At 34.2% G+C, this 117,414-nt stretch overlaps 6 protein-coding genes across 6 annotated transcripts; 4 read left to right on the top strand and 2 right to left on the bottom strand.

Moving 5' to 3' along the window:
- The first annotated feature begins 8,990 nt into the window (after positions 1-8,990).
- Positions 8,991-26,810, top strand: LOC128176103 (exportin-1-like). The gene is made up of 24 exons (XM_052842177.1): positions 8,991-9,117; positions 11,025-11,177; positions 11,484-11,658; positions 11,752-11,858; positions 11,970-12,085; positions 13,316-13,430; positions 13,538-13,657; positions 13,952-14,006; positions 14,253-14,326; positions 17,359-17,517; positions 17,765-17,965; positions 18,083-18,221; positions 18,407-18,510; positions 18,635-18,712; positions 18,854-19,010; positions 19,131-19,294; positions 19,456-19,695; positions 19,945-20,130; positions 20,383-20,505; positions 20,613-20,760; positions 21,011-21,238; positions 21,531-21,696; positions 24,649-24,745; positions 25,015-26,810. Exons 2-24 carry the CDS (start codon positions 11,046-11,048, stop codon positions 25,159-25,161), a joined length of 3,231 nt encoding a protein of 1,076 aa, XP_052698137.1. The 5' UTR covers positions 8,991-9,117; positions 11,025-11,045; the 3' UTR covers positions 25,162-26,810.
- A 719-nt stretch (positions 26,811-27,529) lies between these two features.
- Positions 27,530-34,910, bottom strand: LOC128175867 (protein FAM161A-like). Its single transcript, XM_052841721.1, has 5 exons — positions 33,175-34,910; positions 32,878-32,953; positions 32,396-32,560; positions 30,359-30,458; positions 27,530-29,201 (listed from the first exon to the last, which is right to left on the bottom strand). Exons 1-5 carry the CDS (start codon positions 34,871-34,873, stop codon positions 29,022-29,024), a joined length of 2,220 nt encoding a protein of 739 aa, XP_052697681.1. The 5' UTR covers positions 34,874-34,910; the 3' UTR covers positions 27,530-29,021.
- A 162-nt stretch (positions 34,911-35,072) lies between these two features.
- LOC128175869 (ubiquinone biosynthesis monooxygenase COQ6, mitochondrial-like) lies at positions 35,073-39,961 on the top strand. Its single transcript, XM_052841724.1, has 11 exons — positions 35,073-35,289; positions 35,916-36,050; positions 36,200-36,258; positions 36,551-36,817; positions 37,070-37,177; positions 37,405-37,467; positions 37,747-37,854; positions 38,023-38,101; positions 38,239-38,362; positions 38,623-38,905; positions 39,334-39,961. The coding sequence occupies exons 1-11, from the start codon at positions 35,130-35,132 to the stop codon at positions 39,361-39,363; spliced, it is 1,416 nt and encodes a 471-aa protein (XP_052697684.1). The 5' UTR covers positions 35,073-35,129; the 3' UTR covers positions 39,364-39,961.
- LOC128175868 (uncharacterized) lies at positions 39,382-48,018 on the bottom strand. Its single transcript, XM_052841723.1, has 18 exons — positions 47,664-48,018; positions 46,637-46,815; positions 46,012-46,082; positions 45,493-45,659; positions 45,091-45,185; positions 44,523-44,632; positions 43,958-44,060; positions 43,637-43,723; positions 43,351-43,441; positions 43,142-43,193; positions 42,441-42,550; positions 42,137-42,306; positions 41,504-41,613; positions 41,156-41,297; positions 40,851-40,934; positions 40,614-40,723; positions 40,232-40,312; positions 39,382-39,760 (listed from the first exon to the last, which is right to left on the bottom strand). Exons 1-17 carry the CDS (start codon positions 47,986-47,988, stop codon positions 40,267-40,269), a joined length of 2,052 nt encoding a protein of 683 aa, XP_052697683.1. The 5' UTR covers positions 47,989-48,018; the 3' UTR covers positions 39,382-39,760; positions 40,232-40,266.
- A 260-nt stretch (positions 48,019-48,278) lies between these two features.
- LOC128177045 (5'-3' exoribonuclease 2-like) lies at positions 48,279-69,984 on the top strand. Its single transcript, XM_052843560.1, has 33 exons — positions 48,279-48,436; positions 49,723-49,850; positions 50,051-50,162; positions 50,313-50,374; positions 50,580-50,691; positions 51,174-51,336; positions 51,709-51,759; positions 51,921-51,938; positions 52,095-52,184; positions 52,501-52,550; positions 52,807-52,932; positions 53,733-53,812; positions 54,072-54,129; positions 54,270-54,327; positions 54,620-54,669; positions 54,792-54,839; positions 55,141-55,317; positions 55,613-55,707; positions 57,275-57,359; positions 57,492-57,542; positions 57,659-57,766; positions 57,974-58,063; positions 58,196-58,268; positions 58,366-58,449; positions 58,768-58,868; positions 59,045-59,124; positions 59,429-59,485; positions 59,629-59,697; positions 60,789-60,923; positions 61,375-61,454; positions 67,233-67,293; positions 69,004-69,304; positions 69,704-69,984. Exons 1-33 carry the CDS (start codon positions 48,362-48,364, stop codon positions 69,728-69,730), a joined length of 2,955 nt encoding a protein of 984 aa, XP_052699520.1. The 5' UTR covers positions 48,279-48,361; the 3' UTR covers positions 69,731-69,984.
- A 21,108-nt stretch (positions 69,985-91,092) lies between these two features.
- On the top strand, positions 91,093-95,105 carry LOC128178506 (homeobox protein Nkx-2.1-like). The gene is made up of 2 exons (XM_052845711.1): positions 91,093-91,545; positions 93,881-95,105. The coding sequence occupies exons 1-2, from the start codon at positions 91,215-91,217 to the stop codon at positions 94,654-94,656; spliced, it is 1,107 nt and encodes a 368-aa protein (XP_052701671.1). The 5' UTR covers positions 91,093-91,214; the 3' UTR covers positions 94,657-95,105.
- The last annotated feature ends 22,309 nt before the right edge of the window (positions 95,106-117,414 follow it).

Raw genomic sequence — 117,414 nt, 5'->3', positions numbered from 1 at the left:
TCAGACTGGGAGCTATGTTGTTCGTCCAACTGAGTTTAGCTATTTACCTTCAGCTATGCATTCCTAATTTGCATTTCTGCTAGTCACGGGTTTTTGGTCCGATCCGCTCCCCACAAGAAAAAAGTGGCGGATTAAAAAACCTTGGCCTAGAAAAGATGCACTGATTTGTTCTTTTCAGGCAATGGTTTTTACGACTTTGTTTTTTGTTTTTTTGGGGTTTTTTTTTTTTGGAGAAAACCGCTCATGTGCATACAAAATCACATGCGAATAAGTTGCGGAGCTTTCCAATTATACTTGATTTCTGATGATTTCTGTGCGCTTGAAATATTTCGTTCGACTTTAAAGCTGTGCATTAGTAGTCAACGGCCGTAGCGCAATGGAGGCAAATGCTTCGATCACGTTTGAAACGACTATTAGCATTTTTTAATAAAAAGTGAGATAGAGATTAAAAGTGAGCTCGCCAAGTTTGCAGTCATGAAAAAATTAAAAAAAGATTACAGAAAATATAAATTATGTAACACTTGAAGATAACAACATAATGTCCAGGCTTAATCAATTCTATACCCACTGATTCTCATCGCTACCTTAAACCGTCAACCCTCTCCGTGAATACCTTAAGGGATGCTCCTAAGATAAACTACCCTTTGACGATTTTTTTTCTCTGAAGAACAGAGCAATATATTGAAATGATAATCCCTTCTGTGTGTTCGAGACTGCAAAGTAGGCAATGAGAGAAACACAAAAGACAAATAAACCATTTTACAATACAAAGAAAAGACAATAGTATCCCGTCCAAGAAAGAATCTTTTCATTCTTTATACTAACGAAAGTTTGTGCAAAAACAGCACTGATTTACTAGTTCCATTACGGGTCACAACTACAAAATAACACGTCTTGTCGCATAGACAATGTACAATTATTTCTGTGGTTTTTTTAAGGTCAATACGAAGATTTAGCTACCCTGGAAGTACAGTATTCACCGAGCCGGAGGCGAAGTGAATATTTTACTTCGAGTGTAGCTAAATTATCGAATTTATCGAAAAACAGCAATAATTATTTTATTATATGATTCAGTGACGAATTGATACAGACATATATTAAATTGGGTGTTATTAAGCAATGTTTTAGTTTGAAGCCATTGCCGAACAAATTGAAAAACGCGATGTTTCATTGGACGATCTCTCCAATGTAGAGAAAATCAAATGTTATTTTGACCTCCTAGGTCACTTGCAGGTGAATATTATACATTTATTATACTTTCATGTTAATTACTGAAATCTGATTGGTTTAGACGCAGTTGATAACCCGTTCTATTACCCTCAGCGTTAGCAACACACTTAGCAACGGGTAACACAACGAATTGTAACAGTTGAAACTGACACCCCTCGAAAACCATTGTCAACCTCCGCTTCGCTTCGGTTGACAATGGTTTCCTCGGGGTGTCAATTTCAACTGTTACCCTCCCAAACAGGCACTATTTATATAATATTACATGGCTTCGAGGGCGACATACCAGAATATTTGCCCCGAGGTGACAGGAAAGCCCTGGAGTGTTATGTCGCCCGATGCCGAAGGCAAAGGGTGACATAACACTCTAGGGCTTACCTGCATGTCACCGAGGGACAAATATTCTGGTATTGTCGCCCGAGAAGACATGTAATATATATTATATAACATTTTTAAAAATACAAATCTGTTTAAGAATATATTTACCTTATTAACAGGTGTATTTTAATTATTAATGCATATTCATATCTTACGAATCAATTTTCTTGTAAAATACCGATCGATGCTTTCAAAAAGAAGATCATTTTTCAAATTAAACAATAAAGGAAGTTTCTCTGAATAGCAGACACTGAGGATTATTTTCAATAACCACTACGTGTACTGACGTACTAGTATCTTCTCATCTGTGACCACTGAGGTTTAAATGTTCGATTTCGTCGGGCTCTTTAATTTTTTTTGTCTTTAACGGTGGAACGGTGGTTGCTTTTGCGATGGTCTATTTTGAGCGAACCTTGCAGCTGATGAAATAAACGCAGTTATTAATTATATGATTGATTAATGAGAAACAGAGAGGAACGTTTTGGATGCACAGACGTGTACGCAGGCTGATCTTAGACCTTCAAGTAGTTGTAGTTATCGTGGAATGTTAAGTGAATCAGCTGTTTCTTCTGTGTAACGTCTGATCGACAATGATGATTTAGTATTTTTGTTAACCTTTTTTTTTTTTGGTTAAATTTTTTTTAAATTTTTTACTTTATATATGTCCTCGAGGTTATTCTATTGATTTTCTCTAGAACTACTCTTCCTAATTTCTTGTTCGAAACGATAATAATAGTCTTATACTGGAAAACATGAACATTTTGCCTCGACTGCAAAAGGAATGCGCTACGGCCGTGGTTTACGCCATGACGTCATGGTTTCAACTGCAGATGTGCAGCGAAATTTGCCGAATAAACCTTTTTTGAGGCGCAAACTGTCATATTATTTTGCAAGTTAAACAAAATACATGGTTACGTATTGAAACATAAACGATATTTGGGCTCGGATCAAAAACGTGAAGAGGGCTCGGCGTCATGTTTTCTTACCCTCGCCCAAATACAGCTTATACACCGTGTAGATTCACACATAATGGGGCTGTGATCCGTGTTATATTTCAAGACATTAACCAAGTATTTTATTTAAGGAATAAAGAATCATTCTTTGAGCCCAAGGAACTTTATGATAGATTTGACCACGCTTTGATCATTATATTGACCAAAAATCCATGAACGCAATGTAATGGAGGCAAGTGCATCACTTTTGAAATTACAATTTTTAACATTTTTTTTAGCTTATTTGATGTCAGAGTTGAGAACCCCCGTGCTTACCAAATTTACAGTTATCAAAAATCAAATTACAGAAAATAGGATTACCGGTATTTACACTCAACAAAACTTCTAAGTGTTTACCCAGTATTATGTATTTACTTTATATGAAATAAGCACACTTATTTGTCATGTCGTCGGGGTGACTGATTTCCACTTAACTTCCAAATAGTTAAGAACGGTGTATCGACTTTGACCTGCGACCCGAGACCTTGACCTTTGCTTAATATTACAAACACTTCCCGTTTGGTTGAACTTCGTTCAGTGTTTTTGGATTGTTTAAGACTTAAAGTTGCTGATGGAAAGAGAAAAAATATGTCAAAATAACGCTTCCTTCGGATTGCTTAATATTTAGAACAATATGTTGAGGACAAAATAAACAGCAAATTTAAAGTGAGTACAATGTATCATAAAAACAATGCAGACACCAATAACACAACGGCTCTGGCTCTCTTTTTTTTCTTGTTCTTTTTTTTTTTACCAATGATCATTTTGGCCATATTAAGTGTTTTTATTTTTAACCTATCACCAAAGACTAATATCAATAAAAAAAGAATTGACAACCATGTTAAGCATGCGCAGAAAAATACAAATCTAATGTGCAAATGCGTTTTCTTTTACGGAAAGAAATTCTAAATAAAAACGAATTGCTGGTTAATGAATTCGGTTTATGTGCCAACAGTCAAACAATTGATGGTTTTAGATTAAGTATTATTTAGTCAAATAATTATTATATCAATAATATGAGAGAGAGAGAGAGAGAGAGAGAGAGAGAGAGAGAGATTTCATCAATTGGTTTAATTATAATAGAAAACAAACATGCTTTAATGTAATTTATAGGGGAGATTTAGAGACAGGGACTGCGCTCGCCGCTAATTTTGAAACAAAATCAAAGTACTGAGAATACTGAATTTTTAATTGTCCCTGATTTTCTCGAATATGCTTCCAAAAATCATGAGTTTGTATTATTTGCTTCCGTCTATGTTAATTCGGCTTTTTTGCAATTGTCTGATACTTTGTCTAAATTTTACTCAATCCCGGCCTTCATAATTGTAGAAAATTGACACAACGGTGTTTTATGTAAAATAAGACATCAAGGAAAAATTTTAAAAAACTACTACTAACCAGGAAAATTAAAACAATTATATCAAGTTAGATAATTTTAAATCATTAGATTTATTCAATTTTGTGATCCAATGGAAAATCCCCAAGTCGGACGGTATCCGTTATACAAGGTTTATGAAAACCCCGAAAACTCTCAGACTGCTGAATTAACAAACAAAGTTAATATTTGTATACCGATAACAAACACAGGCACCTGAAGTTAGAAATATTTCTTTTTACAATAAGATTCTAAGTACTCTAACAATAAAAAGGTTTGTCACGGTCGCCATTTTGATTTTGTTAGACCGACTTATCTGATCGATTTTCTTGCAGCGATTCATGCAAAATTAATAGGTAAAAAATAAATCTGTTCGCCACTTACTACTTTTTGTGTAAACTCGTGCATCACCTACACGAATTACGAAACAACCGTTCCGATCATTAAAATCATACTCCAAAAATCAGAGACATAAATAACAGAGATTGGCAACTCCGCCATTAGCGTGTAAATGTTACAGGACCAACCTTACTTTGAGAACTACAAGTGCAACAGCAATCTTGTATAAGTCATTAAATATGAACCTGATAGTGAACATGAACCTGTAAATATATCTAAGCATGTTTTATTTATGAAACATCTACAAAAACTCTTTATTTAGCTTTTAAATTACTTTTTTAAAACTTATTGACTTTTCACAAAGTAATGGTAATACATTACTTTACCCATTTAATGTTAATATAATGCATTTCTTCAAGAAAATAAGTAATGGTAATGGTAATTTAATGCTCTAATTCATGAAGAAATGGTAATGTAATGCATTGCTTTACAATGTAATTCACCCAAAGCCTGATTCCAACTGAGCCGGACAACATGAACATTAACTTTATCTTGGTTCTTCAATTAACAAGATTGTATATATTATTTGATATATTGGTCACCCAAAATGTATAATCTATATAGATTTTACTTACTACTAGACTTCGACCCGTGCGTGCACGGGTTGACATTGCATATGATTTCGGACATTTACGAAATAGATACATCGACATACCGTATATTTTTGTCATTTACATAACCAAGCTTTAAGCCTTCAATAATGCTATTATTTTCACAACACTCTCCTTAGAATAATCTAACTGTGTCTCGGGACAGGCCTTCACCAGTGCCTCCCATATACCCGTAATGTAGCAAAAAATATCAGAATCGCTCCGAAACGATTTTGAAGGAAATTAATAAAGCTGCGTTGAAAATAACAAATTATTCATAAAAAACCATTTTGAAGCTGTAAATACCTTTCATCTAAAAATTTAATTCATATTAATAAAGAATTCAACACTTTTTCGCCAACGTTAAACTTTTATTTACACACTATGTTGGCGTTCGGAACTCTCGGGATTTTTCATGATATTAAATGCACTGAGTTCGAGTTATCTCCTGTATTTTCTTTGATGAACAGAATATAAACAATGTAGCAAATTTTCAATGAAAATTTACACGTATTTGTATTATAGTTTCTGAGTTTACCCATGCAAATGTGATATTGAGGAAACATAAACTACAAAGCCTGCCATGCTGTAGCTTGAATGTAATGCGCATGCGCAAAATTGTAAAATCCAAAAAATCCATATGATATCCGGATTTTTAATAGGAATTTTCGTTGATTATTAATAAGCGAAGCTTAATTGAGAAAAAATAAAAATAAAAACAAATTGGTAATCTTCAAGTACCAATGATGTTTAAAATATATGAAACAAAAAACAGTACTCTTCTGATTTCTCGGTATTAAAGCCCAAAAATTCGAGTCTATTATTTTAATATAGTAGTATAGATGCATTGTTCAAAATTTAATTTCAGTTTAATTAATTAAAGAGCCAACGAACGATAAGGCAAATTCCGACTTGTTTTATTTTCTATGTACAAAATTCCTTTAGAGAGGAACGGCAGTCATAGCGCAAGTAGACTAGCTGGAAGCCAATGAAAACACCTATGTATTTTTAAAATATGTAAGACATCTGTGTATGATCCGTCCTCTTGCGCATGAAGTTCGGTAGTATTCAGGATTTCAATCATTGTTGTCTTTTTTATCTGTGCTAATGATGAAAAGACTTATAAATTACGAAATGTTATAAATTTCACATTATTCTATTTCCTGATTTTTAAAGTGATCATTTATCAGGGTGAATACTTAGAAGTTTTGTTGAGTGTATAACTCAGTTGAAGATGGCGATATAGAGTTCAGAACTTCAGTACATATACTAAACTCATGCACTGATTCTTATCCATACACGTACTTCAAGCTGCCACCCTCCCCATAGTGTCTCTGTGCAAAAAAGATTTAGACGGTTATGCAGGTTACATTTATATATCTCGTAAACAGATATATACATTTATACTAGTTACTTATCGACAATTGTGTAACTGATAAAAAAAGGGCGACAAAACTTGACGAAGTTTTTTAAAATAGCTGTTTTATGTTGTTTTTTTTCTGGCGTATTCAGATTACAATTGCTACGTTTATACATCTTTTATAATATCTAAATAATTGACCAAATGCATTATCATGAATCAACCTTAACATTTAAGGAATTGATCTTTATTTGCATATTCATATATGTGCACATCTGTGATGTGCCACGTACATGTTGAATAAAATATTCTTTCCAATTGTATATAATTTTCATACGTATTTTCAGATTGATTGTGTGTATATAATAATATATGATCATTAATTACATATTAAGTAATAAATACAGGTGTTTTGTATATGTGATACAGATGACATCCCAAAACTCGTATCGGCCTCCTGGGCTGATACAGGTTATCAGCCCTAGGGCTGATACGGATCCGCATCACACCCCTTGCGGAACTCCTCTGCCTTTTTTTTCGTTTCGGCATTTGTGCATGTTTACAGATGAAAAAATAAAACATTTGTTACAGACTTACAGTCGACATTTTTAAGTGCAGTTGAAAACTTCAAATGCTAGTAAATGTTACTTTTTAAAAATTGAGGAAATTCCGGTTCTGTAGCTACATGTTTGGTAAAACAATAAAATCTCATACTTTTATCTAATACATGTACAGACTACTTTCAAATAATACTTAAAATCAATTTGTTCATTTTTTTAAATTTATTACCAAGTATGTAATAAATATAATAACAGATACCCTTTTTCCATATCACAGCCTGTATCAGCCCTCGACCAGTATCATCCCTCGGGCTGATATTGGAGTCTCGGGCTGATACAGGCTGTGATATGGAAAAGGGTATGTATTATTCTCAACATAACTAACGGCAAATTCAAGATTATTCAAATATTAAGAATATAAACAGGTATCGGATACAGATATATTGTTATTTATATTTACATGTATTGGTAAACGTGACATATATTTTGCTAGCTGCAGATCGATTTGAAGCTCCCGGTCTGAAAAAATTTTGAATGGACGACCTGGCATCTATCCCAATTTTTTTCGACCGGGAGCTACAGCCCTGCAGCTAATATTTTGTGCAACCTGATCAAGATTGTTGTATGTGCTGAATTCAATATACAAACGCGATCTAGGTTATCGAAATCATTTCTCAATGCCGGTCAAAAGCAGTAAAGAAGTAAAATTCAAATAAAACGAAACTTTGCCGTATTTCAGAACATTTATACAAATATTTTACTGGTTCAAGACATCCACTTATTACTAATTAGTAAAATTAATTTATGATGTAAAATAAAATATTAACGAGGATCGTGTAGACCAGTATCGTTAGCCACTCCTTATAGTTCGGTGCTAATACAATTGAATAACAATTTATTGCTGCGTAACAATTTCATTTTGTGCATAATAAAAATTTATAACTCATCCATAAAAAGTCCAGTGTTTTCTTCTTGATGTCAAAATCAATGCTTTTTGGATAGAAAAAAATTAGAAGTGCTTTAAAATATTTCTACATATGCGACTCCAAGTCCATATCTATCTATCTATCTATCTATCTATCTATCTATCTATCTATCTATCTATCTATCTATCTATCTATCTATCTGCCACTGAGGATCCTTAATTGATTGCATGATAAGTAACCTTACTTGAAATAAAAAATATCCTGTCCTAGTCAATAAAATCAAGTACATTATCAAGGAAATGATAAATAATAATCACAAGATTTGAAGAATATAATACACGACACATTGTATATATATACGTAATAATGTCTTTCCACATAGCATAAAATGTTTCAACTCATTGCGTTTTCGCGACGCAATTAGACCAACTTTAATGCCGTAAGAACTGGACTGTGCAGGATAAATATGAAAACGCAGTACACAATGACTTATAACGGGCTTAGAAAAATAGAAATACGAGTAGCCAATAATGGCAATACATGTAATGTAAGCATGTGATCATGCCAGATATAGATACGTCCCTGTGCCAGAACGCATGAAGTATGCAAGATATATAACGTTAACCGATATAAACATATGCTACTGATACACGTCTTAACACTACCTTCGGTGATGTTGATAAAAACATCATAAAAAAAACCCCAAAACAATACGTCCGCTTATTAAGTGGGCATGTTTGTACACAAAGCAGATTACGCCAAAATGATCCGCCTATGTATTGACCTTTTACCCCTTGTTACAATAATTCTGATTGGGTTAAAGAGAAAAATTTTCCATTTGCGATAAATCAAATGTACACTAACAGAAGTGTCTTAGTGACTGAAATATTGTAATATTGATTGAAATATGTCTTGTCTGAATGTTTTAGGAATCAAAATACCTATAAAACAAGAAATAGTAGTGTAAATACATGAAACATGCTTTCATTACCAGTTGAATTATCGTCCAATCAAAAGACGCTATCAATTTTGTCAAAATTACGGGAATTAATTATTTTCAATTTTTTACCAAAATTATATATTTCACGATAATAGTAATTAAAACAAATGTTAACTTATTGAATAATAAAAAGTCAACCAGTCATTTTAGCTTGATTAAGCATATTACAAAAACTTAGTAACGTCGTTCATTTACGGATATTTCCGAAGTTCAACGAATATGGCGGTTGTGTTCCAGTTTCAACCGGTTGAAGAAATTTGGATGCTTTTCTCAAAAACTTGGGTGTATGTCAGTGGAAAAGTTCTTCGAGGTAAGAGGCCTTTTCTGTAGAATATATTGCTTCCCAAAAGCTGAAATGACATCTCAAATTGCGCTTAAGATACACATATTCTGTGAAAGTTCATTTGGTATGGAGGCCGCCATATTTGAAGCTACGGAAGCATATTTATATTTGTCACGTGACTGACCGAATTTGCGCGGCTAATAAGAAAGGAAAATTTCCAGTTATTTTTTAATTTGATTGGCCCCTTGTCATTTTAGAAATATCTTGTTAGCACGGTTACATTTTCCAGTAACATCGGGCGAGCCTTTTTAGACAAACTATTTGCCGTCATAAGGGCTGCATGGATAAATTGAGATCCACACGAGTGTCAATTTCATCAAAATACTGTATTACATTAATAATAAAACACATGGCGGACTTAATAATCGAAAAAATCGCAATGTTTTTGTTTAAATTGCTTCTTTGTCTTTGGCGCTTGCGTCAAATACATATATTTATAATAAAGGAAACTGGCAATGCAACCATTACTAATCTCAGCGAGATTCGTCGAGACTGAAAAATTTTTGACGGACGTCTCTTCCGAATCTCAGACCAGTGCCACACAAAGTGATTCGGGAAAATTTGCCCCAACTTCTGCCGGTTATTATGTTAGAAATACGCTGAATTAAATCATCTGCTCGCTTCAACTTTTTACTTTGAACATCCCTTTAACTCCCTATCAACATAAAATGTTAGATTCCTACCGTTAAAAGATTTATATCCCACAAAATATGAACTTGTTTATTTTTCAATTCATTACCACACTCATTCACATCTCCAATGCTGAAGAGTTCCAGTCAAGGTCACAAATAGCCTGTTTCAGAATATGTCGTACTCAAAGGTTTCAACCTTATAATTTTATGAATATTACATTATAAAATTAAAAGGTTTAGTTATAAATACCGGATATTTCCTTTTTATTTATTATCAATTCCATATTTTATTTTTTTGGCAAATAACTTGACATCTAAATGCATTTATAAAGTTTCTGTTTGCCCTATTATAGTTTTCTATGTAAAACTACGAATACGACATATTTTGAAACAGTCTATTTATGACCTTGACTGGAACTCTTCAGCATTGGAGATGTGAATGAGTGTGGAAATGAATTGAAAAATAAACAAGTTCATATTTTGTGGGATATAAATCTTTTAACGGTAGGAATCTAACATTTTATGTTGATAGGGAGTTAAAGGGATGTTCAAAGTAATTAGTTGAAGCGAGCAGATGATTTAATTCAGCGTATTTCTAACATAACAACCGGCAGAAGTTGGGGCAAATTTTCCCGAATCACTTTGTGTGGCACTGGTCTGAGATTCGGAAGAGACGTCCGTCAAAATTTTTTCAGTCTCGACGAATCTCGCTGAGATTACCATTACATTTGATTTCATCACTTGGACATGAAGGGTGTAACCCATCCCATTAGTCTCTGTCTCATGAATTGTGTGTCTTACACATACACATGTAGTGTAAGCCTATTAAGTAATTTCAACAAGCATGTAACCATAGGGAACATATATAAGGATTGGACTATAAAGATTCACCAAAAGAAAAATAAAATGATAAAACATTACATGTCATTCATGTGATTAGTAAATTAAGTCGAAAAACTCAAAACTGGACAGTGCCTCAAATATACAGGATTTTTTATGCTAAAAAAATCTGTACATTGTCCATCAAATAAACAGCGCAATAACTGGTACAAAGTATTACTGAAGTTCCTCACATAAAGTACTTTAAAATTATTTTAAACCAACAAATTTATATTTTGAACACTTCAAATTTTTATATAATTTAGGTAATAATATCGCTAACAGGCTATTTTAATCCATTTTGGTAATTTGTCCCGACCTGTTTAAGATCTTATAGAATTAACTTTTGCCTTATATTTACAGGTGTCTTCATAAAAGATTTTCATGCCACCGATAACTATGACTTCGGTTAACCTCTCTGAGGAAGCGGCCAAACTTCTGGACTTCAGCCAGAAGCTGGACATTACGTTACTAGATAATATTGTCACAATGATGTACACAGGGAATGGTCCACAGGTATTTATAGAATTAGAATACAGATATTCACTCAATAGTTGTTTGTTTTTATCCATCTAATGGGCCAGGCATTTGCAAAAATTGCTGAAATCAGACTTATTCATTTGTTAAAAAATTTGATAATTTTGCAGATGATTGAAGAGTGCATGTACTTTGGTGAAGTTTATTTTATTATATAAAATATTGATTGATGCATCAATTTTAAATGTTTCAAATTTTCTGATAAAAAAGCTGTTGCAGGTTATAGCTGTTTCTGCATTTTCTCTTGGCTATTTAATGTAAAAATAATTTTTAAAATAATTTCAGCAAAGAATGGCACAGGAAGTTTTAACAACTCTCAAGGAACACCCAGATTCCTGGACAAGAGTGGACACAATATTAGAATATTCCGTCAACCAACAGACCAAATACTACGCTCTTCAAATTCTAGAAAATGTCATTAAAACACGGTGGAAAGTCCTACCTAGGGCACAATGTGAAGGCAAGTACATATATATTGCGTTCTATTTTACAAACAAAATATTTTTTATTTTTCTGTCTGAATTGTTTCTTACTATCTGATTTTTGTTTTTAGGCATTAAGAAATACATTGTGGGGTTAATCATCAAAACATCATCAGATGCTGCCTTACTTGAGAAGGAGAAAGTTTATGTAGGAAAACTCAACATGATCTTAGTCCAGGTTTGTTATTGATAAGAGTTCTATTGATCCAAAACCATGCATATCTGGTATTCTTTTTGATATGGTTTTCATTTTCAAGACTGAAGTTTACAATTTTTTTTTCTCTTAAAGATTTTAAAATATGAGTGGCCAAGGAATTGGCCTTCATTCATCAGTGACATCGTTGGAGCCAGCAAAACAAACGAGTCATTGTGTCAAAACAATCTAGCAATTCTTAAATTGCTCAGGTATGCAAACTGTTCCTACTCCGATATTAATGTGCAAATTTTCTTCTGTAATTTTGTAGAAAATTTAACCAAAGTATTATCATAAGGCCAAAAAAAAAATATTCATGTTTCCTGTCACCTGACCAAAAAAATTAGGGTAGGTAGGTAGGAAAAAAATTTTATTTTTAAAAAATATTTTATTTTTAAAAACTTCAAGAGTGTGTGTTATAATGAAAAAAAATTATGTTCACAGTGACAGTATGTTAATGATGATTCAAAATTTCCAAAGGTATATGTATTATTATGCATGTAATGTATAGAAAACAACCTGCATCGAAAAAAAAATCGATTTTTTTAAAATTAAAAATAAAAACTAATATTATTTGCAAAATTTAATCTACATGTGTATGAATGTATTTATCCTTTTCTGGATAAATATTTCTGTTTTGTTTAAGCTTAATGTCAATACCAAATCAGTGTCTGTACTTTCGTGTATTTGGGGTATTAGTCCAACCCTTTGACCCACTTACTATCCTACGTTATTATGTAGAGGATCTGTTTAATTTTCAAGATAATATAGACAGCAGTTTTATGATGATTTTAACATTTATTGCAGTTATTAACTAATAACAGGTTATTAACTAACTGTTATATCGTGATTCAAAGTAATAAACATCGTTTTTGTAATTTCCAATGCACAGTATGTTGTTGCATCACCCATATTTATAAACCCTGAAAATAAGATAGTTGCAAGTTATACTATAACCACAAGGTCAATTTATGCAGTAAAAATGTCTGTATATTAGTTTACTATCATTATTTTGCCAGTGAGGTCAGTTTACACGATTGTGAATTTAGAAGACCGGGCACTTTCACTTCTCTTTTTGAGGAAATTCTGGCGAAGTTACCGATCACCATCATGATCACAAAAAAACTTTAAGGGTCGGAGGGTAAAAGATAGGGTCGGTCGGGCGACAGGAAACAGGAATAATTTTTTTTTAGACCTAAAGAATGAACAGAAGAGATCAGGCCCCACTATCACCAACTTTCCTCAAGTCAATACTCAGCCTCAAGTCTAAGTTTTGACCTCAAATTCATGCACTGTTTCTTTGAGGATTTGAGTTGAGGACTGAGTTGAGTGATTAAAAAATGTTGGTGGCGGCTGGACCAGGAGACATTTCATGTTGCCAATCAAAGGAAGAACAAATTGATTGGTTTGTTGGTATATTTTATAAACATTTGTTGTTTCAGTGAAGAAGTCTTTGACTTCAGCAGTGGGCAGATGACGCAAGCTAAAGCCAAACATCTGAAGGACAGCATGTGCAGTGAATTCTCCTCCATTTTCCAATTGTGTCAATTTGTCATGGTATGTAAACTTAGCAAAAAGTTTTCATGTATTGTATGAGTAGAGCTTTAATAAATCATACACCCTATACAACCTTGTTCTAAATGAACATGATGATTTTTTTTAAGGACAACTCTCAGAATGCACCACTGGTGGGATCGACATTAGAAACACTCCTGCGTTTCCTGAATTGGATTCCCCTTGGTTACATATTTGAGACCAAACTCATCACAACACTCATTTATAAGGTTACTTTTTTGTACAACTGACTGTATATGTCAACAAAGGCAGGTATATGTATAAGGGGGAGTCCTTATAACATGTTATGGTGAGATAAAAGTACAAGGAGAAAGAGAATTTTCATGTTTACTGAAAATATTTATTTGACATTGCTTTGATGTTGATACCTATGTCTTTCCTGTCTTGATGATAAAAATCTTGGTGCATTGAAAATTGGAATTCAAGTATTCAAAACTTTTGAAAGGATGCTTTCAAAGTTAACTACATCTTATTTATGAACTTGGAATTCATTGTTCTTTCAGTTTTTGAATGTTCCACTATTCAGAAATATTACCCTCAAGTGCTTAACAGAAATAGGTGAGTTGCCGAGTAATTTCTCAGCTTATAAATAGAAGGCGTCTTTTTGACCAGTTATTTGAAATTTGTGCAGCAGTTAATTGTACAACAGTTATGAAGGTTTTGTTAATCCAGAAAGCTAAATAATGTGTCCAGATATCCATGAATGTCACAAGTGACCATTTCTTAAAACCTTCGGGATCTTGTTTAATAAATAAGAGCAATTTAATGTATGTGATAATTGTATTTGGGTTTTTTCCTTTTCAGCTGCTGTATGTGTTCAACAATATGACGAACAATTTGTTCACCTATTCAATCTCACAATGACCCAATTGAAACAGGTATGAATAAATAATAAAATTGATAAAAGCTGCAGCTGCAATAAATTTAAGCTCTAATTTTTGAAAAGCTGGATCTGTGTTTTTAGCTCACCTGAGCTGAAAGCTCAAGTGAGCTATTCTGATCACATTTTGTCCGTCGTCCGTCTGTCCGTCCGTCTGTCCGTCTGTCCGTCTGTAAACTTTTTACATTTTGAACTTCTTCTCTAAAACCGCTTATCCAATTTCAACCAAATTTGGCACAAATCATCCTTATGGGAGGGCGAATATAAATTGCAGAAATAAAAGTTTGATCTGTATTCAAAGCGGAGAAAACCTTGAAACTGTAGAAAAAGGGGGGTGCATTTTTAAAAATCTTCTTCTCAAGAACTACCGAGGCAAATTCAACATAGTTTAGCATAAATTATCCTTATGGGAAGGAAAATATAAATTGCAAAAATTAAGTGGAAATTTTGTTTCAAATCTGAGTTATTACGAAAATAATAATAAAGGAAATGCGTGTTTCAATCAGTTTAATAGCTTCGGGTTCGGCATCCGGTAAAATGATTCCATACTTCTAAAACGAGGTTCTTTGTTTAAAGCAGCCATGACATTATACGAAAAAGGGTCGATCTGACTATGATGAATTTGCTTGTTGTGCAACAGTTCGCGTATGAAGGGAAATTTTGAAACATACAAAATATATTGGTGCCGATTTTGTGAAGTAAATTGAGGCTAAATATTTCAATGCGTTGACAGTTTTCACACATGACGTTGGTGTTAGCTTGTTCTGATTTTCGTTTCGTTCTCATTATGCTTTGTAACCTGGAAACTATCGTCTGTATTTCGTGATTTTTACGTATCAAATCAAACAGAGACTTCGGTAAATCAAACAGTTAACTGTTTACCTGCGCAAATTAAGCAAAATCGGATGTAGGGGACGGGTACTGAAATACAATTCATTCTATCGGTAATTCGGCATTATCTTTTGCGTAATGGTACATGTAGATTAATGCAATAGGTTTTGTTGAGATGCTCGGCATTTTTTCGAGTTTATTCAGTTTAAATAGAGTTTGATATCGCTGACGGAAATATGTAGGTATATACATGTATATATATATGATTCATTTCGAAAAAATAAATTGTGTTCTTTATTTGTTATACATGTAGTGCATGTTTCTTGTGTTTAATTGTTTACAATTTCTATTTACTAACCATATTTGAGTGTTAAGCTTCGAATTATAAGCAAGATACAGCGATTTGCTCACAATTCTATGTTTGTACACAGATCTTAAAAACTAAAGCTTAAAAAAGTAAAATATTTGTCAATATTTATTAAGAAAATTTTCAAAGTCTGTTCTTCCAGAAACCAACTTTAACAACTTATTGTATTGTAAACTTAACCTTTTTAGCTCACCTGAGGGTGGGGCCACAATGGGGGGTCGAAGTTTAACAAATGAATATATAGAGTAAATCTTTAAAAATCTTCTCCTCAGAAACTAATCAGCCAGGAAAGCTGAAACTTGTGTGAAAGCATCATCAGGTAATGTAGATACAAATTTGTGAAAATCATGATCCCCGGAGGTAGGGTTGGGCCACAATGAAGGATCGAAGTTTTACATAGGAATATATAGAATAAATCTTTAAAAATCTTCTTCTCAGAAACTAATCGGCCAGGAAAGCTGACACTTGTGTGGAAGGATCCTCAGGTAGTGTAGATTCAAAGTTGTGAAAATCATGACCCCCGGGGTACAGTGAGGCCACAATGGGGGATCGAAGTTTAACATAGTAATATATAGAGTAAATCATTAAAAATCTTCTTTTCAGAAACTAATCAGCCAGGAAAGCTGAAACTTGTGTGAAAGCATCCTCAGGTAGTGTAGATTCATAGTTGTGAAAATCATGGCCCCCGGGGGTAGGGTGGGGCCACAATGGGGGATCGAAGTTTAAAATAGGAATATATAGAGTAAATCTTTAAAAATCTTCTTCTTAGAAACTAATCAGCCAGGAAAGCTGACACTTTTGTGGATGCATCCTCAGGTAGTGTAAATTCATAGTTGTGAAAATCATGACCCCCGGGGGAAGGGTGGGGCCACAATGGGGGATCGAAGTTAAACATAGGAATATATAGAGTAAATCTTTAAAAATCTTCTTCTCAGAAACTAATCAGCCGGCAATGCTGAAACTTCTTTGGAAGCATCCTCAGGTAGTGTTGATTCAAAGTTGTGAAAAAAATAACCCCTGGGGGTAGAATGGGGCCACAATGGGGGGTCGAAGTTTAACATATGATTAAATAGAGTAAATCTTTAAAAATCTTCTTCTCAGAAACTAATTAGCCAGGAAAGCTGAAACTTGTGTGGAAGCATCCTCAGGTAGTGTAGATTCAAATTTGTGAAAATCATAACCCTGGGGGTAGGTTTGGGCCACAATGGGAGGTCGATGTTTTAGATAGGAATAAACAGAGTAAATCTTTAAAAATCTTCTTCTCGGAAACTAATCAGCCAGGAAAGCTGAAACGTGTGTGAAAGCATCCTCAGGTAGTGTAGATTCATGGTTGTGAAAATCATGATCCCCAGGGGTAGGGTGGGGCCACAATGGGGGGGTCAAAATTTAACAAAGGAATATATAGGGTAAATCTTTAAAAATCTTCTCAGAAACTAATCAGCCAGATGTTTCTTTATAATTGTTAAGACTTTGGCCCCAGGACAATTCTTTGGCCTCCCGAGAAGGTTCATAGTTTGATGTACGTTTATATCTAATATATAAACTATTGTTAAGGATCATTTTGAGAACTGCAATACTCAACATATGATAAGACTATAAAATCATCTTGTTAGAAAAGGGACTAATGATTATAAACATAAGAATATCCAGGGGAAAATGGATTTTATTTATACAGGATCTACATGTATTATTGTACATTGTCCAGATAGTTTGTATTATGACTCCATTAAGCTGATTTTATCATACCTATTGTTCCTCAGGTGAGCGATGTGGCCCATGGGCCTCTTGTTTCTCCTGATGACAATATTGTAAAATCTTTATGTATTGTGTAGATGCTGCCTTTGGAAACAAATTTGAAAGAGGCCTACCAGAAAGGGACAGATGATGAACAAAAGTTTATTCAGAACTTGAGTCTGTTTCTGTGTACATACCTGAAGGAACATGGCCAGCTGATTGAGAGGAAGCAAGACTTGCACACTGTCCTATTAGAGGTTAGTGTCACCTGTTGTATAGCCATAAATATTGATCCTTAGATTCATTTGCATATCAACTCTGTGATCAACAGCAAACATAGCTATTCAGGTTGATCTATCAAAATACATGTATAAGGACTGATTCTTCATAAAAATTGTTGCAAATTAAGGTTAGATTTGGCCAATTCAGTAGATGAACAATATGCTCTTTTAAAGATTACGTGGAGACTCCTGCATATACATACATGTACATTATTTTTTGCAGGCCTTACACTACCTTATCCTGATATCAGAAGTCGAGGAGGTTGAGATATTTAAGATAGCCTTAGAGTACTGGAACACGCTGGCAGCTGACCTGTACAGAGAGAGTCCGTTTTCTTCCAACACGTCCCCACTGCTCATTGGCAAACCTCACCACAATGACGTGCCAGCCAGACGACAGCTCTACACACAAGTTCTGTCAAGGGTAAATTTTTGTCCAGATTTTATTGTTGTCAGTGATGGCTATATTGATTGATCAAGAAGACTACATTTTGTGCCAAAGTAGCATGTTTTATTGAAAGAGGAAATATGATTTGATCAGGTACGGAGAGTTATGATTTCCCGAATGGCCAAGCCTGAAGAAGTCCTGATTGTAGAAAATGAACAAGGAGAGGTGGTCAGGGAATTTCTCAAGGATACAGACTCCATCAACCTTTACAAAAACATGAGAGAGACACTAGGTAAGGTATTACTATAAAGAATCCTACTAAACCAATTCTGAGGATATGATTATTTACGTATAATTGTATCTATTGAGACTCAATCAGCAAACGTGTATTTATTTACCTGCATTAAGACTCAATAACTGAATCCGTTATCTACCCCTTTGGTTAAATAATGTTGAGTGCTTTACTTTTTTCTACAGTCTACCTGACACATTTGGACTACAATGACACAGAGTCTATAATGACAGAAAAGCTTCATCATCAGGTTGACGGGACAGAGTGGTCATGGAAAAACTTGAACACAGTAAGTCTGCAATTGTATTAAGATTAAAAACAGGAAGTGATCTGCAATAACTGCTTTGTACTTTGGTTAATCTTGCAACCAAAAAAACAACACTAAACTGAACTGTTGAAATTATTTTCATTAGTTGTGTTGGGCTATTGGATCCATAAGTGGAGCCATGCATGAAGATGATGAGAAGAGATTTTTAGTCACAGTCATCAAGGTAAGTTAATGTAAAAAAAAAAAATCATCTGTTTTACCTGGTACATATTCAGAAATGTTTAAAGAGAATCGAAAGTTTGTTGTTGTGCAATGCTGAAAACATGAATGTACATGTACATATTTTTGGTGTATGTTGAAACAGGACCTGCTTGGGTTGTGTGAACAGAAGAGGGGAAAGGATAACAAGGCCATTGTGGCCTCCAACATCATGTATGTAGTGGGACAGTACCCCCGCTTCCTGAGGGCCCACTGGCGGTTCCTCAAAACGGTCGTCAACAAGCTGTTTGAGTTCATGCATGGTGTGTGGCTTACTTAGTAACATTTGGGCTTTACTGATTTGACTTAAATTTTTTGTACCTTGTTATATCTGCTGTATGTATGAGGATAAATGTTGATATCGTACAATTTTTCTTCAACAGAAACACATGATGGTGTACAAGATATGGCTTGTGACACTTTTATCAAGATCGCACAGAAGTGTAGAAGGCATTTTGTGCAAGTTCAGGTGGGAGAAGTAATGCCATTCATTGAGGAAATTTTGAATGGAATAAACACAATCATCTGTGATTTGCAACCGCAACAGGTAAAGTTTAGAAATAGAATATATATGCATTATTTTCACATCCAGAAGATTAAAAATATGTTTTTAGCAGCTCTCATTTACAAGCTATCTTGAGGCAAATCATTGCACAGTAAAGGATTGTAAAAAGTGATTAATAATCTTTGAACTGTCATGCATTGCAGGTGCACACATTCTATGAGGCGGTGGGGATGATGATCAGTGCTCAGAATGACCAGGTGGCCCAGGAACACCTGATCGAGCGCTATCTCCTGTTACCTAACCAAGTCTGGGACGGAATCATCAACCAAGCCACACAGAATGTGGAAGTCCTAAAAGACCCTGATGCTGTAAAGCAGCTGGGAAACATTCTCAAGACCAATGTGCGGGCCTGCAAAGCCCTCGGCCATCCTTATGTGGTGCAGGTACTGTAAATTTCTTATTTTAAGCAAGTTCTTAAATAAGCAGTTTTGTAATTCTGATGATATAAAATACAAACTCCAGACTTGTGTTGTAATTTCATTTGCACATGTACATGTTGTTTGTAGCTGTTAAAAAAATAAAAGCAAGATTTTATAATGTGAGAAGAATTTCTAGTAAATGCTACAGTGAAGGAGATGTAATGATGTAAATCTATTCTGAAGTGAGTCATTAATGGCTACTTTTTGTTACAGCTGGGAAGAATCTACCTAGACATGCTGAATGTGTACAAGGTGATGAGTGAGAACATTAGTAGTGCAATAGCCACCAACGGAGAGACGGTCACGAAGCAGCCCCTGATCCGCAGCATGAGGACGGTGAAGAAGGAGACCCTGAAGCTCATCTCCGGCTGGGTCAGTCGCTCCACGGACCCGCAGATGGTAAGGACATTTACTTATCAGTGAAGGCAGTCATTTGATTAAATGTTGGAACTTCAGTGTTATTTTGTTTTATACATTACATCTAAGAACATAATGCACGGATAAATGAAATGTATGAAGGAAAGGAAAGTTACGTGTGGAACAATTTCACTTTATCTGTATACATGTATATAAGACATTACACATGTTTATTCACATGTATAAACAATTGTGTCATGCAAAGAATTCATTGTAATTTTCCATGTCGTGCAGGTGGCAGAGAATTTCATCCCACCCTTACTAGATGCTGTGTTGCTAGACTATCAGAGAAATGTGTCGGCAGCCAGGGAGCCAGAGGTTCTAAGCACAATGGCCACCATAGTCAACAGATTGGAGGTAAAGAAGTGTGTTAAAAATGCTGATGATGATGAGTTTAGGAAAATGGTGTAAAATTGATGATGTCAAATACAAAACTTAATGCGAATGTTATTGTTATTCTATAGGGCAATATCACAAAGGACATCCCACAAATTTTTGATGCTGTGTTTGAGTGTACACTGGAAATGATCAATAAAGACTTTGAAGATTTTCCCGAGCACCGAACAAACTTCTTCTTGCTGTTACAAAGTGTTACTGCTCACTGTTTCCAAGGTTAGACATACTGCATAAGGATGCCTTAAATTTTGCCTTGCTATATTAAGTATATTTCCACATTTATTTATATACAGTTTTTGTTGGCTGTGTGCTATTTGATGGTACTAATGCTTACAATTAAGAGGTAGAGCTGTTATCTATTTGAACATAGTTTATAGAAATGAAATTTGCAGGAAATTAAGTTGAATTATTCTAAAACCATTTTGTATATTACTTATATTTTTGTGTATCCTCCTTTTTCCTCCAGCTTACCTGAATATTCCTCCGGAGCAGTTTAAGTTAGTGCTGGACTCTGTGATTTGGGCTTTCAAACATACAATGAGGAATGTGGCCGATACAGGGCTGGATATTTTATATACTTTATTACAAAATGTGGCGAACCACGAAGAGGCTGCACAGAGTTTTTATCAGACCTATTTCACTGACATTTTACAGCATGTGTTTTCTGTTGTGACGGATAGTTCCCACACTGCAGGTACACGTTCACATCTTCTTCTGGTGTATGGTAGAGAATTTATAATTTAGTTTACAGATGGATGAAATCATGTTATTTTACTGTATGAATCTATGATTATTAATGTTTCAGAGTAATTTTGTTTATCGTGTTTCCATTCTTTACATGAATCATGAGGCCATTCATATTGTAACATTCATTGACATGATACTACAATATTGTAAAAATTCTCTCAATTACCTGTAGGCTCTATGTATCAATGTTAAATGATATTTTTTTGTCAGAATAATCTATAGAGTTGCTTGTTTTGTAGGACTGACAATACAAGCCACCATTTTGGCATACATGTTTAGTCTGCTGGAGAACGGCAAGATCACAGTGACCTTGGCACCAACCTCAGGGCCCTCTATGCAGAATGTGCCCTACATTCAACAGTTCCTCATGAATCTCCTTAAGGCAGCATTCCCACACCTAAACGAGTAAGTCATTCATGTGTCCTTTGTTTTTTTCATTTATTAGCTCACCTGAGCTGAAAGCTCAAGTGAGCTATTCTGATCACATTTTGTCCGTCGTCCGTCTGTCCGTCCGTCTGTCTGTCCGTCTGTCCGTCTGTCCGTCTGTAAACTTTTTACATTTTGAACTTCTTCTCTTAAACCTCTTATCCAATTTCAACCAAATTTGGCACAAAGCATCCTTATGGGAGGGCGAATATAAATTGCAGAAATAAAAGTCCGATCTGTATTCAAAGCGGAGAAAACCTTGAAACTGTAGAAAAAGGGGGGTGCATTTTTAAAAATCTTCTTCTCAAGAACTACCGAGTTAATCTTAACGTAATTTAGCATAAATCATCCTTAGGGAAAGGAAAATATAAATTGCAAAAATTATAGGCGATTTCTGTTTCCAAATTTGAGATAATTGCGAAAATACTTATAAAGAATGGCTCGTTATTCCATATATCGTAGACTGGCAATTCATTGCGATAGACTGGTCTTATGACAGGCATCGCCAGTCTACCGCATCTCGAAAACGAGGTTCTTTGTTTGAAGCTGGCAGTTTGTTGTGCAACAGTTCACGTGCGAATATAATCTATGAAACATGGAAATAACATTGGTGCCGATTATTGTGAAGTAAATTGAGGTTAAATATTTCAACGCGTTGTCATTTTCACTTGTGATGGTGGTTTTAGCTTGTTTTCATTTTTTCGTTTCATTTTGCTTTTTAACTTGGGAAACAATCGCCTTGTATTTGGAATATAGACTTCGGTAAATGTTTACCTGCGAAAATGATAAAATCTGATGCATTAGCAACGTACTAAAGTGCATTTCCCTCTGTTTTTATTGTTTATTAATTAATTTTCTAATTGTTCCAACAAGGATCAAACAAGTGTGTTGGTATTAGCTTGTTCGGATTTTCGTTTCGTTTTCATTATTTACGCTTTTAAACCTGGAAACTATCGTCTACAGGTATTTCGTGATTTTTACGTATCAATTCAAACAGATACTTCGGTAAATCAAACAGTTAACTGTTTACCTGCGCAAATTAAGCAAAATCTGATGTAGGGGTACTGAAATACAATTCCTTCTATCGGTAATTCGGCATTTTCTTTTGCGTAATGGTAGATTAATGCAATAGATTTTGTTGAGATGCTCGACATTTTCTCGAGTTTATTCAGTTTAAATAGAGTTTGATATCGCTGACGGAAATATGTAGGTATATACATGTATATATATATATATATGATTCATTTTGAAAAAATAAATTGCGTTCTTTATTTGTTATAGTGCATGTTTCTTGTGTTTAATTGTTTACAATTTCTATTTACTAGCCATATTTGAGTGTTAAGCTTCGAATTGTAAGCAAGATACAAAGCTTTGCTCACAATTTTATGTTTGTACACAGATCTTAAAAACTAAAGATTAAAAAAGTAAAAAAATTGTCAATATTTATTAAGAAAATGTTCAAAGTCTGTTCTTCCAGAAACCAACTTTAACAACTTATTGTATTATAAACTTAATCTTTTTAGCTCACCTGAGGGTGGGGCCACAATGGGGGGGGGGGGGGGGTCGAAGTTTTACATAGGAATATATACAGTATATCTTTAAAAATCTTCTTCTCAGAAACTAATCAGCCAGAGGAAAGCTGACACTTGTGTGGATGCATCCTCAGGTAGTGTAGATTCATAGTTATGAAAATCATGACCACCTGGGGTAGGGTGGGGCCACAATGGGGGATCGAAGTTTTACATAGGAATATATACAGTATATCTTTAAAAATCTGCTTCTCAGAAACAAATCAGCCAGGAAAGCTGACACTTGTGTGGATGCATCCTCAGGTAGTGTAAATTCAAAGTTGTGAAAATCATGACCCCCGGGGGTAGGGTGGGGCCACAATGGGGGATCGAAGTTTAACATATGAATATATAGAGTAAATCTTTAAAAATCTTCTTCTCAGAAACTAATCAGCCGGCAAAGCTGAAACTTGTGTGGAAGCATCCTCAGGTAGTGTAGATTCAAAGTTGTGAAAATAATAACCTCTGGGGGTAGGTTGGGGCCACAATGGGGGATCGAAGTTTAACATATGATTATATAGAGTAAATCTTTAAAAATCTTCTTCTCAGAAACTAATTAGCTTGGAAAGCTGGCACTTGTGTGGAAGCATCCTCAAGTAGTGTAGATTCAAATTTGTGAAAATCATGACCCCTGGGGGTAGGGTGGGGCCACAATGGGGGGTCGATGTTTTACATAGGAATAAACAGAGTAAATATTTAAAAATCTTCTTTCTCAAAATCTAATCAGCCAGGAAAGCTGAAACTTGTGTGAAAGCATCCTCAGGTTGTGTAGATTCAAGGTTGTGAAAATCATGATCCTCAGGGGTAGGGTGGGGCCACAATGGGGGGTCAAAGTTTAACAAAGGATTATATAGGGTAAATCTTTAAAAATCTTCTCAGAAACTAATCAGCCAGATGATTCTTTATAATTATTAAGACTTTGGCCCCAGGACAATTCTTTGGCCTCACGAGAAGGTTCAGAGTTTGATGTACGTTTATATCCGATATATAAACTATTGTTAAGAATCTTTTTGAGAACTGCAATACTCAACATATGATATGACTATAAAATCATCCTGTCAGAAAGGGGACTAATGATTATAAACATAAGAATATCCAGGGGAAAATGGATTTTATTTATACAGGATCTACATGTATTATTGTACATTGTCCAAATAGTTTGTATTATGACTCCATTAAGCTGATTTTATCATACCTATTGTTCCTCAGGTGAGCGATGTGGCCCATGGGCCTCTTGTTTTTTTAAACCTATTGCAAATTTAAATTTGAAGATGATTTCGCCATTTTATGTAATTTGTGATGGTATACTTTTTAGGTGTATGGAGTTATTTTTTATGAATTAATGCATCTGAATGTTTTACAGGCCTCAGATCAAAATTTTTATTGAGGGCCTCTTCAGTTTTGATCAGGATATCGCAGCTTTCAAGGAACACTTGAGGGATTTTTTGGTGCAAATAAGGGTAAGGATACATTTTTAATTGAAACTTCAAATGCAATGTACATACAAATTATTTATATATTTTTAATTTGATACACATGACAAATTACACCTGTCCAATAGCCTGGGAGGGCATGGATCATTATTTAAAACCGATAAACTGATATTCAGATACCTGTGTTTTGTTGAAAGTCTTGAATGTACATGTATATCTACAGTGTATATGTAGGTTACAATTTGATACAATATTTACATGACATACTCATACATATGCATTGGTCTCTTTGACAGGAGTTTGCAGGGGAAGACAACCAGGACCTCTTCCTTGAGGAGAGAGAACAGGCCATCAAACAGGCCCAGGAAGAGAAACGCAAAATTCAGATGTCTGTGCCAGGAATTCTAGGACCTCACGAAATTCAAGAGGACATGCAGGACTAGGTCCCATAACTAATTGAAACTGACTTACTAAATCAGTAAATCTGTGTAAAATGTTCAATGTGTAAAGCAACTGTAAGTCTTTCTGGACTGTACATGTACAGTAGGCGAAGGAAACATATTCTCCTGCCCAGAGATTTTGGGCACAGAGCCAAGACTAGAATCTATCAGGACTTTGACGGCAATTTGGTGATTTAAGATATGATCATCTGAATTTTGATATCTTCTTTGCTTCAGAGAGAATACACATTAGCCTTCGGTGCTTTGTGATGCTGAATTATAATCTACTGAATATCTTAAGGCTCATGATGTTATAAAAATATCTGTATATAATTATATTGATTGGAGAGAAAAGGTCAGATGGTTTGCATTGAGTTCTCAGATAGTGTATGTATGTTGAATACAGAAATGGAACAGCATAGTATGGTTGTAAATGAGTTTTGAATTATCTTGGAATCACTTTAACAAAGTTGTTGTGTCAACTTATTCTATTGTGCATTTGCAGTGCAATAATGGCCTTTGTCATATTCTCATGCTTTTTCTATGAAAAAGACTGCATTTCAATACTATGTATATTTTAGATAACAAGTTCAGCATTACATTTAATGTTGTAATAGCAAATCAAAGCAACTTGTTGTGGGGGACATCTTGTACCTCATCAGATAGCTGTCTCAAATTAGACAGGACTCCAAGTTGTGGGGACAAGCGAGTCTGATTGTATTTAATGAGACTTCAAGAGTATTACATTATTAAGATACATTCATGAAAGGATGGACTGTGTTAATACACATACATCATTATCTGGTGTTACAGTCTGGACATTTTTTTTCTGATTGGTTGTAATTGTCCAATAGAATAGTCTATGCTGTTCACAAAACATGTTCATGTTCAGTGTATGTACCATTAGCAGATGTGTAGGTCCATCTTGTGTGATGACAAGGTCACTTGAGAAAATCATAAGTTCATATTTTTTTTCATTCCAAGTGTTGAGTGTTTCTAGTTCACCCAGTTTTACATATCCTTCCCATATTTTTATTTAAAGTCTTCACTTGTCATTCATTGGTAGTACATGTATTTCCTTTAAAAGATCTGCCTCATTTAATTTCATTCTTAATATAATATTAATTACTTTGTAATATTTACTCTGTTCCACCTTATTTTATTTGTACGCCATACCGGTCTAGATGCACCAGTGAGAAGTTCCATTTCATGTGTTGAACCATCCTTTGTGATTTATAATCAATGCAGAACAGATACTAACATATTGTGTACTAAATCACTGCAGTTTTATGCTCTCTGGTATTACAAATATAGTATAATCCCAGTAAGGTAATTCTTGCTTAGAACCATCCTTTATCAATTAAAATCAATGCAGAACTGAATACAAAAATCATTGCAGTTTCATGCTTTCTGGTAATAGTATAGATTAATTACCTGTGTGAAATGTTCATTTTGAAGTACTGTCCCATTTGATTTTTTTCTGGTGCTTCTGGATGTATTATTTTTTTGTTAACTGGTTAATTTAACAAGTGTGATTTATATTCATCGTTACACATATTTAATCATGCATTGTTTTTCTTATTAGTTACATTGTAATAATGGTTGAATAAAAAAAGGTCAGAAAAATATCAAATAAAGTTTTTGAATTAAAATTAATTTTTTTTGTCTTTCTATCCAGAAAAAAGTAACAAAAATAAAGGAAAAATGAGAAAAGGATGTGATAATTAATTCACCATGTTGGGTGAAATGAAGTAATTTAGTAAAAATGCTATTCTTCACTCTTACAGATCGTATTTCACTGAATGTGCGCTCGAGGGAAAAGGTGGTGGTAACCTTGATAATGATTTCAAAGTCAGATGTCAGTTTCCCAGCAAATCTCTGTAAAGACTGTCCTGGATATTTTACCAATCCCCTTTTCATATCTGACTCAAAATTCACCCACATAGTGCTCATATCAGTAAAGGATGGGCAATGACGACCTTCAATCAATTTTCTCTGTTGGATGTCAAGGTCATACAAGATTTCAATCAAAAATCCTTGTACTAGATTCATTTAAATTCTCTTACTTTGGACCTCCTACTAGTATTGAACTTAAAAATCACATGAAATTTATGTGAAATTCACGTGTGGTAAATTGTCGCAGTAAACCCTTCATGACTGATACCAAGTACATCTGTATTTGATATTATGGACCAGGTGAATTGGTCCAAAATACTGGTTTATACTGATAGTTGAGTCATACAGGATCTCCATGTAACATTTCATGCCTAAGAGAACATCCAACCTAGCTGCAATAATGTAGCCCTCTCACGATTTTTTTTTTTTTTTTTTTTTTTTGGGAGAGGCAATTCTCAAAATAAAACTCAAAATGTTTACTCTTCATAATTTCTTTTTATTATTCATCTACCAAGTAATGGCCTACATCTATTTATAATCAGTACATTTGTATAAATAACATTTTTCCAATAACTAATAAACTTTTCTTTGCAAGATATCACAGTAGGATAAAAGAGAATTCATCGAATGATATGGGAATGCAAGTTTATAAGTTAAAATGTTTTCAGATGTTTAAGTATATGTATCATACCAGTTTATAAATAATTATACCTAAATAAAATTTAAATTAAATTAATTCAATACATGAACTTCCCAAATGGTAAATGCCAACGTTACAGATAAATGCACAAGACTTGCATGCCCATTGTTACAAAATATGAAAACTGAATCAGATGGACGGAAAATTGACATATTAAAACAGCGTACTAATATCTCTGATGAATAACAAGAAAAAATAACCATTTATAAACCTTGATGATATGAATTAACAACATAGACTATCGCATCATTAGTGAGTTAAAGATGGCATTGATGGAGGACTAGTTATATGATATTGTAATTGATGAAATCAACTTCATACATGAATTCCACTGAAAAGGCAGTTAAAAATAATTCTGCAAACCTTGTTTGCATATTAGATTAATATTCAGCTTTAAATGATAAAATTTTCCTTTCCCAACTTGCAGATAAAAAAACATATCAGAGGTAAAGGTGGGTTTTCTGTGAAATTAAAGGAGATGTTCACCAGGGTTCAAAATACAATAATTTACTTGTACAATGTATGTAAAAACAAAATAAGAAAAACAAACTTAACAATATCACTGCCCTTGTGGTCCATTCACCTTGCTTTTCCATGCACTTAAGTAAATATCAATTTCTGAGAGTCAGTGATGCCAAATATAGTCAGTACGTGTGAAATGACAAATGATTCTCCACAAAAAATTTATGCAATATAATTCATTTTAAAATACCTTTTTGATAATTTATATATTCGACTACAGTTTGTGGATTCTAGCATGCCTATGGACATTTAAAAAAACCATGCATTTGCATGTACAACAAAAAAATACAGACAATATTTAATCTTAAAATGTAATGAATTTGATAAAAGCCATTAATTTTTTAATGAAAACATGTAATAGAATGTTTCTTTGTATTTTCTGTTCCTGATATATATGTTAGTACACTCTCTATTTCATCCTAAAATGTAAATACATGGAATGCTATCTTTTTCTTCAAACTAATGTTTCACAGATTAACATGTTTTAGATTAAGGATTAAACTGCATAAACAAACAATCGACCCAATTACAATGTATCCAGTTATACAAGTAAAATGCACATTTTATTTAACTTCTTCTCTACACAAGACCAATGCAGTTCTTCAGGATATTGTATTAAGATAAGGGTAAAGTATGCTAGCTGAAGAAATTTGTCTGAACTGATCTATAAACTTTTAAAAAAAACAAAACAGTATGTATACAGTAAGAGAATGTAACAAAGAGAGGGTTTTTTCAGTTGGAGTAACTAAGATTCAGCCTCTAGGCTCTTGCTGTAGGTGCCATCAAAATCATCATCGTAGTCCTCTGCTGTATCGTCCCTGACACTTCCTGCCTGAGAGCTACGGGTCTGAACAAAATCATCATCCAGTCCCACACTTTTGAGAGTTGCTGTATATTTCTTGGTTGCTGCATTCTTGGCATTTACCTAAAATGTACAATTTCAAAACTTTATATACATATTTTTAATTAGTTAAGGAGCTAAGAATTACCAGGAACCGAGTCCTTTCTCATTTTCAAGTGCAAACTTCATGTATAGCTCATGCAATCCATTCTGGATTAGATATTCTGAATCTGGCAAATTGAACTCTTATCTAAAACATCAAACATCCTAAAAGGGTGATGTCAGATGGGCATGTCATTTAGCCTATGAAATCATGCAAAGCTGTCAAAATCTTTAATGCTACTGTAGTTTTAGAATGGGTTTGACTTTTTTTCAGACAACAACACCTCAAAGCCCATTGACCAAGCTATGTGTGGTTAGGTCACAACTTTATAGGTGTGGATGTAAAAAATTAATTACTGACTGAGGGCTTGACTGGATCAACTCATTGAATTTCACTTGTTTTTGAAAAAATTGATTATTTTTAATCCACAAACATGAAAAAAGAAACTCTATCATTGGTATAGATTTCTTGGATATCAAAAGATAAACAATCCTAATACATATACCATGGAATACTTGTACAAATAATTACTGGTAGTTTGCACAAGTACACTGCTTCTGATGTATTTATCAGAATTACTAAGGCTCACCAGTAAAGGAGTTGACATGACAAGGAAGGGGAGGGCCCCTGTCTGGTAAGTTTACCTGTGTGATGTTAAAGCTGAACACCGCTCGTAAATAGGCACCTCAGCTCACACAGGTACCTGGTATATAAACCCTTCGATTTCGTTGCACGCGATTGCATACTGAAACTCTTGGCCAACGTGAAGTATTCCGTTCGTGGTCTTTGGATTTTGTGCAGTTAATTATTTCTTATTTTACGTGCATATTCTGTTTGCAAATAATGCATTGACCAATTGATTTGATGTTAGTATTCTCCTGGCTTGAAAAAAGTGCGGAAAATGATAATTTCATCGCGACCGAGTAACACATAGAGGTAAAATGTACGTTCATACAGGTGAGAGTCTCACCTGTATGAACGTACATTTTCTCACCGTGAGACCTCTACAGCAAAGTATTTGAACTGTTTAGAGGTCTTAACCTTATATATGGGTTGTAGGGACCGCAGTAATGAAAGAGAAATATGGCGGACAGTGCCTATTTAAGAGCGGTGTTCAGCTTTAACTATGTGCCCCTACCTGTGACTGTCTCTCCACTAAGAGAGGCCTCCTCTCTACTCGCTCCTTCATCTCGGCCAACTCTTTCTCATACTGCTCTATTCTATCCCTTTCAGCCTCCCTGTAATTTAAAAAAAAATTTTTTTTGTTATAAGTGAGTTCATTTCAAGTCATTTTCTTTTAAATCATTTTTCCTTCCTACTTTTCCTTGAAGATTTGCAATGTCTGGAGATTCCAAATAAAAAATAATACATATACATTAAAAAAAACCCATCTTAATTAACTTTTTATTGTATATACCAGATACATGTATAATCTTGGGTAATTTATTGAATAACATAATATGATGCTGATATACATGACTATTCATAAGGCAAAAAAAAATTAATCATTAGTTTCTCGGGCCAAAATTTTGAAATTTTGATGAGGCAGGCAGGTTTTTTTTTTTTTTTTTTTTTAAAAGACAAAATTTACAATGATGGTAACCCATATTATATGATTTATTTGTGTACTCATTAGCAGATATTCATCAAGCTCATACATTGGCAAAGTTTAAACATTTGTTTTAATTTGTTCTTTTTAGTTTAAACTGTTCTGTTTCCTTTTATAAGGTTGAGTTTTTACGTATGAAGAAACAAGACAAATGGTTTATGCACCTGCTTCATTTTGCGGCCTATCTTTCCCCTCCACAGTAATAACATAAGTCTAAACTGAAATAGGGGACTTCTTATGGCATTTTACTAGTTGAATTTGCCATAAAAATTTATTAAATAAAGCATTCATTTGGGGGTGTTTTCTTATCAATCTTCAGTGCCTTGAGGACAGAAATCAAGGAAAAGTAAATAAGTCATCATAAAATTTTCAAACAATACATGTGTCCTTTATTCCTGTTTCTATGCAATATCACAGAGGCTTCAATTTCTAAAGATAACAAAGAAATTTCAGTGGTTGTGTTAACAGGGACCAACCCAGAGCAAACTTAGTTTAGGGAGACTTCACTTCTGAAGTTCTCCCTCACAGAAAAATAGGGAGAAATTTGAGAAATCAGGTAGACTTCCATTCTTTGACAATGGCATAATGCTAATGATAATACATTTATACACAGATTCAACCTTTATTTGAATTTGATTAGAAGCAAGTCAATTAAAAATAAAACAACTCCTAAAAAATTTAAAATCTTATCCAATTTTTTTAATTCAATTTATTATGTGTATTCATACATTTTGTATCTGAAATGTTTCGTAATTGTGTTGGCTAAATGACAAATAAAATCAGTCTATGTGTTAAGGTGTATTTTGGAGGTATTAGTCCAACCCTTTGACCCAATTACAACCGTCATATAGTTGGTTGTACATAATTTTTTTGTTAAAGATAACTGTAGACAAACGGTTTCATGATTATTTTAGCACTAACTTGGCATAATTATTAATTAATTACAAGTTACCAACTAATTGTAATATCAGCACCTAAAGTTATAAACATTGGTTGTAATTTTCAGTGCACAGTATTTGGTTGCATCAACCGTATTTATAACCTCTGAAGATAAGACAGTCGCTAGTTATTAATCACAACAGGGGTTAAATTAGGCTATGAAAATGTCTTTTGAATTAGATGATTATCATTTTATTGCATTTGGATTGAATTTTCACGATCGTGAACTCAGGATACAGGGCAACTTCAACCTCTCTTTCTTAGGAAATTCTGGTGAAGTTACCGACCACAAAGCGAGTAATTACATTTACATAAAGTTGTATTTAGCCCAGGTAGCCCCCTAGGTTGGTCACTGGGTAGATGTTTCAGATAAAATAACGTTTTTCACTGACAGAGACAAGCATTTGTTCTGTGCGTGTTTACATAGATTCCATAATAGAGAAAACCGAAAATGATAAGATATAAAAAATCCGGAAAAATAACGATAAAAAAGTTTGATGCGGCGATGATTTTACTGATGCGGCGGTGCCTGAGAAACAAATCATTAATTTTTTTTGGCCTAAATATAAAAACTTTACTTATGGTACAGGTACTGACCAAAGTACCGGTACAATATCTTTTCCATACCTGCAAGCTCTGAGTTTTCGGAGGGTAGTTTCCTCCAGCGTCGGTTGAATGTCGGCTCCGGTTCTCTCTTGTATACTCCGCCTCAGTCTCATCTCGTTGATCCTCCGCTTCCTGTCCTGATCAATCTCCTGTTGCTCTCTGTCCTTTAAGATGCCCGTCTTACTTCTGTACAGTGAAAAATAACTTGCATGCTAGTACATGTATATAAAACAAATAATTTGATCTATCTTGATGTAAACCTAATACCAGTATTTCATAATCAAATCTTGATAAATAGCCCACTAGGTTAACTAAATTAAAAAAAATTAGAGAGAGAGAGAGAGAGAGAGAGAGAGAGAGAGAGAGAGAGAGAGAGAGAGAGAATATCCATCATTTACATTGGAACTGCAATTTCAGTTCATGAGACATTATTGATACATGTACTATTGTCAACTGTTAAACATGAAATAATATAAAATGAACTTCAAAAATTCAAATCTCACTTTGCAGTTTCAGATCTCAAGTCTGTGGCTTTTGTGGAGCGAGCAGGAAGTGAATCAAGGGAATTAGACAAGTAACCTGTAAGGTGAAGACAAAGATTATTATCTGTTGGACAAGTAACCTGTAAGGTGAAGACAAAGATTATTATCTGTTATTTTATATAAACAACACTGTTTTCATTCTGATTGATTATCCAGAAGTGAAAAAAAAAGTCATTTTAACAATTTCCAGTGAGTAACTTAAAATAACCTGTTACGTTGGGTATATATGTTTACATTACAAAGCATTACACTACACACCTAGGCTTTTCCTGGGAGTTGTTCTTGGTGTCATGTACGGCCATCGGTTTTCTCTCAGCGATTCTTCATCTTTTTTCATATCTTCTATAATTCTCTCCCTTTTTGACGGACTTGCTGTACTTAGTTTGAATGGCTTCACCACAGTTCCCTCTCTCTCTTGCTTCCTCCTCAGCAGCTCCTTCTGAAAGTGTCTGTACAACTCCTCATAATCAGGAACCTCATGTTTGACTTTATGAGATGAAGCGCTTTTCCGCTTGCTTTTAACCTTCTTCCCTTTGTTGTTCATTTCTTTGATCTTCTGTCTCATTTCCATGTTTTCTGGCAATCTAGCCTTCCGATACAGTTCTTCTGCTCGCAGTTTTATTCTTATTTTCCTATACTCCTCCTCTTCTTTGATCTGGTCATCAATAGAGGAGTCGTACAGATATCCAGGCACAGGCCTGGCTTTGAAAGTGTGCTCATCAATTTCCTCTGGTACGGAGCAGGTTCTTGTGTGATGTTTTTCTTTGACTCTTTCTCTTGTATGGAATTTGAATGGTTTTTCCTGAGACCTGAGTAGATCTTGACTGTAGTGTCTTATATATCTTCTGCGTGCCTCATTCTTTTCATTGATTTCATCATACAGGGGAAGATACACATGAGCAGGAACTGGCTGAGCTTTAAACTTTTTCTGACACTCTATTTCCTCCTGTAGTTTTTCCTCCATAAGTTTCTGCTCATGTTCTATCTGGAGTTTGCTTTTTGACTTCTCCTTGGTTTCCTCTCTTAGAGTCATCTTGAAAGGCTTAGGAATTGTGATTCGATGTCTCCATTCTTTTTCTTTCTTGTCCTTTTCCTTTCGTGTAACAGAAGCTGATGATGGCCTTTCCCTTGACTGTCTTGGAGCATAGTCTTCCACGGAAAAATTTTCCCACATGTCTTCAATGCGTGTCATTGCTGCTGCAATCTCTTGGTCATCTGCATCTCTCATTATATCATCAGATGTTCTCAACAGTCTCTCTGTATTTAACTCATTGTCGGAATCTGCACTTTCTCTTGGTATCCCTCTTTCTGATGCAATTTTTGCCCAAACCTCTTCCTCTAGGCTCTTTGTTAGCGATCCCCTCCTCCTATACACCGGTGCTGAGCTAGGCCGAGGCATAGGCATCGTACTAATTCCTGCTGGCTTTTTAATTGATGGGGACGTTTGGAATATTTGGCGTCCAGTTGGTGGTTTACTAGATGTTGTATGCAAAACATCCCTCTGTTCATACGATACATAATCTGTCTTATCATCCTCTGTTCGGTCGTTTAAATGGCCATATGACGTTGGCACATTATCAAGATTAAAACCATTGGATTGTGGGTTTTCACCCAGCACCTTTTTCTTGTACAGTTGCTCACATAGATATAACGTCTTTTTATGTTCGTTTTTTAACTGCACCAATTTTTGGTAAAAATCGCTATCATCGAGATCTTGGAGTTGGGTTGAAATATCATCTATCGCGGGATTAGTGTAAACATGAACAGACTTACTGGGTGCATCGTAGTCATCTTGCTCATTGCTGTTTGCATTGAAATCTGCTTCTGTATTTTGCAGAACATACGTATGGTATGCTTTCGCTCTCTCGTGTAACGTTGATGACAGTCCAGTTTTGGGATTTCTTGGGGGTTTGATGCATGAATGTGCCAAAACTGTCAAACCGTGGGTTGTTGCCATGTTCTCACAAACTATGCCAGGTGCGCAGCAGAAACTGGTTTTTGGATCCAATCATTGGTCAAATTCATTTCCCATAAAGAAATAATTTAAAAGATATAGCTTAATGATGTTTTAATAATAAAAATAAGAAATATCATCCGATTATGAATTTAATGATATAAATTAAGATAAAATAAAACGAAGATATGACAGGCTCGGGCAGATGAAAGGGGAACAACTTTAATTATTTTGACAGACGCACAATCACTCTTCCGAGATGGCATGCAATCTACTGAGACATTGCAAGTTGTGTAATTTATCAACAAGAATAGTGAATTCATTGACTTCAAGGAATATACATTCTAGTAGTAATGAAAAAGCAGATATTGTTATATCTGGCGGAGGAATGGTCGGGACTGCAATGGCATGTGCCCTAGGTACCGGTGTTTTATATAACTCCATGTAAAATCCCTGGCACGGTGAAGTTTTATTTAGCACTTAATGAATCGTGTTGATACACAGAGAAAAATATCACACTACTTCTGTGGCAAGATTTTCGATGTCGGGGTGTATTCTTACCTATATGTTAAAGGATTACACATGTCAATGTCATATAACATTATATAATGATCATTATGTACAGTCTATAATATTTATTTTTTGGTATTATGATACTTGTTATCAATACCATGCAAATAAACATAAAGCATAAAAATTCAATATTTACACTTTTACTCCATTTTAAATGCTGCAACTCTGTGTACGTACTTTACATATTCAGAGAATTTTCTTTAAATTTATTTTATACTGTGTCTCAAGTTTTTGCTTCCACCACTATTTGCTTGATATTTTGATAATCATAATTACCTTTGTGCTCAAACTACATTCATCCACTAATATGAAAAATGTCCAGATTATCTGTTTTGAATCGCCCCCTCTACCTGTGATGGAAGTGATAGCAATAACTTGGGGCAGACTATAATAAAAAAAAGATATATATGCCTGAAGACTTTTCAATGAGAATTCTAATCAATTTGTTGTTGTTTTACAAATTTGGTTGTAGGGCATACTGATTTCCTGCAGGATAAAAAGATAATACTTCTAGAATCTGCTCCCGAGAAGAAAGATTTTAAACTGAGTGAACGCTATAGTAACAGAACGTGTGCCATAAGTCCATCTACAGTTGGCCTATTTCAGAGTGAGTCAGCAAAGCTTTATATTGTAGCTCTATCATTTTCTGATAATTATGTTTTGAATTTTATAGCATTAATTAATACAATCAATACAATCATGCATCTGATGATTTGGCACTTTTAAAAAGTAATGAAATTAATTTTAAAATAACAGATATAGGAGCATGGGATGAGATTTTAGAAATGAGATGCCAGCCTGTCAAACGAATGCAGGTTAGTGTTCATAAGATGAATGTTTGTCAATGGTAAAAAATCATTCTCACAATCATTTTGATCTATTCTTTGTAATTGTTCATTCTTCAGAAAAAATGGATGACAGAGACATTTATTTTGTTCAGTTGCATGGATACAAGATTTAGATTGATTGTGCATTTTTCAAATAGAGTAAATTAAGATTAAAATAGATATTTCCTCAAGAGTTCAGATTTGTTTTGTTTTAATTATTCAATCTTATAAAGTTGTTGTGGAGAGACTGTGATTTTGATTTGTATTGAATGTCACCCAGGTGTGGGAATCCTGCTCTGACTCAGTGATCACATTTAATGATGAAGAACTGATGAACGACCTGGCCTACATTGTGGAGAATGACGTGATACTAGAAGCCATCAGGAGACAGCTGTCGTCCCTCTCAGACAGAGTGGAGGTGCGGTACCAAACCTCAGCGAAATCTTACATAATACCTGGCTCCACCCCTGGCCACGATAATGTGGACCAAAACACCTGGGTCACCATAGAAACAGATAAAGGACAAAAAATTCAAACCAAATTACTGGTGAGTGTTTTACCTCTTCACGAAGAAATAGAAATAAACATGAACTAAATTTATATTTTACATCAATTTCTTATTCGTTAAAAGGTATATTGTTTTAAAACGTTTAAGTCCGAATTTTAATAAATAACACTATGGATTGCAAACTGTGTAGAAGATGTATGCATTTTTGAGTGAAGTCAAAGAGAACAGCTTTAGTTCTGTTGTGCACTATGACTCTTGATTTATCTCCCCTGACACATTTGGTACCCTCAGATTGGTGCAGATGGCATGAACTCAGCTGTAAGGAAGGCTGGGAAATTCCATGTGTTTCAACAAGACTACAAACAGCAGGCAGTGGTAGCCACTCTGGAGGTCTCGGGGGTGAGCAGATATACATGTACATATTGCTTAATTCATTGCTTTTGTCAAACAATTTTTTGACGTCTTTGAGATGCAAATTTTGTTTGCACAAGAAAATAATTCTTGAGGTTTTTAGCAACCTCATTTTGGTGAAAATTAGTTGCTGTGAGCCAGTTAGTTAATGGTTAATTTCTATATCATTTCATGAATTCTAACTGATTGTCATTTCATTTTACAACTCTTTTCAGACATCAGACAATAGTGTGGCATGGCAGAGGTTTCTCCCAACAGGACCAATAGCCATGTTACCAGTAAGTCCCTTACCAACTATTACTTCTTAAACAACAAACTTGCAAGTAAACAAGCGAATCCAACAAGGAGAAGCCACCCTTTTGAATGTATTGTATATGTTGAAAGATGTTCCTGTAAAGAACATAACATTATGGTATAGGATATAGTGACCGTTAGCTCTGTTCAGAATTCTCATATCTCTGTGTAAACATGAACCCAGGTACCTATTTTAAAAAAAAATATCCTCATCATAATGACATGCTGATATTCATAAAATTTTCTTTCCTTCTCTTTTTCAGTTATCCAGCAATTACAGTTGTCTGATTTGGACAACCAGTCCAACCAAGGCCAAATACCTCAAAGATTTACAAGATGACAACTTTGTTGATGCAGTCAATGATGCATTTGTAAGTTCACATAAATATACACGGACATGTCATACAAGAACTAAAAATCAAACTTACTCGGGGAAGAGTAATTAAAGAAGCCCGTAATATTTATTTAAGGCAATGCTTTTTCATAATCCTAGATATCATTATTAGTGATGCATGTATAAATAATTTTATTTTCCGTAGTGGCATGAAAGGGACAAGGATTCAACAGTCATGTCAATCTCCCAGAAATATCAAGAACTTCTCAACTATGTCTTTAGTGGTAAGTCACAGGATTACATGTACATACATGCGTCTTTGACACTCTGCAGATTACAATTTGGTACAATTATTTCATTATTAAAAGCAAGGTTGTAGTCATGAGTCAGTAATTTTCTTGGGGTTTCCTTTGGTCTGTAGATAACCAGGTGGTGCGCCAGTTACCGCCCACAGTGGTAGGAGTGGATCCTGGAAGCCGCGCCTCATTCCCCTTGTCACTCACCCACTCCTCTAACTATGTCAAACCTCGAGTCGCTCTCATTGGGTATGTTAGTTCATGTTTAATTTGATAATATTGTCACTGAAGAATAAACTGTTACTTATCTAGAACTTGTTATTGTTATTAAACTTGCAAGTATTAAGTGTGTAAAATAACAAAAGACCTGTGATTTGCAAAACATTTACACTGTATTTAGGTGGAGTTAAAATTGAAAGTAAAATTAATACAAATTGAAAAAAATGTTCTCCAATAATGATACATGTAAAGTCTTGACAACAGACACAACTGTTACTGTGTAATTACAGAGACGCTGCACACAGACTTCACCCACTGGCCGGTCAGGGAGTCAATCTTGGGTTTGGTGATGTCAGCTGTCTAAGTCAGGTGTTAAATGAAGCTGTCCAGTCGGGATCAGATGTAGGCAGCCTGTATTACCTATCAAAGTACGAGACAGAAAGACAGAGGGCAGTGCTACCAGTTGTCATGACAATACATGGTTTACACCACCTTTACAATACCGACTTTTCTCCAGTGGTTCTCCTGAGGAGTTTAGGGCTTCAGTCAACCAATGCATTACAGTTTGTAAAGGTAGGGAGTACTTCTTTTATTTTATTTTACTTGTATATACATGCATTTATTTGTCTTTCTGGATATGTTGACCACTTATCACCAATATCCAAATGGCAGCCTTTTTATTGCTTATTTTTTGAAATTGAAAGCTTTATCATATATGATATACTTTGGAATCATTTTTATCCGTGGGGGTCAATGTTCCTGGGTAGCCATAATTTTCTAGTTCATGGGGATGTAATTTTGTTGGTAGTGTAATCGGGATAATTTTCATAAGTATTAAACAAATGATTGTGTATAGGTTCATGGGAATGTAAATTCGTGGGCAAGAGTTACCCTCGAAAGCCACGAACATTGGTCCCCCATGAAAATGATGATTCCACAGTACATTTGGATGTATGCACTGCATAAGCACTCATAGGTTTATGACATTTTTTTCTTTTCAGAACAAAATAATGCAGCAGGCGTCTTCATGAAATAAGAAACAAGGCGGGTAAAGATCTCACAGACTTTTAATAAACAAACTAAAACATAGCTTTGTCTCTGCCACAGTAATAAATTATTAATACACAGCAAAGCATAGAAAAATTGTTATGCTTGATGTTGTAACCTCTAACATGCAACAAGTCTGAAGTATTCTTGTAAATTATAGTAAAGATTTGTAAAATTATAGCCACTAGTACGATGCACTGAGCTACTGACACAATGGGACTGTTAATTAGATTCCATCCTGGTTACAATATCGCAACAACAATGGAGACGATGAATCGGATGTGACCTATGGCACAATGGATGTTAATTATGTCTTCCCATGTAACAATCACAGAGGCATAGAATTCCACCAGGCTTACATCTGCAGAAAGCTGTGTCTGTCTGGAATAAACCCAATAAACATTCATCTTATAAATGTATTAAAATACAATTTGTAATACATTTTTGATTTAAGATTACAATATGTATGGATTTTACTGTGTTTTACTGGTTTATATACAGAACAAAAATTTCACAATTACATGCATTTTGATAAAAACTATTCTTTGTTTATTTCCTTTCAAATAAAATTTAAAAAAAATACTTGTGAATGTTTATTTTTAAATTAAATTTAAAAGTAAATTAAATTAAAAGTATTCTGTGCATAAGGTTTCTTTCAGCGAATTATGTTTTCACTCAATTTGTGAACTTGTCATTGCTAAATATAAAATGGGGCCAATTTACGGCAATTTATATACATTTAATTGAAACATGTATGTAAAAGCCAATTTTATATGGTACAGAATTTTTACAAGTGTGTTTGGGTGAAAATATTACTATTTACAGAATAATGTGTTGATTACAAAGACAAACCAAGACTGAAGACATATATCAGGCTGCAATTGTCCTCACAGTGGTGCAATAAACTGGTTGGCTTTAAGTAGCTCTAAATATCTGTAATACAAAGGAAGTAAAAGTCAAAATTCAATGGCATGTAAACAATATCTACAACACCTCTGTCTTGAAGTCTACTGGTACACCTGATTACGAAGATATAAACTGCACACACATTGGGGTGGTCAAAAAGAATCTTGCTAAAACCCTCTGGTAACTACATGCTTACTTAGCAACCAAAATGAAGATTCAATTTAACAAAGGATAGAAGAACAGATTTCAATACATTAATCATCAAATGAGAGCAGAGAGCAACATTGTTGGTCACTGCACTTTTCAGAAGGGCGACTGAGAGACTTGCCTTGGGTTAAACTGTTCGACTCTTCCCCGTAAGATGCTGGGCCCCAGGAAAGCACTCAGCTGATTCAGACACTGGCTAGCGGCACTGGCCGTCAGGGCGTTATCACAGGTCTGTAGGATAACCATCGGATTAGTTCTATACATACTGTATGTTTATGTAAGTGCATGAACATTTTTTTGTTAAAATACCAGTGATCTACATCTATATTCAAATCAATCTATTCAAAAATATACTTACAATGCTGTAAAATATGCAATCAAAGAATTCTTCTAAATGGGGCTTAAAATACCTCTTCCCCAATGATTTGGCAATATTTGGCAACTGTAAAACATGACAACAGAAAAATGTAAATTATACATGTACTTGCAAAGAAATTCTTAAGTAGTTAAAAGATTGGATGCATTGAACAATTCTTTTCTTGGGTGTTGCATGGGTAAGAAGACTCTTGACCCTGATTTCAAAGGGAAATAAGACACAAGATAAACATTAACAAGAATACATCACTATCTCTCCTCTTCATCTCTGAAGTACATGTAACTGACCTGTTTACACACTGTCTCCAGGAAGTTAACGTGGTGATTGTAATGGTGTAGAGAGGCCGCCTTGGCCAGTAATGGTAGGAGGTCGGACACTGTAGTGTGTAGCTCCTGATTGTGAGACAGCTCTGCTATCAAATGCACACACCTAAAATAAACATAGGACACTCTGATGAACTGCAGTAAATATCTCTGAAATCCGTTAAAAGCAAGTATTTTAAAAGTGATAAAAGTAGAATTCTAATAAATGTTTCATATTCTTTCACAAAAAAAGTTAAGATATAAATGATTTAAAATGCATGAAAAGTAGTGGGACAATAATTATCAGCTGTAGATATTGCCCTCAAGTCTTACCCATCAGCAAGCTCCCAGGGTTCAGGAGGTTTCCTAAACTTGTGGTCCATACATCCACCCCCTCTGGAGCCCTTCATCATCTTGGGGGCTAGGGACCCACAGGAGTACATCTAGAGATCACAACAAGAAAATCAATTAGGAACAGAACTAACATACATGTACCAAGAAATTCCTTGCGTTAAAACGATTATGTATTGTTCTCATTTAAAGCAATATGAGCTGTATTTTTTAGAATTTTATTTTGCTGTAACAACCTGCTAGTATGATTAGTCTGCATGTAACTTAAACTTTTATGATAAATAAAGTTGGAAAAAATCATTAATTTTTTACAGAGGAAAGATATCTCTTCTAAGGAACATATAGCAAATAAATTTTTGTACAGGACGACAATAATTCAATTTTGCTCCAATTAAGGCTCCTTAACTGCCCTTATCACAAAATTTTGGTGAAAAGAAATTTAAAAACCATGATATTTCTGTCATTTTAGTGGAAAATAACATTTTCGTTAAAAAAAATTTCATCAATAAAATTGCAGCTCATATTGCTTTAAAAGAACAACATTTCTCTAAGTTTAAGTTTCTCTAGCATGTATTGTAGCTCTAGAATCGCTCTCTACAAAGTACACTGTATTACCTGTTTGTCTGTATGTAGCTCCATGTCATTGTCCCGTAACTTTTTGACCACACTATACGTAGCTGGCCCTTTGTCCATGTTGCCATATTTCTCTGTTGTTTCAGGTTGGTTCTTTAATCCTTCTATTCCTTCTTTCACTTTGTTTATAATTTCTTCATAGCTTTCTTGACCTGAAAAATTATATAATTATCTGTTCTCTGGCAGAATAGTCATGTCAGACCACTACTTACTGTTGTTGTATACAATACATTGAAACTGTCTGAGAAACAAATTTTAGTTTGATAAAACTGTTTTTTGAAATTACCATAGACTTGTGCCACATTGGCTAGAGCCAGTGCTGCCCCCTGACGGACGGAAGGGATGTTGTCCTGTAGATTATTGTAGAACAGAGGGTAGAGGGCAGGCATGGAGCTCCTATAAAAATCAATTCAAAATTCTTACAATTCATGTCAAAAGTCCAATATTTTAAATTCAATACAATTTATACAGTTGTACAACAAATAGCCTTGATAAAATGCAGAATATAAGAATTATCAATCTAAAAATCAACATGTATGTAGAGATTTTGTGTAGTAATCAATTCAGTGTTAGGAATCTGCTACAACTTCTCAAACATCTAACAAAATCCCTTCAAGGTCAAGTCATAATGACCTTTTGATTAGCCCATGAAACTGTCCCTGCCAAAATCTAGGGTGGTTATTGGGTCACATAATCATGACAAAATCTATGTATACAGTATGTCAAAGTAATGGAATGTCTGTTGATTACTTCTTTATCAAAAAAGAGAATGAAGAACGCTTCATATACCAAATATTAAATACCAGCAAAAGGATTGTCCTGAATACAACATACATGTACAATAGGTAACTTGGCTACGAAATGTAATGAAGTGGATCCAGAATATCTATTTCTAATTAGATTAGATTAGATTTTAATTCGATTGTAGAAAAATCTCTAAAAACTTCTTAATGAAAATGAATGTTTTTACTGTAATTGCCAGCATACCTTGACTCATCTGGGAAGCACAGTACAAAGTTTCCACATGCCACACAGGCAGCTGTAACACAACAAATTAAAAAGAAAATACATGAATTCACACTGCTATTGTTGGTGAAAAGTTTTTCTTATCATATCAGAAAACAACATATTATTTAGCACTTCAGTTCTTGATAGTTAAACTTCTTGAACTTGTAATAAAAATCACGTAAACATACCATCTCGGACAGGCCAACTGTCATCATTAAAACAAATTAAAAGTGCTTCCAATAACTGAGGTATGAAAGGTCTTACAACATCCCTGTCTATCTGTAAAGGTACAAAATCATTATCATTTTTGTTTTTCAACAACCCTGAAATGGTCTCAGAGAGGGGTTTAACAACCAACTACTCAAACATCTAAAACGAAAGCATTCTCCTGAATTTGTGAAGTTCAAGCAAAATCTTAAACTTGTTCATTTCTTTCAGAAAATTAAACAACATGCCGTCTCTGCCCACATGTACCTTAGATCCAAGCTCTGCTATACACGCGCAGGCGGCCTCTCTCACTGCGTGGTTATCTGCTCCTGTTGCCTCAATATAGTAAGCTACCTACAGCAAAGGTAAAAGGACATGATAATTATAATGATACTCAAAGCATATTTTGAAAAACCTAATCAAATGTAATATCGAATGACAATTATCATAATACATGTACTTTAATTAAGTATAGTAAGAACAATATAGTAAGCTACCTACATCAAAGCAATAGAAATGACATTTTCATGTATCATACTACTCAACGTACACTATAAATCTGTTATAGGTTTCACTCAGGTAACTTACCACATGCTCTATGAACTTTTCCACCAGGTGTTTCCCCTCCCCACCTGTCACCATTCGCCAGGTATCCTGGGAGTAGATCCTCACCCCTTCTGCTACATAATACCTACAGAATATTCCCCAATACCTTCAGTGCATCAATGGACATAGAACATATAAAGGAGTTCCAAAGACCTGATTGGCTGAATATTTAGTTTCTAATAACCAAGACTCTTCAAAGCCATTAATCTAAGAAAGTGACAAGATGTGATGGATGGGAGATTTGAAAGATATGACTTCCACACAACTAATATTTCTTATACATGTTTCCAAGTTTCCTAAAAGCAAGTTTTAGATTATATTAGGCATAAAGAAAATTGTAAAATGTTTCATTTGGAAATAGTTTAACTATAGTTCTATTGTAATGGTACTGGTGACCCTCAGTGAAGGCATTATGTGCTCTAGGCACCATGAGGATTAAGTAAATAAGTATAAATGGTACTGGTACACGAACTATAGAATAGATACATTTAGTACATGTACGCATAACATGAAAAATGCTAGACAGAGTTCAGAACATGTACTGTACCTGTTTAAACACATCCTGGGTATGAGGATTGGGTAGAACTTGGCCTTGACCTCCTCGGTGGGTAAACTCTGGAGGAATTTCCTGGTGGCCACACTGGATGCTAAACGAACCTAGTACAATGGAATCAGTTCACCATTACCTGCATGTTCATTGTATGTACATGATTTGTGTATATATTGATTATATAGATTATCCATTCAATACAAATGTGATACAAACAGGAAGATATTGTATATAACTATTTAAGTACAAAAGTGATGACTACAAAATGAAATCTTTTAAGTTACTTACCAGCATGAAATGAAGCTTATTTTTTTTTCTAAGTTTAAAGGCATCAACAGAAAAATTAACAGTAGAAGAAAAAGCATATAGCACATTGATGCAAAATGTTGTCATACACTATTTCTGTTGATCACTCCATCCCATGAAAAAATATTCCTGTATTATTTTAAGTCTAGCATGTTTCCCAGTCAAAAGAATGAGTGCATTTTCCTTAGAATGACAGAAAAATGCTAAGACAAGATATTGACTTTTAATCATGTATGTGCTGTCTAGTGAATGTATTTACCTGGCTCCAGTTGTCAGCTAGTCCTTTGGCCATGTACTTGGCAAACTGTTCACCGTGTCGATACACGGCATTCTCTTCCTCCAAAGCCAGGGTTTCTAATCAAACAAAAAAGTGTTTTATTAGGACTTAAAATATGTTATAGACCTACTATTAAACATTGTATATTTTGAAAATGGCATATTATATAAATCCTATAGTTCAAGGAAAAAGTCATAATTTTGACCTACAGCGTTTTTTTTGTAAATTTCCTGTTTTATCTTGAACTTTATTCGTAAGATTTATACAAAACTCATGGAATTCTTTTTATTAAGGTACATCAGACCCATAAAGTGAATTTGTAACTGAAATTAGATATAAAAATAGAGAGTAAATAGTAAAGTACAGACTGATACATGCACCGACCTTTGTCCTTGACTCCTATTGACACCAGAGATGAACACACGTAATAGCCAGTCTCTCTCACAAATCTGTTTGTGTGGTCAAGGGCTTGAAATATCAAGTTCAGTAAATCCTGGTCGACACAATCATTGAAAAGATGTCCGCAGTTATCCACCACACTCTGCAGGCACCTAAACGATTAATAATAATGAGTATATTGGTAGGGGAATCAAAATTAATTAAGAGGAAAAAATAATAAAACGAGCTCACTCATATTCAATTTTATAAACGACTTAGTGCAAGTCCAAGACAAATGTGCAAGCACTGTAGATTCGTAATTAAATAAGAGGAATCAATATCCGCACATCTTGCGAATTCTAAAATCTCGCTTTTATTTTTCGGACAAATGTAAACTACATGAAACTATCACAAAAATTTGGCATTCACAATTAGTTCTCGTGAATTGATGGAAAATGGTTGAATCGCGGAATTCAGTACTTGTGTAAAATGAGAAATCTAAAGTAGTCTTTTTGGGTAACTTACTTCATCCACGTCTCCAAAGACTTCCATCCTGCAGTATCATGAAAGATCTGATCTGCATCCACAGAATTGGACTGCAATCATAGAATTCAAACATCTTACTTTTTTCAATACATAAAAATATTACAGGTCAATTTCAATTGCACTCAAGTCCACAAGCAGGAGAAATATTTTGCATATCCATTGTGTCCTTAAGTTTGAAAAATAAAATTGCATCTTCCCTTGACAAGTTAAGGTGTTTTGAAACTGACCATGAATGAAATTGATGAATTAATTATTATGAAAAAATAGAGTAATATTTTATAACTTCACTAAGCATATTACAGCAAGATCAATGCACTTATAACTTAACTAAGCCTACATGTACTTAAAGTACAAGAGCAATGATAACTTCACTATACGTACATGTACTTGTACATTGTTGTAGTACAAGACCAATGATAACTTCACTAAGCCTACATGCACTTGTAGTGCAAGAGCAATGTCAATTTACTAAGCCTACTGTATGTACTTGTGGTACAAGAGCAACGGTAACCTTACAAAGTCTACATGTACCGGTACTTGTAGTACAAGAACAATAATTACTTCACTTAGTCTGCATGTAGTACAATACAAGCAAGGTTCTAACCCTGGCGGGTGAGCTGCTAAGCTTCTCCATCAGTTTCTCTGTCTCCTCCTGCTCGTCCTGACCAGTAGCAGACAACCTCTCACGCTCCAGGTTACTGCGGATTCCTTCCAAAATAACTGACTTGGAGTTCTCATAAACTGCTGGTCCAATCTTTTTACACAGTGCTCCTAATACCTCTCCTTAAAAAATAACGAAACAGACTGAAATTTTGCGTGCTAGTGTGCTTATACATCACTTGAAAAATTATAACATTAAATGATACCAAAATTAGAGATAAGATTTAGCATCAAATGCAGAGGTGTCTTAGATAATATATGGGACAATGGCAACTTAATCATGTTCTAATGATTTTCAAAATATTTCATCCAAAAAAAGTAAACATAAAATCATGCTATTAGAGGCCCTTAGGCCACATTGTTCACTCGAGAAATAATTAAATATAATCTTTTATCAAAGCTATAATAACTTTTGTCAATATTTTGTAAATTTGTTGTTGTTTTTAATAAGCAGTGTTTACATACAAATTTGTGTATGTACTGTATACAATAATTAGGTTGTGAAATTTATCGCATAAGCCGTATCACATACTATAGATTCCTTATTTTACCCAAGTACTTAATTTTGCAATTCAACGGTTTTGCATCAAATTGCGAGAGTATGAAATTGCAAATGCTGAATTATTTTCATAATTCCAGATAGTTTACATCTGTCTAAAAATAGATGAGTGAGATTTTGAAATCTGCAAGAAGTAATTCTCGCGATTTTATGCAGATATTAATTCCTCTGGTTTAATTAGGATTTTAAAGTAGTGTATATAAAAGGGTACATTGCCTATAATTTAAAAAGCAACCACCTCTTGAAATCCATTTTTGTTATTTCATTCATTTCAGTTGATAAAAGACTGAAATAGGAACTATGGTAATTTTTAATCCCTATGGTCTTTGTTTAGGGTGTCTGAGCTGAAAATGACAGATACTGCGTAGATTGACGTCAATCATGTACATGTTAAACACAACGTCATAAATACCTGCAGCAATCCTAACTCTGAATTCATTATCTTCTAAATACTTTAAAGCCTGGGAACGCATGTCAACTGCAAAATCGTCAGAACTTTTTCCACTTATTAAAAGGGCTTTTGCGGCCATCAATCCACCATGCTTTTTCTCCCACGATGAACCCTCTTCCGTTAAAAGTTTTGTGATACATTGTTCAAGCGTATCAATATCCTCACTCTCCGCTAGATCGATATGCTTGACAAAATTTTGAAAGCCCTTATCTCGCTCCAATTTAAGCGAGCTGCAAAGATCTTGAATAATTGCATCCACCATGTTGTTTCCCTTTACCAACCGCATTATAGTACAAGAAATATGATTGGTCAATTATGAAAAAAGAAAAATTAAAACCTTATGGGGATGAAACCTTACCCGTAAAAGAATAATATTGTTGGTAATATAATGATTTTATAAAATTCGGAGATTTAGTTTATATACTTTACTTCCGTCTTGAGGAATTTCAATCAAAAATATATCTTAATTTTTTTGTAGAGATGTTATTTTGTACGGTGTAAGGGCCATTTTCTCAGAATAGGTTTTTTCTTTTATGTGTTGAAATAAATCAACTAATGAAATGATACCTCATAACTAACAAAGGAAGTTGATAGACAAATTCGGACTACGGAGAAAGCAAGGAAAACAAGATAACGCGTCTTTACATTGCAAGCCTACAATGGGAGTACCGGCATTTTTTCGCTGGTTAAGTCGAAAAAATCCATCCATTCTTGTGCACTGCATCGAAGAAAAGGTAATTATAATTGAAATGCAAGCCATGTAAACCAATGAAGTTAAGGAAAAATATACGCGATTCATCATACATATATATTGTCAAATTAGTGTATTCTTTGTATTTTTTTAAAGGTGGTTTATGATAATTGATCTTTGGTGTTTTGTGATAATAGAGTTTTTGTATACTATGGTTATGATGCTAACATAAGGCGATGGTAAATTGATGAGTAAATTATGGAAAATGTGATAATCTAAGTGTATAGGTTAAGCACACCATGTAAACAATTGATTAAAATGAGCTGAGGCCTGAGGGATCATTTAACATAAATAAGCAATTCATTATATGGAACTATGAAATCTGATCCACCTACTAATTTAAATGCTGATATATATCAAGTGATAGGCTTTACTAGGGATGGGCGATCCACCGATGCACTGGTGCATCACGGTATTTATTCTGACGATATTTGGATCAATACATTTACCATTAATACAATGATACCTTATTGAACTTTTTTTTATTTTCCAAAAATATCCAAGCTTCATATATTGGCTATTTTTAGTCCGCGCGCCTAATATGAAAGTACAAAGATGGTGGAAAACCTCGTAAAGTTGTCAAGACTGTTAGGCAGCTAAATATGGAGCGTGGAAAACTTTTGGATTACTTTTTTATGAAAAAGTAGTGTAAACGAGACTAAAGTAATCTGTAAATTGTGCAACGCTCATTATAAATATAACAAAATAACTTTAGACATGCGGTAATACATCGGCAGATTGAATAAATTTTAAACCCTTATTCATGTTTTCATTAAGTTGCAATGTATCGTGATATGTTTTGTATCGCATCTCATGTATCGTGATATGTACTGAATCGGCCAAGTACAGTATCGTCCCAGCCCTAGGCTTTACCTGTAACATTGTATTTCTTGGCATTGTTTATGTTTTTCTACCAAGCAAAAAACCCAACAAATTACTTATAGTAGAAAATTAATGACTTGTCAAACTCTCTCAGTAGAGCTAACATTTCGATAATTAATTATTGATAAGACAGAGTTACATAGTGAGATTGTAATACTACTAAATATAGTGATTTGCTGTATTTTGCAGTGACATTATGGTAAACATTTACTCACTTACTTATAATCTCTCACCTCTGTATTTTTACCAGAAACATCATCTTATCAATTAAAATAGAATGGTTTAACTTTGTTATGAAATCTGAAGATTAATGATTGTTTCAATGTTTTTGATATCTACCCGGTAACTGTTTGTGATGTCAAAATTAAATTCTTGGTTTTCTTTCAGCCCCGAGAAGTCAATGGTGTAAAGATCCCTGTAGACACAAGCCAACCTAATCCTAATGACTATGAGTTTGATAACCTCTATCTGGACATGAATGGGATTATCCACCCCTGTTGTCATCCAGAGGACAAGTATGTTTGGACATCATTTAAAATCATTTGTTAAAACAATGAAAATCCAATCCATCCATGATTGATATTGGGCTGTAGTTTTGAAACCAAATATATTGTACATGGGACTCATTGTCATGCTTTGATATATATAGATTATTCTCCCCAAAGCAATATTTCTGTTTAGAAAAATCCTTATGTTTTTCTTTTTTTTTTCTTAGACCTGCTCCAAAGAATGAAGATGAGATGATGATTCTAATCTTTGAGTACATAGACAGAATTTTCTCAATAGTGCGACCCAGAAAATTACTTTACATGGCAATTGATGGTGTGGTATGTAAAATGAAAATATTTTGGGAAAAGATTGCACCCTGAGAGATATAAGAATTATGCAATATTTGCCTGTTAAAATGTCAAATTAGGTAATTCCTGAAATAGACTGTAGTCTTAATATTTCTGATTTTTTTTTTCTCATTTCCTCAGGCACCTAGAGCCAAAATGAATCAACAGAGATCTAGAAGATTTAGAGCATCCAAAGAAACTAAGTATGCTTGTGACTTTTATTTTCCTACACATACAGAAGATATTTCAAAAGGAAATTAAATGTTGATAATTGTGTTACTCTATCATTGAGTTCCAATTTTGTGATAAAAAAATATCATGAAATTATTTACAAAAAGCTATAACAGGATTGCATTTTGATAATTTGAAACATATGGTTATGTGAAAAGTAGATACTTTTCCATTTAGAGAGAAAATTGAAGAGATGTCTCGTCTAAGGGATGAACTGACTACGAAGGGTTTTAATCTCCCACCAGAAAAGGAAAAGGGAGAGCACTTTGACAGTAACTGTATCACCCCGGTATGAAATTATTATTTATCTTAACAAAGACTTACCAAAATGTAAATATCAATCAGTGTAATTTATCATTATAAGGACTTTTGATATATCACATTGTTAAACGCAAAGATAATAGAGAATGTCTTTCTTTTGGACCAAATCAGTTTCATAACAGAATATAACAGAAAGAAAGGCTTGCTTTCATTTATACCTTGATCAAGGTTAAATGGGGTAGTTCAGTGTTAAGACTTGAAAGAATAAAATCAGATGATCTTGTACATCCTATTAATAAAGAGGCATAAAGATTGAGTTGAATTGAACTTATGACTTTAGAAACATCACTTGCTTAATTCTCAATGGCACTCTTTGGAGTACACAAGTTTATTGTGAATTTTAAGTGCTATTCCTTTTACTTAATTTAGAAAACCTGATATTAATTTTTGCTGCAGTTAAGGTCCAAATTCTTACTTGACTTCTTACACATATCTTTTTGGTTCTGTCAGGGTACCCCTTTCATGTTCCGACTGGCAGACTGTCTGCGGTACTATATACACGAAAGACTGAACAATGACCCTGGCTGGCAGAACATCAAGATCATTCTGTCTGATGCCAATGTTCCTGGGGAAGGCGAACACAAAATCATGGACTACATCAGGAAGCAAAGAGGTTTGTTCTCATTTTCTATATAATACTTAATCACTTGATTCCTGACATATGGAACTTTGTAACGTACTTTCAACTAATTCTGTTGTGAGATATTCCAGTAAATGTTGCAAAAATACATTCATTGGCTGGACAGTTACTTTAAAATCAATTTTAATTGGTTTTGAAGTGCAACATTGACATGTACATATGAAGATGTAACGGTATATTTAAAACTTACGTCTATGCAGAATGCATGTAAAATTTATTCTGCCACAAAATGAGATTTAGTATGATTCATTGATAACAACTTTTAAAACGTCAAAATGAATTCCAGATAAGTGATTGTTGGTCATTGATGTTTCACAGATGTAACACCATTTTTGTTTATTGCAGCCCAGCCAGACCATGACCCAAACACAAAGCACTGTCTCTGTGGAGCAGATGGTGAGTTATCCCCCTTATTTACATGTTTGTTTTTCTTTTTCAATTTTAATTTTTAAACAATTTAAATGATTTTATACCCCAAAGATTATTTCATAATCAATTTCACAATCAATGATGCCATTATTTATATTGAACTTACATTTGTCCTTTGTTTATTTCAGCGGATCTGCTCATGCTGGGTAAGATGGGTTTTTTTTTTTTTTTTTTTTTTTGCTTAATCACAATTCACATGCAAATACATGTAATTGATTGATGTTCCAAGAAGTTTTTCAAATTCAATCTTAAGAATATACAATGTACAATTCATTAATATACCGCAATGCTTGTACTTGTAGGACTAGCTACACATGAGCCACATTTCACCATCATCAGAGAGGAATTCAAACCGAACCAGCCAAGGCCATGTGACCTGTGTGGTCAGTTAGGTGAGAGATGACTGATATCACATGTACTATATTAAACAATTTCTGATCAGAACTTAATATCATACTTATATCATCCACTTGTTTAAAAGTAGCTGTCTAGTCATTTTAAACAGCACTATTAAGAAGACTGTTAAAATTTCAAGATACTTAACCACATGAGATTTTAGTTTATATAAGCATTAGGATAAATACTATTTTGATTTTAATATCATATAAAAAAAATGTATGCAACATTATTTTGTATGAAAGGTATAATGTACATGTTAAAGCACTTTTGCTGACCAGATTTGAAGTCGATGTATTTTGCTGTTTGAAGGTCATGAGATGAAAGAGTGCATGGGTCTACCCAAGGAGATGTGTGGAGAGGTATGTAGGCTTACGACAAGGAGGTCTCTTGTCTGCTTAGTTCTTAATGCTTTTATATAAACTTAATTCATTTAAGATCAAAGATGCACCATTCAAGGCTTTCATCTCTAACTAATGTTTTAGTTCTTAAAATCTGATTGAGAACTTAAACTAGAAAGGTAAAATTATTTAGCTATTAATTAGAAATTAAAGAAAAGGTTTTTCAGAGGCTTCACAGCAAAAATAATTAATTTTGCAATTTTTCGTTGTTTTTCAGAATGATGAATTACCCAAAGTAATGGGAGCAGAGCAGGAGTTTATATTTATCAGGTTAAATATTTTGCGAGAATATTTAGAAAGAGAGCTTTTAATGGACAACCTACCTTTCAAATATGACTTTGAGGTAAATCATTTCACTTTTACCTACAGTGACAATAGTTCATTACAATGTACAGTGTACAATATGTAAACTGCCGGACTTTTTAACATTTTTCTGGTTTTAAAGAATACAAGACATGCCAAAAGGATTAATTTCTGTCCAAAATGTTTTATTATTTCTGTTAAGTGAGAGCAAAAGGTGGTAAAGAATATATGCTACTTCCTACTTACATATTTAACATAATGATTTAAAAAAATGCTGGGAATTGCTTAAACATTGTTAATTCAACAGATTTACAATTTTTCTTAAACCAATAGACACATTCTCACAAGCGTACATTGCAATGACATCACAATATCTTGCTACCAAAGATATAGCCAACAACTTCTAATATCAATATAATTTCAAAAGTAAATTAAGCTTTCATTGTACATTCAGTCTCAGTCAAGTCTCAGATTTTTGGTAGATTTGATTTAAAAGGAATCTAAAAGTTAGGTATACAAGCAATGATATACATGTAATGGATAAATATTTAGATGACATGTGCTTGCATATACATGTATGTTTATATTTTGAAACTTTTAAGTGAAAAACTTAACGGTAATTCTTTTTCTATTTTGTTAATATAGCCTTATTTGATTGGCCACCATTTTTTTTTTGTATTGACTTTATAGTTATAATGCTCCACAAGACTGTACACACACCATTTTTCTGATGATTGTTTCTTGATAGTCTCCTATTTTCCATACCATTCTGTTTGATTTCCCATTGTCTCCAGTTTCTGTACACTTTGATGTTACCATGCTTCCTTTGTATTTCTACAGAGAGCCATAGATGACTGGGTCTTCATGTGTTTCTTTGTGGGAAATGATTTCCTGCCACATCTGCCTTCTCTGGAGATCAGGTAAAATGTGCTCCATTTTAAATACAAAATTTTTTTGTAATGTGATAAAATTTAGAGAAGAACTCAAAACCTCTAAGTTTGAGAAAAAAATTAGAAAACTTTTCATTGTCTAAAGCTCTAAAGGTATGAAAACAAAAATATTTTGATTTTCTAAAGTTTCATTTTCTAAATTGTAAACAAATCCATGCTTTGACGTGTATCAACATATCTGTATGTTTACTTAATTTCCATTTCAAAGTAAACGTTACTCTTCTTCCAGGGAGGGTGCAATTGACAGACTGGTCAAATTGTACAAAAGCTGTGTAAGAAGAACTGGGGTAAGTCGGAATTAAAACTTTAACATTGAATTAATTTTTTAATTATTTAAATAATTTTCCACATACAAAAAAAACCCCCAAACCATATCAGCAAATATCATTTTAAAAACCAGACATTTTAGCTTCGGTCTTACTTTCAGGGATATCTCACAAACAGCGGTGTGGTGAATCTGGAGCGAGTACAAGTTGTCATGTCAGGTAAAAACTTTAATCTTCGTAATTGTTCGTAGTGTTAAACAGTCCTAGCAATTATTTTAGAAAAATAGTTTAGAGTATGAATTCAAATTGCAAATGTATTATAGTTTTATACAATAATGGCTTGAGTGCATTTGAAAGAAAATCACACCTACAATTGCAAAGCTGCACAAGATTTTTAAAATTTAAGTTTACATAAAATCTACATTTTACATACCTACATCAACATTTTTAAAAATATTTAATGTAGGTGAATCGGCATATGAAATTATTACCAGGTATTTATTTTATTCAGATCTTGGGGAAGTGGAAGATGAAATTTTCAAGCGGAGAAGAGATACTGAGGTACTTTCTGATTAATAAATGTATCCTTAAAAACATTTATGCATATATATGCAGATTTTTTTAATTGAAAAAAATATGATAAAATTAAATGTATATAAATGAGAAGTTGTAATCCTTTACAGCTGGAATTTAGAAGACGAAACAAACAGAGGAAGGAAAGAGAAAAAAGGGTACAATTTGCTACAAAAAAAATCTTTCAATTATTTTTATTAATAATTGTAGATAAATAATTCCTTCAATGAATAACCTAACAGTGTTTACAGTTTTTAATGCATAAAATTTTTGTTAGCATGCAAATTGTGTAAAGTTTGATTTTCTGTTATAAATTACAATTATATCAAGTGCAACCTTTTGCCATATAAATGAATAAAATTTGTAAACTTTTTTGTGAGTGCAGTATTGAGTTTTCACAGGGCTCCTGTAGTGATAATCTGTAAGAACAGTAAACTTATTTGTGAATGCTGTTTTCAGTTTTCACAGGGTCCCCGCTGGACCCCAGGTGGACAGTTTGCCCCTCAGCCTGTGGGTCACTCTCATAGTGGCCCCTCTGCAGTCAGTAACCCCCGACAGGAGGCGGCCAGAGGACGGATGGACACTATGAGGGATTCAGCTAATAAAAATGCTGCAGCTGAACTTAAAGCTATGATGGTCAGTACATTTATGCAATGTACATGTACATAGAGATATCCTTTGATGTAGCATTTGATGTACATGTAGCTTAGTCATATACAGTATTATGTTAACAATGTGTATTTCATTATTTTATCGTTGTGTGTTAGACAATCTCAAAATCTGACCAAAAGTACTATACCTATTTTCTTTTTAATGGAAATGTAATGATAAAATTTAATACTGATTTATTCTTATGGTGTATTTACATTACATTGTATAGATATATATATATCATCACATGTACATGTAAGCTTCTGCTTGTTTAATTCAGACAAAAGATGATCAGCGAGGTGAGAAAAGAAAAGCAGAGGACCAGTCTAAGCCAAATGATGAGGAGGAGGATGAGGAACCAGCTGATGAAGTCAGGTGATCACAAACTGACCAATGACAGCTTTCTAGCTCTATCTTAATCAGATCATTACTAGCTTTTTTAGCTCACCTGAGCTGAAAGCTCAGGTGAGCTATTCTGATCACATTTTGTCCGTCTTCTGTCGGTAAACTTTTTACATTTTTTACTTCTTCTCTAAAACCACCTGGCCAATTTCAACCAAATTTGGCACAAAGCATCCTTATGGGAAGGCGAATATAAATTGCTGAAATGAAATACCGATCTTGATTCAAAGCGGAGAAAACCTCGAAACTGTAGAAAAAGGGGGTTGCATTTTTAAAAATCTTCTTCTCAAGAACTACTGAGTCAAATTCAACGTAATTTAGCATAAATCATCCTAATGGGAAGGAAGATATAAATTGCAAAAATTAAGGGCTAATTTTGTTTCAAATATGAGTAATTTATGAAAATAAAAATAAGACAGAGAGAATGGGGATCAATCAGTTTAACTTCGGGCTTGATATTTCATATATTGAAAACCAGTTTAGAGGACCAGTCTATGTTAGAAGCAGCCATCTTGAAGTTGAATGGAGATGAATTTAATATGGTTGTTATGCAACAGTTTATGTGCAAAGGGAATATTTGAAACATCCAAAATATATTTGTGCTGTTTATGTGAAGTAAATTGAGGTTAAATATTTAAATGTGTTGACATTTTCATTTGTGACGGTGGTTTTAGCTTGTTTTGATTTTCGTTTAGCATGTTTAGTTTAACTTGAGAGGAACCATCGTCTTTATTTTAGAATTTAAAATTTTTACGGGTAGACCGGTAAATCAGACAGCTGATTCTTTAAATGTACCTGCGCAAAATCTGATGCACTAACAGCATACCGATATTATAGATTACTATTCATTACGTTGGTACATGTAATTTGGTACGATCTCTACGTAATGGTTGATTAATGCAACATGTTTTATTAAGATGCTCAGCAATTTCAATCTAAATGGACTCGGAAGATTATTCTCGCTGCTAGAAATATATAATCTAAACAGACTCGTGTGATTATTCTCTCTGCTAGAAATATATAAGTATTTATATGATGAAAAATAAATGAGTTTTTTCTTTGTTTTAGTGCATTTTTCTCTTGTTTTAATTGTTTACAAATTTTTATTCACCCGGTACTAACCTGAGAGTCAAGCTTCGAGTTATAAACAAGAAACAGAGCTTTGCGCACAATGCTACTGTATGTTTGTACACAAAGCTGAGGTCATGCTTTAGTTTGTTTATATTTTAAATGAAGCTATGCTGAATAGGAAATAAGTTTAAAAATCTTAAGTTGAATGTAATAAACTCATGTGAACAAAAACATGACTCAAACCAAGCTATGTATCTTGCTTATAATTCTACGATTGACGCTGAATTTTTTGTTGATCAATAAAATTGTCTTGCTAAAAGGATGATACATGCTGTAACTACTTTCTGGTGCCCCTTCTTCAACGATGAATTGCATAAAATCTACACAAATTTTTGACAGTTTTTCAAACATAAGTAAATGAAAACTGTCAATTTTAATTAATGAATTACTGTGTGTGTTACACTGACAGGTTGTGGGAGGATGGATGGAAGGACAGGTACTATAGCTCTAAGTTCGGGGTTGACGGCTCAGACCAGGAGTTCAGACGGACAGTGGTAAGTCTTCTCTGCTTGCTTGTTTTAGCCTGAAACAACTGTCTTAAATATTATACACTTCTGTGGTTCTTATTATTGTAGCTTTCTGTTCTAAATAAAGTTACTTATGACATGACTGTTGATTTTCTGTAGGCCAATCACTATGTCCGGGGCCTGTGCTGGGTACTTAGGTACTACTACCAGGTAAAGTACTTTTCTTCATCAGACACATACATGTATCACTCCCAAATTAATAGTCCTAGCATGGACAGTTTCCATGACACATCAGACCTGTACACTGTTGTGGTTTGTGCTTGTAGGGCTGCGCCTCCTGGAAGTGGTACTTCCCTTACCATTACGCTCCGTTCGCCTCAGACTTTGTCAACATAGGGCAGCTATCCAACTCTTTTGAGAAGCAAACCGTCCCTGTAAGTGATACAAATAAAGCATGCATCTACATGTCTCAAGTGACCATGTGTAATTATATAATTATATTTCCTTTACATTAGATAATACAAGCAAAGTTTTTAATTGCACACATGTGCATATATTGGTAGTTTTTATGGTTGATGATCTGATAAGGAAAAAAAATACATGTGACTTTATTTTTAAAAATTCCAAATTTCTTTGTCCAGTTTCGGCCATTAGAGCAGTTGATGGGCGTGTTCCCAGCAGCCAGTAAGAAACATCTACCAGTCACATGGCAGAGACTTATGTGTGATCCAGTAAGTTTGATAGCAATGAAAATTAATCTTCTTTTTCATTTTCATTCTTTTTCCTTTCTAAATAAAATTATATTTGAACCTATGTACCATATATAAAATTTTTGATAAATTGGTATGCATATTTCATTTCAGGAATCTCCCATCATTGATTTTTATCCTATTGATTTTAAAATTGATCTCAATGGCAAAAAGTATGCTTGGCAAGGTAAGCAGTATCGCCTTCTTTATCTTGTTTTTCTCTGAAACGTGACGACAGTTCTACTCTTTGAGATTGCACCTGACTGTCACATGATCTATTGTAGGTGTGGCATTGCTGCCGTTTGTGGATGAGAAAAGGTTATTATCCGCCCTTGAGAAGGTTTATCCTGACCTCACAGATGAAGAACGTGAGTACAAAAAAAAACCTCAGATCGGTTATCTGGGGAAACAATAAACTAAATATCGTGTTACTGATTAATCTGATTGTTCAATTGTTTGTGTTCTGATTCCAAAGAAAGCACATTTAATTTGATTTATTTTCTGCATTTCTTCAACAAAAATTCAAATTGCATGTATATAATAAATCCATGTTTTGCAATGAAATTTTAATTTTGCAATTTATTTTACGGTATATGTTATCTTTTGAAATCATTTGCCAATTACATGTACATAAACCATGTCAGTAGGCTCCTCTGTTACATGTAATTGTGTGTTGATTTAAACAGGTGAGAGGAATACCTGGGGCAGTGACCGACTGTTTGTGGGCATAAGACATCCCTCCTATTCGTTTTTTGAGGGCTTATATGAAGGAGAATTAACCAAGGAGGTATGTGATTCAAGTTTTAAATTAATTTATGTTGTACAAAATTTTAGAAGACTCAATTTTAATCACAACTTACTTTATTGTACTTCATCCTTACATGTACTGAGCATACATGTACATGTATTTACTTTGTAGGATACATAGGTTGTGTATGTTCTTATATGTGTAATTTCTTTCAGGGTGTAAAAGTAGACCCCAAGAATGCTGAAGGCATGGGGGGACTTGTGTGGGCGGATCAAAGAGCGACATTAACAGGGGGGTGAGTCCTGGTTTATATCAACTCTGTCCCTCGTTTACATGCGTTGCACAGTTACATAAGAGTGATGAGATCACACGTACTACATGTAGTATAAGACCAGTGTGTGTTTGTATGCTCCTGATGACAATCTTTACGATGGTTTGTTTCCAGTACATGAACTTTATAATAAAAATTGTACATAAGGTATGTGTACTGGTACATTTACCAGTTAATATTATAATGACTGTTAGATTTTGGCATTGCAAACATAAATCCAGTTTATGAACAGCTTACATACCTCAGTGCATAATTCTATAAATTTCAGGACGGTGGAGTCCCCTCTTAAAGAACTTCAACCCATCACAGACAACAGAGCACTAAGGTATGTGTAGGTCACAATGTTGGGCTTTTCAATCAGTTTTAAGTCAGGATTAACTGAAGTTCTATACTGTAATGATTGAAAATATTGAACAAGAAATTGAATGAGTAATAAAAATTACATTGGTTGTTGTTTTTTCTGTGCAGTGTTCACTTTAAAGACCCAGTGTATGATGAGGATTACTTGTTTGAGTCTGTGGTTCTCGAAGGAGCAGTGTAAGTATGATATATTGTATTCTTTACCGTAGTTTTTATACTATATCAATGTGTATGTAAGAGCATGACTTCTATCATAATATACCAACACATGTAATATTTATATTACACGCCTGTTAAAAGAAAATATCTCAATATATTTTGTAAATGTACATTAAACATTATTATTTAATGTTAAAAGTAAAGAGCTTTATTTTTTGTAATTGGTATTTGCTGAGTGATATCATTGTTAAACATTACGATAGCATTGTATAACATTAAAATAACATTATATAACATTACGAAGGTTTGGAGAGGAGCAAATAACATGTTCCAAAGCTCCTAAACTGTCTCTCCTCCCAATTTATCAGTTTTTATGGCCGTAAGTTCACCTACCATATAAATATTTGTTACTATATATCCGCACATGTAAGACATACATGGCTTCATACAGTTAGCAATTGTCACCAAAAGCAAGGTGAATTGCAGGCAGCAATGTTTTCTTTAAAACTGTCTGTATTGAAGCTGAACAAAGTAGTTCAGTATGATGTGTCAATATCGTGTCCTTGTTGTGTTTTTATTTTTATTATTGTTCAATGTAATACGTTTCTTTGTTACTAACATTTTATTTTATCTGAATGTTGCATTGAAGTTTTTATATTATAACTTCATAAGACTTTTCTGTTTATCTACAATATCAATACATCTTTAAAGTTTTTTTTTCTCCTAAAAAAAAAAGAGGAACCTCTTTTGATTGTGTCATTTTCTAATGTGTTAATTTATATTATCAGATAAACTTGAAAATGGGAAATTAAGTAAATTTCTTGTATTTGTACTCTACATTTTGAACAATAAGTAAATTTAAAAAGCAATACATGTACTAGTATAGCGTGCATTAAGTATTCTGTGTCAAAAGAAACATACTGTATTGTATTTTAAGTATATCTTAAGTGAACTATAATGTATTAAGTTTAATTGTTGAAGATCTATATAGTATGTACACTTCCATGATATTTTATTAAATCATCTTCAGACAAACAGTTTAGTATTTGAAGTTTTTTCATTATCAACATGCAAAATATTCCCCCAGTAATAATGATGTACTTGTTTAGGATGCCAGACCGAGTCCTAAAGCCGGAGGACTTTAATCAAAGGAATTCAGGTCAAGGGTGGCGACCTCAGATTGGGATGTCACGGAATAGTATGTACCGAGGAAAAGACATGGGCCCAGCCAATCGAATGATCAGGTAGGCACCATAAACTTATTTAAAAAAGAGGCAATGGAATCAAGATGGAAATATTTTCATCCAAATTTGAAAGAATATTATCTATCGCTATTGAATGTAAAAGGGGTTTTAAAAAGTGAAGATATGAAAGTTTAATGTGACCTTGACCTTTATCATTAAATGTTTCAAAGACTTGTCAACAACCAGACGTCCAAGTTGACCTTAACATTGATAATGGGGCTAAAGCTTAAGGTACTGTCATAAACCAAGATTTTATCTCTGACTCTGAGTGAAGATCAGTTTGAAATTATGGATAGCTGAAGTGTTGTTGATCTGTTTGAGATGACTTAGACTGTATGTTGTAAGGTGTTAATAGATATACATCACAATTTTTAGGGTTCTTTCAAAGTTTACCATGAGTTTGTCTTCCTGTGTTAGACCATAAACTTTTATATATGTATCTTGTTTTCAGACATGGGGTTCCTAATCAATTCGGAGCTCGAATTCCCCCTCCCAGGAACATGGGCCACCAAGGAGGAGGCTACCAGCAAAGTGAGTTCTAGTTTATCTTAACTTTAAATACTGTAGATTCTTTATTAAATGTGAGGAATTAATATCCATGTAAAATTGTGAGCAGTGAGTGATTTTATATTCTAGCTATTTGATGCAAACAGTTGGAATGTGGAATTAGTACTGGCGTAAAATCAGGAATCTACAGTATGATGAGATTATAGATAATCAAAGTACTGACAGGAGTTGATTTTATTGATTATCATTTATTTTAAAATCAACTTATCTTGCATGGCAATTAGTTTCTAGTGTGTATTGAATTACGCGCTTTTTTATTATATAAAATTTTAGACTTTTCCATCAAGAATTTTGAGAAACCCCATATGAATCATGTTGTGTAATATTTAAAGATAGATTTCAAACTATGTATTAGTAATCGAAACAATTCTAAAAATCGCATGGATCCAAGCACTATTGATATCGAACTCTAGTCTTGTTCAACCAGACGCTCGGCTGTTTCTGTTAATCTCCAACAAGCAAAAGAGTCTCTGCTTGTTGGAGATTTAGGGAGACAGCCGAACGTCTGGTTGAACGAGACTTTATTTAACTCTGGCGTAGTAACACAGAAGACTACAAAAATATTTAAATTGTTCGTATTATATAAAATCTGACTATTTTCAAAGTGTTTATAGATAAGTTTTCTTGAAAAACAATGCTTCAGCATACATTACATTGAACTTTTCTATTATTTTCAAGAACTAAGTCTTGTCAGCGGTGATGATTTGTGCTTAGGTCCAAACACTGTTTCACTTCGGTTTGCCAGAGTAACTGCATAGGGGAGTTGATTATAATCAACTCCAAAAAATCTTTTTAAATTCCAAGTGGAAACTTGTCAATGCATGGAACCAATTTGTAATGTACTTAAATCCCTGGTTATCTCTCTTTGCAAGAACCTTATGAAATTACCGGTACATTCCGAGGGATTAGTTAAAAAGAGTTGTCTCTCCTTAGCCATTTCCTCTCCCAAGTCATAGCCATGGAATAACTGCAAGGTGTTTGGTAAGGTCTGCTTAGTGTGAATTGCATAGTCAGGATACAGTATCTATGTTTGTTGAAAAATCAGATTTACCACTGTGGGCTTTCAAGACACAATTCAAACTGATTGCTATGATGTGTACATTGCCTAATTTTGAAACAACTCTTGCCGTTACATCTGATAAAGTACAGGCTAATGTGGTCAGAAAAGTACCAGTAGTTCAATGCAATGTATCATTAATGTACAAATAACTTAATATCAAAATTATCAAAAATAATTAATCATTTTGTATTTTATAAGATATTACTTTCCCCAGATTTAGAACAGCTAATATTTTGTTCATTTTGGCTGAAATGCTCTATGTCACCCTGACTATTGGTGTGTTGTTGGGTTGATGTGTGTACGAGGGTTGTCCAAAAAGTTCGTGGACACATGTTATTTTATTCCAAATAATGGCGCCATTATCACAAAAGCATTATAAAATTTCAATATAGAGTATAATAATGTATATGCATAAAAATCAGAGCAATGTACATTTTTGTATTGGAGTTATCATTATATAAACATTGCCTATATAGGCCGCACGGCCCAGTCTGACGTTGATTTATAACGACGTTTCTATGACGTCGTAGTCCTGGGTTTACCTGCAGAGAGTAATATGCCCCATTCACCGTTTGGTCAGAGGGTACAATCGCATACTCCATCAAAATATCGCCTGTGCCAATTGTGGATAAGTAAACTAGAACTATTTCGATAATTTTCCTGTTTCCTTAATCGTTTGTTTTGTTTCTATCTGTGTTTTACCTCAGTTAATACAATTTTATGATGGCGCTCTGTTCCGTGCCGTCAGATGACGTCACGTTTTCAGATGTTTTTAAAGACATGTTCTTGCTGTAATATCGTTTAAAAGTCCTCTGCTAGTTTGAAAATAGCTACATATGACGTATGAATATGATGTACACCATGCAGACTACAGCATAGTAGAAGATTATGAGGTTTTAAAATGTTTTATAAAAATTGTAAATATTAATTTCTAATAAACTTAATTACAAAGTTTGGACAATTTTTACGCTGAGCCGTGCGTACTTTCTGCGACCATTTGATACATTAAATTTTAGTTTATTTCTATTGAAAACATTAAAAACCATTTTAGTTTGATTTGAAATTTTATGACAAATATTTTGATATACAATATGTATTTATAAACCCATTTAAAATGACAAAAACGCGATTGTCCACGAACTTTTTGGACAACCCTCGTTAGATGTTGTATAACAATATAGAGCAATATAGTTTATAAACAAATTCAATTTGAAAAACTTTTCTTTCTGTCTGTTTGTTTTCCTTTTCTTTTTGTCTAATTTTTCTTACCTCATGTGTCACAGTTTATTTTAAATGGTGGGGGATTCTTAAACTGGAATGGTTTGAATTGATTGAGCCAGTGCTGTTAGAGAGTTTTTATTTTATAAATATAGGAGCATCATTAAACTAATGAATAAAACAAGACGAACAAATCCTCTCAGATTCTTTGCTATTACTTTAAGTTGACTTTGAATTCACTGACTATGCAAGTTCTTAAAACAGGTAGCATTAACAGAAGATAAACCAATTCTTTGTACATGTACTATGTATGAAAAGTTTGGAGACGCTTACCTGAATTCATCAAGTTTTTCCGCTTTATCTTTATCAAAATGACTTTTCGACGTAAAACAAGAAATCAAGTAATACTGTTTATTTTCTGATAAAAAGCTGCATATTTGAAGTGGATCCTGCAGATGAAAACTTCCTCCTTTCTGCAGATATTTTTACTAATTTGTGTGTCTTTAGTCGATGGGACGAGGAAAGTTTAATGCTCAAGTAGCTGTGGAGTACTAGAAATCTGATTTAATCTGATAACTCTACAGAGAATCTATAAATTGTAGGAAAACTTTCAGCAAATCTGTTTTTAGGATTTCTTGATTTTTGTTGTGTTTAGATTGTACGTTCTGATGTAAAACTCTGATAATAGTTTTTTTTCCCATCTGTGTGTATCTTACAACATGACCAATGAAAACAACAGCGGCAGATAGTAGATAGCTACCTTTGTGTTGAACTAATGGGATGTTAGCCCCAGGATTGCACAATTTATCTTCTTGTTTGGCAAACAATATTCATAAAAAAGACACTATCTGATGGGGGACACCTCTTGTTATCTTTGTTTGGAAGACGGGGTGCCAAGTTAACGAACTTTCTGACCTATAATTGTACGTTTGATTACAAAAAGGCTTATTTTTCCCTAATTATAGATATGTTAAGGAAGATTCTTCCCCATAATTGAGTCTTAAGGAAATTCAATTTTTTTTTCATATTTTTGAACACACTGAATTTTTTAATTTTTTTTTTGGGGGGGGGGGGGTTATTACATGTATATAGAATTCTACTGTTTTAATTTTGAGTAATTCACGAATCCCTAAAAAATAACGGATATTGATATCCACTGTTATTTCATCACATTATTTTTAACAAGTTAAAAGAAAGGTTTTGATTTTAATCTTTTGGAATAATGATACAGAAAGAAGAAATAGTTCCAGTAGTATGGGCTCTGTGTGATAATTAGATTGACCTTTAGCAACTACTGGGCAATGTCAGTCATCAGAACAAACTGTGAATGTTAACCTGGTAACTACAGCACTGACCAATACAGGCCTTTGACACTGGAGTCTAAAAGTCGTCTTCACTTAAGCAGATTGCACAGTGTACATTTCTTATTAACACAGAGACTGGGGGATTACAGGAAGTGCTGGTGTGATGATAATTGTTGACCCCTGCGACCTTTACAGAGCCAGATCTTCTCACAGAGTCATTGCCTCGTTGTCATTTATTGTGGCAGTTTGTCACATCCACATGCAGATTTATTCATCCTCGAAATTCTCTCGGCCATTCTTGAGCCTTTCTTGTCCTCAGATGTTATCATCTTGCTGTGGAAAGCGGCTCAGAAGCCCTTACAATCAATTGTCGGCTCTTTAAGGAATTATTCCATCTCACTAAATTGGATTTTTCTTCAATTTGTCTACAACACAAACTCGTCATTTTCGATTACATGATATCTCAAATCTTTAATGGTTTCTTCATTCTGTCAAATTTATTGCTGAGTTAATAAAAAAGCCTGAGTTTGTCGATCTTAACAGCAGCGTTCTTCACGATAATGATGGTTTGATTCAATAATTCAGACTCCAGGAATTTTGCTTTTGGTTACCAGACAGGAATGGACCGTAATGAATTCTAATGAAGCTGTCACCCTTTTCATTCATGACAATGTGAATAATACCAAACCAAAGTATTTGGAGGAGTGAACAAAATTTACAAAAAAATATTTGCATTAAAAATGAGAATCTGTTAATTTTCTTAATGATGAAAATATTTTTTGGAAGACTTTGTTCAGAAATGTTTTCCTTGAATTGTTCAAAATGGTTTTTACTATCCTTATTATAGCTTTGTGTTTCTCTGTAGACTTTGATGCTCAGAAAATTAAGTCTTGCAATATTTCTTTGCTCTTTGAATCTGAACATGCATGTAAATCATTTGGTTTTGTAACCCATCAAAAGTCATTAATATAACCTACATGTATATGCATTTTAATCAGATTGATATCTGTTACCTTGTTGGATACATATTTACAATTCTGTCATCAATGTGTTTTAACTATTGAAATTGAATATTGTATCATAAAAATTCAGTATCTACAGTTAAGAAGAGCAGGAAATTCAAAATACATATTTATCTTATGTTTTAATAGTATTAAAGTAAGCCTTTACTCAATTTAGTACATGTATCTCTTTACTTGAATTAGAAGAAAATAAATTGAGAACTTGAATATTTATAGAGGAATTTTAAATTATATATTCTGAACCAATAAACATAGAATGAAAGAAGTATCTGAATGAATTAAATACAATGTACACTTCCACTCCTACGTTGATTTCTACATTGTGAAATCTTTTACACAGCAATCACTGTAACAGCAGTTAATTATATGTTGATACCAGCAAATTACAGTCTCAATTTAAATCGAACATCCCAGATATTTAGTCAATCAGACTCAAAGCATCTGCTGTCGTTAGACTACTCCCGCCCAAATCAAACACGACAAGATTTTCTCATTCATTTCTTTTCTACAGAATTTAATTTGAATCCTGCAGTTTTTCTTGTTGATGCTAAATTTACAAAATTATTTTTGCATGGTTTGCTCAAATCTGTTAAAAGCACCTGATAATGCAGAAGGGTAAAAAAACACCACTGGTTTCGCGGTGGTTCTCCATGCAGACTTGGTTTTAATGAGGTGATGGGGGCAGTGTCACTCTCGTTTGCCCGGGGCAAAGAGTTAGGCCCATTCAAGTATAATCTGATATTTCATGAATGAGTTGTTAAACTAGATGAGAATAAACTTTTTCTAGCCCAGTAGATATCCTTTTTTCCTGTATTTAATGGAGGATTTTTTCATTCTATCTCCAGGTGAAAGGTTGACATCACAATTCATTAGCCAATGCCTTTGGGAAGGGAGATAATTTTGCATCATTCGTCTCCCTTAATTCCTTAATTTTACTAATTAATGTCATGTGTGGTTTTAGAACAGACATAAAGAATATTTTTTATCCCCCCCCCCAAAAAAAAAATTAAAAATGTCTCGCTATTTTGCTATCTTTGAAATTTTTGTATGTTTCTGATAGTGAACGCTATTAACTTGCATTAGTTTAACTTTATTTGCATGTGGGTTTTTTTTTTTAAATTGATTTTTTTTCTTTTAGGAGATAGAGATGGTAGAGGAGGATATGGTAACCATGGCAACAACTCTGGATATGGTAACAGGTAAGAACATTTTTCATAGAAATTATTTTTATATATTCTATTTAATCCTTGATCTTTTCTTTTTTTAATTGCATAAATTAATGAGTCATCTAATGATTGTTTGTCTTTTGATATCAAATAAATTTGTGATTGAAATTTACCCAACTTTTACTGAACTTAGTTACATGTATATGGTTTGGGTTTTTTTGATTTTGTCATGCAATGGATTGTATACATTCATTTTCTAGCAACCAGCATTTAAAGTTGTTATGATAATTTTTACATTACAATTAGTTTTGTATTATGCAAATGGGTTATTTGTTCAGCACTTGCTGCAAACCAATTTGTTTTCACATTGAAAGTGGTAAAACTGTAATTTTGTTAGATATGATTTATATTTATCTTCTGAGTTATCAGTTTGATTTAAATTTAGACATTAACAGTTTAAATGAGATCAAAAACATTCCTCCTGATTAAAATTTATTTACATTTCTGCTTCTTCAGGGCAAGAAAAACCTCAGACTATTTTTGTGTAGGTGCTTGTCATATCTGTCATTAGAAAGGCAAAAATGGGAGGGTCCCAGGATAAAGACATCATCTGTGTCAATATTGAGTCTTTAATTGGCATTCATCAAAAGCTAAAACTTCTAAGATGAAGTTTAAAAAAGGCAAAGGGGTGTTTGGTGAAAGAAGCTCAAAAATTTAAATTCTTGAGACTACCAGCCAGTACACAAACAATTCTTAACTATTTAATTGCTAGTTCATTAATCCACAAATTTGCTACATTCTAAGGATTTAAATACCTATATTGAATTATTTATTTGCAGTATTTCATAAAAATGTATGTATAATTATTTTCACAATTTTAGGGGTTACAAAAAAAATCAATTGCAAGATATGTCCAACAAATAGATTAGATGTCGATTATTCACAAAGTAAATAATAAAAAAATCTTACTACTGTAATCGCGATTAACACAAAATAAATGAAAGCTTGTAAATGATCTCATTAGAGTTTTGTGTTGATTTTCACGGAAATTAGAACCTCAGATTTATACAGCAGCGCTAAAGAACATGTAGCAATTAAATATGAAGAGGGGTACTTGAGCTGGGTCGGGATCGACGCAGGCATTGGTTAGAAACACCTGTGCTGGACTCATACACGACTCCCCACCGCTCGCAAAAGAAGCACACAAATACACCACAATTAGCAAAGTTCTTCAAATCTGAAAGAGATATCATAGGCGATTGTGCCCAGATTTGTGAAAATTGTCGGCTCTTTCCACAGCAAGACTCACACATGCTGACTGTTGACAATGACACACATTTTTTTTTCTGTTCTGCGAACAAAGTTGAGAAGCACTGAACAGAATCATTGTATGCCTTTTGATGGAGAGAACTATTAAAAGCAGATTGATTAATTAGTATTTACTTACTTTTTTTTACGGGTTTGGTCATAATATGGAAGAATACCGGGTAATATGAGATGAGATTGTTTGGGTCCTGTTACTTGTGAACATCATGAAAATTTTCTTCCACACTTCTTATTAATGTTGCGTATTCAATTTTAAGAAATAGGGAAAGTAACAGAGAAGATTAAAAGCAATTTATGAAATAGGATTTGGGTTTTTTTTTGCAGAAAAAGGGTACATTTATTGAAGTAAAAATATTTTTAAAGGAATTCTTGTTGATATCTAAATGGCTTGTAAAAAAAATCCTGGGTTTTTTGCAGAGACCGACAGGATTGGAAGAGTGGTGGAGGAAGAGGAGGAGGGTACCAGCAAGGAGGTGGAAGAGGAGGGTACCAGCAAAGTGGAGGAGGGTACCAGCAAAGTGGAAGAGGATACCAGCAAAGTGGAGGAGGGTACCAGCAAGGAGGTGGAAGAGGAGGGTACCAGCAATACAGTCAGAGTAACCAAGGCTACCAGCAACAGCAGCAGAGAGGCTATAATAGAGGTGGTTACCAAGGCAACAGCTACAACACCAGAGGAAATTCTGGATACAACAATCGAGGAGGGGGGTACAACAGAGGGGTGAGTTCTGAAAAGGGATTGTTTTTGGGCAAATTCTGTTAAAGTGTCAGATCCATGGACTATTTATTTGAAATAGAGTGTACTGGGAAATCTTTAATATTTGTGATGGGTCAATATTTAAGGATTTCGTTTATAACCCTCATTCACAAAACATCTCCAGTGATGTATAAATTTTTAAATTTATTTTATTATTAAAAAAGAATCCACAAAAAATGTCACAACAATCTATATACCGGTATTTAAAGATTCACTGTACAAGGAAAAAATTCGTAAATTTTTTTAAGTACATACTGTATAGCCCTATTTTTTTTTTTTTTTTTAGCAGAAACTCATTCATTTCATTGATTACAAGACACAGAATTTTGCTATGATGAATGCCATGTTTGTGTGTTTTTCTAGGGCTACCAGCAGCGGTCTTTCGAGTGATTTGAGGACATGGCTGTGATTTCAGTGATTTCACCTGCTGCTGCTGTGGCAGGGTCGGGTGTGAACAGCTTGGACTTGAGAGTCCGTTATCTCAGCAACATTTTACAATCCGTCAGTCAGCATTTTATTTGTGTGAAGGAGGAAGTCAGAACATCAGAACAAGTTTTTTAACCATAAGATAAATTATTCATAGACTATACCTGTTACAATTTATGTAATTTTCCGGAGAATAAAAAAAGATTTTATGTAATGATGATGCTGTGTTGAACATATGTTTTAAGGTTTGTAAATTAGAAATGGAATGCATGCAAAATATTGTACCCATTATGGCAAAATTGCGTAAAGTTATTGAAAAGGATAATGAACTTAATATGGTGGCATTCCGTTTAAAGCGGATGACATTCATTGATGACGTCATTTAACAGCAGCTCACTGATAATACTATCTCCTCAAACAGTAAAAAATAACGATGTAGCGCAAATCACGGATAAGCATGTCAAGTGCACATCTAGTACACAGCAAGAATAGTCAAGGCTGGCTTTTTTTTTGATAACCATAACTTTATCATGGGTATATTAAGGTTCCCCACTTCATAATGTCAAGTCGGCAGTCATATTTTGTAAACTTGGAAATTTCGGGATTTAAGCGTCGAGCTCTGTTTTGACAGCATGTAGGGATGTTTGTGGCATTTTAAACATCCAAGCCTTACCATCCTGACACAATCTGTCATAGCAAGAAACGATTGATTTGGCACGATGAATGAAAAGCAAAACACGCACTTGTCGGGGGCTTATAAGCTACACCCCAACTTCCATTTAATCGGCACGAACGACGTGAAAACAAATAATACAGACTAAGACCTGGGGTCCGCGCAGCCCGCCGACCGCCCCTCCCCACAAACACGAACCCCATATCGGACACTCTTCAAACCTTGGCCCACAACAGCCCGATGCTCCGCGTAACATTTCTACGTCGCATGAGTAGGACCCAATTTGATACTTCGTGTACAACGGCTTGCGTTCACTGAAAAATTAAGTAATGGTGCAGGGAACCAATATATAAAGACTTTTCAGATTGAAGATTTCAGATCCACCCACCCCCCACCCCCTTTTTAAAGGAAAATAAAGTAACGTAAAGAGCTGTCTGTTGTTTTATCAGTATCGGAACAAATTTTCAGTTTTTCTCGAAATTCTATAAAATTTTGTAAAGATTCGTTAAAGTGTTGAGTCTCAATCATTTTCATGGGTGCAAAGATATTGACATGGGTACTCTAACTTACAATGGGTCATCTGAGAGCCGAACTACGATCTCTCCAGAGCTCGGAGAGAGGGTAAAAAGAGGCCCTTCTGTAAGAGGAGAAGATCGTAAGTGTCAAACACTGGAGTAAGTACCGAGACACACGTGAAAACGGTTCTCCATTGATACTGGGGTGCTAAGTACGGCGAAGATGAAGTTGAAAACTATCGTCCCTGCCCTTGATGGCCACTAAACACGGTGTCACAAGGGTGCTCTTGGGCTCTTGAAAATATCAAAACTTATCGTCAGCGACACGCCGGAAAAAATGTGCCATGTATGTTTTTCCACTAAGTGTGTTTGATTCTAAAACACGGTCATTAATTCTTTGGACATTTCTACCCGGAAATAAGATGTAGATTTTCAAGCCAAAAAATGGTGTAATGTTTCTTGAGATACGGTCCGTATTTGTATCTTAAACAGATGCAGAAAATTATGACAGATATTAGCATCTATGATGTTTATTCCCATCATAAAGTAATTTAAGATGAATATTTAAACAGGGAATATACCCCCTTGATTCCAGGGCCAGGGGAATAAAATAGCGGGGGTTATCAAGCAATAGTATCCCGTAGCGCTTCTGTCAACACGAGCAAAGATAACGAGCAGACGACAGCGGGAAGGCGCGCATTAACTGTCCCCTGATTGCCCTGTCGTAAATTCTCCCAGAAAAATTCCGTATTCGGGCATAAATTGGCCCATTCTATTTATTTAAGAAATGCTGCAGACGTGACATTGATATCCCTTGGCAAAATTTTCACTTGTAACAATCTTTTTTTATAATCTGAAAATGGCGGAAACGAACAACTTTTTATTTTCCAGTTGACTATTTTCAACGAGTAAATGCAATTCCCATGAATATACTTGCACATAAAATACAAGAGATTAAGTGTTAATTTCGTATGAATTTAAAAATTAAAAAAAAAAAATTGATGTTAAAAAATGACTTTTTTTCTCTTGTGAACAGATTTGCAATGCACCACTTCCGGTCGAGGTTTTTGATTGTCGTAACAGATGTGTGAACACGTAGCTTGCTTACACCTGTATCATGATTTCATTATCAGTTTGCCGCTACGTTGTGTTTGTTTTTCTACTGTTATAAATGACTGTTACGTGCACCGAGCAGTAGCGGTAGGTTCCAGTGAAGAGCGACATTTATCACATTTCTGTCCACCCAACAAACCGAGCCGCGTACCACAGGATGCAGCGCGGAACGCTGCGCCGCAGTCCACATCCTCTTGGACGGCCTTTTTTCACACGTTTTGATATTATTTCTCTTGGATGCGAAAGATAAAGACAAACCTAACTTATATTTGCACCTAAACTTAGATAAGAGTCTTGTATCAAGAACAAACACAACAATTTACCTACTTTCAAGAGTTGATAAATTATTGCAGCAAATGTTTGTAAAAAAGAAACCTTTGGCTTAAATTTTCAGATTATTCGCAATGTAAAAGTCAAAAGGTACTTCATATATAAGCAAGTTTTTTTTATAGAATGTAATCGACAAATGTTCTTATATTTGTTTTTCAATCGTAGAATTTTGAACATAAGGTTATGTTTGCAAAGACATATCGTTCGCGTTTGTTTTCAAGGGGACGCGAATAAAACGGAGGATTTTTACAATAGTATCCAAAAACCAAATAGAATTTGGAAATATTTCTTGAAATTTAGCGTAAATAAATTTACTCTATTCGCAAACTGAATCACCATCCCAAGTATTGAAATGCGGGGTCTTAATCTCTTTTATAAATTATTCAAGAAATTGGTACTCCATTCGCCGAGTGTAAATCTCAACAGAGACACATGGTAGAGTCTCCAAAGTGTTTGAATAGTTTCACGTTTTGTTATGATTTGTGAAGCGTCTGTGAATAATGTATCTGATCCAGATTATTTAATAGAAGCATTTAGCCGACTTTCATTCTCGTAAATAAATAATCCGTTCTTTACAAGAGCTCGTGTGGCCATGAGTACTTTTATCCCGTTTATGTTACCGAGCATATTGTCCACTCGCGCTTCGCAAAGTACCATTGTTGCGCTTAGAAGAGAGGTTTAGCTAAACGAGATTTATCCCTGAAGAGACTTCTAATATTTCATACTGTGTTGACTTTTAAGAATAAATGAGATTTTATGCATTTTCCATTTCATACAATGGCTGGATGTAGGAGCGTTCGATAGACTCTCCACAACACTCGGATTATGCCATGCGACTCTCAAGTCCAGACGAGAAGTGGAATCCGTTCGGCAACATAAACATTGTGATATCGTTGTAATATTTCAGGTAAACCCCATCAAATCAAATCGGGGTTGACAGACAAATTCTTCAGGTGAAAATTAAGTAATCGGATTAGTGCTTTTTGATGGACTGCTTGACAATTAGCCCCAATCGGCCTTGTTGTTCATTCGCGCTAACCTCTGGACGATTTGATGTATGACTCTAAGAGGATTGCCGACGAAGACTGTTGGCTGTCGATTTGATTTTCGGTGTCTTCCAAAATGCTTTTCCCCTTGCTTGTATATTCCAAATTGAATGTTGTTTTCGGGCGCATATCGACAGGTTTTTGTATAATTCTTTGTTGAGGATCAAATTTACCGTTTGTCCGACAAACTACAGAATTATCCGTATTAGCGCGACCCTTCAAAGAGGCAAATCAAAGACTTCCCGAACCTTGCTCCGCCAAAACTTGGAGCTTACCTTTCCGGACTTTTGTCTTTTCGATAACGAATATTTTTCTTTAGCAAGATAAATACAATGTTGGTTTAATTTTTAAAGTTCTTTTAATAAACTAGTAAACCATACCAGTGCATGATCAAAAGTAGGTAATAATGTGATATAATGGGAAATGGCGAAGCTTTTGACAATTAGTCGGATATGTACGTGTATATTTCAAGATAAAGATTTAAAAAAAAAAATATTACGGTGTTTATTATTGATATTCTATGTATAATTCAAAAGGAAGATTCTGACATGACGGGAGTATTTAGCAGTTTGGATTTACTTGAATTCATGAATCACAGCAGGAACGGTGAAAATTCCATTGAGCTCTCACGACACCATCAATGAAACTCGCCAACAGGTCATTTATAATAGAAGCCTTGTTAATTTTTTAGTTACGGTGGAAGGTAGTCGATTGATCTGAGAGGGGTATACTTATACATTCTGACCCCCTGACGCAGGGGGTGCGTTCCGTGTGCACGCCGTGCACTGACTGTCTACCAATCTCCTCGCGCTTGTTAATGCGTCTCGAGTAGACCCTTGTTGACTTTTCAAATCCAAATTAAGCATGAGTGTTAGTGACTTTGACATCGCCAGTTTAAGTACCACCTTTGTTATCGTTGATTGGAAAAATAAAAGGTTATTCATGACCGATTTAATTCTTAAATCATTGTGGGTTTCTTGTTTCTGAAGTACCTTCTATTCAGATATAAACTCTCCGGCCCTTGGCACTTGTTTCGGCCTGAGCCATTAACCAGTGGTTTTTTTTAAAGCGACTAGAAAACATCGCGCACCTGCGTGTGTATAAGTCTACATAAGTAAACCTGCGAGAGTGAAAGCTTGTTAACACTGGTAATGGTGTTTTTGGTTGACCCATCGGCTACAGCAATCCCTACACAATAGCAAGGGTGCTCCAAAATACTTAGCAGAAACGCAAGCAATCGTTGTAGGTCCCTAAGCCAGGCTAAGTGGCCGTTTGACACTTCGCCTAATGAAGACCACGTTCGTTCTTCTATGACAGAGATGTTTGCTAGGTCTACATGGCCTGTTTTTATTTCTCTAAATCTTAATGACATATAAACGGAGAGAAAGAGAGGTGGTTCGAGTGTTTCTTGTATGAATTATACCCAGAACAAAGTCTTGCAACGTTCGTTTCTCCGTAATTTGTAATGTATGTTTATCTTCGGTGGCTACTTACAGTTTTAGGGCGTGTTGTAATAAGTGAATAACTGTTTAGGGGTTTCTGTATTGTGCTTGACAACGGTGGAGGACTGATTTTGTGGTACTTTCATTCATCTGCAGATCCTTATAGAACTCGCACTTCATCGAAAATAAGATTAATGTCATACTTGGAAAATTACACAGTTATTTTTTCATCAAAATCACTTGTCAGTACTTAAATTTAATTCATATACACAGTTATTAATTTCTCAAGATGAATATCAACAAAAAAGACATGCATCCTTATTGTAAATAACCAAATGAGAGAGGTCCTCAACAGTCTACGACAATGTTTATACTTTAAATTATTTGGGGAATAGAAAAACGAATTATGAATTCCGCGTGTCACATTGTTTAGATATTCGTCATGCTATAAAAACAAAGACTTTTGTTACTTTTGAATTTTACTTATTTTAAAATTCATTAGAAATGTCTGGTGGACTTACACCCAACTCCCAGAATAAACTCATGATTGATATGAGCAATATTTTCTTTTGTTTTTTTAACCCCTTCAGCAGTTTATTCAGAAAAAGTCCAAAATGTCAACAACAACAAAATGTTTACATTCTGAAACGAACTACACACTACTATTTAAAAAAATATAACATTCATGTTTTTGTTTCTTGATTTGCTTTTTGTTTACATGGACATATGCATTTCCTAACATGGATATTGTGGGGTATTATTCAAAACCAACACAGCTGATAAATTTAATTTTAGAATTAGAAATATGTCTTTTCAGAATAAACAAAAAATAGCATCTTGAAATACAAGTGCATTGTATATTCTTGACATTTTATTCAGATTGATAGGAATTATCTAGAACTTTAATTCTTTTTGAAATATATCAAAATTACCAAATTAGAATACCTTAATACTCAAACAATTCAAAGGATAGGATTACTGATATATGCTGCAGTATTATTTTATTAGTTATTATTGTTTTAATTTGGTAATAATAATATATCTATTGCCTTTAGATACAAAGGTTTACTGTTTATTTTTGAAATATTATATTGTTGTAAATGATAACCAATTAAAACAAATTAAATAATGATATTTTTTAATCAACGGATCAAGCATATTTGCCAACAAGAATGGAATAATTAAAGAATGCAATATTTAAAGAAACTTCGTTTATTTTTTCCTTTCTTCGTGCTACGGAAGTAGTTGGTCTTGTATTGTGAACATAAAGGCTATAGTTTTGTTTCGAAAAATTTTAAACAGAATTTCTTAATTAGATCTACTTACAATTCCCTGATAATTAATTTACATAAACAAATTTTTACCACAAACAAAAGCATTACAGAGGGAGGGGGTAGTTAAAGAAAAATGACTAATATGTGCAGTCAATGATAAAAAGAAATCGGAACGATACCGTAACAGAATTCAAAGATCAAGTTTTAGATGATGATAAAAAATATTAAATTTCGGAACCTCCCTCTTTTGAGATGGCTACATGATAAAGATTCCCCTGTTTGTTATTTGTTTGGCTGCGGTAAAGGAGGATTTCGCTAATTAGCGCAATTTGAAAATTCACACCGCATAAAATGAATGTATGACATGCTATTTTATATCAAACAATTCCAAAATCCGATGCCTTAAAGGTGAAAATTCCAAAGCATTATTCTCAATAATCTGGTAATGTTGTCCCCACTGTGTAGTGTGTTACTTAAATAATATGAAAACTGTTGGTAGTTCTTAGTTTTCCCGGTAATATTTGCAGGTGTCAGGTCCACTGAAAGCTTCAACACCTGTGTTTAATACCAGGTAAGCAGATATTGTAAGGTAACTGCTCTGTACAAAACATAATGAAAGTTGGGGGCTAGATCTATAGAGTTGTTTCTTCTGGGTGCGTCCAAACAACAGAGCTTGTGGTTGACGTAGAATAATGGCGAGGATTAACCTTAATGTGTTAAACTTTTACGGCCAGGTGTCAATCAAGAGATCAACTCCCGATGATTGACAGGTAGTCACACATGCACGATATTTCTTCACTTTTAAAATGTACTACGAATTTTGACTAGAAATTAGATAAAACGAAAAAAAACCCACAAATTTAATTAGCAACAATCAAAACACGTTGATTGATTTATTTCAAAGTTTTAAATTTGGGCAACATAAATGAGGATTTCTTTATTTAATTTTATTTTACTTTTATCATTTATTTATTTTTATTTTTTGGCGGATGGTTTCGGATCATTTTTAGGAGATTCTTTTTTTATAAGTCGTCTCCCACAATTCACAATTCATCATCAGATATTGTACCCAGTGAATACAGTTTTTGGCCCGATTCCTTCTGCTCCTTTTGTACACGACAATAATCTCCATTTCTGTGAGATACTCAGTATTCTTGCGTGTTTGTTCTGCTAATTTCAATCACTTCTTCCTCTTTTTTGACGTTTGTCATGGCACCTGGACCATTCTCTGATCTATAAAAGAAATATTGTTGCGTTGAATCGTTTCGCGTGCCGTTCCTCTATGGATCTAATGCGAGGAACAAAATATAGAATTGTGCAATCAATTAAACTAGAAGAGTCTTGAGTATGTACCTATTCGAGGTCTTTACGGAATGCAATTAATACTTGTATCTTTGTGAAGAGGTTACCATTCAAAACGTTATCTTTGAACTCGTGAAAATCAGAAATACATACATTTAATTATACGCAACATTACATTCGAAAACAGGGGTTTTTGAGAATCTAAAATGGATAATTATAGTACTTGAAACGAGTATTAACTCCCCAAGAATTCGTGTTTTAGCAGGATTCGCCATGGAGTATTGTTTGATGTTTAGTTGGAGTGTCTTTATCGGGCACCTGAAACCAGTCATAAAAAGGCCTTATTTGTCTAAAAACAATCACAGCAGGGACGTAGACCTTGTCCAGCAAGAACAAGCCAGGGATTGCAATATTCCACAAAAACGTTTCAAGGATTCTTTACAATTAGGCCAAATGTCAATTCTTTATCTTCATTTTCAATAATGACTTAAGCTTTTTTCATTTGCATTTTAATTTTGACTTTCGCATGGAGATATATATTATTTGTTTTCGTATGAACAACGTACTCCAAATATTTCAGCACGTTCCAAAGACCCTAAGAGTGCAAAGAATTTCCCTAAAATACAAAAAACAAGGGGCATTGTTATTGGCGATGCATGTCGACTTTACCCCCAATAAACCTGAAGAAACTCGTTTTCATTGCTTGATATTAATCTTTCAACGACCCTTCTAAAAGAAGGTATTATAAGATATTTTGAGTACCATTCTGACATTTCTAAAAAATAATTTTATGAGCCTTTCACATTATGTGATTATAGATCTGCTTAATTCATTTCTTTACTCGAACATATTCTTTTTCTGTGTAAATCAGAATGAATATATACGGGGTTTTTTTCTTACTACATAATGCATTTCCTGAAAAATCTGTTTTGGGATTTTTTATTAATATAAAAATATTTTAGAAATATTGTTTCTTTTTCTTTTTTTTACGTTTTACGTCTTTATAAATATCTAACATTACCCTTTTATTTTTCTGTTCCTTATTATTGTTCGTAGGAGAAATTAACAGATGATAAATGATGATTTTTTTTTAATTCATTTAAATTTATTTTGATTTTAGTTACTATTTCATTTAAACTCACTATATAATTTCACATTTTATACGTTCATTGAGATAATTTGAATTGGATATATTTTCATATTTTTTTATTCGATGAAAGGGCGAAAAGATAGAAACTTTTAAAAATGTCATTCAACAATCTAAGTTTCACAGTCTTAACATTTTTTATCGTCATTTTAATAATTATCATTGGAAGAATGTTTTAACTTGTAGGAGAATTGAAAATATAAATATTTTATAAATTCAGTTTTAGTTTTAGACTGCCTTCATAAACAAAATATGAACATAAACATTTGATAACTCAGAAAATGATGATAGGAAATAGACAGTACAAGATAGGTTTAAAAGTTATCATATATTGTTTTAAAATCTCGCGAACATTTTGATAATACAGACCCATTATAAACCTTATATAATTTTTGTAATAAAAAAAATGAAAATACATTTATTCGACTTAGCATCTAATTACTGTGTAGTTTACAAATAACAAAATAGATAATTTATTACATATCAGTTTTTACTTCCCTGCGCTTAACTTTCAAACGAAAAACAAAAACAAAATCTATAAAACAAACCAAAAACCAAGGAAAGATTTTAAGTCTGCGAGAGCAGGCACCTGCTAGTGGACCTGGATGAACATTGCGATGACAGTTTCCACATAATTAAAAAGTTTCATGAAAATTCGACTGACAGTCCGGAATCCGGCGTGCTTGAGTCGGACTGAAGAGGCTCCTTCACCATTCCAGCTGCCACAAGCTGACTTGAAGTGGGATTTAGATGAGAAATACCCTCAGTCGAAGTCGGTGGAAATAAATGTTGTAGGTTTCAGTCCCCGGACAGAAGAGCTTCGTTTCCAATCGGGCCCTTGTTTGTGGGATAATGAGACAACCGGGGTCTATTGTCCTTATACGGCCTCGGGGATTTCATTATCATGTATTTTTTGTCTTCCCCCACCCCTCCCCATGGTATCCGTGCGTGTGTGGTGGTTACTTTTTTTTTTGTACCCTGATGCAATTATAAAGATTTTTATATCCTCATGAATGTGTGTCATCAGCATAATGAATTCAGTCTGGCGTCATTTGATATATAAAAAATAAATTAAATAAAAACTAATTTAAAAAAATTATTCAATAATTGGAAGCTACACTAAATCATGTTTAATCTAATAGTTAACATATTTATTTGCTGTAAATGATAAATCCACGACCTTGTTTGTTTAACACATGAAATACAAGCAGTTCTTAACAAAATGTTTCGTAACTATTAGCAGAAATTTATTTTGTACAGTTAATAATTTACAACAGTAAATATATGTATCTTAACGTCGAAAAAAAATCATACAGAACAACAATAACAACAAATTATATCAAAACAAAACAAGAAAAAACCCAAAATGAAGCAAAAAGAAAAAACCAAAAATAAATAAACAAAGAACAACAACGAACAAACAAACAAAAATAAAGGAAAATGAAGGATGAATTATATATATCTTAATATAAAAAAGAATTATAGATAATATTTTAAGAAAAAAAATCATGTCTTGAAATAATTTAATTGATAGAAACCCTACCTGTAGTACCTTTTGTTCCTTTTCCACCTCTGCATGCTATTGGTGTGACGGACTTCAATTTTCCGTACAATTTGTGCATGCTTAACAAATCATTTTGCTTTCGATATCGAAAACGTTAAAAGTCAATCGAATATTTTTACATTTTTGGCGTAATGGAATGGAACATAAAAACAAGAGTATAGCAATATTAAATCAAAACTCATATGTGGGCAACATATTTTAATGAGTCTTAATTTTCTCCTTTTAAATACAAAAGGTTTAAGCTATCTTTCCAACACCTTGACATTTGTATACCACATTGGCTTGTTTCTTTCATTAAAATTAAACTATATTATGTTGAAGAATGTATAAAAAAGCTGGATAGCATAAAAGCTACACTTGCATTCTTCGGTTTAGTGTTAAGAAGTCTAAAATAAAAGCAACCTTAGAAAGAACGTATAATTCAAAAATATGTTTTAGAACGATGCAATTCATGTAATTTCAAATCTAAATTGTTCTCTTGATACGACAGACAAAAAAATGAGAGTAACATCATGTGAACACAGGGAATCAACCTCTTTGTAAGGACTTCTGATGATTGGGTATCATGTAGTCTATCGATGAACATTGTAATATTGTTAATAACTGTCCAAATATTAACTTCTTTTCATGAAACCGGGCATTGGTATTGTTCACAATAGTTGCTTTATGAATTTCTTTAAATCATTTGACATAATACAAATCGGCGTTTTCTAATTTTGTTTTTCTGCGACACATTAATTTTTTTTTAAAAATAAAATTCCGTCAAATCTTATAATTTGACATAATTCTTCCCTTAACAAAACATCCTCAATTCAAATACTCAAATCTGTCATCGTCAAACTTTTTTTCCATAACTAATCAACTCAATAACAGAGCAACGATAAAAGATGTTATATAATATTCTCATCCATTATATTTTTTATCATTCAAAAACTGCATGGAAGTCGCTGAAATTGTGTTGTGTTGAGTTCTAGCAAGCTGATCAAATAAGTGACCCTCCGCTTCTCTGTGCCTCGTCAGAACACCTCGATAATACCGGGGGATGTCCTAGCACTTACACAGGGCCGACATAATGAAATTCCTTTTTAATCGCACGTGGCGTAATCTTTAATATCCCGGCAAGTAACTGAACGGAGATCACCGGAAGCTGTAGAGATGTATCGCCATGGTAACCCCTCGTCAATAAGAGTCGGCTGATTAACGTACGCTGTCTCATCGGGTCCTTCAAATCGCGCTGCAGTCGTCGTTAAATGATTTTGTTCTCTAGTTTATCAACTGAATTTATCCCTAGCGCTTGGCGTTTCTTTGGTCAAGTCCTCTCCAAGAGATATGTACATTTGTGAAAGATTCTTGCACGTGTACATAAAATGGATCTAGCGAGTCCGGAAAAACAACAGCAGATTGAATGCTTTTAGTTTTATCAGCAGCGTTTGTATATTCATCTGTCTATTCCTAGTTTTTGACGAAAGACTAAGAAAAATCTTCCTGTTGTGATGATTTTTAACAGGGGAAAATACAGCTGACATTAGAAGTACTTTGACCTATTTTAAGAATTTTTGGCAGCAGAAACTTTCAAACAGAATTACGCCGATGATTTAGATTATAAATGTCATTGAAAAATTGAAGTGAAAAAAAGATAGAAACAAACGTTAATACTATTGTTGAAAGTAATAAAATTTTACGAATAATGACAGCATTTATTGATTTAACCCCCCCCCCCCAAAAAAATGTTATGTACAGCGAACCATATACATGTTTATCTAAAGAAAATATACCTACTGGGTAGAAAATATTAAAAATAAGTTTCTAAATAGGTAGGATTCCACAGAAAGACTTTCTTGTTTTAGCTATTTGAATGACAGCATTTTTTATGGTTATTTTCAACTCCATATATACAGTTGAAAAATGAACCTTCCTGTTGCAGGTTAGTTAGAATACTTCAATAAAATGGTTACATGCTTTTATTACTTTATAGTTGTAAAGTGTAGACCGGGTTTTAAAACCATTGAAATATTAATTAAAGTGTTCAACTAAATGCTGTAAAACTTAAATTGAGGTCTAAACCTGGAATTTTCTTTTTAACATTCAAAATGAAAACAAAAACATGACCTGTTTTGTTCGCATAACAAAGATTTGATGGTTCTGTCTCTTGTTTATAGCTTGACGACTGACTCTCAAATTTTGGTTAACTATGAAAAATGCCTTACTGAAGCATTAAAAACGGAAAAATCAATTTTGACCAAGATCGTTGTCATGCTCCCTTATATATGATATCCCTACAATAACAAAAAAGGAAACACTACCCGTGATGATGTAGGATTTTTATGATTTACATTGTATTTAAAACAGGGCGATTTCCATTATCTTCATGGTAAATATAAGAATATTCTATCACACTTTTGTTGATTGTACATGTTGACCAGCACCGAAAACAACTTGTGTGTATGATGTTATATGAAATTGTCGGGTATCGTACATGTTTTCTGGCTTTGAGCTTATCATTGAGCTTGAATTTGAATGTTGTGATCTGTTTAAATGCTGTAAATTTTATTGCACATTTAAAATCAATTTTGCAAATGGTTTGCATGAAAAGACAATCACACAATTATATACTTAGTCATATTTTGGTGAGGTTTGACAAACACAATTTACAAAGCAAAATGGTTTATACAATTGAATAAAGAACAAATATGAAGAAATAATTAAATAAATTCTTCTACACTTCTCATCAATTTGATGATCAAAATTTTAAAAATAAAATGCTTTTTAAAAACTCGCAAATGCATGGAAATATATCAATGACCAGTAAAATGAATTAGTTTGTACAAAAACCATAAAATCGTAGTGCATGTATGACAGAATAAATGCAAGAAAATAAATCATTAATTAAACCATTAATGGTTTCAAAAAATATATTGAGATAGATGTATATGTTTATTCGTATTTTGTGCATTTGACAGTCTTATGTTTTGTTGTATTTGTTTGTTGTTTTTTTTTTTTGTTTATTAATGTCCCATTAAATGATGTACTTGAACACTCATATATCACTCATTTAATTTTGTACAAGTAATTCTGATTTTAAGGAAAACCCTATCTGAACAGTATGGACTAATACGCTACCACAACACGTGTCACAAAAGACACCCTTGTTTGGGATAAGCAAATACCAGCAAGATACACATTTGCTTTTAAAAACAGCCCAGTTCCAATGTTTTTCAGGCCACACAGAAATTTAGTTGGCCACATACAAAAAAAAGGTCTTAGAGATTTATCATAAAGTCTTAACATGGTGGATAAGTATCTAATTACATACTGAAAACGGACATGATACACCGCAATGGCCGTGAAGAGCAAACACTGGTGTTCATAATTTTACAGGTCTCAAATGGTGGGCGGTGGTTTGAACGGATGTCCCAAACACTCCACGGTCATTTTATTTGACCACCTTCCGCACTGTAAATGTTGACCTTTCGGCTCATATACGAGATTTTCGCAAATATTGTATCACGTCCGATGCCCCGTCCACTTTCATTAAGATGTTTACAAATGACAGGGTTTAAGTTTAATGCACAGTTTTTTTCCGCAAAAGAGCAAAACTTTTAATCATACCATCACTTTTATTACTTGCTTTATAGTAAATGACAAGGGTTGGGCGGCGATGGGCTATACCTTTTATTACACGTGAAATGACAATTTGAGGAAAAATCATCAAGCAATAGAAAACATTACCGCTTAGTATTTCCACGAGCAGCCACAATCTGTTTGATATTTGAGATTCATTCATGGATTTCTATATGAAATAATTTTTCTTCATGAATAACATATGCTCTTTAATATTCCATTAATTTCTTTAACTAAAATCGCAATAGATACCTCGGGAGTAACCCCAGCGAAGACTACATTAATTGCCCTGGGTGCAGAGAGAACGACAAAAATAATTGTAAAAATTTCTTGTCAAAGAAATTAAACGCAGTTACAATAATCAATTTAGACTCTAATTAATACCATGGAATCGCCCATAGAAATGCAATCAGAATTTGACAGAGCCATTCTTTTCACATCGGGCTCGGGACTCGACGTAAATATGTGATTTTCATATGCACCACACAGTTTGATGACAGACATATTTACAATGAAGATGACTATTCCTAATGAAGTCCGACAATATATTGCCGATGATTAAATTTTGCGCGGGATAACTTTCGCTTTTATGTCTGAGGCGCAGCCGGAAGTGAAACCTCAACAAACAGAACAGCTATTCATGAAACTTTGATTTCGCATCCGCTTGTAAACAAATGAAAAAATCTGACCATCTTCAATCGGAAATAATCTTTTCAAATTCAATAAATGTAGTTGTCGTATACCAGTATTTTATGGTTACATTTTAATTGAAAAATCCCTTTCATTTTGATCCGTGCTGAATCCAAAAGTCAGAACCGAACCATTCTCTCCCCCGAAGGGAGAGAAGAAAAGGGGTCTTGTTTCGATGCGACCTCAACTCTGCTTACTTTGCCGTTATATCGCTATAATTGTTCATCACTCTGTAGATTGACGGTAAGGCGTGAGTTGAACTTTGCAAGAGTCCTTCACAAGTGTGTTTCTTTTTATAAGTACACCACAACGCTCCGCGATTACCCTTAGATGAAAGGAAATTGAGTAATGAATACCATCGTATTTTTCTTTGATTCAAGTCTCGTATAATGGAATTGATAAGCAGTGATTTAAAAATGTGTAGATTTTGTCATATTTAATTTGTGATTATAATTTGACAGGGTGTCTACCCATCGACACGGCCACCAAAGAAGACTAGAATGAGGAATACCACCTTAAGATTACAGTCAATAGTAGACTTAGTCAATAAATCATTAAACGCCACGGGGTGTATGCAGAATGGGGTTGTACTAGAAATTGAGTAGAGACACTTTTCATCTCTTTGAGAACATACAGATAAGTCAAAAATTAGCCCACGTGTTAATTCTCAAGCAATACTTATTTTCCATTCTTGACGAGGCATATAGAAAGGATACAGGTTCAGGTGATGCGTTTTATGTTTTTTTTTTTTTTCTACAAGTTTGAGAGCATTTTATATTTTACATTTTATTAATATTATCTAAAAAGTGAAAGCAAAGACACCGTTTGGACATAACCTATACAGGTGTATTAATTGTGTATACCAAAGGAAATGAAAATTAATTTTACAAAATTGAGAATTCTTGGATACATATATAAATTGTTTAATTGAACGCCTTTCATTTTTTTATGAGTAAAGTGGAAGTTAATGAATGCTTCGCGTTGGTGTGTTGGTCTGAGAAGTTAAATTGCCTCATGCCATAATACAAAAAGTGATAAGTATATAATAAATGAACGAGTTTTCTTCATTTTGTGTGTGCGTTTATTCTTCGTTTTAATAACAATAATGCAAATATTGACTAGCAATCTGAACTACCTTGTCTCTCGTCGCGGATGAAGTGACGTGAAGTGTCTCGTCAAGTATTACTCCGCGTAGAGTAAGTGTGCGACTCGTGAAGAAGTCAAGCAATTTCGCTCAACTTATTGAATTTTAACTCCTGGACTTTTTACATAAGATGACAAATAACATTTTCCACGTGTAAACATTATAACAAGACTCAAGACGAAAATATTCAATAAACCAACAGTATTACCTTTTGTCATCATACCTCAAGGAAGTTGGCTTTTGAAGAAAATAAAAAGGGAAAACAATGCGGCAGAAAATGCAAAATCACTCATCGGTTTAATCATCTCTATTAAGAGAAAAATAAACAGCGAAATTATTAAAAGGAAAGTCAACGAATATACGTTGTATTAATTATCATATAAATAAAAAATAAAAGAAATTATTTTTTTTTGCTCCGTCACCCATCAAAATTTCATTTTAAATAAAAGAGTGTTTTTCTGTATGTTTGTTAGGTTTCTCACATTGTACATGAGAATCCTTGTTTGCCGATAAGAAAAATTTACTGCATTTCGATAGCTTTGACCCAAAACCAAGTCCCTTCTATTTGTAGTCAATAAAAATGGCAGCCCGGACTGAAGCCACAAATCATCCGAGGATTTACAACCGAGCATGTTTTACGATTTTGTCTTATACGGATTTTCAATGTTATTCCGCCATAAATATGAAAATTTTACCCTGACTTGACTGCCTGTCTATGTACCTTTCGTGCACAGGTTCGAATAATAGTTCTTAAACCGTACACGATTTCGACCAATTGATCATTTCAAAATCAGGTGTTCTGTGCTCGCAGTTCTCTGAACACACGTAAACTTCACCTCATAATTTACAGTTTATTATTTTTGCGTGATTTTTCATTATTTTTACAGTGAATATATCGGAGATTAAAACTTAACGGTCACTGTATACCAGAAAGTTTGTTTGAAGTTCACCGACAAGCACAGGTGTCGAGTGAAAACATACTTGTAAGACAACATTCAAATTCAGAGGCCAGATAAGTTCTCCAATATTTTTCTTTCTGACCATTATTCCACTTCCGTTAAAATAACATAGCTTGGGGGGATGCACAGGTGTAACAATTTATATCCGGACGGTGACTTTATTCGAGTAATAGAAATGCGTGTCAATAAATTTACCTGTACTTGCTTTCGGTTTAATTCACTCTCTATAAGTCCATTAACCTTGTTCAAATACGGAAAAGCCGATCAAAATACTAAAACAATAAAACAATATAGCATAGATATTTCCAAATTTATCAAAAGCGCCGCAAAAAGAATCACGAAAACTTTTCTTTCAAATGCTTTAAAAAAGAATTCCAAAAATTTGAAATCCAAATTTTGAAATTGATAAATTAATTATTCATAATATTTTTAAATTTTGGAAATTAGATGTACCAAATGTTTTGCTTTAATTTTGCAATATCAATTTAAAGAAATTGGATTGATTTCATGATGAATAGCATCGAATGGGGTATATGAAATATATATTTCTAAAATTTCATCTACGCATATGATTATTATCCATACAAGCATTAAATTAATTTTATTTCAAAAACATATTTTCTAGGGGAAATCCAAACATATTTAAAGAGGTCGAGACCAGATTTCATTGTATTTTTTAAAATTTGCTTTTATTTTAGGATCGTAAAAGTATCTTTTAATACATGACAGAGATTGGTCTTTAAGCCATGCTATAAAACCCATTGAATAAAAAAAATACAAAATGGCAAAGCTTGAAAAACTTGTTAAAGTAATCTAAAATAGTTAAAAGGTTTAAAGGAGCATTGTAAATCTTCTTAGTGCCACCCGTTCTTAGCATCTCCACATTTAATAAACAAGTCAAAAGACAAATATAGGAGGAGAAAGCTCGCAAGAAAACAAAGCTACAGTTTACTCAATTTATACTCCTCACTGGGACCTTCTTAAATATCAAATATTTCCCCCTCCTTCCGTTTGCAAAAGTTGAATTTGGGAGCTGGGATTATATAAATGTCAGTGACCACTATAATCTGTCAAAGAATAATGTATTGGGGTATTTACTTAGATTTTAACATATTTATCTGGGTCAGAGCAAATCAGATGAACACATAGATGGTCAGTGAAATCTGCCTAGAAAAGGAAACAAACCAGTGCTGTTATTGACACGACATTTTAAAATTTCAAGTCTATTTTTTCTCTTTCTTAGTGTCTACCAAATACTATCCTCCCCTAAATTTAGGAAATAACAAAATTAAACAAGATTTGCTAGAAATCGCGCTATGCCAATAAACCTTCGTTTGCTTTTGACTGCGTACTTGGTGTGACTAAACATTAAAACCCCGACGGCAGAAGTATAGGTTTCCGTACCTTTCAAACTTCTTTGTAAGTAAACTTTGATTCTGAATTAGGATGACAGGATCAAATTTCTTCTCTAAATCTCCAGGCATTTGGTACTTCCCCACAAATTAGCTAAGACCACAAAGCCTATTTGCTCGGTCGTGATGTATAAAGAAGGAGAAGTATTTAAGGGAGAGCTTTACAGTCAATCTTCATTGTTCCGTACGGTAATTCGCGGTGACACAATGACCATATTGTAATAATATTTTCTACTTTTCCACATAAAAAAGGCAAAGAAGTTTTATATTAAACTGTTGGTAAACAAAATTACAGTGCACATGACTGGCAAAGACAAAAATTATTCACGGAGACGAATTAGAATTTTCCTTAAAAAAGAGAATGAAATCTGGCTCAACCGTCACGTACCAAATTTTCAAATCCCTCAACTCATTCCTCAACTCAAATCCTTTAAAGAAAAGTGCGCAAACTTGAGGTCAAACCTCAGATTTGAGGCTGATTATTGATTTGAGGAAATTTGGTGACGACGGAGCCTGTTGTTACATTTTGAGAGAAGAAAAATCCTAAGAAAGAACCGATTTACAATATCTTCAGAAATATCTAGATTCGCTCAGTCTCAATTGCCCAGCATGATCACACTGATAGCCATTAGATAGTTCGACCTGCAAACTTGTCCCATACCGAGAGCTCGTACACAGGTGTGTAGGATAGATCTACATAATGACGGTATTAATTAGCCAAATGACCAGGTGATAATGATGTCCCGTTGGTTCCCGACACCTTTTGACATGACGGTACAATACCGCTCGGGATCGGAATCCCACAGAGGGCGTGACATCATACGGAGACAGTTGATATGGAAAATATGAAAGTCAAATATGACAGCATATTAACATTCCATCATTGAATACTAAATTTATGTCATTTTTCCCTTCGAAGTGATTTGAGAATTTTTTAATTATCTTATCGTTTTCCCCCAAAACACCCTCGTTATTGTCTAAAATAACTGTTGGAATCATATGAACACACCTCTTACTAAATATACTCCATATAAAAAAAAAACCCAACGGAAAATATTTATTTAATTTATAAAATTAACTCACTCACATGATTGAAACAAAAACATTTGTTTGTTTATTAAAAGTACTCATCTATCTAGATAAAAGACCAAAAATATTATTAAATACCTTTTAGAATAATTCATCATTTAATTATCGGATTGAGAACAATGAATAATTGTCCTGTTCTGCATGGGTTCGTTACACATAGGAACTTATTTCTCAAGAGAGAATTTTGATAAAATGGTAGCATTCTGCACCAAGTTAGCGCTTAACTGGCAGTTTGTGCTTTATGAATTACAACATTTCACTTCCTTTGTTTACATTCCACTTGTGACTACGAAAAATTTGACTTGTGGCCCTCTATAAAAAATATGGCCTTCATTCCCAAATTTCATTGTGGTATAGGTACCTTTACCCTATCTAAAATAAGAAATACGAGAAAAAATTCGGGCAGAAAAATAAAAAATAAGTCGGATTTCGTTAGAAGTATCATTCGGATTATTTCTTTCTTTTTCGGTAGAAAAGACTGCTCTCGTTTTTTTGTCCCTCGCCAGCGGGGAGTAATTGTCGCGGGATACGGATTTCCCCACCGTCCAAACACGTGCGTTTTATAGTAGAATTAAATACTTACGTAATGCAAGTAAAACCAAACCAGGATTACTGTTAGGAATTTTCGCCTCTTTTCATTCCGACCATAATCCACAATGCGTCCCAATCGTAATGGTGTCAGATTCAAAGCCTGCTAATTAAGCGAGACTCGCATTTCCTCACCTTTTTTATTTGTTGACTTATGCTTTGTTGGTTTTGTTCACTCAGTCAATTGCATTAAGAGGTACCCCCAATCAAAGCTTTAGTGACTCAAAGGAGGAAAGAAAGTAAAACTATTAAACAGATATTATTTTGGGGTTCCTTATTGGGGGGTTAATAAAATATAATCGAGTTAAAAGCAGAAATATAATAATAAAAATTTTGCAAAACATTAATATAATTATATATATGGATATTACTAAATGACGAAAATTATTCTGTGTAACGTTAGTGGGAGATTGGTTTATTTCGCAAAATACTTAAATGCATTTTTTTCATAAAGCTGTGGACATTATTTCGAAAGATTCAAGCCATTTGAACAAATAAAATTGTTTTAAACAAACGTTGCAATCCTAACAGAAATCAGACAAAATGGGAGAAAAATACATTTACACTTGTCACCTGAAGTAGTGATTGTCATAAAATAAATACACACCGCATGAAAATGGTCTTAATTTTTGCGAAATCTGTTGCTGATCGGCGGAGATCGGTGTACACAGTTGTACTGGAGGGGGCACTTGTTCCACAGATGTAGTCCTCGTGGGAGCCCACATCATTTGCCGCTGACAGAAGCCAAATACCGGAGTTGCCAGAAATCTTTCATATCCGGACTCATGAAAAAAAATTATAAAAATCGCTGAAAATAATTTTGAACACATTAAAAGAAATATGTGGCCTTAAACCGCTTATTTCCCTACTTAGAGATAAAAATTCATTTTCGCGATTCATAAAATTAGTCATAGATTGATGAGGATACGTACAAAGTTTCTCTGTAGAAAATATTTTAATTGAAACTTTGAAATAGCACTTCATCTGTGTGGAAAAAATCTGAAGTACAATTCAGTATTTCAATTTAGAGATTTAAATAATTTTTATTCTATATCCAATATCTAATAAAACATTTAGAACATCGATACAATACTTATTATAGAGAAATTTCAATGGAACTGGCTTGCCAATTGAAGAGATTTTTCAATTCCCTTCATTTATTATTGATGATTAAACGGGACCTGTAAACGGTTATTATTCGAGTAACACCCCTATAGTGGAGCGCGAGCAAAATTTGGATTTAATAAACTGAAAGACAGATTTAATTCTCATTACCACTGCCCCCAAAGTGAATAAAATCCGAGAAGTGGCCACCCACAAATCGATAAGGGGTGGAGCTACCCAGCAATGTCAACAGAGATAAACCGAGTACGCATGCGTACTTTATCTGAAACTCATAATTTGTCAAGAATGAAAGATATACAATTGTGATAATATGTTTGACCGTCAAGATTGGCTCTTAGCGTAACAAAGTATCGGTGGAGTAGCCTCAAAAACGCATACTCGTTGGAGGGAGCCCTCTTGTTACACTGACAAGTTATGTCCCTCAGTCCAAAACAAACTACACCGTTTTCCGTTACCGACATCCTTAGTCCTATTGAAGAAACTTACAAGAGAACCACCATTGAGGCCGCCATCCCTCCCCTCACTCCATACAGGAATCATTCGCAGTACCCCAGTCCACAGATGGGCAGCATGAGTGTGCCGGTGACCAACCCTTACCACGGGGGCTACGTGCCCCAACTCTCCCATCACACCCCCTCCTATACCACACAATTCTGCAACGGGACCGAGTTTGGACACTACGGGGACCCGACCCGCCACGGATCCTCTAACTGGTACGGGACCAATCCGGACCCCAGACTAGCAAGTAAGTACCATCCACACTAGAGCCCTTTACGAGTCCTTTGCGCAAGCTTTTCAACATCTTTTAAAGAGTACTTGATGGGATTCTTACCGAAACTCGTCGTGGTAATCGAGTGGAACTAAGACGCAACAAGATGGCTTTACTCATCTCTCGAAAGCGCCGAAAGTAGAGTTAAAAGTTTGCACATTCTATGTCATAATATTGTCTCAGAAAAATTGTCAAATAAGTTATTTGCATAAGTTTTGCCTTAGTACATGATTGCGGCATAAGTAGTTCTGGTGTCTGCACAGATCTCGGGTGTCTAAGTCGCATGGCCGTTATCGCTACTTCTGATCAAAATGTCGAGACGAACTCTGAAGTCTCCAATGCGATTAGTTTGCTTCATTATATTTTCTCCACAGGAAAAAGAAATTAGCATCTTAAAAAATAATCTAGCACGCCTAATTACTCGAATTAAATAAGATAAATTAAATAAGAATTCTGTTTAAAGCAGCGGCCGTCGAGACGTAATCCTATTGAGAGTATATCTCTCTCCTTATTTACTTCTAGTTAGTATTTCTTAGGTTTTATTTTAGGTACATATACTTTGGGAACACCTGTGGAAAAAATTAAAGTACATTAAAAATGTTTGAATAATAATGTTCAGTCGTATTTGCTGAACTTTTCTTTTTGCTTTAAAAGATATGGACCCCGAATTAAACTATAAAAATAGCCTATGGTTGTGTTTATTACAGATTACCGAAAACAAATTTCGAACACTTTAAACGCACTTGCTTAATTTAGCGCAAAAATCGGATTGACTTTTCACAGGTTTTTTAGCGTATTATGCAGTTCAAGCTTACGATATTGACATATAATCTTGGGAAGAAGGAAAATAAAATCTCTTTTTTTTTACTCACGAATTTTAACTGCTGTATTTTAAGTAACACATTATTTACTTTATTTTATAAAAATTTCCACATAGACTCTGCATTAAAAATATTTTACAGCAAAAATAAATAAAGATAGCATTTTCCGTCTAACATTTTTGTGCTTGAAGTTGATATAATAATTATGATAATTTCTCCAGATACAAACATGTATTGTGCACAATTTAATTTCATACAACTGATCTAAATAGGGCAAGATTGAGAAAACCAGTGATTTGTAAGAAAAAACCAGGGGACCCATATGATGCATAAAACAAAATTTTGACTTTTTAATCTAAAACTCTTAAGGACCAACGATAATTTTAGAGATAAACCTGCAGAACAGCCTAAATTCCTTATACAATAAGATTTGCGATAAAAAAAAAAATTCGGGCACCTAAGGTAAAACTTGAACCTAACTGGGATCCGTATTCCAAGTATTTTATCATTTTCAAAACATTTTTATTGATAAGACACATGTGCGTTCACATTCAACCCCTGGTATAGGCAAATTTTGCATCAAAATCGAAACTGCATGTTATTAGCTTAATTTTTGATTCTTAAAATAATGCTTCATGTCTACAAATCTAATTTATTTTTAATAATATTGATAAAAATGAATTCTCGTTACATTAAAATTCTCAGCAGAAATTATTATTTTGAATGACAGAAATTTTAATTCCAGATATAAAAATAAAGAATTTAAATGTGTTACATGTATATATGAATTAAAAAAGAAAAACAAACAAAATTTTTTAGATGCTCGATCCGTATTTGATATAACTAACTGATAAAAGTGTGGTGCTCCATTGAATAAATATTATTTGATATTGAATGTCTGAATTTTTTGTACCAAAAAAAAAAAAAACCCATCTGAAATGAAAACACGGACTACTCATTTAAGTTTCATATTTGCATAATTTTATACCAATATGAATGACCTGGCTATCATAAAGTGCACTAAATGGACACTTGAACACCTGCAAATCTCATAGACGGAATTATATAAACTCCAATAATTTCGCCCCTTTTTCATGAATTGCGAAATAAACATGTAAACTTACTAGTCGATTTAGAATTTTTTCTTTTTTTTTCTTTTCTGAAAGCTAAAATCGTTTTTGAAAATTTCTATATCAACAAAATTGAACATAGATTTAATAAGATTTGTGTTTTGATATAGATAGATAAAGTAATGCCTGTTCTATTTAGAGTTCTAGTTAACATCACTACCCCGGTTTTACTTGTTTATTAAACTGGCCTTTATAATGCTATTAAAGGTATTCTTTGAAAATTGAGACTCGCGCATATAAAAAGCTCCCCGCTTCCGTCTACTTATTATACCCCGATTTCCATTCTATTTTTTGATCAATTATTTTAGACGTCTCTCAATTTCCTTTTCAATAAATCATTTTTCTTTTTCTACTCCACAGTATCTCGCTTGATGGGTGGCCCGAGTTCATGTGCGATGTCCTCCATGTCATCAGGCATGCATAACATGAACATGTCGGCACTCGGAGGCTTGGACCAGCACAAGGCAGGGGGGATCCAGTTCCCCATCACCCAGAGAAGGAAACGGCGGGTTCTGTTTTCCCAAGCTCAGGTGTACGAGCTCGAGAGACGGTTTAAACAACAGAAATATCTCTCGGCCCCCGAGAGGGAGCACTTAGCTAGCATGATCAATCTGACACCGACCCAGGTCAAAATCTGGTTTCAAAATCATCGGTATAAGTGCAAACGACAGTTGAAGGACGCCAAAGACAAAACCGACTCGTCCTCTCCCCCCTCCTCCCCCGCGTCATCACAGCAGGACTCCCCGCGCCAACCCTCGCCCAGAAAAGGCGCCGTTTCTGTGCTAGTGAAAGACGGGAAACCATGTTCGGGATCGGGCTCATCCGAAATCGAGAACTCGGTTCATCAAACGCAATCGACGACGAATTCTCAGACGAGGATGAACGTTGGACGGCAGGGGTCCAATGGAAGCTCTCAACTCTCCCCTCATGATCAACCATCTAAACATTTGTCTCATTCCATGAATAACTGTAGCAATTCTACGCACAATTCCATCAATTCTCATTCGAGCTATGGAGGGGGGATACATTCAGGACTTTATCCCTCAGTGACCATGAACGGGGGCTTGGGATCTCCTTACGGAATTAGCAGTCGGTCTTGGATAAAACCGGAGGGAAATGAATTTTACACCGGATAACTGTAGCTAAAACGTGGCATTTAAGAGAAAAGGGACCTCTCCTAAGATACGCCGAAGCCTATTTTACAGTAGGATTATGGCTAGCACAGCGCCCGGCATTTATGTACCTGAATTTTAACAGGACTATAAAACGCTGACAATCCTAATAAAGATTCGCATAAAACTGCAATCATGTATCGATATCAAAGAAAGAGGGTCGGGATCGGGCGTCGGGACGGAAAACAGTGTTTGTATTCCGAACTGGATATTATACTCAACTTACGTCATTAATGGAGTTGATGTGTAATTTCCTCTTCATCAAATAGTGCTGATTTTTTTGACAAACAAGAGACTATCAAGTATACGCAATTTTATACATTTATGAAAATGATTTTTCATATCTAGGAATATTGTCTTGTGTAATAAGTTTAGCAATTTAGGAATAAATTATTGAATGCAGTAGAAGTAAAGTTTTATTTTATTTTTAAAATCATTTTATTTAGTATGATTTTAATAATGCATGTTGATGAAATATTAAAATGATTAAACAAAAATATGCAAGAAAGAAATCTCGGTATCACTGCACTCTTTTGTCAATTCTTTTAACAAAAAGATGATTACGGAAATATGGAATCGGGGAATTATAGTCGCTAGCCCAAAAATTTATTACATGTATAAAGTATTTTTAAAATATTGTCCGTTCGTACAGTTTATTTAAAATAAATTTAACGAAAATTCTGGCTGACATAAAAGATTTGAAAGTTATGGCTCCGGTTGGCTTTCTTCTCTATCATACATAGTCTACAGATTTTAAATAAATTTTCATAAAGAAATGTTTTGCTAGTTTGTTTTAATAATTCTTTTTTGGAATGTATTTTTGTTGGACGAAAGTAAAAAAAATTCACTTTTCAAAATGTATTACTTTTTGCTTACCTATTTAAAAATATTTAAAAAAAAATTAAATGCAAAGTTTAACATCTTTATAGTACAACTATGGAGTTAAATATTGATGAATATGAGGAGTTCACCACATCAATGAAATGAATAATAATTATTATTGGACATAGTCGAGGCAATGCAATTAAATATTTCCAAATTGTCCAATATTAGTTATTACACTTCCGCACAAGTGCTGGCTATTATATTTATGCACAAGAGGTTGGATTTGACAACCGTTTCATCACAGAGTTTATGAAACATTTCCACAATAGCTGGAGTCAATCTCATTATCTTTGACTAAAATATATTTAGTTTAAAGTAATTGCAATAAAGTATGTGATCTTTACATTGTAAAAGAAACAAAAATACTATGACTTTTTTCAAATTATATTTTCTAAAAGGTTTATTATCATTTTTCCTTATTTATTCTTTTTTTCACAAGGTTCATTCACAAATAATGACCACTGTACCAGCAAGGAACCATTACAATTTTCTTTCGATTATTAATTTTTCGTTATTTTTTTATTTTTTAAGAATTCGAAATAGATCATTCCATATTGAGCATGTGTATTTTTTCAAACAGATATTCTCTCTTGTTCAAGTAACCGCAGGCATTGACATATTGCACATTATGATGGTTTGAAAATGATAAAATGAAGTAAAGTATTAGTGATAATCTGATATTCAAAGATGTCCCTCCAGAAAATACCAATTTTACTTATAAAACTGTGTTTCCGAATCCCAGAATATTAAATAAAATAGTACAAATAAATAAAATTAAAAATATGAGAGAGAGAGAGAGAGAGAGAGAGAGAGAGAGAGAGAGAGAATCTTGTTTTCCTTAGGCATACAGGTATCTTGCGGTTTTACACCCCCTCCCTCAGCGGGGGAACAAACATCTGAAGTAATTTAGAAGTAATTTATAATCTAATTTGCATATTACTGTATGTCATGCATGGTGCGCTGAAATACAACGCACGAATTTGTACTGGTCTTAATAAATCATTAAAGCAATATACCAGACACATACTAGTAATTAAAAATCACCAGATATCTGTTTCGATTCTTTGAAAACATTGACTCGCTTTTAATACACCTAACTTCGATTCCGTACCTTCCCGATCGGAACTTAAATGTATATAAAATATTTTAATAACTAATATTGACATAAACAGTGAAGTTGCACTGAGTAATAAATGGCCAAGTTTTAACTGCATGACGGCAAAAAACATCATCTATACTAAGTGGAGCGGATTCTTTCGCCCCGTCACCTCGGCCTATTTCTAAAAGCGGAATGTTTAAATATGATCAGGTGTGGAAAGGGCTGTATGTCAGTCCTCGCGATAACTAGAGTTTTGGAAATGTATAGTTCATCGATACTTCCTCAGTCATCAAGAGCCTTACAAAGCCGGCTTTTGATCTTCTTCTCTACATAAAGTAATTCTGAAGCAGTATAAAACTCCCATACAATCTCCAGTTGTGAAGGAATTGTTGGGCTGTATTGATGTCTACAAAGAATGGAACTGTATAGTTGCAATAGCTAGATAACGAAGAGAGTTCCAGCTAATGTTGACCCGTCTCATTCTTACATTAAGTTGAGTAATCATAAATATGTACACAATTACACCCCGTTATTTCTCCCTGAGTAGCTATTGACAAATTTTGTCTTGGGCATTGATTTCGAGCCATCTTTATCAATATTTGGTCGGAAGCGCGCGTGGTTATATTTTAAAGATCTACAAACAAAATTAACTTTTTCCACATGGAAAACCCCTCTATTGTAAATGTTTGATTTTCTCCCACTCTGATGTTAACTCGGTCAATCATTTCCATTACACAAAGTCATTTTCATAATCTGCATGAACTATGGAAAAGTAAAATGGAACCCAAAAATAGCTATCGAATCCAGTGTACGAAGAATGCAACATTTTAGTCATTTAGTAAACATGCGCAGATCCAGATTTTTTTGCGAAAAAAGAAGGGGATGTCTGAGGGCTAGTTTTGTCTGTAGGGGAGGTGTTGGGGATTCTGAGGTCCTTTATCGGCTATTTTACCATGTGAATTTGATAGATTTTAATTTACCGGGGGGGGGGGGGTGCAGACCTAGAAACCCCCCCCCCCCTCCAGATACGCACATATTAATTAGAGACAACTTGAAAAGGCAATATTTTAAATTCTTTATTTTGGTCTTCTTTCGTGTCATTGTCCAAGAAGCGACTATCAATGACAGGGTCGAAGCACCCAGCAGACAAACCCGATCGGAAATCGTGCTCAGTCTGTTCGCGATATTATTTATTCTCGAAGATAAAATAACACTGTGTTTATAGTCTGAGTGGCGGGGTGTGTAGATACAAACTCCTTAGAGTGGAATGGAATCAAGAGTTATCACTCTAAACAACAAAACGTGTTCAGAAAGATTGAAGCGCGATCCCGAAGGTAAACCCAAATGGCAGAGAAAAGTACACGGGGAGATCAAGTCGTGAAAACCTCAAATTAAACTGTCACCATAATCGTTTTATTTGGCTCCCAAAATGCCGTCAAGTTAATCTCAGCGTATTAGGAATATCTATGAGAGACTTTCGACTGAAATCTTCCGTCTAATTCCGATGGATGACTTAATACCAACTGTATGAGTTATTCATAAGTTATTTACCCCGGCACGGCTATTTATTAACTTTTTTCTCATGGCGAATTTGCCTTGCGTATCTTCAAAAGTTATCAGTAAAAAATTGCCTGAGGGTCAAAGGTTTTTCTACCTGTGACGCCCCTAATGCAAACGGGTTCAACTTATTTCGATTTATAATACGCAGTTTTCCAAGTTCTTCTGACGTCATACTTGATGGCCGTTTTGATGTCATATTGTAATATGTAACGCTTAAATTCAAGAAACGTCATATAAAACTGTTTAATTTAATGAACACTAATAAGATTAAATCACAAAATATTTGGTATTGTTTAGTCGCTGGAAGGTCATCAAGTAATGGGGTTATTGATGAAATCTGGAGATACAACTGTTAAGATAACAAATACATGTATGCACATTATACACATATTATGACTGTTTGGGCAGCAAAAAAAGGCGCTTTCTAAGGAAATGTAATGCAAAGTTGAGCTGCAAATGCCTCTATTGGTGAAAAAGATCGTTCGGTAATGGTATCGGCTAGCGGAATGTTCTTTGGTTATATTGTTATGTATATCTTAGCATAAAAAGTGTGTGTGTTGGGGGGGGGGGGGGGGTTAGCTTTTTAACTAGCCCCCCCCCCCCCCTCCCCCGGTCCTATATCTAAAACCCACAAGAAAACTCGCTTCTGATTTTGAATCAGATAGTATATACACAATAAGAGAATGTCGAATTAAACATCAAGAAGTTGCTGACTAACAACCAAAAGAAAAAAGATTCAAAAAATTCAAAATCAAAGTTCTATTGATGATTTTGCAATTTTATTTTTTCTGAAACTGAAGGGATCAATTGGAAATAATACTCTACAACACTATAAAATGAAAGGTAAATCCTCCTTATTCATATTCTTACAGAGTGTATTTCTTTTTCAATTCTTCAAAAACTTGGTTCGATCTGATAAGATATTGTTATCTTTAATGATTTTGTGGGAACATATCCAAGGCATTATACATCATTGATTTGTGTTTAATAATAACCCTTTCATCAATTAATGAAATAACAACACACCTATGCATACAGATAAGAAACTAGATAGATTTTTGCTACAATTCCTTATTGTCAAAGGTTCAGTTTCATACAATATTTTACTTTTTAGGTTATTGAGTATTGAGTAAATACCTATATTCGACTTCATTAATTTAGTCTTTGTAAATTACGACACCTGCTGAGCATTATAAAGATTTACACCGCACGTGGAGAAAGCGTTCCCCGATCCCGACCGCCCAATGCATTGTTTGACCCGGTGCGATAAGTACCCATGCTTTCCTATGCTTTCACGGCGCTTGCCAATACTTTCGATTTTAGGTAAATATGTCTACTCGACTTGCTGCTTGATGTTTTCAATGTTAAGTTCTGGACGACAACTTAAATTCTGTAGAGATGGCGCCAAGTGGAATCAAAGAACACACTTCATGCTCTTGAAATGAACATTTTGTATCAATTTATCCAAACCCTTACCCAAATGAGATTTCATTTGAAAAGCTCTTCAGGAGTGGGGTATTAGAGGGTACTTAAAACGAATAACAATGCTAATACTAATGTGCCATCAATAGGTAAGTAATCTACTGGAGCTGAGTGGAAGACAATACACAACGACCTGTAGCTACAGAATCACAACTCTACACACACAGCAAATACCAGTAGTTACATGTGTAATTTGAAATATTAACACACAATGATCCTGCATTACATATACCTAATTGTTGACTATCCAAATTCATCTTCTTATGCATAATAGATAATAACATCATATTGAAAAAAAATAAAGCGATTGCAACCTGACCTTTTTATTTATACACAACTACAACAGGTTAAAAAGGTTTCAAGAAATGAGAATCACCTGTATCGGTAGCTGAGTCATCAAACATAAAATTCACAATTAATTTTAATGAAAAACAAACGTTTATAACAACTCTATGATGTTGACACCAAAAAAAACCCCTTAAGTTTAAAAACTCGTTAACAAACAAATGACTGCAGAAAACATCGTTAACTTTTAAAAACAAACAACGATGCGTTTCCAAATTAACAGCGGTTCGTTTTTAATAACTTTGAAACAAAATTCGTTATGTATACACCCGAACCTTCGTGCTCGATTGTTAAATTGGCGTGGAATAAGTTGAAAACCAAATATTGACGTTTGAATCAGTCAAGTCGATTCTGAGTAGTAATTGATTGTTAATGATAAGTTTACTTTGTAACACGTAACAGGTCCACAAGAGAACTTCCTCTGGCTTTCTTTAACTTTCATCGTTCGATCAATGAATGTTTTTGGTTCTCCCTGAAATCCTATTTAGATAAGTTTCTATTGTGCTCTGAACATTGATAGTCTTATAAACGCCTTAAGTTGTTATAAAAAATTACAGATTCATCGCAAAGAAATAAGAAAAACAAAGAATTTAAATTTTACTTTCGCACCTGGCCACGTGCTTTTGTAAGATTGCTAATCGGTTACGGTAAAACACTACCCTCTCACCTGTCACATCGACAGAATTACTACTTTCTTGCCCATATAGATTAGTGTCATAGGTAAAAGTTGAACAATGGCCAAGCTGTTTTTTCAAAGTCTCAAGAGGACTCCTAGAAATGAATATATTTACCTCTGGTTGCTTTAGTCAATGAATTTATATAAGTCTATGTCACGAGTGGGCTCTGGACTTAGAGTCCAGAGAATGTTGAGCCAGCTTCATTCAAAGTGTCAAAAACGACCAAAATAACATATATGTAACTCGACCAGTGGAAAAAAGCCAATTGCAAACACTCGATGTCAAGATCGCCAAGATACCATTAGAGTTAGTCACCCGCCCTAATCCGGAATTAACTTCTCCGTCAGGATTACTTTTCATTCTTACTAATAAGTAGATGTGCAGATGCACAGTTGCACAAAGGAATGTAATGTGAATCTTTTTCTTCTTTCTTGCTTTGATAGTGATATGTTATTGTTTTTATTTCTGTAATTTCAAATCAAAATTGAAACCGGAATTATACTTCAAAAGTACGATAAGATTGAATTGAAAAATCCTTAATTTTATGCGGTTTTTAAATTATAATTTTAATAATTATATTATCTAATAAGATAAAAAAAGTCAGCTGATTTTCGCTACTGTACATTATACACAAATTCAACAAATTTAGGTATTTCATTTCTTTTTTATTTTATTACGACACATTAAAAATTAAAAGTGATATCAATTAAAATTTACCATTTGTTGAATTTTTTTTTTAAACCAGTAAAGATACTTGAAAGCCAAATGGAACATGCTGTACAAATACCGTTGAGATGGCACGCCCATTTTTGGTAGTCTTTATTAGAAAACAATGCTTCGACTCCACCCAGTCAATTTCAAACCCCCGCACGTGTTAAAGCGTACTTTTTTACAGGTACAGCTTTTGAGCTCGAAGACACTGGTATTCAAAGACTGATCCCTGCTTTACAAGTCGCCATTGTTGTGCCGCCATTGTTGGAAGTTCTGTCAGGAAGTCGATTTACTCAACTTAGGTGAAGGGGTTTTGTAAGGGGCCGTTTTAACTGCCTTCTTATCATTGCATATTAAACGAAATGAATAAAAAAGATCCCATTCAACTTGCTGAAACTTGCCTACGACATTAACTTTTATATTTAACTAAACCCACCCAAAATAAAACATAAGGCACTGTTTTATGCTTTATTTTTCATCAACCAGTGTATTTGCTGATCCCAGGGCTTTGAGTATATCTGTAAGGTGCACATAACACATCCCATTAAGAACCTAATCGTAAACAAGTACACGCAAATCATCATGTGGAATAAACGCTCTTTATAAAAGGCAAAATGGTCAAAACCGTTTCATTTTTGATATATTTGGAATGACTTTTAACAAATTTTAAAATTAAAGGATGAAATTTTATTTTTACAATATTAAAATTATGTTGGTAGTCAGATAAACTACAGACGCGGATCCAGATTTATTTTTCGGATTGGGGTAGATTACAAGGGTGATTTAGTTTTCCGGGGGGGGGGGGGGGGGGGTTACGAGGCGTTTTTTTCCGGTAACTTTACTACAGTAACTTAATTATAACACGTCTGATTTATACCATACTCTTCCCTCTATGTTCCACGCACGATGTACACTAATCCACATTACTAAATGCTAGAATTCAAATACACATTTTCAAAACAAAGCTAATTTTAAAAAATCTCTTTCTGTAAAAAAGGCTTCTTTATCTGGTTCAATGAGAGAAGACATTTACACAAAACATTGTAAACATACCTTTTTTATCGGACGGACGCAAACGTTGCCTTTGAATGATGTTGTAGATAGTCTATCAGTATTAACTGTGATTATCGAATCAGGTTCTATATTTATGGATTTAAAATTTGAAAAACAACTTATCATGATTATCCCAACATCGGATGTAATATCATTATAAGGATGATTTGATAGAAGTCTTTAATGATAGTCAAACTGCAAAGTACATGTGCAACTTATGTTTTCAAAGATTATAATTTTTATTTCGTTTCCAGATACATATGTATTATATTAACATTCATGTATATACCTAGGTATATTCAACACGTAATTTCCCATTTGATCCGGCGAGTAATTCGATTTAATCCGGGAACTTGAAGACAGCTGGGCTTAGGAAAGTCGCCGTGTGCGAGACAGCGTTTTTGTTAAGGCGGCCTTAATTAAACTGTCCTTTCAGAACAAGCAAACATGCATTTTAAGGTAAAACACAATCACACAAAAAGATTTACACAGAAAAAAATTTCAGATTGAGCTGGTACTTGATATGTCAAGTCAAGTATGAAATCTGTCTCCGAGACTAGTAGGGTTTACTTATACTGGTCAAATTAACCTACGGGGGATCAGACCCAAATGAAGAAAGATATTCTTTATTTGTGTGATTGCTATCAGTAATTAGAGCATATTTATTTCTTATCTCCCTCAGACACACATGTATTAATACTGACCCTAGTCTGGGCAGCCCAGAACAAAAACTTACAGCCCCAGCCCCATGGGGTGTAAGGTCCGGGCTTGGTTTATTTTTTATTTTTGGTAGTATTATAAATAACCTCTACGAGACATGTCATGCCAGATTCGTTAAAACTGTTTAATACCAAACTTTGACACAAAAAAAATATCCATTAAAAAAAAGTTGTTCGCTTCTAAACAAAATTTATAAATTCGGAATTGATTTTGAAGACAAAGCGACAGATTAGCTAATTTCCTCTCCGACATGTTTTAAACTATATTCTGGTTGATTGATGAATCTATTGTACTCTGAAAGTAGCAAATTGCATTTATTCTCCTGATTTCCATACATAGTTTACATTTTAAATGTCAAATTCGGAGAGGAGGAGATTCCACGTGTGTGTGCACTCAAAATTGCTACCAAGGTCTCTATACAACATAATGGACAGAAGGGTTATTCTTAGTAGAGTACCGTTATATAGTCGCCTGACAGTTATTTAAACGGATATTTGTCGAAAAAGTATCAATAAAGTATACTTTTTGTAATAAAAACCATTTATCCCCAATCAAGCCCATAGAGATGAAACGTGTTTTAAATGGAGGGGTTGAAAAGAATTTCGCATTAAGTGTGAGAAAATAAAAGGAAAAGCTTCATTTTGTTTCGGAAATTCAATACGTAATTGAGTACGGATCGTATCGTTCTTTGTGTTTTATTTGTGTAATTAGGAGAGTATACACGACCAAGGAGAGAAATTTTGCACCCGGGTGTTTACTCTTCTCTCGTAGTAGGCTCGGCCGACAATAGAATCTTAGAAATGAATTCAATTTCTGTGGAAGACAATCTGCGCCCAGATTGAGCGCTTGCATGAAGAACAAACAGCCAGCGCAGACCACGTGACACGGGACTGCTATCCAATCGATGTCTCGTTCTAGTAAGTATGGTGAGGCCAAACCAGGGTGTAGTTGGGTGATACTGTAGTTAACATTGAAGTAAGTTTGTGTGAATTGTTTTTCTTAAGTTCAACACCCCTACCCCTAAAATAAAAGAAAATCATGATTCTAGATACCTGCATATTAAAGCAAGTTTATGTAATATCTCTTATAACATCCAGTTATCATCTAAAGTATTATTCGTACTTTTTTATAGGAAAAATATCATTGCCTCTTAAACTTAATTCCATCATAGGTTTCAGAAATGTCAATATTTTGTCTTTAAAATTACTAAACCCCAATCAAATCCTCAGATTTTAATCACATGTGTAGCGGGGAGAAAATAACTTTTTGTATCTGTTATTTGTTTCACGACTTTCAGTTCAAGAAAGATAATATACGTATGTTATGCGTATGATATACAACATTCGAGGTCACATAGTTTGACCTTTGTGAATTTGATACCGATAACATAAATGAATTGAAACATAAATCTGGGGGAAATTTCAGTTTTGTTACTTAAGATATATATTACGCCTACAGCTTCATTGAGCTCTTGACATTTGTACAAATAAATGAATATAAGTGTTTTTATTCTATTCATAGCGGCAAATTTTATTCCCTCTCTGATTATAACTGATTTTTTTTAAAACCAATTTTGTATAAATTCATATGAGGACCAAGCTGAAATTTCTTCATTTCTAGGAATATAATATATGAAACGTCCATCAAAATAAAAGGCATTTGATTTTGAAGGCCTGCATTCATATGTAGAATTTTACTAATGGCCAGTATTTAGGAATTTTATTGGGGAAGATAAGTTCAAAACAAGACTCCACGACAATTGAGGTAAAGAGCATTGGTACTGCACTGATAGTCCCGATATCATTCCGGTATACAGGGAAATATTCGCCCCATCTTATTTTTGCCACTTTTGCCCTTGTAAGCGGGCAAATTTTACACGGTGCGAAAATGACATTGTTTACAGTATTCTTATGAATGATGTACCAATAGTGATTTTTATTTGTACCATTTCGGATTTTTATTAGCACAAATAACGACTTTGATGCGTCGTGACACTGTCAATCATAAATTCATTACTGATCACGGCTAATTCGAGTTTGTTAATGAAAGTGTTGCATTTTTGAAAGGAAAGATAAATATATTTTTTAAAAATAACAACACATGTAACCCTAAAAATTCAGAGATGCATCTATTGTACTTAAAAATCATAATATGTCTCAGGTTAAGTGAACAATACATAAAATCAAAGATGGACATAGAAAATATGAATTTTTGTAAGACATACAGAAATTAAAAAGTATGAAATTTAAATATTAGTAACATTGGGACATACTCATTATTTGTATTGTGATCTCACTTACAATGTACATATACTGGGTTATTTATGTTGATGTTTTACTATGCAAATCATCAAAACCTACACATCCTTAAGTATTTACTAAAAACACTGTATAGATAATCTATAAAATGAACCAATTTCAATGCCTTCCGACAAACAGCGCGCTTTCAACAAAATGTTCCAATAACATTTCTTTGCAACACTTAAAAGTAACTTTTTCGTTGCTAGTTTTGCTTAAAAAGAAATAATGCTGCATAGCACATGGCTGCAGGTCTGTATCTCTCGGTCTGAAAAATTCGGATGAACGACCTGGGAGCTACAGTGCCTTCCATAGTAAAAATCTGCAATTACATAGCACAACGATATTTAGTTGCTACTTCTCGGTTGAAATTCATATTACCTTAATGTGAACTTGTATGTTTCTAACTGAGCTTTAATGAAAAACAGATGCAGCTTTAACCTTACTTTTTGGTCATGAAACTAAACAAACGAAATTCAAGGGAGCTCTTTTGTGTGTGGTCGTGATGTTAACGACTTTCCCAGTTGTATGAATATTTTACTGATTACAGAAGATATTGGTAGCAGACCATTTTACTTTGTATGCACATGAACTTTGCGAGTGAAAATAACCGGAAACCTTAGAAGATGAGAACTCACTGTTTATATAGAGTTATTATTAATACGCAAGTATCGATAGCATGGGACCATTTGTTTGACTGAAAATCAGTGATAAAAGAAAGATAACTCCGCTTTTTACATATCTGCATCCATAAGTATTTCTTTCTCTATTTATTTCTTTCGATAATCGACTGAAATTCACGCATGCATTTCTGCGATCTGGTGAAACGCTCAGTAAATGCTAGCTACAGGTCTGTAGCTCCCGGTTTAAAAAAATTCGGATGGACGACGTGGGAGCTACAGTGCCGCCCATTGCAAAAATTGTATATTTATTGCGCAGAAAAACGTGCGCTAGTTTTGGACTAATTAGCCTTATTTATACGCAAATTCTGTGAAAACAATTAGTACCATTAAATTCTTCATTCAATTTACTACTGATATCGCATCCTTACTTGCCTCAAACTTTCTCCGAAAATCTCTCGTGATCGAGAGTCGCCATTTTTACATGTTAACAAACTGCACTACTTCAATGTACGGGGCTGGTGATGGTGTTTAAAAGACTATCCGAGGCAAGTAAAGAGACGATACCCCAGGTATACGTGATAGAACGGTCAGATTGAATACAAAAGGTCATCTGGTTTTGATAAAAAGGGAAACGCATATTAGCTGAAACCAAGGGCCACGTTTTGAACAGCAAAGAGTTTTTCATATGGGTCTCTTGTTCTTCTAAAAGAGAGAATCACACACCAATACAAAATGGTCTTTTTGTTAAGGCAAATATTTATGGGGGGAAAATTGTCTCATGAATACTGAAATCTACAATTACAGTTATGCATCCAGATAAATTCAATCTGCTGCCAGTGGAAGATAAGCCAAAGATCATAACAAACAATGTACAACTTGAAAAGACTGATGGAGGTGTTGTCTGTTCTCTTGGCTCTGTACATCTTCCCCTTGAAATAAATGATCAGATTACAGTTATAGCAGCTGTGGAAGCTCATTTGGTTTTGGGATATGACTTTTTGTCAAAGTATAATTGTCAAATTGATAATACAGGGTCAAATCTTTTCATTGAAGGTCAAAGAGCGAAAGGTAATTTTGAAAGCGAATTACCTTCAGTATTTCGTATGATATTTATTTACTGGACCACTTCTCTCCTACAAGACTTGGTACTTGAGGACAAAATACACAGCGCAGACACTAATGCTCTTAATAAAGCCAAAAAAGAATTTGAAGCCTTTGCTTCAAAGAAAAATGAAGAGTCATTGGACATTTTTTTTTAAAATTTTGGTCAAGAATTTATTTTAATCTGAAAAATTTTCTTTGTCAGCAATGTTTCACTTGAATATTTTTGTAACTTTTAAACTTGTTTCTCTTTGTTTACATGTTTCCTTTTTTTTTGCCACGGGGGGGGGGGGGGGGGGGAGTGACCAAGTTTTAAAGGCTCATTTGATTCACATAATGGTAGTCTTTTTGCATATATACATTTTGTTTTGTCCATTTTGAGTATGTACACTTATACTTTAATTTTTCATTTCTTTTTTTTACTTTTTTATGATGTTATTCAGATAGTCTTTTTTTATATATTTAGTTTATTTTGAGTATGTACATTTATTTACTTATATATTATTTTTTCATTTCTTATTTTTACTTTATGATTTTATTCAGATAGTCTATTTTTATACATTAATTTATTTTGAGTATGAAGTTATTTTTTGATATTTAATTCTAGTTGGAACATGTTTGATTCGCTAAATAAATTAATATATATTGTTAACCTAACTTGCCTGCGCCCAATTCAACATGCTTGACGTTGCATTAAAATTTTGTACATATTAACGTCATTTTATTAATTAATGGGCCTTATTTTCTGATTTAAGTTGTTAAATATAAAATTATCTGGAATTAATTTAATTTCTTCTTAGGTATATCTATTTTTTCCCTTATTTTTATTGTTTTAATATGGTTTCTTATATTTCCGTGCATGTTTGATTGTTTACAATGTACATATAGTTGTGAGTCATTACGTATTTTGCCATGCATATCCTGCAAAATGTTTAAAAATGCAATGTTGAGGTATGTTTTACAACTAATATTTTGGTTGTTGTGAAGGAAACGAGAGAATTTCCTTTCAAGTGTATATAAAAATGTGAAATACGATTTTTCTATCCATTATTTTTTTACAGTAAAGCTTTAAATTGCAATTATTACCAACAGATTTTCTATATACTGTAGCTTTTTTAAAGAACTTTCTTATCTGGAAAATTAATTGCAGTGCTCATGATTGCTTGAAGTAATTACTGTTTTCTCAAATGCACATTTGTTGTAAATCAAAGCTAGTCAAATTAGAAACCCTGTACACATAACATTTTGTTAGCCAGTTTATTTATATGTGTTATGGTATTACAGATGTATTGATTTACACAGTTGTCTGGTGGTTTTTTTCCCTAAAATTGTCTTAGTTCACAGTTATCAGCGAGTGCAAGGAAACAGAATTTTAGACGTTCAATTTTTAAAAACAATGTGAAATAATATTTGGAGAATAATATGTCTACAACAAGTAAAAAACAAATAGGTATGAAATAAGTAAATTATTTAGATAAAATAAGTATTGGTATTACTTAATTATAGAATATTTTAAAATAAATGAATTTGATTACTTGAAATGAGAATTATATTGAGTAAATAAATAACAAGTATTTCTATACATTTTAGTAATTGCAAAAAAAGTAAATATTAAGTAATAAATTTGTCTACTAAAAGTAATTAAATTACCTATAAATAGTCTACTACAAGTAATTAAATTACTTATAACAAAATGATTTTGATTATTTAAAATAAGTATTAAATTGAGTAAATATAACCAATCTGTATATACATTTAAGTAATTGCAGAAATGATGAGTAAAATAAATCATAACTGATAAGTAATTGTATTAGTGGTATTTACTAATTACGATTCCAATTACTAAACGAGATTGCCTTTTACTTTCTATTCTGACTAAATTCAAATTCTTATTTTAAAAATGTATAGTAAAACTTTTTTTTAGAGTGATTGAATGAAAATGGTGATTCTCCCACGTTGTGAGATGATTATACATGCTTCTGTTATCGATTTCAAACAAGCACCAGCTCTGAAGGCATCATTGAACCGCTAGATTCTAAACTCACAGAGAAGGGTATCCTTGTTGGAAACCTTAGTTCGGGCTAGGTACCTACATGTATTAGAATAGCCAATTTCAGTGATAAAGCACAAACACTGTATATATTTTTGCGGCCAAATGTGAACCTGTTACGAAAGTACACTCTATGGTAGAGTATCAAGAAAAACAAAACTGTCATACTGTCCGATTAATACAATCACAAAACTGTGAAACTAATCAAGAGATCCCTGAACATTTACAAATATTATGGAGTTCTATGGGGGAATTCGTTAGATCAAAAGAAAGCCAACTTGGCAAGAGAAAAAGCAATTCTCAAACATTGTCAAGTTTTTGCTAAACCCAATGATGACCTAGGTTGAACCAATGAAGTGCAACACAAAATTGACACTGGCAATGCTTTTCCAGTTAGACAACCACCTAGACGTTACCTATAGCCAGAAAAATGGTAGAAAACGAAATTAAGCGAATGCTAAAGAATGATATTATTGAACTTTCAAACAGTCCCTGGGCTTCTAGTTTAGTTATAGAAGAAAAGAAAGATGACACTCCTAGATTTTGTGTTGATTACCGTCGTCTAAATGAAAAAGTTTTAAAACGTGACTGTTACCCTATTCCTAGCCTAGAATAGATGAATCCATAGATACTTTAAAAGGTAAATGGTTTTCAAAATAAGATCTAGTCAGTGACTATTGGCAAGTAAAAGTAAACCCTGAAGCCATAGAAAAGACTGCTTTCCGCACACATGTGCACTTATTTCAATTTAATGTACATGTAATGCCTTTTGGTTTGAGAAATGCTCCCGCTACTTTTGAGCGATTGATGGAATCTGTCTTGTTTGGTTTACTCTGGCAAACATGCCTCGTCTATCTAGACGATATCATTGTCTTTTCAGATACATTTGAGTCTTACATTGAAAGATTGTCAAAAGTTTTAGAAAGAATTCAAAAAGCAGGTCTTAAAATTTCTCCCATATAGTGCCAACACAAAGTCAGATACTTAGGACACATTGTCTCTAGAGAAGGAGTTGCTACAGACCCTAATAAAGTAGAAGCCGTTCATAACTGGCCACAATCTAGAAATGTACATGATGCCAGAAGCGTTCTAAGTACATGATCATATTATAGAAGGTCCATTAAAGGATTTGCACTTATTGCAAAGCCCTTGCATAAACTTACCAAGAAAAATAAAAAGTTTAATCGTCTTCTGAATGTGAACAGGCTTTCCAACTCTTGAAAAATGCTCTTTTTACTTCCCCAATTTTAGGATATCCATCTCTTGTTGAAGAGTTCATTTTGGACATAGATGCCAGTGCGTTCAGGATAGGTGCAGTTTTGTCACAGACAGATGGCAAGGCTGAAAGAGTTATTGCATATTACAGTAAATCAGTAAATTATTGTGTTACCAGCATGGAATTACTTGCAATCATTGATTTTCATCATTACCTAAAAAAGTTTCTCATACGTACTGATCATGGTGCTCTGGGGTGGGTTTTAAAATGTATATACCCTGAAGGTCAAGTTGCCCGATGTATGTCATTGATATTCAACATAGGTCAGGTTCTCGGCATAGTTATGCTGATGGATGGACAATCCCGACGTCCTTGTACAGAGTGTTCCCACTGTAAAAGACAGGAAATTTCATATGAACACGGAAATACACCCGTTCATCCAACATTAAGAATGTTATCTTGTCCATCTTCCTCTAAAACCTCTCAAGAAAATTATAAATTGATAATACATGTTCTTGGGTTGCAAGTATTCCAAAGGTGGACATAACTTAATCTCAGAAATATGACCCCATCGTAGGTATAATTTATAAATGGAAAAAGAAAAATATTCTTAGACAAAAGTGGGAGGATATCTCTCATATGAATTCAAAAATAAAACAAATCTTAGTGGTCACAATGGGACAGAATTGTCATAGAAAATAATATTATATACAGGAAACGGTTCTATATCAAAACGTGAGACATATCTTTGCAGATGGTCTTGCTTGAAAATACACAGCGATCCAATTAGCGGACACCTAGGAGTCAAAAGAACAATAGCAAAAGTGAGACAGAGATTCTATTGGGTTGGAATCAAGCAAGATGTTTCAAAATTCTGTCAAGAATGTGTACAGTTTCAATCTAGTCATCCATCTACAAGTACCCTTAAAGCTCAGATGAAGCAGTATATTGTTGGTGCTCCTCTAGAAGGAGTTGGCCTTGATTAAGTGTGTCCCTTAATTAGAACTCCAAGAGGAAAATCATAAATCTTTGTCATAGCAGATTATTCCACCGGATGGACAGAACGCAAGGCTTTTGCCCTTCCTATTATTGAGGCAAGAACAGTTGCAAAAGTATTTGTTTTTGAATTTATATATAGATTTGTCGTTCATCGCCAGGTACAGTGACCAAGGTACTCAATTTGAGCGCAAGCTGATTGAGGAAATGTGTTCATCGTTTAGAATTGACAAAACCAGAAGAACAGCATTCCATTTAAAGAGTGATGGACTTGTTTAACGTTTCATTAGAACTTTGAAGGCTATGTAAACAAAAGTATCACAAACATCGAGAGACTGGGATATTTACTTACCTTTGGTCTTGATGGCTTACAGAACTTCTTATCATGATAGCTCTGTATTTAATGATGTCAGGTCGTGAGTCCGACCTTCCCATTGATCTTCTGTTTTGGAGTTCACCTACAACAAATTGCAAATCACGATCTTTATATGTACAACATTTACAGAAATCCCTGTGGGAAATACACTCCCTTGCAGGTGAAGAAGTGATCAAAGTAAGTGATCGACAAAAACGTTAATTTGATCACAATGCTCAAAGTATTTCATTTCAGAAAGGAGATAATGTGTGGCTTTGTATTAAAAAGAAAAAGGGTGGTATTTACCCCAAATTCACCAAGTCCTTGGAGGCCCCATATATCGTTGTTTCAAATATAGGTGACTTGCTCTAAAAAATAAAAAAAAACACAGGGTGATGTCAAAATTGTAAACAACAATTTTCTGAAAAGCTATCTAGGAAAATAAAATATTTAATAGTCATTACCAGACGACAGCAGACGAGACTACATGACAAAATATTTTGGTGAAAATGAATTTCATATTCAAATGTCTAGCCAGACACAATCTGGAAACCACCCAATGTGCCTTTTCCAGCTGTGCCTACCTCTGTTTCTGCATCTGTGTCTCCCAATGTGCCTTCACTGTCTTCACCTGCTCCTTCCCCTGACCATGGCTCCAGGTCGCAGTTGACACCTTTGCGTTCACAAAGTCTGGACATCTCCCTGAAGCCTGTGGAGATTACCACAAAGGGCCCTTGCCTGCTTACCTATGTAGTGGATGCTTCTGGAATTTTTGACCCCCAAGGAGGATTGTAAAGATAGACTTTCCCCTGTGTCTGAAGTCGGGTCACCATCGCATTCCACCCCTAAGACTCCTGTGGTTAATGTCAACTCGGCCCAGGTAAGCAGACCCGAGCACCATGGCACCTGCCCAGTTGTTCTCGAGTCTTTGGACCAGGCCACACTTCCCTCATCTGGTGCCGCTGGTTAATCTGTGGACCGCCACTCCTGTGTCTAATTACTTCCTTCGGCAACTGGATGACATTTCCGCAGCCAGTAGGTATATGGATCCCTATGCGTTTCTGGCAACTGACCCTCGACTGTTTTTCGAGGGATTCCCTCTGCAATGTTCCCATTAGGAGCAGCCCGAATCCTCCAGGAGGCACAATCCAGAGCTCGGAGATGCGACCAAAGATTCCTCCACCATGTGTCCTTAGGATTCGGAGCGATTCAACGTGTTGAGAGGATCAGTCTGCCAGATGGCACAACATATTCCTTATCTGCTACCTGGGCAAAGGATCCACATTTCAAAAGTGCTAAAGAAGCGGCCAACCAGACGTCATAGGAAGTGTTCCAGAAACCAGCCCCTCGTCTCTCCTGTGTGGAGAAAGGAATTCAGTGTACCACCAGACAGACTTCTGTATTTGAGGTCTGAACTTTATGTAGTTATGGGTGTTGTTTAGTTAGGTCATGGCTACTGTATTGTATGCCTTGGAAAGAGGATGGTCTTTACAACCATTTTTTAGTTACTCAAACATACAATTCATGATGATCATTTTTGGAATAGATCATGTTTTTGTTATCCAATTTTGATTTGTATTATTGAATGTCATTAATTCATACTTCATTTATTACCCTTCATGATTGCAAGTATGTGTTCAAACAAAATGTGTTTTATATATATATATATAAAGCACTGAATAGAATCAACAACACTAGGCATCTTTAAAGTGTCGGATCTAATATATAGATACTAAGCCAGTAAACTGAATATAAAAAGCACTAAAAATGGCTAACGACACGAACAATAGAAATTGTCAAATTTTCGGGACAACCAGTCCCTTCTTCAGGACCAAAAAATAAATTACCTGAGACTTTAGAGCGATCGGCGACAGTAGTAACACCTTCTTTAAGAATGTGAACAAATGATTATAATGTAGCTGTTCTTTTTTATAGTTTCTTAAGTAGTTTAGTAGTAGCTTTAGATTTTGTTTTCTTTGTTTTGTACTCATGTAATTTATTTTTTGGTCCTGAAGAAGGGACTGGTTGTCCCGAAAATTTGACAATTTCTATTGTTCGTGTCGTTAGCCATTTTTAGTGCTTTATATATATATATATATATATATATATATATATATATATATATATATATATATATATATATATATATATATATAAAGCACAGAGTAATTCACCTTTTTGGAGCTCCACCTTCGCCCCGGCCGGGGCTTGAACTCACGACCTCTGGAACCCATTCTCCTAGCAGTGAGCGGCCACCGCGCTAACCACTGGGCCATCTAGACAAAAATCTTGCTTTCGATGACGAAGGGAAACTAGCGCGCTGGTCGCTCACTACACGGTCGTTTGAGATACAGGTAGAATGCAGTTAAACGACAATTTGAGAGGATCGGGACGATACACATTGCATAGATATATACATATAATAAGCACAAACATTGCAATAACTCTCAAATTGACATATACCTGCCCATAGTGAATGATAAAGATATACATAAAGCACAGAGTAATTCACCTTTTTGGAGCTCCACCTTCGCCCCGGCCGGGGCTTGAACTCACGACCTCTGGAACCCATTCTCCTAGCAGTGAGCGGCCACCGCGCTAACCACTGGGCCATCTAGGCAAGACAAAAATCTTGCTTTCGATGACGAAGGGAAACTAGCGCGCTGGTCGCTCACTACACGGTCGTTTGAGATACAGGTAGAATGCAGTTAAACGACAATTTGAGAGGATCGGGACGATACACATTGCATAGATATATACATATAATAAGCACAAACATTGCAATAACTCTCAAATTGACATATACCTGCCCGTAGTGAATGATAAAGATATACATAAAGCACAGAGTAATTCACCTTTTTGGAGCTCCACCTTCGCCCCGGCCGGGGCTTGAACTCACGACCTCTGGAACCCATTCTCCTAGCAGTGAGCGGCCACCGCGCTAACCACTGGGCCATCTAGGCAAGACAAAAATCTTGCTTTCGATGACGAAGGGAAACTAGCGCGCTGGTCGCTCACTACACGGTCGTTTGAGATACAGGTAGAATGCAGTTAAACGACAATTTGAGAGGATCGGGACGATACACATTGCATAGATATATACATATAATAAGCACAAACATTGCAATAACTCTCAAATTGACATATACCTGCCCATAGTGAATGATAAAGATATACATAAAGCACAGAGTAATTCACCTTTTTGGAGCTCCACCTTCGCCCCGGCCGGGGCTTGAACTCACGACCTCTGGAACCCATTCTCCTAGCAGTGAGCGGCCACCGCGCTAACCACTGGGCCATCTAGGCAAGACAAAAATCTTGCTTTCGATGACGAAGGGAAACTAGCGCGCTGGTCGCTCACTACACGGTCGTTTGAGATACAGGTAGAATGCAGTTAAACGACAATTTGAGAGGATCGGGACGATACACATTGCATAGATATATACATATAATAAGCACAAACATTGCAATAACTCTCAAATTGACATATACCTGCCCATATATATATATATATATATACGTGTGACATATTAAAGATTATCTTTATTGTTGTATGAAAATATTTTTTTTTCGAGGACGAACAATTTTTTAAAGAGGAGATAGTGTAAGAGTCCCACCCACTTTGTTTACATTATAAGAAATAGTGATAAATGTATCATAATATGCACTTATTATCATACTTGCATAGATTGTGATACGTTACCGACCTTGGAATTTGACCTTCAGTAGTTAACTATTGAATATATTTCCGTCCTTGGGATATTACCAACTCATCCAGTCATCGCCTACACCTGTGCACGTTACAGAAGGGATCAAGTTATTACACAGAATTAAAAGATAATTAATGTCCATGTATTGTGCCGTTACCTTTTTTTCGATACTATCCTTTTTTAAATACTATAGGCTTCTATTTTTAACAATCATTCGGAAACCATGAAGTCATATTTAAGAACGATGTAGTTCTATAATTGCAGGGAGAGCCATAACAGAACAAGATGAATTTGAAAAAAAATCAGACGTTTTCTAAAAAAGCCAGAACATTCATCCAAAGGAAATGGATATGCAAAATAACCGAGACCAAATTGCAGGGCAGAAGCACTCATAGGAATACCGCCGCTATGTACCTATAAAGTTTAAAGGCCTCTTCAGGCCATTCTTTTGATATGCGAGATTATTGAAATGAGATGTCATTTTTATTCAATTCAAAATAGAAGACAAGGAAAATAACGGTACCCGCAACTTCTTGAAAGCACAGGGTATTGTGACTTTTTGTCATGAAGTATTATGTAGTACTGAAAATGCCATCAAGTTTGCTCAAAACAACAATCTGATTAAGAATGAAATGGTATGTGAATGTGGATTTTCCATGTCCCAAGTGAAGAAAACTGACTGCTCTCTTGGAGAAATTTGGTGGTGTAAAATTTGTTACGCTAAAAAATCTATTAGATTTTAAGCCTGTTGTCAACAAGTATATATATATCTAATATCAATTCATAATCTATTTTGTATTCCTGTATATCATTAGGACGCTATAACCTTACAAATTCTGATGAATTGAACATTTCTATGATTTAAATACACATATACCTTTTATATTTACTGCCTATGAGGACTACAGGTAGAAATAATAAATGTTTACAGTTTGTAAAGACGTAAATTTACTTCATATCTAACTCACTTATGTATCAATAACCAAATGTAAAATATTATAACTGTTAAAAATTCAATTTTTTTTTACAATTAATCATTAAATACGTCAGAATTGAATTCCAAGGGATTATTCTTTAATCTAAGAATAACGGCTCCAGAATAATAAAGTAATGCATAGAATATCAAATTCTCATGAATAATATAAATTAAATTATAATGAAACAAAATTAAAAAAAACAGTTGCGCCTATGTCAAATTTTTTTTTTGGGGGGGGGGGGGGGGTTGGTGTTGTGTTGCTCTTACAGATTATAGAAATTAACCATCTCTTTCAGCTACATGTATCTATTTTAAGATTAACAAATATATCTTTACCACAAAAAGGCAAGCTGAAATTAAAGGACATTTTTGGAATCCTATATTGCTTTGGCATTGATTTCCAAGTTTACTTATACAAAAAACTATTCCCCCACATAGATGAGAAGACTATTATCGAATGGTACTACATCTTACGCGATGTTTGCTCCACACCATTGCTTAGTGAACATGTGAAACTAGAAGATGATATAAAAATTGATATCATTGAAATTGAATCTTTTTGGAAAAAAAAGAAAGTACAATCGCGGAGCGGGCAACCAGAAATTCTTGGTTTTTGGAATGGTTGACGAGGCACCAAAAAAGTGGTTTTACAATTGGTCGATAAAAGGGATAGAGCCTCCCTCATACCAATCATTAATAAATATGTTAAATAGTGGTCTTCTGTTTATTCTGATCAGTGGTCTGCATACTTCACACTTACAGACGAAGGCTACAGCCATCTTACCGTCAACCACAGCAAAGACTTAAAAAGTGACAATGGCTGTTGTACAAATACAATTGAGGGCTTGTGGTCTTTGGCCAAATTA

This window comes from Crassostrea angulata, chromosome 3 (assembly GCF_025612915.1).
Source record: "Crassostrea angulata isolate pt1a10 chromosome 3, ASM2561291v2, whole genome shotgun sequence".
Classification (NCBI taxonomy): domain Eukaryota; kingdom Metazoa; phylum Mollusca; class Bivalvia; order Ostreida; family Ostreidae; genus Magallana; species Magallana angulata.
Note: the sequence above shows the minus strand (reverse complement) of the source record. Positions and strands in the feature narration are given on the sequence as shown.

What these genes read in the sequence shown, in the direction of transcription:
- LOC128175867 (XM_052841721.1), bottom strand. Translation starts at nt 34,873, where the DNA reads ATGGCAACAACCCACGGTTTGACAGTTTTGGCACATTCATGCATCAAA. An exon ending in TTGAGATCTGAAACTGCAAA is followed by an intron (nt 32,561 to 32,877) that starts GTGAGATTTGAA and finishes TTCACTGTACAG; the next exon opens with AAGTAAGACGGGCATCTTAA. An exon ending in CGAAAACTCAGAGCTTGCAG is followed by an intron (nt 30,459 to 32,395) that starts GTATGGAAAAGA and finishes TTTAAATTACAG; the next exon opens with GGAGGCTGAAAGGGATAGAA.
- LOC128175868 (XM_052841723.1), bottom strand. Translation starts at nt 47,988, where the DNA reads ATGCGGTTGGTAAAGGGAAACAACATGGTGGATGCAATTATTCAAGAT. An exon ending in AAAAGTTCATAGAGCATGTG is followed by an intron (nt 43,724 to 43,957) that starts GTAAGTTACCTG and finishes CCTTTGCTGTAG; the next exon opens with GTAGCTTACTATATTGAGGC. An exon ending in AGCTACATACAGACAAACAG is followed by an intron (nt 41,614 to 42,136) that starts GTAATACAGTGT and finishes TGTGATCTCTAG; the next exon opens with ATGTACTCCTGTGGGTCCCT.
- LOC128177045 (XM_052843560.1), top strand. Translation starts at nt 48,362, where the DNA reads ATGGGAGTACCGGCATTTTTTCGCTGGTTAAGTCGAAAAAATCCATCC. An exon ending in ACAGTAACTGTATCACCCCG is followed by an intron (nt 50,692 to 51,173) that starts GTATGAAATTAT and finishes TGGTTCTGTCAG; the next exon opens with GGTACCCCTTTCATGTTCCG. An exon ending in GAACCAGCTGATGAAGTCAG is followed by an intron (nt 55,708 to 57,274) that starts GTGATCACAAAC and finishes TTACACTGACAG; the next exon opens with GTTGTGGGAGGATGGATGGA.
- LOC128178506 (XM_052845711.1), top strand. Translation starts at nt 91,215, where the DNA reads ATGTCCCTCAGTCCAAAACAAACTACACCGTTTTCCGTTACCGACATC. An exon ending in TCCGGACCCCAGACTAGCAA is followed by an intron (nt 91,546 to 93,880) that starts GTAAGTACCATC and finishes TCTACTCCACAG; the next exon opens with TATCTCGCTTGATGGGTGGC.
- LOC128176103 (XM_052842177.1), top strand. Translation starts at nt 11,046, where the DNA reads ATGCCACCGATAACTATGACTTCGGTTAACCTCTCTGAGGAAGCGGCC. An exon ending in ACACACAAGTTCTGTCAAGG is followed by an intron (nt 17,966 to 18,082) that starts GTAAATTTTTGT and finishes TGATTTGATCAG; the next exon opens with GTACGGAGAGTTATGATTTC. An exon ending in GTGATTTGCAACCGCAACAG is followed by an intron (nt 19,295 to 19,455) that starts GTAAAGTTTAGA and finishes CATGCATTGCAG; the next exon opens with GTGCACACATTCTATGAGGC.
- LOC128175869 (XM_052841724.1), top strand. Translation starts at nt 35,130, where the DNA reads ATGGCATGCAATCTACTGAGACATTGCAAGTTGTGTAATTTATCAACA. An exon ending in TGCAATGGCATGTGCCCTAG is followed by an intron (nt 35,290 to 35,915) that starts GTACCGGTGTTT and finishes ATTTGGTTGTAG; the next exon opens with GGCATACTGATTTCCTGCAG. An exon ending in AAATTCAAACCAAATTACTG is followed by an intron (nt 36,818 to 37,069) that starts GTGAGTGTTTTA and finishes TGGTACCCTCAG; the next exon opens with ATTGGTGCAGATGGCATGAA.